The sequence below is a fragment of the Chenopodium quinoa genome, unplaced genomic scaffold, assembly GCF_001683475.1.
Source record: "Chenopodium quinoa cultivar QQ74 unplaced genomic scaffold, ASM168347v1, whole genome shotgun sequence".
NCBI lineage: Eukaryota > Viridiplantae > Streptophyta > Magnoliopsida > Caryophyllales > Amaranthaceae > Chenopodium > Chenopodium quinoa.
The window spans coordinates 1998676-2141784 of NW_018742616.1; the positions used below are offsets into that span (position 1 = coordinate 1998676).

The following is a 143109-nucleotide window of genomic DNA, read 5'->3' on the forward strand; positions in this document are numbered from 1 at the left end:
AAAAAAAAAAAAAAGAAAAAGATTAAAAGATTATGTTGTATTTTAAGAAGTTAGCATTAACTGGAACACATGTGCATTCGTGGGTGTTTGTCATCAACCTTGTAAATAAATCATCAACTCATATTCTTTAATATCCAACCATATTCTATAATCTATTAAATTAAATTTTCTCAACATTCTTTCTGATTTCTTTTTCTTGGACCAGGCCAGTTGTTCTAATTAACGTTGTGGTAATATTTGTTGGGAAATTTTTTAGGTGAGGTGTATGTTTAGAACAGTGGCGGAGCCACATTAGAACAAGGGGGGACAGTTGTCCCCCCATTTTCGGAAAAAAAGTTTTTTTTTAAAAAAAAAATCAAGAAAATACAGTAAAAGGCTATAAATAACATATACTTACAGTAGATATCACAATATTGAATATGGTTTGGTGGTTGAGTCCTTAGTAAGGCTGTGTTTTGGTCCTAGGTTCGATTCCCTACTCTACTGTTTTTCAGCTTTTTTGTTTTTTTTTTTTCCCTACTTCTTGTTTTTTTTATTACATACTCTAATTTTCAACAACCTTTTTAATTTGATTTTTTATTTCCTATTTCTTGTTTTAGGATTTTTAATGTTATTTCTTATTTCCTACTTCTTGTTTTTAATTATCGCTTAACTAAGTGTGCTTAAACTCAATTTTTTTTTTACATTTCTAATAAATAGATTACTATTAATTAATTGTTTGTAACTGTGTTTTAACGAAATACATATTAATAATATGATTGATTTGAAAAAGTTGAGTTTATTTTTTCGAATGTAACTCAAACCCTGGCCCTTCATATCTACCATCAATTTGTTTTAACGATAATTATTTGACTTTATGATAAGGTAATTAATTCGTATTTATCAATTATGTGATTACATAACAGGATTTACAAATATAAATTTATTCATTTTTGTTGGATAATTTTCTTAATATACAATAAAACTTTTTTACCCCTCTTTTTCCATATAGAAATAATTGGCATATGTGATTTCAAATAAATATTAAACAATTTAGGTTATCAATTTTTTTCTTGAGATTTTTGCCGAAACTTTAACCTCCAAAATTTGTCCCCCCGAATTATAAATCCTGGCTCCGCCACTGGTTTAGAATATGTAATCGTACAATTCATAAATGGATCGATACTTCGATAGTACATATATAGTGATTTATGATTACTCCGTATTTAGTAGGTTATCTGATATGTCATTGCTATAAAAATAAGAGGAGGTATAACAATGACTCAACTATTATGAAGGTCGTTGAGATAAGTCTTTTGTGTATAACAAGAAATAATAAAAATGTATTTAACCTTAAAGCAAGGTACGGTATATGTTACATGTGTATGATGATGATCATAAATAAGATCAAGAAGGTATCTAAGATTAGATTTTATTTGATTTGATCTTATGTTTGGTTTTCTTTGTTGTAATATAAAGAGGGTCTAGAGCAAATAATCAACAAAATGAACAAGGAAAGAGAAATAATACTCAAAGAAATTTCGGTGTGGCGTGATAATAATCACTTACTTGAAAACGAAATCCGACGCAATCGGGAGTGCACAATTGTAATCGCCGGTACGTTCTCTAAGGTTACGCACACCACTCCCACACAAAGGCACTTTTGGGTGGGAGGTTGGAGACTAGTAAACTTATGCCCAAAGAGAAAAATGTGTTTAGCTTAATGTGTTTGATAATTGTATTCATCTGAAATTTCCCAACCATGAAAATATATAATGGAAGATGGGATAACCAAGAGTTCAAAAAAACAAAGAGACAAAGCTCTTAATCAGAAATAAAAGAGAGTAAACAACCCCTTGAAACATCCCATTGATTATGGGTGTTAAGGGAGAGTTACAAAGAAAGAGGAAGAGAAAGAGACATTGGAACTGACGTGTTTTTGCGCCCGATTGGGCGACCCGGTCGGGCAAAAGTGATACATAATCTCAACTTTGCTCTCGCGCCCTGTCGGGCGAGCTCCGCTCGGTGGCACGCCTGGCAGGGCGATCACCTGCCCGGTAGGGCGAACAAACGACGAAAATCTTTACTTTCGCGCCCGGTCGGGCGCCCGAACATATCAAAAACTCCTTACTAGATGGAAGCCCGTGTGATGCACGGTTTTTTCATCTAAGATTTTTAATTATTTGATTTATTGTATTTAATAATTTCAGACAAAATTACAAAAGTTTAATATTTATTTATTTTTACTATAATTTATAATGAATTTATTAAATATAAATAAATTGTAAATATGATATTTTTTCCGTTATATAAAATCTTTAATGTGAAATGATAAATTTTCAATGCTTACTTTATTTATATATATTAGATTAGATATTAGATTAGATTTGTGTAATTCACTAATTCTCCATAATCGAGAAGATTTGTGCCTAGTGATTTAGAATATAATTAAATTACTCCTCAATTCTAAGATTGTTAATTTGTGATGGTGCGTGCATAAGCTAGTTGAAAGGGACTCAAGAGAGATAATGATACAGTTAAACTAACCAAGTAGCCAAATAGTATAAACTCTAGCACGTACCATCTCCATTACTATTTAGTTGTTTAGCTGAATAAAATAATCAACGCAATAGCAAGAATTTACGCATAACTTTGACACAAATTCAAAAATTAATGATATTAATTAATGTTGTAACAGATTATTAGTATAATAAATTACAGTATTAGTATGGTTAATGGTAGCTACTTTGTTGGACGGACAATATATTCCTTCAGTTTTCATTGTGCATGCCAAGATAATTGTCAAGAAAGCGAAATATATGGTACGGTGTATTTAAAAACATTATATTATATTATGTTTATATTAAATAAATAGTCGTATATATATATACTTGGTATAATATTCTATGTATATGATTATAATAACATTATAATATAAATAACATTAAATAGTATAGTCAACATGGTAATGCATAATGAAAGTGGATAATGATACAGTTAAGCTAACCCTATCTATATTATATCTAATTAAAATGAAAATGGTTTAATTTGGGGGCGTTTGAGTGCGCTGTAAAATACAAGAGGACTAGTAAGGAATGAAGTCTTGAATAAAATAGAGATATTATGCATGCTATAAGACTGATACGTCGCCGCATCATATGGAAAAGCTCCGTGAACATTCAATGATTACAGCTCGATATTACCCCTCTAGTCTTTACATTGTTGTCATGTCGTCTGCCTTCCTTATTTCAATACTTTTCTGTAATTTTCTTTTATAACAAAAATATCTTCTAAAATAATATCTTCGATATGATCGATCTCTAGATTAGCTAGACACCATGCATATTCTTAAGTGACAACGAGATTGTTTATTATAATTATTACCAATTGTTCGTTTATTAAAAGTGCATTCTATTCACTTGATTTTTACTTAATCATCTCAATTTAAAGTGAAATTTAAACTTCATGAGGCTTACTAAAGTTTATTTTATTAGAACTAATTGTTTTAGCTGAACTTATTGGGTAAGTCGTTACATGATTATATATCGGGGAAACTAAAGCTGATTTATTACATACGAGTATGTGATTTACCTAATTATTAACCATTAATTATATTGAATTATATCTTAATAGTAGTTGTATGTCCTCGTTGATAAGAATTAGAAAGATTACATACTCTCGGGTGGTTTTGAGAATTTTTGAAACCCTAAAATGAAATATGATAGTTCTTTAGTAAACTGATTTAAATCATTTGATACGGATTACTAAATACTACAGTATATTAAATTAGCCAATATGTATATACATACATCATACATTACGTCAAAATAAGCTAAATACTTATACCATGTTGTCCACCTAGTAATACCTACATGAAGAATTGAAAGAAGTCCCCAAAAAACTGAAAAAATCGTATAATTAAAAGTCAAAGTTAATGTAACTATATAAGTACTATACATGCATAAAATAATAAATCCTAGAAATATGAACGTTCTAAATCCTAAGACCAAGATTTAATATATTTCTCTATAACTTAAAATGTGGTCCAAATTAAATCCTTCTATTTTGGTACGTTATGTAATGTGAGGAAAACAAAAACCAGAAAAAATTGACTACAAAATTCCTTGAGTTCCACACAGTTTTATCCTCATTCATTTTCTTACAGAATTCATGAGAAGTAACAACAAAAATTCGGCTAACAACTTGAATGATTTTGACCTTTAGCTATTGGCCTTTTTGTTATCCAACAACTTTAAGCCTTTTTAATATAATCTTCTCTAGATTTTAATTTACCATATAATTAATTAGCAGAATTTCTGTAATCAGATCGTTTTATTGTTGATGAAATTAAGATGAAATTTTGTTGATATTAACTTTTTTGACTTTATTGGCTGATTAAATAATTGTTAATTTTTCTAAAGGTGGTAATTAATCTGATTGACAATGATAGTTGATTAATTTATCTGTACACTTTGTGATGATATATAATGGATTAGCTTATTATATATGGTTAAATTATGATGACTATGAGACATGATGATATGGATGTTTTGACTAAGGGGTATGTTGTACTTACTAAATCAAAGAATTAAGAAAGACCAAGAATTTAATTGCCTTTAAATGGAACACAACAATCCCTCTATAATTTTCCAACCAAAAGCTTTATTAATTGACTTTTACGCTTTTTCCTCGAAAAGATAAGATCATACTTAACATCTATACAATTAAATCTGAATCAAGACGTACTCAGCTCGAAAAAATAATAACACATCAAGCATTAACTAACACTCATACAAGCTATGTGCAATTGTGCATACTCTAGCAAAGGCTCAGAACGCTTAAAAAAGTTAATTTTAAATAAATTTCACCTATATAAATAAACCTCGGTAATGTATATATATATATGAAATTAAAAATGTTTAGTAATTAATTATATGACATGTATTATTAATATAACCAATGGAACAAAATTTGCTAATTTGTTCAGTAGTTGTTGCATAGCCTTATCTTGATGATATAATAATAATAATCGATCTAAGCATATTATTGCTGTGTATAGTTGAAATAATACTCCTACTAGCATATATACATATATTTTGTCTCAGAATAATTATCCACCAACTCTATAATGATAATTAGGGCATGCCATGTATATTTGCATGCAACATTACAACTAAGATATACTTATAATTAGAGTAAAATCATTTACTATATACTTTTCATACGACTATACTAGCTAGTAGCAAAGTTGTGGAGCTGGTTATAGGTGCACGTTATTAGGGATTAATTAAGTTTGAATAATTATGTTATGAATTCATCTGGAATGTATGTAATGGTAGCTTTAATTATATATTATAAGCTTCAGGTAACTATGTTAGTTACTCATTTATTGCCAAATTAAATGGACTTAAAGTCTATCTTCCAGCTACATTATGTACATTAGTAAATGTAGTATATCTATGAAGCTCAGGGGTAAGTGAATTATCATTAAATTGATGGTGGGACTGATCTATTTTTTATGCACTCTTACAAATTATACACTAGGCACAAACAGCAATTTTTCCATTATTAATCACACCCCACCCTCTATTACATATTTACATACCCCACCTCGATACATTTATCCAGTGGGTAAATTATTCAAACACATTTCATTCGTTTTAGAATAATTGACTCAGTTAAACTTGACATACATGTCAATGCACAAGTTTGACCTACTTCATAACATAAGAAGAAGAAAAAATAAAAATAAATTATACATTCGAAATACAATACAAATACTCGTACCACTTATAAATATTGCCATATCATTTGAGAATCAAACAGATTAGTAAAGAATAAGATTGTTACTCTCCAAACCCTATTTTCTTAACAAAAAGCTTAGTCCAATATCATTACCCTTAAACTGAGGAGCATTGATAGGCAGATATAACTCACATTGACTTATTTTCTATAAATTTTGATGCGTGAACACAAATTTGCCACACATGCCCTACTTAATTTTTTTTATATATATATAAAAAAAAATAAAAATTATACGTATAGTAGTGTAAGTCTTCCTTCCCACAACAACAACAAAAAGTGGGGGAAAAAAAAAACGGAGTAATAAATAAAAATATTATAGGCATCAAGTATATCATTACTCCTAATACAATCTAGATTTCAATTTATTATTATATTTCAAAATATATTGTAGTTACTGTAAAATTGTCTTTATACACATTGAAATATTCATATCAATTGGTCACAGAAGCTAGAATGAATTGTGTGTTTCTTTGTTTTGCTAATGCAAACATGCTATTGATTTAACAAAATTAATACTCCATATATCACGTTAATATGATATGATATGTATCCTTTTTTTTTTTGACGATTAAGATATCTTTTTTATATCATGATAAGTTATTATTCGCTACTCCGTACATACTTTAATTCACATGAATAGCATACTCAACTCCAAATATTGCCATGTAATCACTTTAAGTATCTTTGATTCTTAAAAATGGCTGTTGCTGTTGAACAAAACTTGCTTTTCTCAAGTTAATTTTATTGAAAAAAAATGTCCAAATCTAACTATAGAAGCTAATCATACTTTCTAAAATTAATAATGATTAAAAAAACATCCCAATTCCCAATTAAATCAATATCATACATCATATACTTGTACATAATATTCCTCCTTTTTTAGCCTTATATTAACATAGAAAACAAAATTAACCTTAACTAAAAATAACATAAAATTACTTTCATACTACTCGTTCATACACTCACCCCATTACATACTACCTCCTCTTTCTTCCTCACTCACTCCACCCCTTCTTACCCAAAATAAAATATTCATTATTAATTAAATAAAAAACAAAAACAAAAATTCCAAATTAAGTCCCTCATTTAAATCCCTCACCTTCCCCCAACCCAGATCAAAACCCCTCCCTCCCACCCTCTCTCTTTCTCTCTCTACTTTCTCTCTCCTCTCTACAACAAAAATGATACGCCGGAAATTACTGTACAACAACACCGGCGGCGGCGGCGGAGGTTCACATTCCGGCGGAAGTGACGTCAGCCCTAGCATCCTCATCACAGTACTAATCCTCGCAATCGCCGTCATTTTATCAGCTTCTCTCTACCTCCTCCTCCGCTTCCTCCGCCGTCACCGTAACTCTACCACAATCACCACGTCAACATCAACAACCGTTAACCTCCCTCATTCTGTCTCCACTCGCCGCGTATCTCCGACAAACCCACTTCTCGATGCACTTCCATTATTCACTTTCGACGCATTGAAATCAACCGGAGATTGCGCCGTATGTTTGTCGAAATTCGAGGAGAAAGACCTCCTCCGTCTCCTCCCAATCTGCTGCCACGTGTTCCACGCTGATTGTATCGACACGTGGCTGAATTCCAACCAATCATGCCCTCTTTGCCGGTCACCAGTCTTCCTACCAGAATCCTCATCCAACGATGATCCACTCTCTCTCTCCTCCTCCTCACATAATTCTCGAAGCTTCCGTGTCGAAATCGGAAACGTCAGTCAACGAAACTCCGCCGAAATCCCCGTCCGAAGAACCTACTCACTCGGCGGTAACTTCGACTACATCGTCAACGACGACGACGTCGTTTCGGAAATTCACTCCGGTTCATTCCGACGAACTTCCTCAACCACGGAGTTCAAGGTTGATGACCACTACCCGTCAGCGGCGTTAGCGGCCGGGGTTGGGACACGTGGCGGGAGTATTATTGGTGGTGGATGGTTGAAGGATTACCTGTCACATTCTCTATCCTCGTCGTTTCGTGGGTCTGGGAGATGGTTTTTTACAGGGAGTAGTAGGAGGGAGACTACGACTGAGTTTGGAGGAGTGGACAACCGAGTTAATGATTTGGACTTGGAAGCGAGTCGACTCGGTGATGAAATCGGTGAGTTGTTTAGATGGTTGTCAGGGGTATAATCGTAATTTCATGTCTGTAGATCCGGGGTAGTTTTGCTACTGTAATTTTTTTTTTTTTTTACAAATTTTTTTGGTGTATAGATATATGGAAAAAACAAAAAAAACCAAAAAATTTCTTCTGGAAATGAAGATTATAAGAGGTAGAAATATTTTCTTCCTATTATTGCAGATTTTTTTCCTTTTGATTTTTTGTGGGGGTTAAATTTGGGTTGGTCTGTTTTTTTGGAGAAGATTTTACTTGCTCAAATAATACTTAACCTTCCATGAATAATAGTTTTTCTGAATTTACCACATTATTTGATTTATTTATGTTAATTTGTTCGTTTTATGGTTTTTATTTTTGGGTAGGAATTATGAAATACTTGTTCTTGTTCTGTCTGTGTATTAAATGTTGCATTTCAGAATTATTGATCATGTTTTGCAACTTATGATCAATGCCTCAATGGGGTTAGGTTTAATTACTAGTACTTAATTTGACCTTCGGCATTACTTATCTCAACTCTTCAAAGAACCATTTGTGATAGTAGGAGCTATTTCATCATTTCTTCAATATTTCATTTAAGTAGTGGTTTTGAAGAACATGGTCATATAAGTATATAACCAATTATAGAATACTATGTTTTGGAAAAGGCGCTAACATTTTCCAAGCATGAACGTATTGTAAAGTCTATAATATACTACCTTCGTTTCATATTATAGCACTTTGAAATTAGTTCATACCCGAAAAACATTATATTGAGACTGTACTACTAGAAGCAAAATATATATCTTAATTATTGTTAGCATTACTTTGATATATTATTGTATTATGTTAATGTAAATTGAGCTATTGTGTTCAATGAGGACCATAAAATACATGTCCATGCTTTCTCACAGAATAATGGAAAATTAGATCATATGATGAACCACGTCATTTACAATAAAGCACATTAATCTCCTGAAAAAATAACCCCTTTTTTCACTTTATTCCACTTTTCCCTATTTCAACCCCCAAAAATACCCAGATAAAAAAGCAAGAAAATAAACTCCACAATGATAAAATAAACATAGTACGGATTACAATATCAAGTGAAAAAAGAGAAGACTTGAGCAGCACTCAAACAAAAAAGAAACTAACATTCTATTCTTCAGAAGTTGAGTTTCTTTCTGAGATTTTATCTTTTAGAAAGAGATAGTATAGGGATTAGTGAATTTTTGTACATTAGATTAATTTTATAATTATATTTAATAATTAATTAATTTTTAAAGTGAGCAAAAAAAGTTAGTTGAAAAAACAAGTGTAATGGAAGATACAGAAGCTGGCTGTAGTTGTGCTAACTTTGTAAGTGGATTAATGTTTATGTTAGTGTTGGGTACTTTAAAGTTTGTTTGTTTGTTAGTTAATTAAGTATTTTTGTTTGGGAAGCGTTACAATGTAGGTGGTGGATGTTTTTTTTGTTTTTGTATCACTAAGATACGGATTTTAATCTATCCTCTTTGTCTGCTTTGTGTTTTGTTTGTTTGTTTTTCCCTTTGCCAATCGCCAATTTTTATTTTTTATTTGTTTATTTATTTATTTTTTGACACGAGATAGGGATAAATTTACTCAAGAGTATCACATGAGTAAATGGTACGGAGTATATTATCGGATCAAGTTATATGTAGATGAAGAGCCCTTCAATTCGGATTGGATTAAATTAGGAGTCGATTTACATTCTACTCCGTATTTATCAGTTATTCCGCATTAAATTTAAGATCATGAAGTTTATTTGGTTAGGATCAACCTTGGAATAAGTTAAATCAGGTCATACTAAATTACTAATTCATTGTCTACAATAAAATCAAAACATTTTTATAATAGGCAAAAACTGATTATTACTAAAATTGGACTTGATGTTTAAAAATTAAAACTGAGATTTTCCAATTTACCTTTTTTTTTGTCAAATTTGGCTACTGAATTTTTTTATTTTTATTTTTTACTGGTGATTACCTATTACAGAGTGAATTTCACCAATTTTCCATAATTTTGTCTTATTCCCCTCCTACATTATTGGAGCAAGATGATTTTGCTGTTGATAGAGTAATGTGATGTCGTATATGCTGAAGTTGAAAGGAGTGTTATAGTCCATAAGTGAGGCCCATTATGGTGGGCCGAGTCTCTACTCTCTATCAATCCACTCAAATTTTGCAGGGATCCCTTACCCTCCCCCCTCACTCTCAAAGTGTCTGACCCGCAAATAGCGAACCAAAAAAACCGTGAGGGTTGAGATACGGTCAGTCAGTCAGGGTCATGATCCAACTCCTATATTAGAACACCCCTTATTGCCTAACCCAATTCTAAACACCCAAAGCAAGTGATGGTTCATATCCAAAGAGATTTTGAGGTGATCATTAGAGTGGGCTAAAGATCCCCAATCTTACATGGCCGGCCCAAGGCCCGTAGTAGGCATTCCTATGACTCCCTTCCTTGTAACTGGGCAAAGACTTACCTCAATTTACGTAGTATTTATTTATTTTAGAAAATTATTAGCTTGACTTGGTATAAAATTACTCAGTAATGAACAGTGGAGGAGCTACAATTATGGATCAATTATCTTGAATGTGAATGGATGTGCGTTTTAAAGGGATAATCTAACTAATCAATCACTCCTATAAATCTCGACATACAATGAATGTGTTTCGATAATCCAGTTTACGGAGGCCAAAGAGCATAGATGCAACCATATGTGCTCTTGGTGCCATTCCTTTTGAGATCTTGTACCACAAAAGGAATCACAAAAGGAATGTCACCAATAGCACAGATGATTGCATATTATTGGCGGAAGAACACAGAAGGAACCATACATGATTTATGGGGGCCATATTAACGAACACAACAGCAACCATTTGTGCCCTTGGAGACATTCCTTTCGCGATCCTGTACCACAATAGGGATGCCACCAATAGCACATATGATTGCATATTGTTGGCGGAAGGGCCATACACGGGGTGACCTGCCTTCTACATATGAAAGGTGCATCAAGTATATTACGTACGAATGATTGGATTGCATGTTATTGATTATGTTAATCTAGATAAAGGAGCCTATTGATCTTCAAGGTCTTGTTTAGTAAACAATCATTACCATCCTCTTCAATCAAAGGGTAAGAACTCACAAAGCATATGCATTTTGCTCTAGATCCATTATGGATCTTTCTTAACAATTTCCTAATGTTTGCTATTTTACTGTATTTACCATGCCATTCTATACATATTTAGACTACATGATCAAAGAACAAAGACGAGGAGCTTCATCAATGGTGATCTGGCCTTACAATATACCAAAAAATACTGAGAACACAAAACCAGATTCAATTATACTTATAATAACTGGAAAGTTGCTTCTAACTCCAAGAAACTCTTCATTTAATAGAAAGGTCAAAACTCTTCATAGACAAAACAAAATATCCACATTTTTACAGATCAACAAGAAGAAAATTGAGGTGAAAATACCAGACAAACTGCGGAAAAATATGCCACCTTGTATACTAGATCCTTCATTGCAAGTTGTATTGGTTCCGCTAAAGCACCCTTGCTTCTGTTTGATACCCTGTCCATGGTCTTCGAGAATGAAACTTGAATTAGTCTGGTCACTACTAAACAGCACACACCAGAAGAAATGGCCCTTATGGGTTGAAGCCACACCGACTCCCACCTCAGTGTGTGTTTTGTTTATAAGGAGAGACAGAGACTTTTTGTCATGAACAAGAACCTGTGAGAAGGCGTCTGATGGCACAAGGTGCTTAGACCAGCACCCCACAAGTTTACCGGATATGGTACCAAAAGTAGGTAGCTCCACTCCACAATCAGGAGCATAGACTTCTGTAAAATCGTCTTCCAAGGGTCGACAGCTCACAGTATTGTTGCTTGTACAGTTCCCCTTGCACTCCTCTGCGTATTGCAAGGCCATGCACCCCAGCCCAGCACTGTCATACAACGGAGGCAGTTTTATGGCAGTCCGGTTCTTGTTGATGATGTCAACAATTTCTTTGGCTGAATTACCTGTGGGTAACATTTGCAGATATAAAGAATTAAACAACTCTTTTCCTTAAGACTAATCAGTTATTCTATGAAGTTCTCATATTATTGTATTGACTAGAAATGCAACATTTAGTTCATGTGCCGCTATTCACTACCCAGTATAAGATGCATCATCCTCGTAATGGAGGGTAGAAGCCTGAAGGCCAGGAACAATTACTGATGGAGGACAACATATGAGCTCATCACCGTGTAATGCATGTGGAAAACACTATTCCAAATAGCCGAAAAAATTTGAGTGATCAATGATTGTGCATCTTAACAACCACCCCCCCCCCAAAGCCCCCCAAAATTAAAAAAGAAAACCCTTCCTTGCATAACAGGAGGCCATAAAACATCTAGTGTCGCTTGATTGGCATTTTAATGTCATAGCAAGGTGAAGTAAAAGTGTGGATATCAGACATCACATTTTACCGAAGGCAAAATATTTCAAAAATGAACATATCAAGTTCTGATGACGCGATTGCAATAGGCTCTTGCAATACAATAGCAGCTTAAAAGGGCAATTCGCCCACGTGGATAGTGTGTACAAGTGATGGTGCCTTGTAGTTGAGATAAATTTACATTAGTCTAAACAAAAGGCAGCCAGAAGATTTAATTTTAGCACATTTCTTATCATAGTTGACTCTATTCTTCTCCATACTATTTCTTATCCAAGGTGACTTTTTTAATCTCTCTGCTTTGTTCCTAGTTCCTATGCAGAACATACATCACAACATAAATCAATACCACATTTACCACTTAACTGTTGGTGCTTAAGCGAAGCCTCAACTCTCAAGTTGACACTTAAGTTACTGTGATAAAGCTGATGCATCAAATACGGAACAAAATTGGATTTTCAAAATGGATTCACAAATAATGCTCTTAACAGGGCTACTTTGGTTACATATTCTATTGGAGGGATCAGCTCCACAAGAGCTCACATCAGATATTCGAAATTTTGGGGATCCCGCAGGACTGCAACAAACTAACAGTTGCGGGGTGAAGGAATATTAACCGCTCTAGCTCCATGAGCTTCCTTAACAAATAACAAGATCTATGTCAAAACAAAGTTAAAGCTCATTTTCCCACTGTAGACAAGTAAGACAGCCAACTACTAGTTACTAGCAAGACCGCAGTTTGGGTTAGAATGACCTCACTTGCTCGTAGCCCAATCATAGTAGAGCATGGATAGTCAGATACTGACCTTAATAGGATATCCTCAACATTAAGCCAGCAAAAATGTAATGTACTAACTGAGACTCACACAGATGAGAAATCCTAATCATTCTTCTTCTCCACTTATATCAGAATATAGTAGGAGTCAGTTGTAACCCAACATTTCTTACCATATGTAGAACATGGTCAAATCACCATTATTAGCAAACAGTCAAAATTTAGGCAACAACATACTAGATTACTAGAAGCTTGTATATATGAATATATGATTATGATTATGCATATACTATGGTAGTTATAATATAAAGCACGGAACCTCCAACATAGCTTAGCACTATATCTAAACAATGAATTCATCAAACAACATAGCTCAAGATCATATTTTGATCTAATCGCACTAAAATAAATACAGCATTAAACAGCAATTTAGAAGAAAAATTCCCATGAACTGTAATTATCCAAAAAAGACTAAATTTGAGAGATTTCAGAATTAAAAATGAGAATTTTTACCATGAGCTTTCTTGGAGCAAACTTCAGCAACAAGCAGTAATCCACAGAACAAAATTAAATGGAAGGGGAAAAACCCTTTTGCCATAGTTAATAGTGCTAATTTGCTGAACTAAATTTTCTGCAAAAAAGGAAGTTAATTCAAATGAAAACCCTAATTAGTTATTTCCCCCCCATTTCACAAGAACCCTAAAATTGAAAAAGGGTACAAACATTGGCAGCTGAAATTGGAAGAATTAGCGGAAATTTTTGTTTGAACTCTGAACTGTGCAAGTGGAGGACATCATATTGGGTGATTGAGGAGAGAAAAAGAGGGAGTGATGTGGACCCCATGTAGCCTATTGTCATGTTTCTTCATTGCTTTTTTTATATTTTGGTGTTTTTTTGCCAGTGCCAATTGCAAGAGAAGAGGCATAGACAAATAATGGAGCGAAATTCAAGAAAATTTGCCTGGCTGTACCCTAATCAAAGTTCCTCTCCTAAAGTAGGAATATTATGAGTGTTAATTAACTTTTGGTGGGTTTATTTAAAGATGGACTTGGGCTGTGATTTTTGAACGAGCAGCCGAGAAAAGGCCCGAGCTCACGTGCATATCGTATTGTGTTTTATTGGTTCGTGCGAGGTGTCAATTCAAGTATTCAGGTCGAATTTAATAAAGTCGGGTTAGATTGGATCTATTTTTAAATTTGAGAAATGCTAAATTATTGTGTCCAAACAAGTCGATATTTGAATTTAATTTTTTTGAAGTCAAGTTAGTTTTTTACACCTCTCGTGCCTTATCGTACTTATCCAACAAAAACATATTTGAGAGTGTCTGTCTCATTCCCATGTCATACCAGGTTTTTCGTGTCGAACTTGTTTGATGTTCATTTCATGTCATGCTATTTTCATGTTACGTTGTGTCATATATCGAATAAGTTTAGCTTAAAATTATAATTGCAATGTAACTTGTAACATTGCAATTATAACGTTAAGCTAAACTTATTCGATATATGACACGATGTAACTTGTTACAATGTGGTCTACTTACGATGCTCAAGTGGTCTACTTACAAGTTACAATGTGTAGATTAAGTTCCATTTTTGAATAAACCTATTCGATAAAGTTATATCGAATAAGTTTATTTAAAGATGAAACTTAATCTACACATTGTAACTTGTAAGTAGACCACTTGAGCATTAAAAATTTGAGTTTATAATTGCAATATCAAAATCAAGTTTTAGAGAGGAAAATCAATGGCACTTTGCTATATTGAATCTCGCCATAGCTTAGTGGTGTATATCATAAAGTAGCACTTGTATTGCAATGAATCCATATGCATACGTGTAACATGTTTCACCTACTTAAATGAACAATACAATGTCTACCTAGTTTTATATAGAAGAAAGATCATGTGCCTAATCTTAATCTAGTATTAAAATCGAGAGTTTGTAACTTGATGGTCATGGCCTCAATCTACATTAGGTTTTTATGGAGGATGCGATACCAAGATGCCTACATGTTAACCTTTGTCTTCATGCCGGGTGCAGGGAGATCAATACATTTAAATGTACATAACATGAAATAAAGACTATAACATCCTCCAATCTTTTTTAATGCAAGCATACTTGTGTAATTCAATATCTACTGGACTTCGACTAATCTGATTTTAAATAAGGTCACGCCTCAATTAGAGGGAGAGGGGTGGGGGAGGAGGGAACTCTACCAACAAGTGTTGTTGTGTTCCCAAATTTTGAAGCCAAGACCTTGGTTAAACTGAAACAACTCCTTTACTAATTGATCTAAACATTTCTTGGTTTAAAAACTCCCTTATTGTAATGGAGCATTTACTCAATTCATTATTAGAACAATGAGATGGGCTTATTGTGCAAATGTATACGAAGTATGAGCTTGTTACCAAACCAAAAGCCATCAAACACTCTCTAGAAACCCAAATTATGGAAGTCATAATCACAACATTCACAAAAGACACAATCCTCGAACTTTCCAGAAACAATACTCTTGCTCTTCCCAAAAATCAACGGCCAATTATTGATCATCAAATCAATCAAACATCACTTCCATAAACACATCAACGGCTCAAAATCAAACTTCCCATCTTACTTTAACTAAAGCATAATCAAACACAACACGCCGTTAACTCTATCTCACTTCACTTAGTTTAAACTCACTCACACACTTTCTTGTTTCTCTATCTTTCTCAGCTTATCCATGGCTTCCACCGCTGCATTCGTCACTTTGGCAAAGCCCTTATCTTTACCCACCAACAATTTTTCTCGCAACTCTAACCAAACATTACTGGGTACCTTTTTTTTTTTTAATTTCGTTTTGCAGATTAAATCTCTAATTTATTCATATTTTGAGGCAATTTTTACCTGTATTTCTGATTTTTTTTTTTCAGGGTTAAGAAGAAATTCCCTTAAAATTAATGCAGTTGCTACAAAATGGGAACCTACTAAGGTATTTTTTCAATTTTTTTTCTTGGATTGATTAAATATAGGAATTTCGTGGCATTTATCCTTAATTTTTAGTGTAATTTATTCAATTTTGATTTTTTTTGGTAGGTTGTTCCACAGGCTGATCGAGTTTTGATTCGACTTGAGGAGCTTCCTGAGGTATAATGTTTATCTTATCTATTTTGTAGTGTTATATTGTTCTGTTTAATCTTAAACTTTGAAATTTTGATCCTTTGGTTATGTGATGATTTTTCTGATTGGATAAGATAATTGATTGAAAAGGAATATGATGATATAACTCTCAGTCTGAATAATTGCATGGGTTATGTTAATTCAAATAATTGAAATTTTGTGATATAATGTTTCCTTGTATCAAAATTTGACCAATCTGCTAGCTAAAGTTTTCCACTTTTAGGTTAAATTAGGATAATACTGTTTTAATTTTACCTATCAAGAGTTTGTATTAGCTGTAAGGGAGCTGTTGGGAATGTAGCTGTATATTTGTTAAGAAAGTTTTATGAATTTTATCTCAATTGGTATGACTCAAATCCAGATTAGTTGGAGTCTATGTATTACCGGGATGAGGCGATGAGCTGAGCCCTTTGCTAGCTATTTCTGTTACCGCGTAGTATACTTGAGCAATGTAGAATTGTAGATGACTTAAGTTTATCATATGTGCACCAAGACTGTTTTCCAGAATAGAACCTGTAATGAGTGATATGCTCCTAATTCCTAAGTGGCACTTTCTATCTCTTTTGAGGGTAAATAAATGTTTAATCATGGTCTAGTTATGCTGGTATTAGGTTGAACAGTTGCAATAATCTTGTATCAATTAATAAGCCCAAGTTCCTCAAAAGATGACACTGTGATACTTTATTTTGAATAATGTAAGTCAGAAGAACAGTCGTTATTGAAAAGTTGTTTATGTCCTCATTTTGAGACTATCCATTATGTTTCTCGATTTAGTTATCGGTGATCTGTGATTTGCGAGGCAGGGTGAGTTTATATTTCTGCAAGCCTATCCTCGAAATAATAGGACCTCGTCTGTTGTGCCTTCTGTAGATCCTAGCTAAAGCATTCTTATTGCCATCACTGCTGTGCTTTTATTGCTCAGGAGATTACACTACGTAGCAAAGTAGCATAGTCATATGTATTACTTCTAGAACTGTATGAGTAAAGAATCTGAATCTGTAGGCCTTTTGACTTGGTTGATATTGCAACGCATTCTTGAGAGCCTTTTCAGTCTATAGCTTGGTGTTTTCTGCAATTTTTGAAAGAACAGAAGCTAGACCAAAAACTTTCACACCCTAGTTATGGAGATACTTAATGAGCGAGTCTTTAGAGTCTTTAAAGTTGGATCAGCTGTTATTCTAGATTATATAATACTAAAAGTTGGATCAGCTATTATTCTTGATTACATAATACTAAAAGTGTGATCAACTGTTATTCTTTGGAATTCGCAATTTTGCATACTGGTGCCTTCTTGTCCTTGTGGTTCCATGGTCTATGATAAAAAGGCATCCTTCATGTGGACTTTTAGAAGATCTGATTTCATCCATAGTATCTGATGTTTTTGAGCTATCTTGGCTTACCTATTTGTTTTTGGAATGTTCTCATTAGAAATCAGCCGGTGGAGTTCTTTTGCCCAAGTCAGCAGTGAAGTTTGAGAGGTACCTTATGGGAGAGGTATGGAAGTTCTAACTTTTTCGATTTCATTTCTTAACTTATGCAGAGTACAAATTATAATATGCTGATCAAAATTATGTTTCCTGCTTACAGATTCTCTCTGTTGGCTCTGATGTTGGGGAAGTAGAGGCTGGGAAGAAGGTATGATTAAGAAATAGTCTATTTGCCTATCTAATTAGGCAACTAACAAAATGTCTTATAATATCCTTGATGAGTAAACTACATTTACTCTCAAGTAAGGTTACTATCCACATTTCACCCTGTGTTAGTTGCCTAATAGTTTGGCTAATTACCTAGACGGTGCACAACGTCACTGAGATTTCTCGAATTCTTTTCTAGCAAAGAATACTTTATTTCATGGTTGTTTTCTCGATTGTTTACTTTCTAATTTGTTGTCTCGTGCAGGTTCTTTTCTCAGATATAAGTGCCTATGAGGTGGATCTAGGAACAGATACCAGGCATTGTTTTTGCAAAGAAGCAGACCTCTTGGCTGTAGTTGAGTAGATGGTTCAGACGGCAGTATATGTATAACTGGCTTCTGTTGATTTTGGCCTTAGGTTTTAGATCCTTTCGTTCATCAGTGGTGCAATTTCAGATGTATTCATTTTCAATGTAAGAGAATTATGATGCTCTTTTAATCAAGGTCTCCCTTTTTTATATTGTGCTTTGACACTGTACACAATGTTTAAATTCAATTATTTGGCTGATGGGTAGCGATTTACAATGCAAAATCAGATAAAAAGGGATCAAGAGATGGACAAATATAAAAACATTTGAACTTACCAATTTCTTGACATGGTCTTGACTCCGTGTAATTTTAAGATGTATCTTGACTCCTGAGATATTACCAAAATAAAAATAATTCCTACGTACATATTTATCCTTGACGTTAGGGATTTCACGCTTGTCAATGTATATTTTAGATATTATAGTAATATCTTTAATACTCGTATTAATAATTTGCAAGTACATATCAAGAAGATTTAACAAGGTCTCACTTGACTATGTTTACTCTCTAATATTGCGATTCTATAAGAACGGAGAAAGTAATTCATAAATAAATACAATGTAAGATACAAATTTGTATATAAGATCTACTTCCATGGAAGGATGAAGTTTTGATGCCCTTGAAGCTTACTTTCTGATCTATATTTGCATTTCCTTTTCTTCTTCATGCACCTGTTAATTATCGACTTACTCTGTTTCTATAAACCTCCGATACATCGGATACTAGCCGATCATCAATAATAAGTAACCGCTTTGTTTCTATAACCTCCTGTAATTTGAATGCATAAGCCATAAATTTGTGTCTGCTTCAAAAATTTACTCTTAGTAAAGTGTGAGACCAAAAATAGGGGCTCTAATAAAACTAGTTTAGAGTAACAACGCTCTGGCATCAATGCCATAAACTAACAAAATACTTGATCAACCAAGATTTTGTACATGGCTAACCTAACAGCATCTAAAATGCTTTTGGACAAATTTCCGAAATTTCTATCCTCTCAGATAATTGAAGGTAAGGTAATACAAGATCCTTGGAAATGGAATTAAAATTCGTACACTCTCAGCTCAATCATTCCCTCTTTCCTCTTCGGTGAGTACCATGCCACAACTTTACCCGAACGTAAGAGCCGCAATGAATAGCTCAAGCTGTAAATGAAATCCTCAATTTGCAAGCCATTTTTCCATGGTGAGTCGACTACACACTTTGTATCAGCGCGGAAGACAATTGGTCCTGCAACCTGCACCAAGATGAGGGATGTAAAAAGGTTCCCCATGAGAGAGTTAACAATGATTTAGTGCTAAACTGGTTAGTATTTTCTTCATGGCTATTGGCTTACTTCCCACTTCCTAGTACATAAAAACAAAACCACATGGCTGGGCATATCTCAATATCCGTTCCGTACATCTAAATGTAGCCACATAACTGCCCAATTCTTAAAATTAAGAACGTTCTACATTAAAATATAAATAACCAGATATTTAATTGATCATCTTTTATCATCCTAATGATGTCCTAAGTTCATTTCCTTTAACAGATCTACTTAGAAGAGTGGGTTCGTCAAGAATATAGTAAGGAGCCTGATACCTATATTTTCAATTATAGCAGGAAACAGAGCATATCCTACAGGTTTTAACTTTAAATTCCAATTGAAGAAACTGTGTTCACTGAAATTTACCTGCTGCTGGAAGATCAGACTGAGTCTAGGAAGGGATGCCGAGTTATCCTGGTGAGCAATTGAGCTATGGCTAAATACACGTGAGATGTTTTTAGCAAAAGCAGAAGCTGAACTGATATCCAAACGAGCATCTACCCTAGTCATATCCCCATATGGCTTTCTGAATTTTCCGTGCTGGAAAGTGTAGCACAATGAGCCAAACAAATCAGCAAAGACAGGACTCCTTTTCTTGGAACTTGAAGGGATGCTATCACCATCTCCTGATGCAGGATTTGATATCTTGTCTTCGCCATGAAGCCAAGCGCCAAAGGTGCCACCTGATAGGTAACAAGTGAATGATACATATTCACACAACATCTAAGGGAAAAATGAAAGAGAAGTTTGGCTTGATTTTTGTGATCTGAATCAGAGCAGTGCAAGTTATCATGTCCAACAAATCCAGTAATTGCATTATAGGACATACCCACATCAAATTTGCTTCCAGTTAAGTTGCCAAATCCAAGACAATGAAAACCATTATTACAACAGATGAAAGGTCTTTTACCTATAATAGTTGAAATTGATGAATGAGGTTCTTTGAGGCGCACATCATATGCAGGCCTCCAGAATTTCCCCCTCTCGGTTTTTATGATAAGATCATTATCTGTCTCCTCTTGCCTCCATAGATCCTTGCTCTTTTGAACTGAAAAGGCAGCTTTTGCACATACACCAGGCAGCAAAGCAGCAGGTGCATCACTATCTATTGAGTTAACAACAGCTTGAGGTTTGCCACCATTCTTGTGTACCCCAAAACGATACCGTAATCCTGAGTCAGATATGATAGACGAACAATCCAGAGAGATTGACTCAGGAACATTCCAATATCTTCCTTTACTGTCAATAAACAGCTCTGGCCATGCTGCGTTCAATGTAATGTCGTGATAGGGAAGCTGCACACAGTCAATAAATTTAAAGTCAGCTACAAGGCCTACAGCTCCAGGTGTCATCTGGACACAATTACAGGAGCAGATTGCTAAATTATAAGCAAACAGAGAGTCAAAATTACAAATGTTGGTTTTATATCAAATAAGTCTAGCTAATGAATCACTTTGACAGGAAAAAAAGGGTAAACTGAAAACAGATTAACATGGGGCGCTGTGGTTTTCTGACTCGAGAAATACAAATCTGATTTGCAATGTAATGTGGTTTATGCATTTAAATCAGGGTCCTCCAAATTATCTTCGAAAAATGTAATACTGTCAAAGGAGCAAAAAGTAGCCAGAAGGAAACACACCCATGAGTGTACCATAATCACTGTTGATGAACCCAGCGGTCAATGTAGATAAAAGCTCAAGGCTTACTAAGTGTTAGAATCTAACTCCTTTTGATGTATTAGATTCCATTTAAGTGTTTTCCTAGAGTTTAGGTTATGTTTTCTTAGCTTGAGGTCCCATTATTGTGTTACTGTCAGATCAGTGTTCACTAGGGATTCTCCTTGTATGTCATTTAAAGCTCTTTAGAGGGCGAATGATTAATGAAATCTTAAAGCCTTCTACCAAGTGTTGCCTTGCTTTTATGCTTGTTTGTTGTTAGACCTTTATAGATATTGTGTCTCAGTTGCATATTAGCTCTGATACCAACTGTCACGGTCCGGGAGTTTGGACCCCGAAACGTGCGGCGCGCTCTAGCCTTTTGGCGGCAAGAACGCTAGCCTTGAGCGGAAGAGGGGCTTGTGAGCACAAAGCAACACAAGCGGGCAATAGAATCTCAGGAGCACTCACGTCTATCTGGGCGACGGAGTGCGGGTGGTCGGGGCTTGTGACGGCCGATACTTCAAAGCGGGCACAAGTGGGTCCGAACCACGAGTCCTTAGCGCATCAACCCGTGTAGGCACCAAGGAGGGCTACACGAAGATGGAATTCGTAGAAGAAAGGCTCGCTTGGCTCGAGGAGAAGGCGGACAAATGGGCCGAGCTCCAAGTCATTGTACACGAGCAAGCCGAGCAAATTGTGAAATTGATGGCTGACAGAGATGCCCTCCGCGAACAATTGCAATTTGTTCAAGGAAAAGCCGACGAAGCACTTGAGAAATGTGCTACCTTAACGCGCGCTGTGGGCAGAGACGCACTGGGTGTTGGTGCGGCGAAGATAAAGCCGCCCAAACCTCGCGACTACAGTGGCGCTAGAGATGCAAAAGAAGTTGATAACTTTATCTTCGACATGGAGCAGTACTTCCGAATATGTCAACTAAGTGACGATCAGAAGGTGGATACTGCCATCATGTACTTGTCCGAAGATGCTAAGCTGTGGTGGCGCACCAAGCACGCAGACATCGAAGCAGGAAGGATCAAGATTGATACATGGGCGGAGTTCAAAGAGGAACTCAAAGAACAATTCTACCCCGTCAACACAGCGTTTGTTGCACGGATGAAGTTGCAAGAGTGCCGCCAGAAGGGTTCTCTTCGCAACTATGTTAAGGAATACTCGGCGATAATGTTGGACATCACAGACATGAATGAGAAAGATCGTGTGTTCAACTTTGTCAACAGGCGGCTAAAGGAATGGGCGCAACGAGAGATTTTGAGGCAGAATATTGATACCCTCGCTGTTGCTATGTGTGCTGCTGAGATATTGATGGACTACTCAGTCGGGAAGGGTCGTCAATTCGAGAAGGATTCAAGTGGGACGTCAACACGCTCTAACAGTTCGTCTCCAAGCTCTCCAAAGGGTACAGAGAACGGCTCACGAGTATCGTCCAACACCATTAATACATATCATAGAAGAAGTGGAGGAGGTGATGCCCAGAGACAAACATCTACCCCCTCCCACAACTCAGGAAACTCGAGGGCCGACGCATCCTCGGCAAACACAAGGGCAATAAACTGCATACTTTGTCGAGGTCCACACAAATGGTGGGATTGCGAGCATAAAGAAGAACTTGACAAGATCCAAAAAAGATTGTCATCCATGTCCGTTCAGGAGGCCACAAAAGAGACTAGCAGCGATGAGGAGCCTACATATAGGATGGGTTCCATACGACGCCTGAGTGCTATGAGAATGATATCACCTCAAGAAGAACCAGAAGTCCGATATCTTTCGGCAATGCGAGTGATGGAGCCTGAGAAGAAGGCAACATCGAGGAAACAAGCTCGCACCAGAAACCCAGAGAAGCGGGAGATGAAACCCATGGAGTTGGCAACATCCCAGATACACACCCGCCAAAACCAGAATTAGTCACAAGGTTCGAAGCAAAGAGCGACGAGCCCAGAGACACCAAAGAGACACCAAAGAAGAACCTCCCAAGAGGAAGGAAAAACAGTGGTTGAGCAAACAACGTAGGGCGCATGCAAGGGATTACAAAGAAAATGGTCACCCAAGAGGCACCAGCCACAACTTGAAGCTCTCCACCACAGTCTCAAGGAAGCAGCTCCCCAACAGATGATGGTGGAAGCAGCTGTCCCCCTTAATTCAACAGATTCCACTCCCAGGAGGAAATTTAGAGATAAAGCTCTCAACAAGATGTTCGAGCCGAGCGACTCCAGAGACAAGCTCCTCGTCAACAAAGAAGATCCAGCTCAAGAGTCAGATAAGATTCCAAAAGATAGTCGCACCAACGGCGCATCCGAAAATTGAGATAGTTTAGGGTTTTCTAATTTTGATTGTAACTTTTGTAAGTCGACAAGGTCGTCGACAGCTTAAGTGGAGGAGGATGTTAGAATCGAACTCCTTTTGATGTATTAGATTCGATTTAAGTGCTTTCCTAGAGTTTAGGTTATGTTTTCTTAACTTGAGATCCCATTATTGTGTTACTGTCAGATCAGTGTTCACTAGGGATTCTCCTTGTATGTCATTTAAAGCTCTTTAGAGGGCGAATGATTAATGAAATCTTAAAGCCTTCTACCAAGTGTTGCCTTGCTTTTATGCTTGTTTGTTGTTAGACCTTTATAGATATTGTGTCTCAGTTGCATATTAGCTCCCCTCCAACCCAACTTGATGCGCTAAGGACTCGTGGTTCGGACCCGCTTGTGCCCGCTTTGAAGTATCGGCCGTCACAAGCCCCGACCACCCGCACTCCGTCGCCCAGATAGACGTGAGTGCTCCTGAGATTCTATTGCCCGCTTGTGTTGCTTTGTGCTCACAAGCCCCTCTTCCGCTCAAGGCTAGCGTTCTTGCCGCCAAAAGGCTAGAGCGCGCCGCACGTTTCGGGGTCCAAACTCCCGGACCGTGACACTAAGGCAATAAGGGTCCTGCTGTGCGTAGGCATGCCTTGGTGGGTCTCATTGAATTGAGGCACACTTAATAAATATTAGAAAATTTTGGTAAAAGAAATTTGTGCGTCTCTTTGAAAACGTTTCACCAAGCACCTCTCACCAAGAGCCTTGTCATGCCCTTTTATACACTGCCTGCTCTTGATACAAAGCTAGTCTATATCCATAGCCAACCACACCTTGGGATAGCCCATACATCGACTATGGGATACAAATTCTAAAGGAAGACTCACGGCTTTAGACGGTGCTTCACAGTTCACAGTGGGTAGCAAGAGTGAAGTTACACCAAAACAGAGGTCATCAGACCTCATCAGAAAGAGGAGCTCCAACCATTAATTGAAGCTGCAAGCAAGCATTGCTCCTTATTGTCACAATTGAGGGAGGCAGCTCAAAGGTAATGGAGATGTATCGCACGATGAAGGAAGAAAAAAGAAAGTTCTAAGTTCTAACAAAGTGTGGGGCACGAATATAAGGAATTTTAATTTGTGAAAAATTAACGAGTAAAGAAGCAAATGCAGAATTTACTGGAGATGACCTGGAGGGATATTGAATTCAACATAAAAGCTACTTATTATACTGAGTAAGCCAGTACAGATGATGAAAATCTTTCAAGCAGTGTGATTGCCAAAGAAAGTGTAGATTAAGGATCACTCACTGCACTGTTATGAGAATCTTGAATGTTAAGTTTCCTTTGTGATCTGAAGAGTTTTCCCAAAAGATCAAGGGACTAATGGTGGAAAGTTGCAGAAATGCAGAGTGACAATAAGATACTGCACTACTGCTGCCCATCATGCTCGTTGAAAAAGAGAAGAATATCTAAGAACATAATAATTTTTTTTATTAAAAACTATCATAGAATTTGACCGGAGAAAGTAAGAAAGAATGCAACAACAGGTGGGGAAGTGTTTAGATAGGGCAGAGAATTGATCAATTGAAAGGCTGTAGTATTCTAGATTAATAATATAAACCAATAAGATATAGTTCTGAGAACCAAAAATTTTAAATACTTCAAAAATATCATGACTATGATCACCTTCCACATGCCTTGAAGATATATACTTAAGTTATTATTCTAATAACTACAGATACATAATGTAAGGTTCATAATTATGACAGGATACATATTCTTATGATAGGCAAACAAGTAAATCAAAGACTTACCTTGTGAAATAGCAGGAGTTTATTGCGGCGTCCTTTCCTCTCACCATGGCCTTCTGAACTTAGATATAAGGAAGAATTGGATGTGATGGGGATATGGGTACATAAAGCCAGGGCATAGAGTGACTGGTCAAAGACATGTCTTGTCACATTCTTCACGGATGGAATTTCCGCTTCATCACCGGTGAATGCGCTGAAGATCTCCCTTTTGATGTTAGACAACAACTTATTCGGACGCATCTGGCCAGCTAATCCAAGCCACCTATAAACAGAAAATAGTACCTTGTTGGTTTACAATCAACGCATTTAATAGTTATAGAAAAAATTGACAGCAAAGAATTTAGGTTGAAAAAACTAATCCCAATGGACAACCCAGCTCCAAAAGGAAAGAAGGAAACCGAGCAGAGCTACACAATTGAGCACTTATACAACTTTGATATAGATGTTTAGCAAGCCTAACATGAGATGTCAACACATTTGATTTGGTTCACTTCTTGAAGCTTCTAACGAGGAATTAGCATGGAATCATGATCCCTAAATGCAAACAGGATGATGCTTGATTTGACACAAAGAAAAAGTCAGTTCTGCGTATGGTTGTTTCTCATTTCACCTAGAGCATCGTTCGGAGTACAATAATGAAAAGAAATTATCATTTAGTGCCTCAGCATGCAAGATTCAAGTAGTCATGTCCAATTTTACACAAAATCTATGCATCAGAAAACGTGTAGTAACTATTCAGAAAACACAAAAGCACATGGATATGATTAAATTATTTTTAATTCTTCAAATTAATTGGGGTTCAGATGCTTTGGAAGAAAAAATAAAGATGAAGCATCCATAGTCAATTTTTCACTCACAAACTTGTTCCTGACGTGAAAAGTAAACCAATTAACTACAAATGCACAGGAATTTACCATTTGTGGGAACATGATGAGGATAAGACTAGGACAATAGGCAAGGTAACATATGCAGACATGCCTCTGTTGCACAATATGCTCTATGCATTTGTGAGTGACAACTAATTATAGAAGACATCAATCAACTAAATTAGTTTCCCAAGAGGATTCCCCTACATGGACTAGAGACAACCAAGTACTGTATTAGGCTTCCTAAGCTCTACCGAGCGCAACAACACATTTAGTGTATAAATGTACACATTTTCTGATCAATCTGTAGAAAAACCTATCTCTACAACTCCAATACATGTATTCATATAAGCTAAATAATGAAACATCACATGCCTACGAAATTAAGAATATCACCACCACCAAATCTTACAAGCTCTATGCAAATATTTCTCTGAAAGTAAAAATTTCGTCCAGGCTTATCAACAACTCATAGCTTGATAAAAAATAAAGTCAAAAACCATCAAAATGCAACCAAAATTCACCAAGAAAAGGCAAGATTTTATTGAATTTCCATCAAAATGAATGAAACCTACATCAAAATCAACGCCTAACAACACAAATTTACAACTAACCTCACATACGCACATAAATTAATCACTAGTTCACTGCCCCATTTACAAACTAACCCAAAAACCCAAAATTACATAAACCAAAGTAAGATTATAACATACAAACAAACCCAAAATCAAACCACCCAATTCATAAAACATCAATTACACCCAAATTTAACACAGAATTTCAAGAATGCTAAAATAAAAAATGAGAATTAAATGGTAGAAAAACAAACCAGTCACCAAAAGAAGGACGAAGAAGAAGGGATTGAAGAGAGAAAGAACCAAGGTCCTTCTGAAAAGGGGTAGGAGAGAGAGAAGGGATAATTCCAAGAGGGAAGCCATTGCCAACAAAGGAAAGCTGCTGAACACGAAGGGCTTTACCAGCTCGAGAACCGTCAAGAGGAAAAGGGTCACCGGGAATAGCCTTTGCGCACCCATCTAGGTTCTGGGTGCTAGCTATGTCTAAGTCCCAGAACAATGCATCCATTGCTGTTCTCAAATTCGCCATTTTTAATGGAGTTTTTCTCTCTTTCTCTCTCCTCTAGCAATGGGTTTTTCCTTATCTATGTGAATTTTGTCTGTTTTGAGAGTGAGTAGCAGAGTGCAGAGTGTGCGCTCTTGCTGTTTGAATGACTCAGCTCATTCCCTGAAGCTGAGCCTTTTTAGGGGGTAGTTTTGTGTTAATCATAAAACTTTTTTTTTTTTATCAAAAATTAAATATGGAATAATGGCATTTTGGCAAGCCAAAATCGACCTGATTTAAGCGGATTTTGAAAACAACTTGTTTTTTGGTCAAAGTGAAACCCTTAATATAAGATCGAGCTGTTTTAAGGAGTATGAATTTACTGAAACATGTGATAATTTGCAACGAAACAGCTTGATTCAATTTAGAATAGGATAGAGTACATAGCAAGGGAAATAATCACATTTTCTTCTACTAATAATTTTCACATACATAAAATTATTAAGGATAATAATATACTTGTGGACAGAGTCTTAACTCTTAAGTCTCTTAACACCCATTACTCTTCCATAGAGTCCATCCCATCAGTTGGAGTACACGAGTATATATTTGTGTATAATTTTTAGTCCACGAGTACATAAATTTTTTGTTTTATGTAACAATGTTTTTACTTAAGTACTATGTTGATCATAACTCTGGACTATTATCTACACAAATTTTCCAGGAAGGGATGCGCTGTTACTCTGTTAGCATGCAACACAAAGTCACAAACACTAGAATAGTTCATGTGCAATAGTGCATGAAAGATAAAATATTGTGATACACGAAATCAAACAATTGATCTGGTATTATGGATTGCATATGAAAGTAAATATTGTGCAACACCAAATCCAAAGACTGATAGACATGGATAAACCATCATGTAATCGAACATGTTTCAACAGGAGGAGCAAGTCAAATGGTCGAAAACAAGTCCTATCAATCTTTTACTTATTGCCCAACCACGGAGATCATTTCGTGATTATCAGTTGACAAATGTAAACAAAAGCCTTGACAATTGCATGGTTTCCCACGTAGCAAAATTGATGAATTTTCTTGCTTGGATCAGCTAGCCATTGGGTGATTGTGAATATATTCAATGGCAAGCTTAGTTGAGTCAAGTTTATCTGCCTCCAAATCGGGAATCTCCAGCTTGAATTCCTCTTCTAGGGCCATCACAAGCTCTACATTGTCCAAGCTATCTAAACCTAAATCGTTCTGGAAATGTACATCAGGTGTGACCTGCAAAGCAATTGCAACAACGAAAATCAAAATCAGCTGGCAAATAAAAAAATAATAGACTATTCAATTGCTACTCCAGTTTGTCACTGAAAAACATTGCAACTGCTTTCTTAAGTTTAACATAGTTCTTTTCGGAGCTCCATCCTCACATTCTCACCAAAAGGAATAGCCTAATACTGAAATTCATAATCAAGTAACACTCAAACCAAGGAGCAAATTTACAGCAATCTTTCAGACGAGATCTATCCCAACTGGTTGGTCAAAACAGATAGTTTAGTTGAGGCTGTTGAGCTCATTAAGGTTGAAAAGACTACAAAACATCATTTTCTAACCCAATCCAACCAATAAAAGTTCTGTTGCCAAAGTGAAGCCTGAAGATGCACTAGATTTGAAGAATGGACGAGTAAATAAAGAGCCAACAGCACACTTTTATTTTGGAACATCACGGATCACATGTTCTTGTAGTTCATCAAGGGGCATAATTGCATCTTCTAGTGGGGAAATCTATCAAGACCATCAGCATCAGTTGGGGGGGGGGGGGGAGGGGAGATGTAGATGGTACTTAAAGTCTTAAACAAAAGTTGCTTCACTAGTTGCCTGGTAAGGAAATCACCATAGAGGCAAGCCATCTCGTAAAAAAACACTTTCATACTCAGCACCATATACAACAACAACAACAAATCCTTAGTACCAAAATGATTTGGGGTCGGCTAACATGAATCGTCATAAGGAACCGTCCGATGCTTAGACAGGATTTATACTATGTTACTGTGGGCCTGTTGCGGTTTTTGCTAACTATTAGATATTCACCTCAGTAGTTGTCCTTCCTCTGAATCCTAATTGATCTCATCATACAGCATTTAATTGCTTATTTGCTCCTCGAGTTGCATCTTTCTACCTCTTGAGATCAAAACATAACAAAGGTATACACGCCATTTTGTGTAGAGAACATATAGTAGTATTGCCTTCTATTCCATCATAAAGCTGTGATATTTGGACCAACCTATGATGTTGGTACCATGTATTTGTCAAAAAAATTTAGGGTGTTCATCTAGACTCTCCTCATATTAATCTCTTTTCCCAACATTTCCCGCTCTCTCTCTCAACACATCATTACAAAAAAAAGTACACTGTAAGGCTCGAAGCTAAATGAGATAAGTGCCCAACCTTTAGCTACCCCAGAGAGGAGAAAAAAGAGATGAAAACAGGAAAGACAAAATGCTAATCGACATTATGTAGATTAGCATACAAAGAGAGGGAGGGACCAGAGAGCTAAGCAAGTATCTGTAACCAATTAATTAACAGTCTCTAACACATATTTTTCAACCACTTTAATATATAACAGAAATAAAAGTCTTAATTATTGGTCAATCACAAAAACAACAAAAATACTTGAAGGCCTCAAAACTATCCGGGAATTAAAATTCTCCCCTTTTTTTTTTCTTTCCAAATTGACATGCAGCAGAGCATGGTTGATTTCTCCTTATGGTAGTAGATGGCTTCTGGTTAAAATTGATTGAGGAAAGTCATTAAGTGTAGCAACCTAGGACTACGAGCCATATTTCCAGTATCTTATAATTATTTTTAGTAACAGGAATGAGGGAAGTGAAGAATTAAGGAAAAAAGAAATGAATTTGGAAAGGAGTTACAATAAATATTATTGCCAATTGCTGACTTCCAGAAGCAGGTTATGGGTCATGACTAACAATGTCCAGCTTTCAGACTTTTCACTTGTTACTTGTCATTCAAAAGTCTTTGTATTAAACTTTCACGTTTCTGTTATGCACATAGAACTGAAATGATTATCAAATTAACTTCAGAAAATTAAAGATATTTCTGAAAGCTGTCCAAATTTAGATGATCTCTGTCCTAAATTTTCAGAATTGCTGCAAGTTCCTCGTGCCTCCACAAAGAATGAATTACACACATGTCAAGGTCACACTTCATATCATCATATAGTGAACTAGGAGCCTTAAAAAGTAGGAAGTAATTCCTCATCATAATACAACCACAAATCATGCGATTAACAGGTTTGCTTCTTAGAGCCTATTTTTATGCCTGATTTTGAAATCCTTGGAGATTATCTCCTTTAAATTTCGAAAAAGCCTCTTCAAACATCAAATTATCCATACCTTACATCCTACACTGTATTGTCAAGCTAGGAGTTTCAAATATCATCCTTAAGCAGTAGTACAAAGTCTCATATGGGTTACAACACAATATTACCTTAATCATATTGAAATACCTTAAGAGACAGATCTTGCTGTTTCAACATACCCTTTTCTAAATCATATTCTTTCTAAGAGTATTTCATCAATTTTATTAGCAAGAAGTGGGAATGAAAGATGCAACCAAAGACAAACATATAGATATCATGTGCAAATTTCCTATAAACAATCTAAGGAGAAGAGTGAATAGGGACATCTTCAATCTACCTCAGAAAATAAGATAACACACGGTAAGGAGGATTGAGGAAGGCTACAAAAGAAATAGTAGACAACAAAGTCCTCTGCAATGATAGTTCTTAGTTTATCAGGGACTTAACTCCACCGGACATAAAAGTAAGAGTTTGGACCTGGTATTACAGGTATGATGGACCTTGATCATGATAGTAACTTTGCTATAGTCATATGGTCATAACTATAACGGTCCTGCATATCATTTACACAAACCCCCAAAAAACCTAACAAGAACTATCCCAAAGTATATTGTTCAGATACCTTAGCACATAAGCCTCCTTAGCAATGAAAGACATTATGTCAACATAAACCTTCCAATACACTTTAAAAACCCATATAGCCTCCATTGAGTTCATCAACATTAAAAATGAAATACACTGTAGAAGAAAACCCCAATCATAACTCAACTACAACAAAGATTTACAACCATCTTTTAGGACTATTCATCACTATCAATTAATGCAAAATCTAAATTCCATTCTACAGAAAGCAAATATCACCATATCCATTCTAAACCACATGCAAAATAACTGAGCTTCCATACTCCATTATAGTACTAGCTTATCCATTCCAATCTTATTTAACCCCTCCAAAATTAATTTGACTGACACACATTTCTCCTTACTATAACTGCAAGCTACGGATTTCCTCCGAAATGTGCAATCTTTACATTACCCACATAACCTCAACATGGTTTTCTTCAAGACAACTCCAAATTACAAAATTTAAGCTATCATAAAGGACAACCACCACCAAAAGCCAAGAAACAATATATTCAGTTACACCTCACTTTGCATTTCACCGTTCTTCGTCAAAAGATTCATTCTTTCAAACCCTAAAGAAGCTAAAACATCAAAATTAACAACCCCGACATCTCAATCATTCGTTAGCTCATTAAATTAGTCCAATGCCCTACAAAAATCTTCAAAATACTGATCTATACATCCAAAACTCTCACAGCTATAATAAATAAATAAATAAATAAATAAAAATCCATCAACCCCAATTTCAAAAAAAAATAAAAAAATAAAATAAAATTATAGTATAAGAAAATATCAGAAAACCCAACAATCCCAAATTCAAATTTAAGAAAAACAATCACATTATGAATCAATACCAGAAAGAAAAAAAAAATTTGACAAATCCAAATGAGTAAGACCTAATTTCAGGAGAGAGAAAGAGAGGGGACCTTAGAAGGATCGACTTTGGGGAAGTCTTTGATGACTGCGAGAACTCTTTGAGTGACTTCATCTTTGGTAAGATGGTCATCGTGCGATGAAAATGCACGGCTAATTAAGTTAGGAAAGCTCTGCAATTTGTTGGATCCAGCAACGGAAATGGCAGTTTGAGAAACAGGGATTCGAATGTGCCCTAGAATTGCATTTTTCAGAGCTCCAATCATCGCCATTTTTCTGGGTTTTTTCTCTCTCCTCTGGTGGACTGTGATGTACAAGAACAAGGGTTTTGTTTCAATTGGGAATCACTTGACTCGGGTTTGGGGAGATGGAGTCTAATGAGATGCACCCACCACGAGCGTGGGTAAGAAAATACCTATTTTGTCCCTACCTTCAGAGTATGTCGTAAACATCAAAAACACGTTACACGTCTCATGTTAATGGACTCTATAGTTAACCTTATAGGGCTCCTAAATATCAAAAAATACGTCTCATGTATACGGACTTTATAGTTATTCCTTTTCAAACACAATACATAATAGATGCTAATGAGTGTAGCTTATTTGGTTGTGAAGTCTTGATACTCTATATATGACATGAAATTGAATCTCGTCTACATTATTAGACAAGTTCAAGTACATAATTTTTTAAAGGTTCAAAAACGCTGAATAAGTTTGAGTAGCATCGATGGGAGGTTCAATAGTTTAGGGTTGTAGTTCGTTAAGTAAATGCTAAAAATTAAGATTAGACAAAATGCTAACCTTATTACTCTTGTAGATTAAGGAATCATGGCAACCTTTAAGCTATGTAATCTTGACCTTATTAAGGACTTAATGTATTTTGGTCTCTCTTTTATAAGGTCTGATTTGTACAGAGTAATCTCTGCAATTTTATCAAGTCATGTTTGGTCTAATTAAAATTTTTCTAGTTTGCTATGATCTGGTCTAATTGTAACAAAGATAGGCACTAAGACCAAATGCACTTCAACAGAAACTTAATTAGCTGACCCAAAATGCAGCTCACTATATTTGGAAAATAGTCGGGGACGTCCAGCCATGGAGTTACTTTGTACAAAAAATTGCAATAGATAGCAATAAAAAAAAATCAAAAAAAGGCAGAAAAATAATTCTGCAATATATAGACTTCATCATTTTATCAGAAATTAAGAATTTTATCTACAAAATTAAGATCAGCATAGTCTATACTTCTATAGGCTATACTTCTTTGTCAAGGACATTTCTCTCGAAAATTGGCATAAAAGAAGACTTGTATATTTCTTTTAGCTTGTTCCTAAATAAAAAATAATGATACAAACAAAATCTTGGAAGTATAAAAAAGAGAGAGTAACTCATTAGTTGATCACAATCTCAATGGCTGGAGTTCTTGCTCGGGAATTATAGCATCACTGTCAACAGACTTATATTGTGCTGTTGTTTGCTGCCTCCATTTCCAAACGAACCAAATCCCATAAACAAATAAGCCCGACATTAATGTAAGAATAACTGCCATAACCAATATTAAGTAATGTCGTTGCCACCAATTCCTGCATCATTCCAGAAATATCAATATAAGGAGAGCAGAAATCATTTTTACAGATGCAAGCATAAAACTTAGTAAAAAGAATGAAGCCGATGAAATGAATCAACAGTTTTACTCTAATTGCAAAAGCTAAATGCATTGACTATATTACTACTCAAATTGGAGACTGAGCGAGCCCAGGAGCCAACAATTTGAAGCCTAGAGAATAAGACAGTATTTTCTGATGCATTGCACTTAACCAGCTAGATCAACAAGGTGAAAGAGCGTGCTTCAATATTCAACTGAAACTTAAAACAGAGAATTTTAATGACGATCATAATCATCACCCACAATTAGTTAAAAACAAAATTGTTTTCAAGTGCAGATATTTAAAGGTTCACTGGCTCCAGAAACTGTCGAATAGATGCACATAAGGACGACTTGAACTAGTTTAGATAGTCTGAGCGGAAATGCATAGATGCATACCACTGGGTCCACTTATTAGCAAAGAACATAGAGGGCTGGACATGCTATATATAAACCAGCAATTGATGTTCTAGAAATTGAAAGAATGATTTTTACCGTTTCATAGGTGGCTCAACCTTCCAATCAACCAAGTTATAACTGCCAAAGGTTTCTGGAAGTTGGATATCATTTTTCGCTAAATGAGCAATTATATGCTGCACAAATAACAATCACGTTAAATATGAAATCTAATTTCCAGCTTCCTTCACTTTTAAACAATTTCATCAAGGAAAACCTACCATTGCAGTTGTGTTTGAGATATACTTGGCAGATCCTTCAGGATAGATGGCCCATTTTATCAGGGAACCATTAGTGGATGAAGCCAAATTTTGTAAATGAACCTGGAGAAACCAACAAAGATGCTATTTAACTGAATGATAAAGTTGACAAAAATCAGGGAGAAGTAATTTGAATTTTAAAAATGTATGCTTGTACACACATTATGAGAGCACAAATTAAAGCTATGCTTACATGGTGGAAAGCAAGACAATATCTTTTTAGAGTACTAATAAGAATTCACAATAATGCAAAAAAATGTTCTTCTAATACATTCTAGAGTAAGGAGGGAAAGTGTGATTGTCAAAAATATGAACATATCTTAGCTCCTTCAAAAGCATTGTAATCATAAAATCAACTTTACACTCAGCTTACCTGTGATATATTGACTTCCAGATCTCGAGCAATGAGACCAAACAACTCTGATACATGAGGCTTCAAGTCCGACTCTTTGATGCTCAAAGACATAGCAAATGTTATGAATCCCACTTTTATATTTTCTGAAATTAAAAAAGTCAATAACATGTGTAAATTTTTTTTATTTCTATCAGATTAGTGAACCCTAAATTCTTGGACCCTTGGCACCCTAGAGCAATGCAGGGAGCCAGGGAACCCCATTTGCATCAGGTGGGCTTAAACCTGGTTGGTGCAGGAAAGCCACCCAGGCACACACTATCTAGAAACTAATTATGTGGAGTACCCTTATCCCTTATGGCCTTATGTACCTTTGCATGACTTTTCAGACTGCTACTGCTCCAACACGCTTCTCTTATCAAATGGAAAAATGAACTACTGACATGTGAAGAAGCACTTTTCATGCTATAAAAATTCTCCTATTACAAAGTACAAACCACAAAAAAGAAGGTAACACTTAACAAATGTACCTGGAATAACATAACTAGGTACTCCATCAGGTGCTGATGCTGGAGACCTTCCTGGAGCTGAAACCTCTCCACTTGAAGGTGTGGGTGCAGGGGTTAGTGAAGTGTCATTTACACGAAATTTTTCCCATAATTCAGAACAGTTCGTTTTCCAAAATCCAACTTTCAAGCTATTGCGATCATACGTGACAAGAGTATTACGGACAATGATTCCTGTATTTAATTGGAAATAAATGACAACATTGCTTACAAACAAAGAAACAAAAGCTACTACAATGTCTACAACAGCACATTATACCTCCTAAAAGTGTAGTGGGATCTTTTCCATTCTGAAAAACTCCAAGGCAATATGCACCACGCACCTTTGAATGCTGAACAAGGAATGAAGTTATTGTAAGAAAAAGACGTAGTCTAATCTAGACCAGAGTCCCAACTATGTCATACCTAATCAACGGATTAGTATTGAAGAAAGTGATTGCAAAAGGTTAATTCATTATTAGCTTTAACGAAGAAGAAAAAAAGGCGACAAGATCACCTTAAATAAATAGTTTTCTGGTGACATTGAATACTTTTGACCATTTTCAAAGACCATATCAACTGTAGGGAACGCCTTTGAAAGTTCTGAAGACTCGCTGAGAGAACACAGATACACCAGAAAGTTAAAACATAGGATATATAACAGCTACAAAGTCAGTCTACATCAATGATAGTAAACACTACCTTCCAGCACCAGAAAAGCAGACATCATTATAATTGGGGTCAGGCCCACGGATTTGCTTAAGTCCATGGAGCTCATTGGTTAACTGCATCAACAAATAATAGTTATCTGACATGTAATTTGGCTAGAAAACATTACTAGAGCTAGACATGGAACAGAAAGGAGAGGAACAATATGGTACAAAAAAAATCACTCCTTTTGGAATAGAGATGCCAAATTAATGCTAAGGGCTAATCATCACTTCTATGTAGAACATCTGTATTCAATTCCAAGTGTAATTCTAACTCTACTTTTTGCACAATTGATACTTTGACAGTAAATAAACTATTAAGGACACTCCTCTCTTTATGTCGTTCTTTTAATTAGCTGTTCATGATTCATACAACAGACTCCATAGTGCTTTAAAAAATAAAAACAGTATTTTGTAATCATCATTTATGTCCATTCAACAGTATCTAGAATCAGAAATGCTAAGATAATAACAGCGATGCCCTTTAGAAACCAAGTCTTACAGCATGAATAAAAGCCGAAAATGCTTTTTCTGGTAAATAGGCGTATGTTGTACCACTATCCAGAACGGTTCCATGTTTTCCATCAAAAACCTTTGGATCGATAGGCAGCTTCTTCCCCGCAACATGTAATTCCTTCAGCTCAATATTGTAATAAGGACTGTTGCCATCCAGGAACTAGGGTAAATGTGTCAGATGTTAAGGAAAAAAAAAAAGGAGAGTTTATGGAAAAAATAATCCTTCCAACTCATACCTGCGGTCGGGATCAGAATGGCTGAAGACCATGTCAGAGGGGGGTGATATAGAACCAAGAATCATAGCACCACCACCTATACCCATTCCGCCATAACAAAGTGAAAAGGAATCGCTGATTACACCTTTATCAACAAGTTGATCGACAATGCTTAGTTCACCTCGACCTAGACCCATTATACCATCAGCATGCTGACTATAAAGGTCACCAGTTTCTGAAGTTTCACAGCCAAAAACAGCACGCTGGGGTTTAAGCTCGCTTTGATTGCCAAATGATACGATATCTTCACCAAGGACGCCACTGCTGGAACTCATTTCAGCATACCGTCTCTCATAAGCACACAGAACATTCTCAGCATCACATGTACAATCAGGATTGCATTTTAAAGGATGATAGGTGTTTGAATGATCTGGTTGGAACTTCGGATCCTGCAGATAGAAAATTAGGATGGGGCAAGAAAAAGAAGCAATAGTATTCTGGAAATTGAAGGAAGCAGAAAAAGAAGTCGCAGTATCCAACAAACCCATAATATTTTATTTTTCAAAGCCAGAAATCATCTTGTTGTCATGCAGAAAGCAATAAAACATGCACAAGAATGACAAGGAAAAACCTTTGGGAATTACAACAACCCATAAGTATTTCATACATGAACAAATGGACAAAAGAAAGAAAACAATAAAAACATACGAGTGTGTTCCTAACTTCCTACAAAAACCAGAACAAAAGTTTCCATCTTGAAAACATTATACAAAGTCTCCATTCTGAAAACATTAAACAAAGTAATTGCATACACCAATATCCTGTTTCCTTAAAGTCATTCAAATTCGATTTGGCAACCATACTATGACATAGCTTACTGCTTTTCGTTCTTCTAAATTATCATTGAAAGGAGTAATTTTAGATTAACTTCAATCCAAATTTCATCCTTTTGGCAAGTGCAATTAGAAAAACCAATTCATTTAGAAAGTCATTATAAATATTGAACTACACGTGGGGAGATTCATAAGATCATGCCACTTTCCTACTTCGCTGTTTATATACAATGTACTTGTCAGCACGTCGAATTACTGGTTCAAATTACACTATCACAGTAAATTTCAACCACGAGTGCATAGAATTCACAATTCTTAATTCATTTCAGAGTTTCACCCAATTAAATTTCTCACATTCATAAATCAACTATGATCAACAATCAGCGATCACAATTCACCGCAAAAAAAAAACACAAAACAAAATCATACGATCGCAACAAGATAATTAACATTAAACAAAAAAAAAATCACAGCATAATACCTGATGATGGCCACAGTGATCGCAATTTGAACACGGCACATACGTAACAGTACTCCCTGTATCAACAATCAACGCAAACTCCTGCGGCGGAGTTCCGATGTAAAGCCTCGTCGTATAATACCTAAAAAATCAAAATTAAAATTCCAAAACAATCATTAATCAATCAATAATCATATAATTAGGGAAGAAATTAAAATTAGTTGTTCAACTAATACAAACCCATTAGAGAGAAGATCATCGAAGAGATTCATGCGAGCATTAGGAGGAATACGTTTAGATTGAAGATTTCGACGTATTTTATCGTCGGGAATTTGAGGAGAGAGAGTGAGAGGAAATACTAGAGGTGTACGGCGGTTGTTAGGGAGTACGGAAGTTGGATTTACGCCGGAAAATGTGGATGTGAGGAGGAAGAAGAGGTGGAGGGAGGTGGTGGTTATGACGGCGAATCGGGTCATGGTGAGTTGAATCGGGCGATTTTCCGGCGAGTTGGGTGGTTTTGTGGTTGACTGACTTGTAAGGTTTGACTCGGTAGTCTGTAAGATGGTACAAGTGTGTATTAAAGAGAAGTGTAATATATCAGCTGAGAATCTGAGATGTGTTGGATGAAAGTGGAAAGAGAGAGTAATTAACTAACGTCCAACCGTAGCTGCAATATCAGGTTAATGGTTAAAGGCGTGTCAAATGGGTTGATCGGATTGCAAGGTTAGGGTCGAGATTGAGTCATTAGGTTCATGATACTGTTGGAATTTATTTTCAACATTAATGTTATATGTGAAAGGATTCTTGCACATGGAGAGAATATAGAGGAAGTGAGTGATTTCATACTAAACATTTGAATACGAGTTATAAAATGTGCTTGAGTGTGGTTTTGATCTAGTGATTTGCTAGAATAAGAAATAAGAATATGAGAAAGCCAATTAAAAAACCGTCACAATATTTTCCTTTTTAAAAAGCAATATCAATATATGTAATCAAAGACCGGTTGGTACTTGTTAGAATCATTTCAATGTATAATTTTATATGTCAACTTTTTATACTTTGCTCTTTGATAATAATTAAGTAATATTATTGGTTAGAGTTCCATGTGTGTCAAAATTCAAATGTATCATTCAGACAGAGAGTAAATTTTTTTAGGTTTGGACTTTGAAATGTTTTCTTAAACTAGTTTTAATCAAGTCTTTTAGCTTTGAGATTTTCCTGTAAGAAGAGTGGTTGATTTTCCTTAGAGTTGAATTTTATGTTACATATATGTGCATCGGTTGTGTTAGATATAAGGTATGTAGGACTGTAGGTGAATTTCAAGTTAGTGTGTTGTTGAATCTCGCGTCCATCTTTTTGTTAATCGAGACAATTTTCTTTGTCAAGGTAATTAAAGTCATGATTACATGCAAGAGTTAATAAATTCAACTCAACTTAAAGGTTGAATAAATCATCCATGTTCAAGTATAAGGTAAAGTACTAGTTAAATACAATGCACAATCCCAAAAAAAAAAAAGAAGCACAACATCACAAGTAAAGAAAAATGAACAACTGTGATGTAGAAGATATCTATGTCCTATCTCTTTTGATTTTTAAGATAGAAGTATACATAAACTTTCACAAGTCATAACTAGGCCTGGTTATTGGGTAGGGCTATCCAATGGCAAAAGGGTCGGGCCTAATACTACAGGGTTTTGACCCTTTAATTTTGTAGTGGACAGGGTTTTTATAGGGTCTTATTTTATAAGATTTTTACAGGGTTTCTAATTAGAGCCCGATAATTTAAGAATTAAAATAAAAGGCCCAATAATAATGGTTAAGGGTCAACCTCATTCACCCCTTCTCTGACTTAACCCCAATAATAATTTCCAGAAACCTTTCTCTCTCCTCCATTGAAGCGCACTCAGAGTTCTCCGTTGAAGCCGCTTCTCAGCTTCTCAGGTATCGTCATTTTCTCTCTCTTAATTTGTTCTTCAATTTTGATTCATGTTTTCGTTTTGTTAATGTTTGATCGTCGACATTTGCTTTTTTGTTGCGCATTTTTGGCTCAAATTGTGATACTTTTAATAAGATTGATTAAGAGGAATTATTTCTGTATAATTGAAGTACACATTTCAGTCCTTTAAATCATGTTCCCGAGGCAGAGTATTCGATAATTTTGCCATTCGATTAGGTTAGTGAGTTTTTGAGAACCCACAAATGTTGGTTGAATTCAATTTAACTTTTTGTAATTATTGTTTTGGTGATTATGAAGATGAGTTAAATAACCTGTTTCTTTTTGCAAAATTGTTGGTATAGGATGTATGTAAGACATTTACAATTTTGTTGTCTTCAATGCTGAATTATGCTTTTCTTCTCTTATGCAAAGTTGTGATCATTTATGCTTGTGAATTTTGTATATGTTACAGTATATGATATCAAATGTCAATCCTTGTAATACTACACTTTGGTTAATCAGTTCTTTGGGAAGGTATTGATGTAATTTGACAGTAGAATAGATATGAAGGTATATACAATAGTTAAGCCTTGGTCGTATATACTTGTGTTTTTGTTTAAATTGTTTACGTTTCATTATCTGCCCCTTTGTTGTAGCTCTCAATTCTCACAGAGGAGTAGAGGCATCTCTATGTTTTCAGTGCTTAGTTTCATAGCTTATTCTGTTTCTATCAGTGAAGCTTTAGTCTATAGATGCATTTGTTCTAATAACTCCCATTAACTGTTGGTAATCTTTCTAAGTTTGAAATTGTGCAGTGTGTTCCTTAATATGGATGATGATACTACTACTACTACTACTTCTACGACACGTGATGATGGATATAATGAATACATCACTCCGCAACGAAAGAAAAAGAAGAGGTCTAAATTAAAGTTTGGAGAGAGCTCATTGAAGGGAAGAATGTTCAAGGTGAGAGAATTGCTACATGTGTACATTGTAATTCTATTTTATCCGCACATCGTGATAGTGGTACATCTCATTTGAAGCGTCATTTAGAGAGGTGTGCAAATAGGCCTCTAGGACTTACATTTGAGGAAGATAATGATGAAGAAAATTTTGTTTTTGACATGAATGAACTTCGAAAAGAGTTTCTTAATTTCATTATTGAGGGAGGTCATTCATTTACTATAGTTGAAGAACAAGTATTTAGGAAAATGATGAAAAGAGCTACCCCTAAGTTTAAACCATTTGGTCGTGCAACCACAAAGAGAGATTTATTGAAGGCTTATGTATTGGAGAGGGACAAATCATACTAGACAACATTTCATTTGTGTCACTTCTCACTTTGTTGATGATTCTTGGAAACTCCGTAAAAAAATTCTTAGGTTTAGGGCCTTGGCTCCTCCATATGATGGGGTAAGTATTGCTAATGAGATTTGTATGTTTCTTTGCCAATGGAAATTAGATGATAGGATACTCTCTATCACCGTTGATAATGCAACTTATAATGATTTAACTTCGGAGTTTGCTTTTAGTATTGGTGGAAAGACTGTTTCGGCATCGCGAAGTTCATTAAAGTCAAAAACAATTAAAGCTTTAGTATGCATGCAAGATTGGCATCGTGAAAGCAATCAAGTAGAGGTTGATAGTGAACTTGAAGATGAAATCATTGAAGAAGAAGAGGATGATGATGCAGACCCTTTCTACTAGGTAATATTCTCCTGTTCATTTCTCTAGCCTAGAATACAGTAAGGAAAGACAACCTTATTTCTGTTTTAAATCTAGCAAAAGGAGCTCATAACTTGCTAGTTCTGTACATTAGCCTGTATATACTCTTATTCCTTGGCAGTGTTGCTGAATTGGTGCTGCTGCCAGGGATTTGTGCTTGTTGGTGGGACTATTTGGTTGGCTTGCAGTGCTGTTGATAATTCTGCTTCTGGGATGCTGTTGGATGCTTCTGGCTAGGCTACTGTCTCTGTTTTGCCAGGTCGCTGAAGCTGCCATCTGCTTGTTCCTGTTTTGCTGCTGGTCATGGAACTTGGAGTAGTCACATTATATTGCAATAGTGCTTAAACATTATATTGTTTGTGGTTCTGTAGCCTTATATATTGTTTATTTTTTTCATTAACTGTAAACAAGAGTATTTTTTCTAGATAATATTACCTTCATCAGCATTCCTTTCTAATACGAAATGTCATACCACGTACTCAGTATGTTTATACTCCCTTCTAAGTAAATAATTGTTATTTCGTACCAATACTCCAAGGATTAAATATATAAATGATGACAATTTTACAATGCATCATATCATCAATATTTTCAAGTAAAGGGAAACTCTTAGCAGATTTGTCACCACACGGAAACTCACTACTAGAAATAGGTTGATTACAGACGGACTGCTTCCGACGGATACGTATTTCCGTCGGAAAAATCAGAAATTCTGACGGATTTTTATTCCGTCGGAAATTTCCGTAGGAAAAGTTAGGCTGTTCCGACGGAATATTCCGTAGGAAAAGTAAATTACCAACGGAAATAAAATCCGTCGGAAATTTCCGATGGAATATTCCGTCGGAACAGTAAACTACCAACGGAAAAAAATCCGTCGGAAATTTCCGACGGATTTTTCCCTCGGAACTATTAAAAAATTAATAAAAAAAAAAATTAACCCTGTGTTCCCTTATTTCTCCTCACAGCCGCCACTCCTTATTTCCCCCTCTTTCCTCCCTTTCTCTCTCCTCTCCTCTCTATTTTTCTTCTCTTCTCCTCAATTTCGCTCTCCTCTTCTAGTCTCACTCTCCTCTTCTCCTCCATTTCCCCTTTCACTCTCCTCTCTGTTTGTGGTTTTTCGTCTTCAACAACAACGTCCACCACCAACATCAACCACCGCAACCACCAACGTCAGCCGCCGCAACATCAGCACCAACAATAACGTCAACCACCAACATCAACAAACAACAACGACGCAACAACCGCAACAAATTTGAAGTTTTTTTTTTTAATATGTTTTTATTTTTCTGATTTTGGTTTTAGATTCGTAGAATTAGTTTGTGGTTTTTCGTTTTTTTTTTCGGATTTTGATTTTCCTACTTTGTATTATTCAATTTGTGTAATAGATCTGTTTTTGTTTGATTTATGGGTTAGATCTGTTTTTTTTTTATTTATATATTTAATTTTTTTTATTGCGTTTTCTGAATTCTTCGGTGGTTTGGCTGGGTGTGATGGTGGGCGGGTTAGGGTTAAGGGGGGGTGAAGTACGGTGGTCAGGGTGGGGATGGTGGTGGGTTTTCTGGCAGGTGTGGGTGGTCTGGGCAGGGCTGGATGGGGCTGGGTGTGGGTGGGTCTGGGTAAAGGGTGGGGTGGGTCTGGGTAAAGGGGTGGGGTGGTTAGGGTGGGTCTGGGTTAGGGTGGGTTTGGGTTAAGGATGGGGTGGTTAGGGTGGGTCTAGGTTAGGGTGGGTGGTTATGCGTGGGGTGGTAAGGGTGGGTCTGGGTTAGGGTGGGTGGTTATGCATGGGTTAGGGTGGGTCTGATGTAGTGGTGGCTGGTGGTCTGAGGTGGTGACACGCCGTGCCGGTAGTGGCGCGCCGTGTTTTTTTTTGTTTTTTTTGCAGGAGATTCCGACGGATTTGTATCCCGTCGGAATTTTCCGACGGACTTTCCGGTGGCCGGAATACTTTTTCCGATGAGTTAATTCCGTCGGAACAGTGTTTTCCGACGGAATTGGCCATTTTACCTACAAAGGGTGTTCCGACGGAAATTCCGCCGGAACAGTGTTTTCCGACGGAATTTAGGGTGTTTCCGACGGAAAAATTCCGTCGAAAATGGCTTGTTTTCTAGTAGTGACTCTGATAGCCAAAAGTAGAAGTTAATGGCCCGTTTCACTTTTACCTTGACCTGACCCGACCCTGACCCGTTAAATATTCATCTTAACCCGTAACCGACCCGCCCAATAACCACCCCTAGTCATAACACTTCAAGGCCATATAAAACACATGAAACTTTCTATTGCAAGTACTATGTCAATATTGTGCAATTCTTTTTTAGTTAACCAAACATTAATGCGTATGTAGTACAACAATACTATAATAAGTTAATAATTCATACCTGGTAACCCTTCTTATATTATACAATATGTAGCACTTGTATAAAAACTTAAAATAATTTACACGATCTTAAAATTTATTTTGTCGAAAAATAATTGAGCATTATCCGATCTCCCGTATGGAAAAATGAGATGAATTAACCATGACCATCATATTGAAGTGTACTGTAAATACATTTGTTATACATCATCATTCGTGATTATTCTTTTTTCATGATTCATGATGAGGAAGCAATGCAAGAATTGAAGCAAAAGCCACTACAAGTTTCTAGAGACTTGTAAGCTATGTATAACTTTTCTGAAGCTCATCCTTCACACCACATTTACGAAATCAACAACTTGTATTATTTTGTAATTTTGTATATAATTAACTAGATCACAACAACCAAGATTATATAAATGGCAATAAACCTCATCCATATTCTTTGTCTATCTTTCCATCAGCTTAACGTGTTAGTTTAATTTTTGAAGTTGCATGATCCTAATAATACACGTTATTTATCCATTCACCTACACATGCATTACTTCTAATTTTTATTTATTTAGTTTTACCAAGAAGCCATCTCATTTTTATTAAATTATCAGAGCGCCAACAACAAAACTTGTGCATGATTGAAATTAAACCCATCCAAAATCCATCTTTTTACACCAACGCTAACATATTACAATACTTTTGCGTCTATATCAATTACTCCTAGCTTAGTTGATTAAAATATCAAAAACTACTTTGCAATAGTCAAAACTTAAGATCAAATCACGCCTACATCATTGTTGTTTTTCTACAGTAAAGACATTTGTACTACTTATACTATTTACAAAACTTTAATTTTCTGTCTTACATTGGAGCAGTTTACCTATATCTTTGACTTGGCATATCAAATAACCAATAACCTTTCCTTCAAAACATGCGCAATCTTTTTTCTCTCTCTTTTTCTCCATATAAGTATGTTTACGCACACCCATCAAATAATTGTAATAAAGCAAAGCCTAGCATAATTTGAAGGCGGCTAAACATTATCCCCCATGGATATCTTTCTTGAGTTTATGGGCAAATCGGTCATTTTCATCATCTCCATCGTCGTCATTTTCCCATTGTTGAAGAGGTTGTTTTGGCAAGAGGGCCGCCTCCCCGCCACGACGTATCGAGGCAACCCGAGCACAGATGGTCCATTTTGTTTGGTGTGCCTCGATGGAGTGGTTCGAGGCGACCGAATACGGGTACTGCCTAAATGTAAGCATTGCTACCATGTTGAGTGCATAGATGCATGGTTTAAGTCTCATTCTACGTGCCCTGTTTGTAGGGATCAAGTTATTCCTGTCCTTCATCAAGAACAAAGACTTAAGAAGAGAAATATTGTTTTTTCTATGTTATTATTTGTTGAAGATTTGTCTAGCAAATTGGGTTATCCTCTTGATTTTGGGATCAGCTTACTAGTTTCACGTGTTTGATAATTTAATTACTAGCTAAGTAGCTATAGAAATAATGAATCAAGATAAGAATTAATTTAGCTTTTTTTTCAACCTTTTAAGAAGCTAAATGATTCAACATATAATTATGTATGTGAGACAATTCCTTTGTTAATTTAATTGGTTCCTTCTTATCTCTCACATTTTGGTTATATGTATTTATAAATGAAAAAAAAATACCTTTGTAGTTAATATAATACATATGACATTGGTTTTTTCCTTAAAAAAAAAAAGGGTAAATACTACGTATATAACATTGGTTTAATCATTGAAAAAATTGCTTGTTTAATTCAATTTTATGAATATTGTAAATTTTTACGTAAATTTTAATTATTATGTTACATTCAATCAAAATCAAGGAACTATGGACATTCTAGTAAACATATACTCCGTACTACAAGTACTTCATATAACGAACCGATTACATAAAATGATGAGTGAGCCAAGCAAGCAAGATGAATGGGTAGCTTAGGAGAAGTACGTAGTAATTTGGACTCTAGAAGAATTATCTGGTGTTAATTTTTTTTTTAAAATATGCTTATTATGGAGTATGAATCAGACCATATTATAGCGCAGCCCACCAGGAAGTACATGGTACAAGAAACAAGATTACCAGTAGTTGGTAGTAAATCTTATCATTGCTTGACATATGACATTAGAATTGGACTTGCTGGTAAAGTGTTCTAGAACATTAAGAGTCATTATGATTTGATTTACACATACAGCAACACACTACTTAGTCAAACTTGAAAAGAGAATATATATACATGGGGCATGTACGTCTCTAAATTTTATACTTCTTCTACTTTGTTTTATTCACTCCACGAATTTAAATTTTATTACTTTAGTTAAATGGAGTTTCTTTTTTTTTTTTTTTTGGGCAGGATAGTTTAAGTGGAGTTGATAGATGGATTATTAAATAATTGACAAAAGTAGATATAATGATGTGAGAGTAAAGTAATAATCTTTACCGTTACAGTCATTATTTATGATACGAGACAATTTCAAATAAACAAATTTTTAAAATCAAAACTTACACAAATAATAGGAGACGGGTAAAGTATTGATTTAAAATTTTTATGATATTACTCTTTTTGCAAAAAAAATAAAAAATTCTACTGCTATTCTTGACATATGTGGGGTTTCTATTAGAGACTTTCTAGTCAGCTTGTCACACAATTACATAACTGCTTTTTCATTAAAAACAAGGTTCATAAAAGGTAATGAGTACATTGAGTAGTGTCACTAATATAAAGTTGATGTATTAACTTGTTTAACAATAAAATTCCTAGGGCCATTATTTTCTTTTCTAGAAAGATGTAATGACTCATGAAGATTTGATCTTGTAGTCGTTTTCTTTGTAAAAGAAGAGCCAATAGTAAATAGTTAAAGTGAAACGTTGTCTATGTGAGATTCTAAATAATGTATATTAGTAGATAATTAAAATGTTAAGGTAAGATATGTTTTAAAAAAAGTAAAAATAGCCTTACAATACAAGTAACAAATTATTTGCTTCACGGGAAAATCCAATTAAAGGACATAACACATAACCACTACTACATACAAAGTATTTATTAATTCTTATATTAAATTACGGAATAAAAATAAATTATGTATGAACATAAATGTAATTTACAGGAAAAAAAAAATTAAAAAAAATTGTACGTCTATACCATCCCTTTGAGAGGAGGCTATGAGAATATTTATTTTTTGAAAATATTTATTTTTAAAAAAATGCTATAATTAAAATATTTTTGGGTTAGAGTACATGTAAGATATTGCAAGAATGAAAATCGTTTCAATTGTATGATTCGTATAAATTTTCAAAGACACAATGCAAAAGTATTAAGCAAGACTAATGGTGGGTTATATTAGCCTAATGTATAATTATATGAACTTATCTTATCTAATCTAATCTAAGCTTATTTAGATAATCCTTATCAAAACTTATTAGTAGTACTAGTGTCTTTTAGTAGTTCTTCTTACAAATTTACAATTAAAAAATACAATTGAAAAATAATAGTACTTCCTCCGTTCTTGTTTTATTGCACCATGGGTGATTTTACGTTTGTCAATGCATTACTTTGACTATTAATATCTTTAATTATACTTTTGTAAAAAGTATACAAAACTGATTTTTGAAAACTAGATTTCTTGACGGAATGTAATGAGATTCCCACATAAATATGTTTTTCATTACGAATAAATCACAAAAGAAGGTCAAAGAAATTATGTAAATAGTGTAAAAGTCCTTATGGTACAATAAAAGAAAAACGGAAGAAGTATAAAAATTGGAGTATTGAATTGGGCCAAATCGAATAATGATATGAATCAAACCCAACAGTCCAACCCATTTATCAAGCTTTATGGTTTTTCATTTTATTTTTTAGTTTTTGTTTATCTGCAGAAGGGAAGCTCAACATATCAAAGTGAAGCATTAGCAATGGCATTTCTCTCAAATTGAGTAATTTTTGCAATTTTTGCCAATTCTGGTTTGTTCTTCTTCTCCCTCCTATTTATAGATGTTATTCTTTTTCTTTCTTTACATTTTTTTTTACTGATTTAATGTTTCTGTCATCAACAAATACTGCAATTCGTTCCCAATTTTGCGTTTTATTCACTGAATTTTGTGGCAATTTCTTGCTTTCAATTCTATTGTATTTTCCCAATTTTGCGTTTTATTGATTGAATTTTGTGGCAATTTCTTGCTCTGCACTTGAAATTTGTTACAAAGTTGGGCAATTTCCTGCTCATTTGGGAATTTTAACTTTTGCAATTTTTTTTCAGAAGTATATTCGAGCAAATTATGGGCTGAAATCACAGGAATATCAATGTTTATATAAATTAATGTGTCTGTTTTCAACAAATACTGCAATTCATACCATTTTTGCTTTCTTGCATTGAATTAATTAATTATATTGCTATGAAATTGAAGTTATTATAATGTTGGATAATACTCATTTGGGGTTTATATTTTTGCAATTGGGTTTTAATTTATAGAAATAATCGAAGCAAGTTATGTTTTGAAGTTACAGGAATAAATAAACAAATAAATCTGAAAGAGGATGGCTTGTAGCATATCGTCTTGTGCATTTCTGATATCATCAGACTTGTTTCGACCTCGAATGAACAAACCCACTTCACTTTCTTGGTCTTCTTCTATGCCCCAATTGAATCTCTCACTCAATTCCAGACCTAATTTGTCAAATTCCTTTCCGAAACAGGTACTATTCTTGCTTCATAATTCTTCTTTTAAGTATGTTAGTATGTATGTGCTGTTGAAGTCTCGGGTTGGAATATTGTTAGGATATATTTTTGGCAAATATCTTGTATTTTAGTTATTTCCCTAATATTCTAGACTATCTTTTATTCTAGGTTTAGGGACTTTTGTAACCTATATATTTGGTTGAGCAATGAATGAGAAGGCAAGCCGCATTAGTGCAAATTTCTACAACTATATTCGGGTGGAGGGAGTATATTTAGCCTTTTCTTGAGTTCCATTATATATATATGGTTTATTCATTTGTCGTGCTCTTCACTTTCTAGTGGTAGTGTTGTTTTAATGTAGTGCTTCCTAGTTCCTTTCCTCTTGTTTCAAAATAATTGGCAACAATAAACATTTGGTATTAAAAGTTAACATTGATGTGGATTTTTTTTGAGATTTTGTTTAGTTAGTATGTCTGAGATTATCATCTATGGCTTTTGATATGGGAATAAGCATTAACAGTAAATATCTAATGTGGCTTTTCATATTATGATCAGAGTAGAAGTATGCTTGAGAATGTGGTTTACATTATAATTTTACTTGTTGGTCTAAATGGATTCATCATGTCGGACATATTCAAAATGAGATCACATTTCTTCATCCTTCCAAGCATATGCATATGCAATATACTTTGATTGGTTTTTATGCTAGTCATCAGTCAGATGGTTGTGCTTGTCTGCTTGAGAAACAGCGAGTTTAATATCTTCCTTTGATACCAGCCTTGTATGATATCCAATCAGAATGATCGATTTGGGATGCATTCTCTAATAGCAGAAATTTAAACAATTCTGGCTTATTGAAAGAAAAAGTCTTTAGCTATGGCAACAATGAGTACATACTTTTATTGAGTGAACCGTAGTTGAAGTTAGGTTAAGGCTTTATTGATGTCGCATATCTGAGTACCATGTTAGTTGACTAATTGTTAGACAATTAGCTGGATTATGATGAAAGTTTAGGCATGGAGTAGATGGTGTAATTGTGTTTGCATCAATCTTTCTAGTATGATTCTGCAGCCAAATCTCAAGGTGTATCATTGTTACTGAGCTCAACTTTGTCTGAGAGACATATACTTTCCTGTTCCAGCAATTTCTTGGGACTGATTTAATCTTTTGTTTGTTCTCAACGAAAGCCAAAGCCATGTCACTTGTAGTGGCCTTAATCTTACATTCTAAAATATGCAGCAGTTGACCTTAGATTTTTTGTTGTTTGAAGAAATATTTGCTCTTTCCTATAATAAAGGTTTTGTTTGCCTTTTCATTTTCCCACCTGAATTTCAGTTATTTATATAGGACTTTGTCGTTCAAGCAGCCTGGACCAGGAGATCTCGGGGAGAACCAAAGAAAACCGGGAGGAAATCATGGAAACAACGGACTGATATGTACTTGAGACCTTTTCTGCTGAATGTTTACTTCTCAAAGCGATTCATTCATGCCAAAGTGATGCACCGTGGAACCAGCAAAGTGATTTCTGTTGCCACCACTAATGCCAAGGATCTAAGAACTACCTTGCCATCTCTAATTGATAATAATGCCTGTAGAGTGGTGGGTAAGCTCATTGCTGAGCGATCAAAAGATGCCGATGTATATGCACTGGCTTATGAGCCTAGAAAAGATGAGCGAATAGAGGGCAAGCTTGGTATTGTCCTAGATACCATAAAAGAAAACGGGATCATATTTGTAGACTAAAATTTCAATTATTTAGTTATGATGTAGAGCAAAATTATGTGCTTGATGGTAGCTTGCTTAAGTTAATTGGCATTTTGATATTTTTCTATTATAATCCACCCATCAGAGGCAATCTTCAGGGCTTCAGATGAGTTAGTGTGCAAATGTGCAATTGAGAATTTAAAGGGGTAATCTTGACTGTCATAGTCACTTAGCATCACAGACCATTTACAAACTTCAAAGTAAAAATGATTTTGCATTTTTCTATGTATCATAATTTCATAGTTGATGCCATCAATCAACTGCAGGGCAAGTGAAAAATAGGCTGTATTCATATAGAGAAAATAAGTAAATGCTCCTTGTAAGTCATAGACTCGTTCCGAGCCATATTAACAACAATCTTAGATGAACTTGCAAGGGAGGAAGTCACCTTGCCAGGAGTCATTCTTTGTGAAAAAAAACTATTATCCATTGCCTTTGGTTCAAATAATATTGACATCATGACAAAATCTGTAAAGCAATGAAAAAATATCTGCAGAAATTTCTCGTACTGCAAGAGTAAGGTGCCGTGATCAACTACAATTCCTATTTTCTAGCCAAACATCAAAACTTCCAAATCATTGTTTTCTTCCCCTTCCTTTCTTTGATGGCTGAACCTCCATTTGTTCTTTCCCCGTGACTTCTGCTATATCGACTGCAGAATACAGAAGTGGGACTTAATATCAGCAAAATGTGACAATAAAAGAGCAACTCTAAATTGTTAGAAAATCATAAACGGTCGCAAGTAGCAACATCTTAGGTCTACAATCATTTTTCTGTGTACTGAATACTGCTCCCTTGGTTAATCAATCCAACACATTATATCCCATGCGAAGTGTGTGTGTGTGTGTGTTTGGGGAGAGGGGAGGTCAATACTACATTTATAGTCAAAGTACAATAATATAATCAGAGATACATACTCTATCATTAATTTCAAGAATCAGAGATACACAGTTATCTTCAGGGGATGGTGCCCCTTGGAAGTTGAGAAATAGAACAGAAAATGACTAGTACCTTCAGGACCTCGAGCCATCAAAGCAAAAAAAATATTGTTAAGCTTCTCCATTTTCTTTGCATCCTGTGCTTGGTCAGTCTTAAACTTGAGGCACTAGTAAAGAGATCACAAAAGCAAAGACAAGACTCAGAACAAGGATCCATAAACTAAAACAGTTATAATAAATGAACAAACATTAGAAAATGAGGTTCACATTCACAAGTCAAAACAAGGATCCAGAAACTAAAAACAGTCAGAAAAATACCTCACCCCTCGGTCCCCCTCCCCCCCCCCTTCCTTCTCTTTTTTTCACTGTGTACTTCAAAAAAACCTTTACAAGTTTTGGTGTCGCACCATATGCATAAAAGACCAACTAAATTACCAGGAGATCATGTGAGCGCATGCATACATACGATGCTAAAAGTGTAGCTACTATTCCTACTAACGTTTCTTACCACTTTAATTATAACAGCAATTAAGCTCCATGGGCCACAGTAGAAAGAAATGACAGAAATAATACCATAGCCAGCATATTCCTGATCACTTCAGTGATAATAGCCCCTAAACCAGGCAGTTTTAAAAATGATAGTAATCAATTAAGGCTGGTAACAACAGACAGCCACATTTTCTATCACATTTCATATATAAAGTAAATCATCATAATTAAAGATCAAATTCAGCAACATTTGTCAACTTCTGGAGCATAGCAACCCCTTATTGCTCAAGCCATGCACTGCAAAAAAAGAAGCTATTCTGCTAAATAGGTCAGACTCTCTACAGACAAAAGAGTATCAATTATAAAATTTAAACATGTCCAGTTTATCACTCACTTTAATATATCTTATAATTGCACCCTTCAAAAAACATACCTTAAGTAATTAGCCTTGACAAGATTTGATATAATCCAACAAATACTACAACATAACCCCAAAACAAATCCTCAATATACTAATAGCTTGATCTCAATACAATAACCCTTCACGGTGATGTTCTCATTAGGCAGAATTGAGTTACTCTACTTCAATGTGCTATTTAATACAAATTACTTCATAGCATAATGCAATATAGAATCTAATAATCCATATATCTAATGCCACTAATTAGCGCAAAATGCAGTTATGACCTTATAATTCACTTAACAAATCCAAAATACCTCACCACTACATTATAGAAATTACTAAATCACCAAACACTTTTACAGAATCTACCATCTGCAATCAGCTGATCAATTCTACTAACATAAAACCATTATCTGCTAGTTTTCAAACAAGCTTCATATCGAAAATTTCTTCCACCCACAACATTTTCTAAAGACATCACTTCTATCATTCACACAGCCAAATTGGGACAATGTTAACAATAAAAACCCTAAGGGGTCGTTTGGTTCACTAAGTTGGAATGGATTGGTATGGATTCTCAAACTTGGGTGGTATGGATTCTCATACTTGAGTGGTAGTATGGATTATGAATCCTTGGAGGGGAGGTGGGTATGAGATTCCAAGAGAATGGGGTGGAGTTAGAATCCCCCCGGTATGAGATTCCATACTTAAATAGCCCAACCAAACAAACAAAACCATGGAATGTATTCTGAATCCATTCTAACCCATTCCAAGAAGCTCAACCAAGCAGCCTCTAAGTTTCATCAGTTGCCCTAATCTACACTCTATTGGCACATTTTAAGCTTCAAATCCAGATGGGTATTGGAGCATGATCATCAAATATTTAACAAAAACCACGGAAAATTCAGAACACTGCCATTCTAGCAAGTTCAGTATCAATCTAAAAGGGTGTAATTCGAAATCCAACACAGAAAAACACATCAAATTCCCCCCCCCCCCAAAAAAAAAAGCATGAAGAAATCGAGCAATACCTCCTTATTATCAGTAACTTTGAGAACCAATTTTCCATCACAATGTCGATATTTCATCGAATAACGAGTCTACATTGAAACGAGAAGCATAATCAAACCCAATTTCTTACAAAATTCCAACAACTAAAATTTGAGGGAAAAAAAAAGATTAAGTTTGAATGATGGTGTACAAGACTTACAGATTCAGGATCGGCGCGAAATAATTGGACGGATCGCTCGACGAATTCATCCCACGAAGTTACGTACACCATGATGAAGTTGGAGAGAAAAAGTGAGAATTTTTTTCAAGGGTTTTTGTGATTTTGTTTTTCTGCAAGTCGTTTGCAGAGAAGACAGTAAACGTATGTCTTAGGCTTTTGATTTTGGTTTTTGCTTGTTTTTCATTTATTTGGTATTTTTTGTAAATTTGGGTAAAGTAATGGGTATTTTGGAAATTTAGGTGAAAAAAAATATTACAGAGTAGATCAAGAAGTACTCCGTATTTGTAAGCTTTCAAAATTAAATATACATTAATATTTACATAATTTAACTCGAGGAGAAAAGTCTCTATCCACAATGACTTGCGTTCATTTTAGAAGTTAAATATAATACAAAAGTCGATGAGTACTGACAAAATATGAGTTTTAATTGATACCAATAAAGAAGTATATCGCTTCTTAACTCTGTTAAAATAAACACTACTAATTGGTCGCGCTTGTCCGAAATAGTCCCAAGCCATCATTGACTAAGCAAGCCCCATTTGTGTGCGTTCTACCTCATTCCCCACAACTAGCTCCACAAAGCATGAGATTTGGACTAGTCTTACACCCTTACCTTTTTGCTTATGCAACCCAACACAAGTTAGGTTAGTTTTTCTTACAACTGGATCATTCACTACAAAAATGCAGTATTATTATGAAAAAAATATTCATTTACCCATAGAACTACATTCATGATTCTGTACAATGTTACACCTTATAAGTAATGACAACTTTTTCACCAACCCTTTCAATTTTTCACTATAGAAAAATTGCAAGCAAAATCCCCTTTTCCTCCAAAGGCCGATAGAAAAGAAAGAAAGACAAAAAAACTACGGGGAGAGGGAGGGGAAGTGTTGAAAGGGATCATCCTCCACATAAGATAAATTCCAAAAAGAGGAGCTTTTTTTTGTGCCAAACAGGCGAAACAACTGATTTTCTTCCATTATAACAGTTTGATTACAAACGATGATCCGAGCAGCAATTTCTGCAGAGGGCACTATGTGACCTTGGCGTCTTCAATCTACACCAGGATCATATTAAGACATGCTGCAGAGGGCACTATGAAATAGAACAATTTTCATGAAGGAGTTGCAGCACGTTCTGGGTCTATCATCTCGCTTTTGATCCTAGCTGATTGGGAGATGAGCATATTGTGAACCTTCTGCTTCAGCTGCAAGTAAAAAAGTAAATGAGATGCCTCTAAGAATCTGTCAATCAGATGCAACAAGAATTATAGAAAAAGTAGCATAGGAAATGACAGGAGCCTAAAGAATGATAAAGCTGGAATGAGCAAGGTTTAACATATTGTCCCTCTATATTTTCCACCAGACTTGGTATTCGATCCTGACTGTGTATATAGAGCCTAAGCATGGACATAGTTGTATATACCTCATCGAGACCAAGTCCACTCTTTACAGATACACGAATGGCTCCTTCAGGCCCAAATAACCTATATCTTGCCAAATCCGAATTATCAGCAGCCAAGTCTTCAGTTATGAAGGAGGAAGGGGACTCGGGCAAAATATCACATTTGGAAACAACATCAATCCAAAGATGATTGCTGAATCTCTCCCTGATTTCCATGTACGTTGTGAACTGCATAATCATCAAGATTAAGCAAATAATTATCAATCACTAATTGGTAATGGAACAACTAACTACTATCATCACGTATGTTTTACACTCTTCTAGTTGACTGGATAGCAGTGTGGCCGCGTATACTCGGGCTTTCGTAGAGCATAGAGCCTAGCCTACAGTAGAATGCCAGGACATACACAAGATGCTTGTTGTCATTGAAAGATAAATAGAAAGCTGATAGTTGGGGGAAAAAAAGTTAAAGCATAAAAATCAATAGGGAATGACCATTTTGTTAGCATGAAAGCTATACTTGTCTATGATGCAACCGGCTTTTTCAAAAACTGACTATAAGTCACTACATACACCAAGGCATAAGTCCTCTAAGCTTGTCTTCAGACTAAATGCAAGTCACTTCTTAAGTTAAATAATATACCTGGTCTGACGCTGAAGTTCCACATTCACCTGTTAAATCATGAACATAAAGTACTGCTGTTGGCAAATGTGTGAGGACTGCAAGAGTCAGCTTCTCCAAATTGTTCCTCTCCTCTTCAGATTTTGCAAATGGAAGCAATTAAAAAAAACTCCTTTAGACAAACTATGAGCAGTTTAAGGAAGGCAAATTCAAGAAAATGGTGGGGAATTCCAATCATTTTGAACAGTGCCAAATGCTAAAATAATATAGCACATCATGAGATTACTGAACAGAAGTTTAAGAAAAACATATGACTTTAGCACCCCCAAGTACCGATTTCCACCGTGTGAAATGTAAGGAAACATATTTGCAAGCTCTGAAACAATCAATCGAAATCGTGTACTCTGAATATTAGGTTTTTAATGGTCCCTGACAAGTAGACTTACATTCATCCAGGCAATTAGTCTTCTACCACAGACAATTTAGGCTCCAGGAAAACACATGGTTAATTAGCTAGTAAGATTAGAAAAAAAAATAAAAAAAAAAAAATAATAATAAATTGAACGCATAGTGTATTCAAATTGCCTTAAAATTTCATTTTCATGGCAAGGAACCTAAACTTGTCTAGCTTAATTCCTTCCCAGTCAAGTTTGAGTCTATACTGGTATATTTTTACCTAAATTGGTCTAGTCTATGTCTTACTTTTTATACTTTCCAAAATCAGTCTTTATGCCTATACAGGTTGTCTACAATATTTTCGGAAGAAACTAAGCTATTTTAAATTAAGAAGAACGTCTAAGACAATACAATAATAAAGTATAAACAGTCAGAAATAGGCAGAAAAGCCTATTTTAACAAACAAAATAGGCCAATACTAATCATATTTGTTGCTAAAAGCCATCCTATTTGCAGAGTTGTCTCTAGTTCTTGGCCCTTGCTTATCCTCATACACATGGTTTTGGACCCTTCTTATTTTCAAAGATAAACTTCTCATAAACCACATGGCTTCCATTAACAGACCATAAATATCCTGTCTATTCTCATCCACAAACTCCAATGTGAAGTTCAGCAGAAATTATAATATAGGGAGAACGCAGAACATAACTTCACTTACCATCTAGTCTCTTGAGTACACCCGGAGTGTCTGTAACCTGTCCCAAAAAAAAAAAATACTATGGGAAACAATATTATCAATGACAATTTAACATACAACAAATACATTACACTTTTGTGTAGACCTGAAAACGCTGATAGTTCACAACAATATGACCCATCAAAATTCCCCTGGTTGTGAATGGATAGTTACAAATCTGAAGAAAGAGTGAGAAAGGATAGTTATTTTCCACACAACTTAAAATACATAAATCTTCATGTCTCACTCAACAGCAAGAGAATACCTACCATCCAATCTACACATAGATATATACTAAAGAGCTTTGAAGAGCACAAACAGAAAATGAGTAACAGGGCTAGGGTACGTATTTATTTTTAATAAGAGTAGGAAATATCCATAACCAAAAAGATATTTCTGTTTTCTTGGATCATCCAGCTTTCATCTAATGTAGAGTTAGACAGCAAACAGCCCCTAATACACCTAAACAATGGCAAAGCATGTAAATTGTATCTTTGGTTCAAATCACGAGGTAACTAGCCACTCTTATCCACACATTTGGCACATGCAGATAGCTCATTAGTCTATACTCTAGGTTACACAAATCATATTTTCCTCTTAAACTTGATGTCAGTGCTTTCCTTCACACTGAACAGAGCTCCAGGACTCAAGAGCAGGGTTTAGAAAGGGTGCACCAAGGTGTTAAACAATAATGTGGTTTAATAGTCTATTTCAGTGGGTTGTATACGTACAGGTGGCAAAATATTTTTAGCATTAGGAAGTGTGCCTCATTTTGACGAAGTGCACTCCTCATTTCTTGTGCCTAGGCTCTAGAACCTCTGTTGCCTCAGCACACCCCAAGTCATTTTGAACACCACTGGAATAGTCAATTAGTCTTCTGCTTAAAATTTAAAATTTAGAACAAGTACTAATTGCAACAGAAAGGACAAGAAGAAACTGGAGCACAAAAATTGTAATCCTAAGAGCAGTCATTAATCAAGATCATTATAAGCACTCTGAATACCTCAGGTTTTCCTGTTGATAGAATACGAACTAAAGATGATTTTCCAACATTAGGGGCTCCAACAAGAGACAGTGTTGGAGTTTCCAGATCAACCACCGGCATAGCTCGTAATGTCTGCAAAGAAACATGAATCATAGGGGAGATGCCAGCATACATTTAGTAGCATCAATGCACAAGGATCCAGACATACATTAAAGATAAGGTAGAAGCACATAAATCAGAGTTGCTAGGGTGTGAGAAAAATGTAGAAGATTTTGTCCAACATTTAATAAAAGAAGCACTTGCTTAAATAAGTTATGTAAAAACCCCAACAAGCACCGAAAAGTTTGGTAAAATTGGTTGGCAATAATCATAAATCCAATGCATGAGCAGACCTGCATGGCTCCCATTGTGAGCAGTCACATCCCTGTTTTTGAAGGCAAATTTTTGAAAGAAAATGAAAAGAAAACTCATAATACATCCAATAACATCAAATAAATCAAAAGGTGAAGGTAAAATATAACAATAGGAAATTTGCCAATTAGATGTGTATTTGCATCCTAATGGCCCTGCCAGCCAACCATTGATTCCAAGGTGAGATTATCACAGTTCAGAGGGGGTACATATACTAATCAAATCATCAATTGTCAACCAAGAGTTTTTAAAACTCCATTGGTCCAACACAAGTCTGATGACAGATCAACAGTCAAATAGTCTTCAACATTTATAATTTTAAGCGAAGAGGTTTGCATGTAGAGGAGTTGATAACAGAAAATACTTAGGCAGATCCGAAGATGGATAACTAGAACATGTATACACGAATGGAAAAATGGAAATCAATGCAAATTCCCCCAAAAATGCAATATCTTAAAGTGATTCACCTCATCACCAAGGGATCATAGTTTCATACCTTGGCAATATCCAGCAAATCATCGACGGCCTTTCTTTCACGGTAATAAGTTTCTTCCACTCTTTTCATACCCTAAAAAATTTAAAATAAATAAAAAAACAGCAACTTACAAACTTGCTTGCATGACAAATTATTTTTTCAAGTACTGGGTGTCTCGTTACACTGCGCTACAGCTGCATGTGCTGAGAAATCTAGCAACGACTTAAGAAACATCACTACTAAAGAGGAATTTAGGTAATGCATTGCTATTCACCAACATCAGTATCCTTTGGGGGGGGGGGATTTCTCCGTATACTAAATGATAGAACTATTTACAGAATTTTACCAAAATATAAATAAATGACATAATGAAACTACATATTTTGATATTAGATTCAAATATGCGACACCAAAATAATTTTTTTGATTTAAAAAAAAAAAAACAATAGCAAGGGATTATTAAGTGACAAACAAATATGGCAAAATATTTTTGGTAACTGATATGATTTTTTCTAAAAGGTAATAATAGGTGACAGGAAGTTCAGTGATGGCCATAACATAATAGGTTATTCCTTGCACAGCACAACCAGTTGCACACAGTACATAACTACATACTGTAGTTTAAAACTTGGAACACAAGTATTTACCTCATTCAACCGTTCCTCTGCCTCTTTCTTGGTCAACGACTGCAATGCACAAATTTCAGTATTATTTGAAGTTATTCATAATTTCTTACGAAAAAAAATAAATAAAAAAAATTGAGGAAAGACATTAATGATGATTAAGACAAAGATCTAATTAATAAATAATCAACCTTGGCACAAAGAGAAGCATGTTCCTTTCCAACAGATGTAACCTTCTTTCGCAGATTGTTTACCTTTAACAAAACCTGCAGAACATCAAGGACCCACGAGCCATATAAATGCTTGCTATAGAATAAACTACAAACATAGAGTCCAAATTATCACAAGCAGAGTTCTACACTGATATTAGGAAATTACTTTTGAATCAAATCCAATAACTAGAAGGCCCCCCAACAGACAAAAAGATTGATGATGTGCACTTTCACTGCCTAAGATGTCAGAATTAAGAAACTACAAATAATGTTGTTCCATCAGTACCCGTCCAATGTACACAGTAGACTTTCTAAAGAAAACGATCCTCTATAAAAGCACAGCACCAGAACTCCTCAATATAGTTCCTAGACTCTCATTGATATCTTGAAAGGCTATCCACTTATCCTTGCCTCTTTTATGGTTTATCCTGATAGAAGATTTCAGTGACTTGAATTCATGAACAACAAAAATAGACATATTGACATAAGTGTATCAGTGAAACATCTATATTCCCCTATGCAACCTACGCAATTGGAAAATGTTATCTATTCTCCTACAAATCTCTGTTCATCTGAAATTTTGAAATGTGAGGAAAGTCACCATAAAAGAACATGGCAGGTACACTCTACTCTAACTGATATAGGGAAGAAAATTCTGAAGAATCTTCCTCCTGCAGAAACATCAATCTAATCCCTGTAATTTTCAGGAACAAGTTCTCTCCTTCATAAATTAAACTATTCTTCTGCTTTTACATAACTCATTATACAATAAAGGGGCCTCAAAATCATTAATTTGAACATCGTCAATTAGGGTCAATACCAATTGGTCCTAGAAATTCTTAATTACGTATATAGATTGAGCTAATTGCATACAATACTCCTCTTGCAATAAGTTCTTTACTGCATTATTAATATTATAATACAAGAATTAAGGCATTCTCCCAACTGAATTCACGTTCTCAACAAATTTACGGATTCATAGACACATCTAGCAACAGAAGTAATACCCTGAGTGACAAAAATATTAGAGTAAATATCAAACTTAGTAGTTACCTCTTCATAATTCCCATCTCCAAGCGTCAGTTCTATAAGGGAACGCTCATAAGGATGCAAATGGTTTTTGTTAGGGAAGTTTTCTGTGTAAGTTCTAAGTGGAACTGCCAATTCCTAAACAAACAAACAAAGAAGATAAACTGTTAGTAAATTACAACTTGATAAAACGACTAACTAAAACACACAAACTATATAACACTCGAAAATTTTACCTTCATCAGCGCATCAAGTTGCTTAGCACCCCGGTTCCTCTCTCGCTTAGCAATATTAGCAATGCCTGTCAATCACAAAATCAGATTTAAATCCATTAATCTAACATAAAACATATATATCCAAGCAAATCAATCCAATCACATAAACAACCAATTACCCTTTGTAGCTGAAACCTTCTTAGATTTCCGTAAAGCGGATTGGATTATATCAATTGATGGCATTACCATGGGTAGCTTTTGAAAAGCACCTATACTTTCGATTTTCATGGTTTCATTAACCTAACAATTTTCAGATAGCAACATCAGCTACAAACATCAAACATAACTATATTTAGAACACAAACAAGGAAACATTTAAACTAAAAAAACAAAAATAAATTTACCTTCACTTTAATTTCTTTTTTAAGTTTGGTATCAGGAATATAACTTGCACCCATAATTTTTTCAGCAGTAGTGGTCTGTATCTCTTTGCATAAACACATTATAGGATAAAATGCTCTTTGCGGTAATTGTCTAGAACCTGCTAATTCATAAACATTTGCAAATTTCTCAAAAATTCAAACAACCCAGAAAATGCAAAACTAATCAAATGAATTTAAATTATTTTAATTAAGCAGCAAATTAAAAGATTTCCTCTTTATTTTTATGCAAATTAGTATAGAATTACCTTTGATAAATTTGGTAGTTCCGAATAATAATTTGTTAGAAGGAATCCGCCATAATTCCAGCATATTGGAAGCTCCCATCATTCTTCTAATGGATAGCGATAACGCTGAAAAATGAGGCTTCAATTGTAACAATATTGTGAATACGAAAGTATTACTTGTATAAATTTACAATATGAAAGAGAAATGTTATTGAAATTCGAATCAATTTGTGGAAGACTAAAAGTATATTTACCCAGTGCAGACCTTAAACTGAAACTCAGAAAACAAAGAGTAAAGACTGTTGAGTACTTGAGTTGAGTCAATGTAATACGAGGAGCAATTGGGATTTTTTTTTTCAAAGTAAGCCTAATTCACAAACAATTTTTAAGCTTGACTTGTGGCCAAATTATTTTTAATAAAATTTCGTAATTTCTGAATTTTTTTTTTTTTAAAAAAAAAAATGTCTTTTAGTGTTTCTTGGGTAATATGTTCCAGGACTCGAATTTGCAGGCTGCTTCACTCAAATTCTCTCACTTTCACTCTCTCTCACTAACGGTAGAAGACCCCATACACTTTCACTCTCAACCGCCGCACTCGACGCTACCGCTGCCGCCAGTCGCCGTTGCTGCTGCCTTCCGTCACACTCACTCTCTCTCACTCACTCACTTAATTTTGTGGTAAACCCTAAATTCATGTTAGTGTAATGTTGATAATTGCTCTTAATTGTGGTTAATTGTTGTATATTGTAGCAAATTGTTGTAAATTGTATCAAATTGTTGCTAATTCTTAATGAAAATGTGGTAAATTGTTGATAATTATTGATGGTAATGTGGTACATTGTTGATGAAATTGTTGATGGTAATGTGGTATATTTATGTGAAAATGTTGATGAAAGCTTTAATAGTAATCATTTTGCATTGCAACCTAAACTAAGAGTTTATAAATGGAGTTAATGCTTAGTTTGTGGGCTCTTGTCAACAAATGAACAAATAAAATATGGCAGTAAAGATGGCCTTGTTTCATTGTTGTCATATTAGCTAGACATGTAGGTCCTTCTTGAATTGTGATATCACTATTTACTATTCAAGCTATGTATGGTTTAATTAGGCTTTTTTTACCTCGCTCTAGATTTCAATTATCCTAAAATGTGTTTTGGTTGTTATGTAGAATATGACTGCACAAAATGTAGTGTTGTTATGCCGGTGGGGAGGTGAAATTCTGTTTGATGGACCAAATGTCGAGTATAGTGGAGGAAATATGGAACCACTAACACTTGAACCGGACATGACTTTCAATGATTTGATGAACGAGGTTCATAGTAGTATTGGTTCAAACCCAATGAATGATCAACTAAACATTAAAATGAGGTTTGAGACTGACAATGGGGTTCAAGTGTTACCTGTTTCTACGAATAAACATTTAAAAGTTTTGAGGAGCGTTGTTGCAATGAAGGGTGTTCCCACTGAGATATATGTAGAAATGGTGCCTATATGTGCCCAACAAAGTACTCGGCCAGAACAACAAGCTACATATATTTTCGGTTACAACACAGAGTCCTTCTAAGTGCCCTCACACGACATTCCATCGAATGAATATGGGATGGGATCTTTCAGTAGAATGCTGCACGACGATCAATTTCACATGTCGTTTAGTTCTCATATAGCTTCACCTGTACATGGGGGGGCATATGTGACAATGTTCGGCCAACCTGGTCCTTCGACATCAAACACCGTCACACCTTCACCGATGCAATTTCATAGTTATTCACCTATGCAAGATGATGTTCAAGCATCACCATCTCAACCTGTGCTAAATCATGTTGAAAATCTTGAAACTATTGTGAATAACGAATTGTCTGTGTATGATGTGTATGCAGAAACAAATGATGAGGCCGAGAGTGGAGAGGAGGAAGATGCATGGACTTGAGAACATGGATGTTGAACCTGCACACATGGAAGTTGGTGAGGCCATGGTTAGAACTCCCATACCTTGGTTTAGTCAGATAAACGAGAACTATGAAGTTGATCAGTATTGGGCCGAATCGGGTAGCCATACATCGTTTGTTCCCGGGGGAGAATTTGAGAAGGGCATGTATTTTGAAAGTAAGAAAATGCTTCAAGAAATGGTGAAGATGTATTCTATACAGAGGAATAAATTCTACACCACAGTGACCTTGAATGAGAGTGTCCTTCATCTGCGGTGCAAGAAGAAATGTGGTTGGTCGCTACGGGGTACCAAAACAAGTGAGCACTCGCGTGGCTTTACCCTAGTCACATACAAAGGCCCGCACCGGAAGAACTGTGTCACTGAAGTACTATCTACTGATCACCCACACTTGGATTCGTCCATAATATCTGAGTATGTGAAGTCCTTTATACAGAAATATCCGTCCTTGAAAGTTGAATTCATACAGGAACTCATCTCCAAGCAATTTCATTTCGAAGTTCCGTATCGAAGAGCATGATATGCCAAGGAGAAAGCTATAGCCCAAATATTTGGTTGATTGGAAGAGTTCTTACGGCAGACTTCTGCACTTCATGCAAGCACTCCAACAGTCAAACCCGGGAACCGTTGTTGTATGGAAACACAAAGCCCCGAGAGGACCCATCGTTCAGCCAGCAAACTCCGCCACTGCCCCGAGACCCATTCACCACCATTACTCATTACAGGCGGCGTCGTGTTAGACGGAGGGACGACAGACAGGATAGAGAACCGTTACCCCGAATAAATGAGTCGGGATAGTATTATCTGATTTATTTGTTGTAGCCGGATTTTCTAGACTGATGTATATAACACTTACATTATTAATAAAATTAATGTTTTTTGAATGAATCTGTGTGTGGTTTGAAGTTTAATTTCCTTATTTGTCCAAATCGGACTTATGTTAGTCAAATAGATCATTCTAGGGCGATATATATCAAACACAAAACATTTGGGCTCCATAATGTGAAACGGGGTAGAAGCGATGGCCGATCGTGGTTAATGTGGTGGTTTAGGTGGTTGTAGTGCTGTTAGGGGTGTTTGGAGTGTTCTGAAGTGCTTACGGATGGGCGAAAGTCGCTGGAGGTGGTGGTTGGTGGTGGTCGATGGTGGTGGTAAGGTTGGGGTTGGTGGTGGGGGTGGTTGTAGTGCTGTTGGGGGTGGTTGGAGTGTTTTGAAGTGCCTAAGGGTGGGAAAAAGTGGCGGGAGGTGGTGGTTGGTGGTGGTCGATGGTGGTGGACGGTTGGGGTTGGTGGTGGGGGTGGTGGCTGAATGAAGGCTGGGGGTGGTGGGTTGGGGGCTGAATTTGGAGTGAGGTTGCTGGCTGCAAAAAACGCTGTCTGGGACAGCGTTTTATGTACAAAAAAAATTTGTACATAAAACACTGTCCCATACAGCGTTTTATGTACTGAATTTTTTCCCAACATTCAGTACATAACCCGTGGCCTGGGACAACGTTTTTAGTGTATTTGATTTTTTTTTATTTTTTTTAAAAAATCAGAAATTACGAAATTTTAAAAAAAAGTCAACATGAAAACGCTATCTCAGACAGCGTTTTACACATTGATTTTTTTTTAGACAACGTTTTATACCCTGAAGCTTAGTTTGGTAAATAGTTTTGCCACGAGTCTATTTTAAAAAATAGTTTAATAATAAAGTTTACTTTGGAAAAAAATCCGAGCAATTGAGAAAACCTAGACACCTAGTGAATCACTTGGATAAGCGTCAAAGCCGATGGAGTCTCCATTAATCAAGCTAATTTACGAAATTTATAAGTTAATGCCCGAGCTATGCTCGAATTTTTAAATTAGTACATATAATAAATCAAAATTGAGAAATTTACTCAATATAAATTGATACTTATTTGCTAATTGGCTTAGGTTTTAATACAAGACCTTTCATAAAAAAAATTTAGGAAAATTTAAAAGGAATAATCCAACCTTTTGTCCGTTCTCCCATATTAATCCCACCTTTTGATTATTCCTCATTAATCCAACCTTTGCCCCCCTTTTTCTCACGGCAACCCTTTTTAACTGGCAACCGACTATTTGAAGTGAGGGTTATTGTTGTTGACTTATTGACTTTTGGTTTCCTTCCCAGATGAATTAAGCGCCATTACTACTCCAACCACCTATGTCACCATCACCATCAATGGTCGAGCACCACCTCATTTACTGCTCTCCCCTTCAAATTACTCCAGTCACTTTCCTTCTTTCATTCTCAATTTACTACTCTTCCCCTTGTTCTACCTAAAATTGTACTTGGTGAAATCAGGAAGACTTCGTGCAGAAGACTGTTGTGGTCCTCGAGTCAAAGCATTACACATGGAGGTATATGATCAACGAACCTTAAATGTTTTTCTTTTTATGGCTAATTGTATGTGTGGTGTGGAAAGTTCGCTTTTTTTGGATGGTTATGCTATGTACTTGTGACAATTATTGTTCTGATGTTTAGGGTAGTGTTTTAAAAGTGGCCTATGATAGTAATTTATTCTTTAAGTGAATCGCTAAACATCGCCCGCAAATCTCCACATAAAGCCCACAAATATGTATTGAAGTGACTTTATTGCCCTTTTCTTTTTTAAAAAAAAACACTCTCTACATCTCTCTAAAAAAAAATCAGAAAATCTACCTCTCTAAAAAAAATTAATTACGACAATGTCGAGGCGGCAAGGGAAAGAGGTGGCGGCGGCGACGGCGGAGGAAAGGCGACGACCTCGTGGCAAGGTAATTATTAAAATATTTTTTTTTTTTAAAAAAAGGGCGAAGGTGGCGCGTGGCGTGGCGTCAGGTCCGGCAGCCAACGCCGGTGGCGTGGCGTCTGGCTTGGAAGCCCAGCCAGCGGAGAGGCGTCCAAACCAGACGCCAGACCATAGGCTGTGGCGGCCAGATCTGGCGCCTGTACCTATGGGTAGGCGTCTAGTTCAGGCGCCTGCCCACTGGCTCTGGCTGCCGGATCTGGCGCCACTGCCAGTGGGTGGGCGTCCTGGCCAGGCGCCCCACCTGTCTTAATTTTTTTTTTTTTTTTTTTTTTTTTTTTTTGCAAAATCAGAAATTTAGTTTTATTTAAAATAATTTTGTTTTATGTCTAATTTTTTTTGTTAATGTGTTTTATTTTTTTAAAAATATTTATTAACTTTATGTGTTTTTTTTTATAAATCTAGTATATATATTTTTTATAAATCAGATTTATTTTTTGTGTTAATGTTTAATTTTTTTATGTTTGATGTTTAAACACTTTTCATGCCTTAATTGATGTAGTATGTGGAAATTGTTTGTGTTAATGTGTAATTGTTTTTTTTTAAATGTGTAATACATTAGGGTATTATGTGTGTATTTGTGTATTTGTAATATATTTGTTTTTTATTTTTTATGTTTAATTATTTGAAATAATTTTTTTTTTTGGAAATCAGAAATTTTGTAATATATTAGGGTATTATGTGTGCATTAGGGTATTATGTGTGTATTTGTGTATGCCGTATAATATTTTTCTATGTTTAATTATTTGAAATAATTTGAAATTTTTGTTTTGTGTCCTATTTATTTATTATGTCTTTGATTTTTTTTATAATCTTTATTAATTTTATGTTTATAAATATGACGATATGTTGGAAGTGTTGGTATTTTGTATGTGTAGGTAGTTATTTATTTTTTTAAAAAACTTTTGTATGTTTATATATTTTTTAATGTTTTGTAGAATTCACTGGGTCGTCATGGTGCGGGGAAGAGTGTAGAGCTTCTTAGTAGAAGCTATTCAGTGGAGAGGTCGGGGCATAGACATGTTAGATCCCGTGGTATTTCGGCCTCGGCTCGTAGAGAACGGATCCACTGTCGGGATGAGGATGACGATGACGATGATGATGCTGAGGAGGGTAACCAGGAGGAGCAGGAGGAGGACGCATATAAGGATGAGGATGTGGACGATGGGAGTGAACCTTATGATGATTACGGTCCATTCAGTCAGAGGGTTGATGACATGTACGTGACACATATGGTAGAGGTGCGTAAGGGTAGGGGTGGTAGGTTTGTTAGTAGATCTGGCACATCATCTGCATCCACTGTGTCTGGGGCAAGCAGGAAACGGTCGAGGGCCGTTAATGATTCTTGGGTTGTTAGGAGTGAGGTGCCCGGTGGACCTGTAGACGGGAGTATGATTCCTAGCTTTCTAGGACACATAGCTACCCGTATTTGGGAGGACCAGGAGAGGCCTTAAGTTACGGGGTTGTTGAAATGTCATACCGGGGAAAAGACTTGTAGCTTTTTGCGTACATGGGCTGAGGCTTGGCCGGCGGAGAGCGAGATGTTCGAGCGGTTGGAGGGCACAGGGCTGAATCACGTTCCTGCCACCATGCACGATAAGATTGACACTACGCTGATCACGGCTTTCGTTGAGCGATGGCAGCCGGATACAAACTCTTTCCACCTTCCGTTCGGTGAGATGACGATCATGTTACATGACGTCGAGGCCATTCTGGGGATTCGTGTTGAGGGTAAACGACTTTGTGCTATGACTGATGCGGATCAGGCAGATTTGCTGGCGGAGTTGTTGGCGGTCGACAGGGCTGCACTGTACACCGAGGCGCTTGGTGTTTGGGAACACGGCGGTGTGAAGATCGCATCCGTGTTGCAACGGTGTTTGTACCCCAGTGCACGTAGGACGCACGACGCACAGCTGGCTGCTTATGTTTTTCTACTCCTCGGATGTACCTTGTTTCCGGATAAGAGCGGCGAAAACAAGCTCAGGCCACGCGACATAGTAGAAGCGTGTGACCCCGACAGTGTAGGCCAGTTTTCTTGGGGATCGGCTACGTTGGCGTATTTGTATCGCCAACTAGGATTTGCGAGTCGGGCTGACGCGGCAGGTATCACTGGGTGTCTGACTTTATTGCAGACCTGGATATACGAGTACTTTCCTGCATTGCGACCACATCGTGACCCGGTTCCTATTGATGAAGGGATGTCGCGTGCTTGTGCGTGGAGTCCACGCTCGGAGAAGAAGTCCGTTGACCGCCTTCGATCGATACGGTTATTGCTTGAAAGGCTGTCCCCCTTAGAGGTAACGTTTATAAATTATTTCTACAATTTATTATATGCACTTATTATATTCATGTTATTAAATTCTAAAACTATGTGCAGGTGAACTGGATGCCTTTCGGCCCGAACCCTAGTGTTAGGGTACCCAGGACCCTGTACACGGGACTCATTCAGTATCGTGAGATCGTGGAGACGTACATGCCCCAGCGTTGTCTTCGCCAGCTTGGATTTGTCCAAGTTGTCCCTCCTCCCCCGTCATGCCCGATGAAGGCGGTCCGACCTGCATCGTCGAGGGACTACGTCGTGCATTGGCCGGATATCGTGACTGGGACGTGGGACCAGTTTCCGATGGTGGCCCGCTTATGGACTGCGGAGTTGCAGAGGCCGCCATCTGGGGTTCCTCCCATGTGTGACCACTACTACATGGAATGGTTCAACCGGTATTCGCACCCGAGGTTGATCGCAGATCTCGACCACAGAATGATGATTATATGCCACCGTCTACTGCCATGGAAGCGGTATGTCTCATAAAATATATATCGTTGTTTTTTAATTAAGTTTTATATGTTGTTATTGTATTTCATGTTTTATTTTTTGTTGTATGCAATGGATGGGAAAGATAATGCAAGATGTACAGAAACTCTCTCTGGAGAAGGACAGCATGAGTGCAACAGTGAGAGCTGCTGTTGATAGTCTGGAACAGACCCTTGCGCATTGGGAGTCGGCGTCGAGGAGGGATTACTGATGGTTTTGGCATTTTATTTATAGAGCACTTTAAATATTCTCGTTTTAATTTATTAAATTGGACATTATGTTTTAAGTTTGTAACATTTTAGATTGTTGTTTTAGCTTTCAACTTTGACATATTATCATTGTTGTTTTTAAATTTTGACATAACCGTTCGTGGATCCGCGCAACTTACCCATGCAACATATAGAATGTAGTAAGCAATACAATATATATAATTAATGTTCTCATTAAAAGAGCAACGTACAAATAAGGTTACATAGAAACAATGTAAACCTGAAAAACTAAAATGCAGCTAGGGTGTTCCATTCGTGGATCCGGTCATGATATAGCGCATCCCAACCCTCTACGCTCGCTGTGCAAATGGTGTACCACCGAGGTATAATCGGTGGCACAGGAAAATCGGATGACATGTCTAGTCGGATGAAATGTCTGTATGACGACCCAAGAAACGCAATAGCTACCTCTCTGACCGGTGTAGTGACAGTCTCGCGCGAACGCCAAGGGAGAACCGTGGTACAAGGATAATAAGCTTGAGTATGCAATCCCAGCCCGAAATGCATGACTGTGCACTTGTAAATGTTTGCAACGGCAAACAGATCTAGGGGCGCGTCAAAATAATGATTTTGACCGCAAGGTCCACCTCCCCACCGAATATGCCGCAGAGCGCCATCCAAGTCATCCTGGTACACATGACGATAAACATTTCGGTTAGAGGCAATTTCGCTGTACATCAACTGACGCACCAAACCGTAGTTGTCTTCGCCCATTTGAAAAACATCAGCCACGACCCGGAATCCGCAGTTACCATCTCCGACTACATCATTCCACCCTTCCAAGTACGGCATGATGATGTTAGGTATCCTGTCCTTGTACGGAAACTGATCAACATCGTTTCTTCCTATTCACCATATACTTAAACACAGATAAGAAGGCAGAAGTAACCTTATAAACAATGTGCAATGTAAAAAACCAACCGTGTGGAACATGTCATGAAGTACATGAGTAGCGTCACGAATAATAGAAGGATGACTGGAGGACACTCGGTCGTACATCGAACGAAACTACTCCAACTCCTCCTGTTCACGGTCGGTCGTTTGAGTATCTGCATGCTCACCAATAACGAGTGTCCGCCAGAATGAATGAACCTGATTAACATGTAAGGACGCCCTTTCTTCTGTAATAACGCGGTGAATGGTGCATGCGCAAGGTAATCCATGAGTTACTGAAATAGCACACCCGCACCGAGCATACACTTCGTCAGCCAAGTCCCTCATCCTGTTCAGCTCAGTCAGAATCAACCCCAAGCAGTAGTGCGACACACGACCATGGAGAATCTTAAATATGAAATGGCTATACATCGTACCATGTCGTCGTCTGGAGTCCTCTAGAGAGTTCCTGATGTCGTTCTTCTGAGTTTCAATTGACTTGTTAAGTCTATCAAACAGTGTATCTAAAGCAACGGTCGATGAATCAATCCAGTCCTTGGTAGCTCTATGAGCGCTCTCAACTCTACATGTTGTAGTGTTCCCGAAATGAAGTACTTGGTTTGTCCAATATTTGACAAAAATTTTTCCTGTGAGGGACCCATTGTTGCATCACATAGTCCACTAGTGCCGGACACCACTGGTACGAATCCCTGAAGTTAGCCAATTCTCGCTCTTACACTTCCTCTGTGGTAGCCTGTAGGATCTTCCGCCACTTACCATTCACCAATCTCTCTGCCATTTCCAAATTCTTGTTGAAAAGGTTGTAGGCTTTCACTTTCACGCAGTTGTAGATGTGCCATGTGCACAACAAGTGCTTCGACTCTGGAAACAACTCCCTAATGGGGGCAAAGAGACCTCCCTCACAGTCACTGACGATGGCTGCTGGATGAACATTAGGCCCGATGTAGTTTCTCAGCTTCTCCAAGACCCAATAATAACTTGGAGCCGTCTCATCCTTGATGTTTGCATGACCAATCAGAAAGTTTTGGTTCGTTGGAGTCATCCCCATGATCTCAACCAGTGGGAACTTGTACTTGTTTGTCTTGTACGTTGAGTCGATCAAAATCACAAATGGCCAAGACTTGATCATATCAGCACAATCAGGATGCACAAGGAAAAGATGAGTCACCTCCGCTGTATCTTCATCAGAATCAAACCAGAACAGGTAACCACGTGATTGTGCCTGGTGTAGCAGCTGCTTTATAGGGTTCCTTCCCTCTAACCGTTCAAACCTGAGTTGCTGTCTGACGTTGTAGATGTGTCTTCGGTTTGGATGGTCTTCTGGAAATTTCTCTAACACAGATGCTAATATTTTAGCAGGCTTGACTTGAGCATCACTCATTTCTTTCACAACTAGTTTCGCAGCAGGACTTAAGCCGCTCAGCTGTCGATGACCCTCTTCATATACTAGCATCTCATGGTTGTGATACCCCCATTTAGAGTAACCAATCACTTCCTAACCGTCACGACTCCGTAGTTGTCGAACCTTTACTCTGAACTCACACCCACAACCTTTTCGCTTTGTATCAAACCGAGTGGCTGTACGAAAATCTCTTTCTTCTCTTTTGCGATAACGGTCGCATCTCAAAATGGGATCCATTCTACCATCCCGTTGAGATTTATGAGTTACTACTACCAAGCAAAATCCAGCTTAATTGCAACCTGTTTTGCCCAATCAATCGCTTGTTGAGCTTCTTCGAATGGACCATCATGTCCAAATATCCCACTGTAATCATTTCCGTCTCCACCATAATCCTGCATCAATTATATATTATAATAAATACATTTAATGGATAATACATTTAATTTCTATATTTACACAGAATTAACACAAAATTAAAAACATAATTATGTATAATATTATTCATACACATACACATACAAATTTTAAACACAATCATTTATAAAAGTCACATAAATAATAAATATTTTGGTATACATTAACACAAATCTACTCACAACATAAATAAAAACATTAAATTATTAAACTTAATTTAAAAAAAAAAACGTTTTGAATTTTCAATTTGAAATAAATTAAAAAAAAAAACCATTTCCAATTTTTTTTTAATACAATTTCGAATTGTCAAACTTAATTTTAAAAAAAAAAACTATTCTCAATTTTCAAACTTAATTTTTAAAAAAACCCATTTCGATTTTCAAACTTAATTTTAAAAAATACCATTTCGAATTTTCAAACTTAATTTTAAAAAAAACCATTTCGAATTTTCAAACTTAATTTAAAAAAAACCCATTTTGGTTTTTCAAATATAAAACAATTTCGAATTTTTTTAAAAAATCATTTTCGATTTTTCAAATTTAATAAAAAAAAAAACAACAACAAAATTAAAAAAAAAAAGGGGCTGACGTCTGGCAGGGCCGCCACAGCCACTGGACTGGCGCCTGGCCAGGACGCCTGTCTGGTGGTGTTGGCGTCTGGGCTGGACGCCGGTGCGGTGGTTCTGGCGTCTAGCTTGGACGTTTATGCTACGGTGCTGGCGTCCAACGTAGGCGCTGGCGCCACTGCACGACCACCTCTTTCAGACGCCGTTACGTAAACCGTGAATTTTAACGGTGACTTACCTCGTTTTCCGTCGACGACGACGTACCTCCGGCGTCCCCCGCATCTCCGACCTGCCCTACGGTCTCCCCCGGCGACCCAGTACGGCTCCACATTTTTTAAATCGAGATTTGTTCAATTTTAGAAAATGGGCATAATTGTCATACCAAGTCATATTTGTGGGCTTTATATGGTAATTTGCGGGCGATGTTTAACAAATCCCTTGTTTAATTGCGAATTATATGCTCTGTTTTGGTTAATTAATTGTAAATTGTAAATTTGTTGCATGAACTAAGAATTGGTTTTAAATGTTGGATATTGTTGTGTATGTTGTGGTTTTTTGGTAGATGGATGATCTTTTCTCTGCTGTTACACTAAAGTATTGGTATGGTGGTGTTTTCAAAACTGTTTCAAATGGAGAGTTAGTATATAAAGGTGGAAAAGGGAAGACTTTTAACATTGATCCTGACAAGTTGTGTTGGTGGTGGTCGGAAGATTCTGCAAAAAAAATGTGGGGACTATGATAAAATAGACTTCCTGTTTTATTTAATTCCTGGTTTGACCTTAGCTAATGGTTTGAGGAAGGTGTACTCGGACCATGAAGTGCTGGAGTTGAGGAGTTTAGTTGAGAAAAGCAGATGTATTGAAAAATGTGTTTGATGGAATTGATTCCCCACAGTTAAACCCCATTGAGCCCCTACATTTTCAACCTCTGCTAAAGCAAGATATGGGGCAGAAGTTTCCAATAAAAAGGTGCCCACCCCAACCTTTAATGTTAAAAGATGATTCCAATCAGAAAGATGCTTGTACCTCAGATCTTATCTCACAAAAATCTAACCCACCTATCACTCAACCCCTAATAAACAAAATAATATGCAGACACACCCACATCTCTTCCTGTATCTACCTTTTACCGTGAACACAGTCAAACAATATTTGCTTCTCCTTCCACAGAACCTAACCCAAACTCACCAAAAATTTTCCTTGAGGATGATCCTTGGCTAGATAACAGACCAGAAAGCCCACTGAAATGGAATGAGCTTTTAAACTATTCTGACCAGAGTGAGGATTCAGATCCACTCTATGATCCTATCACTGATAAGGGAAAAAGAGTTGCTATGGTAGAGGATGAGGAGGAGTCAGATGGAAGTTTAGATCTAGAAGATGATTATGAAGAGTTTGACGAGCAGGAAGAGGGGTTCGATGAAAGCTTGCTTTTTGATGATGAAGGGTATGAAACAGAAGTAGATGATGAAGAGTTCAAGACTGCAAAAGAGAGGGTGAGGACTTGTTCAGCTAAGCTTGTTGAAATAGCAGATTAACTTTAGAGGGAAGCTACTGAAGGGAGGTTAGGCAGCCATAGGGAACAGACTGAAGTAGGAGGAGTGAAAGTAGGGACTGCTGATAAGGAAGGGAATGAGAGTGAATATGATAACAGTGATGATGATTTACTGACTCCATAAAACAGTGATGAGGATGAAACCAGGGAAGAAAGAAAGAAGAGGTCAGGTACTCTGGTGAAAACAGACACAAATTTTGCTGTCTTCACTTGGAAGGTTGGTCAACGGTTTGCATTAAGGGATGCTTTTAAAGATGCAGTTGCTAAGTGTGCTATATTACAGGGAAGGGATCTAGTATTTGAGATCACTGACAAAAAAAAGGCAGCAAAGACTTGGAGTAAGGTGTGTGGAAGGGTGTGGTTTTTACCTGTATGGTGCTTGGGATTCTAGGAGAGCAACATTTGTAGTTAAAAGGATTGAGTCAGACCATACATGTCATAGAAACATGAAAAGAAACAGATAGTTGAAGTCTACTTGGGTAGCTAGGCAATTCTTAGAGGTGTTCAAAAGTAGACCCCATTGGCCAGCCAAAGAGATCATTAAGACAATCAGAAGGGCTTTTAAGGTGGTAGTTAGGAGGGGATTTGCATATAAGGTGAAATATGCTGCCCACAAGTTGCTCCATGGGTCAATGCAGGAGAATTATAAAAAGGTTGGAAGGTACCTAGCTGCTTTGAAGAGTAGTAGTCCAGGAAGTTCACTTGAGTTGGTGACTGTAACAACACTTAAGAAACAGCCACAGACACTTGTGTTCCAAAGATTGTTTACTTGTTTTGAGGGTTTGCAAAATGGTTGGAAAGAGGGGTGTAGAAGGGTGATTTGTGTTGATGGGTGTTTTCTGAAGACTTTTCTGGGAGGGCAGCTATTGACACCAGTAGGCAGGGATGGCAATGAGCAAATGTATCCCATTGCCTAGGCAGTTGCTGAGGGAGAAAACAATCTGTCTTGGGAGTGGTTTTTTGAGCAAATTCAGAAGTGCCTAGTTATTGGAGATGGAGAAGGGATTTGCATCATTTCAGATGAACACATGGTATATCTTCTGTCTCTTACAGTTATTTTCAATTTTATGCATTTGTGTCTTATTTGTGATATATGCTTATGTTATGTTGTGTGGTGTGAAGGCTATATTGAATGGTGTTAGGGTTGTTCTCCCTAAGGCAGAGCACATACACTGTGCTAGGCATGTGTTTGCATTGTGGCATAAGACTTATAAAGGGGATGATTTGAAGCTTCTGTTTTGGACAATAGCTAAGTCATACAACTTAGCTGATTATAATGATGCTTTAGAGAAGCTGCAGACCTTAAACTCAGATGTTGCCACTACATTTAAAAGCTACAACTCTAAGCTATTTTGCAGAGCCTTTTTGGACACATATGTGAAAACAGATGCAATCACTAGTAACATGGCTGAGACCTTTAATGGGTATATCATCAATGCTAGAACAAAGCATCTCATCTATATGCTTAAAGAGATTAGGGCTGCCTTGATGTAGAGGCTTGTTCTAAAGAGGCTTGAAATGCAGAAATGTACTTCAGTTCTTTGCCCTGATATTCAGATGAAGCTTGAGAAAGAGAAAGACAAAGCTTCACACTGTGATGTCATGCCTTCAACTGAATCCTTGTTTAATGGCAGCTACCAATTTGATCAGTTATTGTGAATTTGGAGGCAAGAACCTGTACTTGCAGGAAGTGGGACATGGTTGGAATACCATGTTGCCATGCAGTTGCATGCATCTTTTTCTTACATCAAAATGTTGAAGACTATGTTGATAAATGGTACATAAAGGATGTGTACTTGAAAGCTTATGCGGGTATGGTTTTAGTTAAAGTTAGGCTATGCTGTTAATCATTGAGTTATGTTGATTGTTGATGTTGTTAATATATGTATGCTTATGGTCTCAATTTCAGGGTCAATTCCACCATGTGAGGGGAAAAGACATTAGCCAAGAGTGAATTCTAGCCTTGAACCCCCTCCCATTAAGATAGGACCAGACAGGCCTAGGAAAAATAGGATCAAGGATCCTTATGAGAATCCCAAAAAACCAGGGAAATTGACTAGGGTAAGAATGGAAATGACCTGCAGTGTGTGTAAAGAGAAGGGTCATAACAAAAAAAAAGGTGTCCAAATAAGGACACAGCTACTGTTAGTGAACCTCCAGCAAAAAGACCAAAGGGCAGACCAATGAATGATGGTCAAATACCCCATTCAGCAAACCTAGGTCAACTAGAACCTACACCAACTTCTGCTAACCAACAAACTCAAGCCTCTACTGTGCTGCAATCTGCTGGTGCCACACAACAACATCACCTTGCTATTGCACAACATACCCAACTAGGGAGAGGATGGAGGATGATAAGAGGAGGACCTGGTTCAAGAGGTAGCAGGGGTTCAAGAGGTGGCAGATCCTCTTCTATTGAATCTGTTGGTGAGAGCACTGCAGCAGGACAAGGAAGATCAAGGGGAAGGGGAAGAGGAAGGAACAGGCCTCCTATTGGTGTTGGGATTATCGTTTCAGCTGATGGCAGTGCTATCCAACCAGTGAGTTAGCTCATTTCACTCTGTTTTGTTACATGTCTTTATGATCTTCTTTGTTCACTTACACTGTACTTTCATGTGTACACAGGGACCTTTTCAAGTCAGGAAAAATGACCCCGGAACTCAAGGCAGCCAAGTTTGACAAGGTGTGATGATGTGTTCAACACAACAACAACAAGTATTATGATGAAAACTAAGATGGTGGCATGTAATTTTAGCCTATCTTTTGACTTAGGGAATATTTTGTGAACAATATTTTATTATTGGCCAAATTATTGTCAAGTGTGTATGGTTTATGCTGCACTGTCAACATGGTTTTTGCTACACTGTTAACACATTTCACAATGCACAAACATATATATGCACACACAAAAGATTGAATGTTTCCAAACAACTTCCATTATTTATTCATAACTTCCACACATTACACTCTAATTCTAACACCATTAGACATAGCACAACCTACTTCAAATACATCAAAATAATCCCAAATAAGACCCATGACAACATTAAAGCCAAAGAAAAATTCTTCTCATTCCTAGAACTCTTCATAAGTTCAATTCGCATTTGAGAAACCTCTCCTTTCAACTCTTGCAAGTTTTCGTCCATGTTCTCCTTTTTCAATTGCAACTTCTTAACCTTCTCTTCAACTATTTGCTTCTGCATTTCCAATTCCGCAATTGTGGTTTCCTTCTCGAACAACTGAAAGCGGAGTTCATTCCCTATTTCCCTAACACCACCATACCACTTGAAAAAACCACAATTCGCATCCTGCAATTGGAAAACAAACAACCAGTATTAAATTCCCAAATAAACCCTAAATTTTAAAACCAAATTCAATTACAACAAAATTGCAACTCACTGGCCATGAGTGACAGCCATAGAATTTTATTCCACAACTTGGACCATTCTTCACAGTGCGCACCACTGCATTAGTTCCACATTTACATTTCAAGGTGGACATACAACCCCTTGAAGATGACGAACCATAATTCGTAGCACACTGTTTTGCCCTATCCATATTGACAGCACTAATATTTAGAAATTATTTCTTAATTAATTCGCAACCTAAAATAATTAGGAAGGATTGAGAGGTAATGGTTGTGAAGAATTGAGGAGGAAAACACGATACAGGGAAGAAGAAGGGAGGAGGGGGGTTAAATAAAGGGTAAGTGCCACGTCAGCATTCTAACCGGTTGTAATTGCCAGATGACCTACAAGGGATTCTGTGAGAAAAAGGGGGGAAAAGGTTGGATTAATGAGGAATAATCAAAAGGTGGGATTAATATGGGAGAACGGACATAAGATTGGATTATTCTCGTTATATTTTCCAAAAAAATATTTGAAGGTAAAAAAAAAAAGTGGTTGTAATATGCATGTATTATGTAGTATAGAATATAGATTTTAGTAGGGATGTCAGTAGAGAGGGTCAAGTAGGAGACCCGTCCCATCCCCGCCCCAGTAGGGAGGGGATGGGTCCCGATTTGGTGGGTGGTGGGGCGGGGATGAGGATGAAAACCATACCTGCCATGGGTGATGGGGCGGGGGTGGATTTTAGGTTGTACCAACCCCATCCCCGCCCCGCCCCACCCACCCACCCCATACCCACATCTATATATATATATTTTTTTTTTTAAAATTGTATACTTCTATACTATTTTATATTAAAAAAATTTATGTAAAATAAAGTAGTAAATAACTAAATATAATATGTTGTAATAAAATTAATATTAACAATGATTTTTTTTTATTGTAATCTATATTAGTATATTACGTAATATTGTTGTATTTGGAAGGCGAGGATTAGGTGGGTCTTGGACGGGGATTAGGTGGGGGTGGATATCCAAGTGAGAGGTGGGGCGGGGATGATTTTGGAATTGTACCCGTTGGGGCGGGGATGAGGATGAATTTTGGACCCGCCACGGGGATGGGAATGGGGATGGGGATGAGAATGTTAGGCGAGGATGGGATGGGAAATCCAACATCCGCCCCGCCCCGCCCCGTTGACATCCCTAGATTTTAGTTTTGATTTGTATCAATTGTGAATTAAGAGTTGCGTATTTTTTTTATTCCGAGTTTGTACGTTTATATGGGGTGATTTTAATTTATTATTTTGTATAAATAGATTAATTAATTATGAATTGTGTATATAAAAGAAAAAAAAAGGATTTTTTTTTTACTTTTACCACCAAAAAAGAACACGAAATTGTTTTTTACCACCAAAACTTCTAAAACTTTTATTTTACCACCAAAAAATAATTCTAAAAATTGTTTTTTATTACCACCTACCGTCAAGAAAACCGTTAAATCTAACAGTTTTTTTAAAAAATTCTCTTGGTTAGTATTTAGGTTATTCCTTCCATTCCTAAATGATGGTCACGTACTTTGGTTGTTCCCCTTAGTTAGTTACGCTTCAACACATTTTAAGTCTAGTACATTTTTTTTAACACATTTTTCTGCATTTATACATACTTCTAATGCAACTATTTTTGCTTACTAAAATACCTTTTTTTTTTGAAGGGAAAGATAAAATTTCATTAATTGAAAGTCATACGACATCTACAATAAGCAATATAGAAAAGTAAAATACAATCTAAATTGATCAAGTAAAAATCCTCTTTAAAGAAACTATGATGATAAGAAACTAAATCTGACGTTGAAGCACTGTCCCCGATTGTTCGCTGATTTATGCAGCCTTATGTGAGGGAGTCCATCTTCTTGACATAGTTTTGGGAAGAAAATTCGTTACTTGACCATGTAGATCTCATCCTCAATTCCAACGCCAATTGCAAAATTGTACGACTAACAACCCATGAATCCAATCTTTCAGATAAAACCCTAAAAACAAATTTCAATCTTCCATAAGGGAAGAGAAGAAAGACAAACACCAAACTCTCGCAGCGCAAAAGGAGAGAAGAAACCCAAATATTGGGAAGAAAACTCCCATAAAGCGACAGCAAGGAGGATTATTAAAATAAAAAACAAAGGAAATAAAGAAATAATTGGGGCTTACCATCATCAAAGAGGTGATGATGGTAGCCCCTTGTGGCTACCAAAGATTTTAGGGTTTTTTTTAGAGAGGGAGAGAGGAAGAGGCGAGAGAAAAAGATTTTTTGGGTTATATTTACCAAAATACCTACATACCCCAAAAGCAACTAATCCTATATACCAAATATATACCTGCTCTCCAAGCAAATTAAATATATATATTTCCATTTTCCAACATCGACTTAATGTTTTAATTTTAAATATTTGTGACATTTAATCATTGTTTTTCACTATATTATTTTTCTTAATAACTGCGTAAAATCAACATATGTAAACGTCAATTCGGAACGAATGGAGTAATTGTAGGTATTAATTGATGTACAATTGTACTGATAGGCCAGGTTAGAGAAACCTAATACAAATAAATTATTAATGATATATAAATACTCATTTCATATTCGTTCAACATCATCGTTCCCAAATTAGTAAATTGACCACCATATAACAAAATTCACACCCAAGTTGACTTGAGAAGAATATAATAATCCGATTTAATCCAGACTTGAATTGAAAAATGACCTGATTGACCTAAGGTGACTTTAATCCAATGATGAATAGACTTAATTAAATGATTCAAAACCTAAAATAATTTGAATTTAAAATTTAGCCTATCTTAAGTTAACCATCTCTACCTAAACCCGAAATAACTTATCAAACTTAAACCATCTCTACCTCGAGTATACTCGACCAAAACAAAAATACATAAATATTGACCCAACTTGACATGACTCGACCTGACCTTTAAAGGTAAAATTGACCCGTTTTAACTTGACTTGTGCTAGATAATTAAGCTGTTGTGTTCGTTCACGTCAGCCAAGTTGCATCATACTCTTTGAGCAATTACTTTTTTGGTATTAATCTTTGTAGTATGAAAGTGTGCTTTAGACAGTCTGAACTGTTGCAAGACATAGAATCAAAGCAGCAACATTCAAGGAAATCGTTGTCCAAGGAGTAGCGAAATAGTTTTTCTTAAGATCATGAATATACCTCCGCCACCGCGACTGATAATACTTGTTAATCTTCTCACACGAATCGTGGAAGTAAAAGTCTTGAATGACGACTTGCTCGCAGATTTCCTTGAAGAAGTCCACCATATACTCCGCTCCTCCTAGCTCGTTTGTTATGATTTGCTTTCCCTTGAGTAGCTTGACATCGTCTTTGTTTTCGATGAGGCAGTTCATTAGATTTATGTAGGAAGCAATGAACTGCCCTCCTCCGTGGAAGCAATGCTCGAAAGCCATGAGATTTCTGAATAGAGAATCACTCCACTCATGGATTCGAAGTTGTGGAATCTCGAGCACTCCATTATTGTCAAAGTTGAAGTTGAACAAGCCGCTGTCTTGTTTAACCCTCAACTTCATTCCAACATCTATCAGGTTTGTGACATTAGTGTCGATAAACTTCACTTTTCTACCAGTACTGTCACCTGATTGTCCTCGTCTATTCCCGGCAGGAAGATGAAAAATATGAAGCAGATGCAGCAGATGCCTGTGTTGTTGTTGCGAGGGTGCAGCTTCTCGGTTTCTTTCAGGGTTGGAACACAAATCTGGCTTAAAAAATTGGAATATCAATCCAGCAAGTAAATTATTTTGGAGCGAATTACGACAGCATGCAACTGTTGCTAAAGTATTCAGCAGTTCCTGCAGGACAAAGAGCGGGATTTGATTCTCTAACAGCGCCAAGTCTCGCCTCAGGGTGGAGATGATCCAGTTGGACTGGAAGATAGGATCATCATTCATACAAGTAGTGTTATTAGGACGGGACAACAGCTTACAGTCACTTAATCTCAAAATGTCATCCTTATTGCCGACCACGACCTCCCAGTAGTATCTAAGGAACAATTCGATGATAAAGCAAGAATCAGTGATGAGAATTTTGGATAGGTTTAACCCATCATTAGGAATATGTCCGGCGTAGCAATTGTCGGCTTGAGACTCAATGCCTACCATCGTACGAACACAAGCATCCAGCACTTTAGAGTAATCACTCCCAGTTCTAGACAAAAGAGCAAACAAGTAGTTTTGTTTATGCTTTTCCATGTAAGATAAGCTGTTATTACCGTGGTGTAGCGGACCGATTGAAATGAGATGAGGAGTATATGCTTCCGGATTCACATGCCGGAGTCTCTTGGGAATTCGAAAGATGCTCCATTTCGGGATTTTGTTAGACACTGATTTCAGCTCCTCCTCCAAACATCTTACGGTGTGCTCTATTTTTGCGTCCATTTTTGTTTCCATTCATTCAAGATCTAGCATACAGCAAATTACATTATTTGAATGTACAAATTTATCATGTACCTAGGCAACCTAGCTTTTGAATTTTCTTTACTCCTCAGTCCGTACCTAGTTACAATTATCATGTCTATCCACAACCATAGAAAAGCATATACTCCAACCATAGAAAAGCAAATACTCCACAACCATAGAAAAGCATATAGCCATATACTCCTCATCTCATTTCTGAACACACGTTGTATTATTTGTCGGGACCCTGTACAGCTCGCCATATTGGAATCTATCCTAAACGACGTCTTACGAACCATCGACTACTTTTATCATAACTCATAATGTCATTTTGATAAATAATGTGATGTTTTTCAGTGGGACCCACCTGTGTGTAATGAGTGGACTTCTCTGCTCTTGACACATATACCATGAGGAACAAGAGTTCCTCACAGTGAGGAACATGGAATTACCCTTACTTAACTGCCACTTTTTTTACTGATCCTTCATTCCTTTGCAACTTGCTCGAACAATTTTACACGTTTTTAAGATAAAAATGTACGAATATGTATGTAACTTTCGTTTTATTTCGTACTAGTATTCATCACTTCTACAACGCGTTTGTTGATAATGTGGAAGACAACTTTGTTTTCGTAGTGCGTAAGGGTAACGCAAAGCCACCTAATAACTTTTGTCTCTTCATATCCAATAAAAACTGGTAGAGAGAGCATGCATTAAGTAATTGCTGTACGTGTATGTGTTAGAATAGTCTTCATAATAGGTTTTGTAAATGATGGGAAATTAGTCCCACATTGGTAGAATAAAAGTTGGTTATATAGGTTAGTCTATATAGCTAAATGTTGGATGGAAGTCCCACATTGGTAGAATAGAAAAAGTTAGCTTGTTCAATTTTATTTAACTTGTTGTTAGAAAAAGGCTCCCACATTGGTTGAATAGAGGATATTATGAAGCTAGTTTATAAATTAATCTATTCTATTTAACTTGATGTTGGGAAGAAACTCCCACATTGGTTAAATAGAAAAATTTAACTTGGAGCTAGTCTATAAGTTTAATATTTGGAGTACAACAAAATCTTAACGTGTCGCGAACATATACTTAGGAAATAATATTTGCTCGCCCGATAGGGCTAAGTTAGCCTTGTCGGGCGCGAGAGCAAAGTTATTTTCTGAAGTATAGATGGCCTGACCGGGCGGGCTTTGCTCGATCGGGCGCGCGAGCATAGTTAAAAGATTTGTACGTTTATTTGCCCGATCGGGCGAGTGTAAGCGGTAAATTTCCTACGGTTAAATTGATTAGGATAATAGTGACTATTATTAAAAGTCAGATTATCTTAATTAATTATTTTTTGGAAATGGTGACTCTTAGATGAAAAGGTTGTTCATTATATTTTTTAATGACTCCAAAATTATAACTTACTTTTCACTTTTTATCTTCTTCTTCCTTTTCTATTCTAATTGTTCTTATAGTGTTCTTTGGGAGTTCAATTACATTGCTTTAATTGATCTCGAACTTAGGAAAAATCCTAAAAGCATATTAACCGGTAACCCATAGCAATCATAATGGGGGTTAAAATTGCTTTAAGGACATTGTAAACGCGTCCCTATTTCTTCATCCCAAAAATTATTTTCTAACAGAGAGATGTCAGATCTAGTGAGAGGTTGTGCGTGGGTTGCGGCTTTGAAGGAAGAGATGGATGCAGCAAAAGGTAGTATGGATACAAATTATGCTCGGAGTTTGTATCAGCTTCCCCTGAAGCTAAGGTGTAGCAGTCCCAGTGAACATCCTTACACTCCAAGCCTGGTTTCGATTGGTCCCAAACATCATGGAGATGCCAGATTTGCTAGCATGGAGATCCAAAAGTTGCGATACTTGGCTAGCTTTATTACAAGAAATGGATCCGCTTCTTCAGAAAATATTCTCATGGATTGTGCTCGGGAAATCTCAATGAAACATACTGAACTACGGGAATGCTACGGACATATCTTATCATCGCAAGGACCAGGTGAGAATGCTGCTTTTACCATGATTTATGTACCAATAATTGACAACTTTTTAATTTTTTTTTTTTTTTTTTTTTTTTTTGTAATGTATTAGGGGTTTATTTTTCTTTAGGCTTCAATAACTTTTTTTTTTTCATTAATTAAGCACCAATCAAACTATATTAGTATTTGTTGGGTAACCAGATACCTAATTTACAGGGTGTTAAAAGCCAGTTCAGATCGAATCGAAGAGATCCAGATCGTTTTTATGCAAAATACAAATTTTTCGCTATTTGATCTGATCTAGCCCAAAACCCTTAAAAAAAATTTTTTTTGAACTAGACTGGCTTTTTTTTTTCCTTTTTTTTCCCTTATATATATATATATCATAATAACACAATGAATTTCTTGTCTTGGAGGCTTAATTATTCATACCAAATTAGGATGACCATTATAAAAGAGGTTCCATATGAACTTCTCCTCATATCATTGTCACTTTTTTCAGACCGATAAAATCATTGGCTAATAAATTCATATAATATAAGGGTTAATAAATCTAGATAAAGTAGCTTCAGAATTAAAAAGATAAGATAAAGTAGAATTCAGTTGAGAGGAAAGTTATTTAATTTTCCACCATTTTTCCTTCACTTTATTGTATTTCTAGATCTATCAATTATTCTGCAATCATTAATTATATAGATCACGCTCCTAGCCCAGGTTTTTTTTATAGGGAAATCATAGAATTAAGTAGATGTTAGGGAAGAATGTGGTATTATTTGGTTGGCAAAAACATTGAAATCACGGTTAAATTATAAATGAAGGAAGTTGCTTATCTAGATTATAGGTAAGCGGAAATTTTACTTACCATTCCTAGATTATGATACTTCCTTTGTTTTTTATTAGATGCATTACTTTTTTATGTATGAAAGTTTCAATTTAAATGCATCACTTTAAATTTTCTTTATCTCTTTCATATCACATGAGCCTCTTAATTTTATCTCTCTGTGCTCCAAAAATTGTCTAGCAAGTCTGTAATTTCAAAACAGTCAGCAAGTTTAATAATAATGCATTTTATTTCTTTAAAACTGCATCCTGCATGCATGTATACGGATAATTCTACTACCTCCGGTCGCTATTATCTGCAACTTTGGGGCATTTTTTGTGAGGTATAAAATATTCTAAAGTTGCAGATAATAGCGACCGGAGGGAGTATATGATTTGATAAAAATTAAAAATTAAAAAAAAAATTAGTAAAATAGTAGTTATTTTAAGGATGACTACCATAAAATTTTCAGTATGTATACATATGACTTGATAAATATGAGCTAATGTTGAAAGCTATTCTTATTTCTCAAGGATCAGCAGTTGACTTGGATAAAATTCTGCTGGTAGACGGATGCTTCATACTGGAGCTTTTTATAAGATTTTATAAAAGTGACAACGGAGGGCATGATCATCCCATATTTAGACAGAATACTGATGCTGATGATCCGCTGTTGAACGTATCTTGGACACAGAATGTTCTCAGGCTTGACTTGGCTTTGTTAGAAAATCAGATTCCTTTCTTCATCCTTGAAGATTTATTTCGTAGAATTGCAGGGCATGAACATGATGAATTGCCAAAAGACTTTGTTGCAAATATGGCACTCGGTTTCTTCAAACCATTGCTGCAGAATGCCTGCTTCCTTTCAACACCAATTCAAGAGTGTGGGGAATCTCAAACCCATCTACTACACATTTTATTGAGCACCTACAAGGTAGCGACAGGTACTGACACAGTCATCAACATCGACAACATGGAATGTAACAGCACATATCCTTCCACGGCATTTATCCCCAGTGCCTCGGTACTTAAAAACAGCAACATGATATTCATAGTGGCACCGAAAAGGACTCTGCCGGAGATCGAGTATGCCAACTTTGTTTTCAAGATCCCTCCTCTGCATTTGACTGACTGCACAGAATCCTTCTTGAGCAATCTTATGGCTTTTGAGTATTGGCTGGAAACCGATCCGAAAATAGCATCATATGTAGCTCTGATGAGCCAGTTGATCCAGAATCAAGAGGATGTTAATTTGCTCCAGGACAAAGGGATCATCATCAATGGTTTGGGAAACGGGTTAAGTGTTTTGCATATGTTTCAGAGGTTGGTCACAAAGAATATGCCAAGCAAATTTTGCTTTAAAATGCTGTGCTATCAAGTGAACAAAGACTTGGAGCGCTGCCACTGCTTGGCTGAGGTATTGAAGCGAGGGTATCTACGTACCAAGATGGGAAAAATCAGATTACCGATCGTAATCATCCTTTTGGCAACTGCCTGGCTTTTCACAATGTGGTTCCCATGGCAATTCTTTGTACCCATAGATGGTAGTTCACTTTTGCTCATTATTTGCGCTTTACTTATCCTCGGCAAAGAACTGCATAATGCCCTTGTATTTTTTGACTAAAAGCGCAACTAGATTTAAAGGAGAGCCTATTCAAGTTTTTTTTTTTTTTTTTTTTTTTTTTTTTTTTTTTTTTTTTTTTTTTTTCTCTTCTTCTTTTTCTTTTTTTTGATAAAGCCTACCTGCACCCCAAAAAAAAAAAAAAAATTCTTGTTTAGCTATTGGCGGTATAGTTTGGCTTCCCCTGCCCTGCACCCAGAATGTGTTCAAGTCTTACACGTGTACAAGATAATTTTTTTTTTTGAAGTATACTTGTTAGGAGTACGTGCTTTGTATGTTTCTCTCTTGAGTAAGTAATTTGACACTGATAGGTGTGTTGCGTATCTAATAAAAATAAGCTAAAAAAACCACTACTATGCACAGGCAAGTAAGGGTCGGATCCCAAGAGACTATGATTTAACTAATTACCAAACTCAAGTAATTACTAAGCAAGCAATCAATTTGAATAATAAGAATTCTAATTAATCTAATGTAAATAAACTAGATAATAAGGAAAATTCGATAATAAAAAGCATCCAAGATCAAACTTCACTACGACTATAATCAATTCATTAGCCGTTCTAGCCCTAACATATGATTCAATCGACAAGAGGAAAAACAATTCCTAAACACTACCAGAGGTCTCTTCCGAGTTATCAATGGCTTCCCTAATCACAATAAGCCTACTTCCGTGGTCATAGTTAAGGACATTAAGCTCATTACTTAGCTTCCTCAAACTACTTCCTTGAAGAATTTCAAACCTTTAATTGATCTATTCAAATCCGTTAACTTAACCCAACTTTCGTTGCGATTAGAACAAGAGAATAATAACAATACTAATAATTTTTTCTAGTCTGGTATTGACATAATTAAGCACAACCAATTAAGCATCTCAATTGCATTTATTATACATATTTGAGTTTCACTAAATCTCAAATTGGAAAACTACTCACACATCTTAATGAAATAAAGAACAATAATCAATAAAATAAAAAAAAATAAAAAAAAAATAAAAAAAACATGATTCACAGTAAAAAAAATTAAGAGGATTGAAAGGAGAAAATAATACTTGAATTAAATTATGAATGCAATCTTGAATCTTGAAAACAAAAAGGCCTAGAATTTATGTAGAAGAACATAATACAAAACTCTCTCAAAATAAACGTATGTGGAGCAGAAAATAAATCTATTCAAAACCTATTTAGGGGTCGTTTGGTTGGATTATTTAATTTGGAATGGGTTAAAATGGAGTTAGACTCCATTACATCTATTTTTTTTGTTTGGTTGAGTTAAAAAGTAACGAAATCTCATACCCAAAGGGTTTTAACTATACCCCATATCTATGGAATCTCATACCCCCTTTCTCTCTAAGATTTACAATCACTTTCAACATTAAAACCAAACAACTAGTATGGGTTTTAGAATCCATACCTCTCTAGTATTAGATTCCATACCAATCCATTCCAATATAATTAACCAAAAGTTGTAGTATTTTCTATTAGGTTTAAGACTCTAAAAATCCAAAATGTATCATGATTTCGTGAAGTCAATAGGTCACCACAACTAGGCAGCAGACTGCGGGAGTGGAGTCGCGAGCCACGAGTAGGCCGTGAACTAGGCTGCCAAATATGATATTGTTATTGGCGGCCGTTAGCAACCCCCCCCCCCAACCAAAAAAAATAAATAATCTTGTTTAGCTATTGGTTATCGCACTACTAGAAAACAGGCTATTTCCGACGGAATTTTTCCGTCGGAAACACCCTTAATTCCGTCGGAAAACACTGATCCGACGGAAATTCCGTCATAACTGGTTGTCGAAACACCCTTTGTAGGAAAAACCGCCAATTCCGTCGGAAAATATATTCCGGCCACCAGAAAGTCCGTCGGAAAATTCCGACAAAAATTCCGTTTAAATCTTCTGCAAAAAAACAAAAAAAAACACAGCGCGCCACTACCGGCATGGCGTGTCACCACCTCAGACCAACAACCACCACTACATCAGACCCACCCTAACCCACGCATAACCACCCACCCTAACCACCCCACCCTAACCCAAACCCACCCTAACCCAAGCAAACCCTAACCACCCCAGCCTTAACCCAAACCCACCCTAACCACCCCACCCCTTTACCCAGACCCATCCTAACCAACCTCCTAACCCACGCATTCTAACCCCTTACCCACAGAACCACCAGCCCCAACCCAGACCAGACCCCCCACCCCCAACCCACACTGACCAACCACCTAAGCCACCCACCCTGACCAACCACCTAACCCAGATACGAAAAAAATACGATAAAAACGAGAAAATACGGAAAAAAAAAAACCAAATCGGAAACGCCAAATCTACCTAGATCCAGCCCCAATTCCCTTACCAAAAATCAAAACAACTAAAAATCAAAACAACCAAAACTCAAAACAACCACAAATCGAAACAACCATAAATCGAAAAAAATAAACAAAAAAAATTGAAATCAAACAAATTAAATAAATATACAATTATCATTTGAAATTAATAAAATAAAATTACAATTATAACAAATTTAATTATAATCAGAATTGTTTTTTTTTTTTAAAAAAAAAAAAAAAAAAAAAAAAAAAAAACTAGATCTAGTACAGTTGTTATTGTCGTTGCTGCTGGGGCTGGTATTGTAGTTGTCGTTGCGGTGGTTTCCATGCTACTGGGGTCGTTGTTGTCGCTGCGCGGTGGCCGGAACGGTGTGGTTGTTGTTGTCGCCGTTGAAAAGAAGAAGAGGAGATCGAAAAAGGAGAATTTTCCATAGCCGGAATGGTGTGGCTGTGAAGGAGGAGATTGAAAAAGGAGGAGATCAAAGAAGGAGAATGAGAGGAGGAGAATTCCGGGAGAAAGGAGAAGAGAGGAGAGAGAAAGAGAAGAAGAGAGGCGTAGGGGAGGAGAGAGAAGAGAAACGAGAAATATAAGGGGGGATCCGGGAATTTTTTAGGGTTTTGTAGGGTTAGGTTTTTTTTATTATTTAATTACATTCCGACGGAATATTCCGTCGGAAATTTCCAACGGATTTTATTTCCGCCAGAAATTTAATTTTCCGACGGAATATTCCGTAGGAAGTTTCCGACGGATTTTATTTCCGTCGAAACACTAAATTTCCGACGGATTATTCCGTCGGACAACCCATAAATTCAGACGGATTATTTTTCCGTAGGAAATCAGTCGGAAATTTCCGACGGAATATTATTCCGCCGGAATTTACTGAATTTCCGACGGAAAACCATGTCCGTCGGAAACAGTCCGTCGAAAATCGGCCTATTTCTAGTAGTGATCGGCAGTTTAATTTGGCTTTTATTACTAGTTTTCATTAGTAACTAGTGAGTAGTTCGGGTGTTGCCCCAGGTTGCTACTGTTGTAGGCGTGCATTCGATAAATTCTTGTAAAGACTTTTCAAAACTGAAATTGTTATTGTCAAACCAAAATTGAGTTATTCTTTGAGTATTTTTTTTTTTAATTGAACCTTATGGTTTGCATTTATTTAAATTTTTTTACATGTTAATAGTATAATTAATGATTTGCTTTAATGGTTAAATAATCATTCTTGTTATAAGAGGTTGAGGTTTCTAATCTTCTTATCCTTATGTTTTTATTTGGAGTAATAATGTTGGTTGCTTGGGTGATGTGGCATGTGGCGTCATGAGATGTTGGAATGGTGATGTGACGCGCAATAAAAAAAAAAGGGGACTACGTGACACATCGACGTTTTTAGAAACACCTTTTAATATATTAGTATAGATGTTTGGTGAGATAAGATTTTGATTATTTTTTCATTTTTTTGTAAAATTAATTAGATTTTTTTCAATTGGTTGTATTTCCCTACTTTTTAAAAAGTATATGAAAAGTGTGAGAGCATATATCCTTAATTCCTTCGTGTATTAATAAATGTTACACTTTGACCGTCACATAGTTATAGACAATTTAATTGACTTAAATAAAATAAGAGGTAAGTGGAGTGATTGGAGTATTAAAAATTTATATAAAAAAATAGTGGAGTTAATACAGTTGTTAATTTACAAGTAAAGAATGTAAGAGGAAAGAAATAATGATTAAAACATGACCGCTATTGTTAAGTCTAACACTTATTAAAACACGGAGAGAGTAAAAATGTTTATTTACCTATATATCCCTATTGATATACGGTTAATTGCCTCTAAGTTTTTCTTTGTGTAATTTAATGATTTAAATCTTAGGAATAGTGTTTATTTATTCGCCCTCATTAATGTTAATTGTCTCTTTTTAACTCTTAAAAACAATGTTCGGACATTTATACCCCTAAAAATATTTGTTTACATATAGCTCTCTGAAAATGGCTAACATGGTGAACGCATCGCGCGCGTTAGCCACCCTATTAGGTAATTTGAACCTTATTATGTGTAACTATTGCTTTGTAACCATTTGTTGTTTGACCATTAAAAAAAATAAAAATAAAAAATAAAATAAAATAAAATATTTGTGTTAAATTGTTACAATTTATATTATATCTTCACAAATACTTGGATGCAAACATAACTTATTGTAAAAGAGGTTAAAGTTAGCTTAAAATTATTTATGGCTTGTTCTATTCACCTTATTTTTACTTATTTCAAGTCTAATAAGTTCAATTTAGGAAAATAAATTCTAGTAAGGGTCACCCAAGGTTAACAACTGGAATAAGTCTATGGTAAATAGAACACACTTTAAAGTTACCCTTATGTATTACTCGTACAGTCGTACTTCGTGTAAAAGTTGCCATTTTTAAACACAATTTATACCTTTAAAAAGCACTCATAATGTATTACTGGTAGATGAATCATATTAGTCTTTATAGCATTTATCCATTAGATAATACACATAAATTACCATCAAAACTCATTACAAATTAAAACTTACCCTAAAATAAATAAAAGTTACCATAAAAATTGTTAAAGCTACAACATTTTTTGATAAAATTAACGAAAATCCATCTTATAGAAGACTTTATTGTTACATCTTACCACGTGCCTTTACCGTTTGAATCATTTTCTCAATAGCTTGCCAAAAAAATGTGTTAAGTCTTACAGCACCTACAAGAATATTTTATTTTCATTAAAAAAAAAAAAGTGTTAGGAGTAAATGGAGTAAAGCTTTCTCCAGTAAGGTCCTGTTCACTTCACCTTACCTTATTTTTTTTAAACTGAAATTATTTTTACGAACTGAAATTAATTTTACTGAACTAAAATTATTTTTGCTGAGCTTAAATTATTTTCCTGATTCTTTGCATTATTATATTTCTTTTCAAAGTTATTGATTTTAACTGAAGTGAAATTATTTTTCTGAACTAAACTTATTTTTACTGAACTGAAATTAATTTTATAGAACTGAAATTATTTTTCCTAAATAATATTTTTTTAAAGGTGAAATGAACATGACCTAAGTATAATGAAGTAAGTAACATGTTTTATTTTTTTTATTTTTTTTTTGAATAAATGAAGTAACATGGTTATACTGAAGTAGTGAAGAAAATTTTCAATTAGAATAAAAAAAGTAGTGATTTTTAAAAGGAAAAAAAAAAAAAAAAAAAAAAAAAACCGAGGAGAATTCTCAAAAAGGCATAGCCAGTCCCTCGTCACTTCATCAGTTGTCAATAAAGCTAGTCAGTAGTCACCACATCGTTACATTCTAAACAAAAATTATACGAGTACAACAAAGAATGAGCATAAGATCGCATCACGCCAATTGGTTGTAATTAGTACAGATACTAGTATATGACATTTACAATGTAAGCATGCAGTGAGGCAGGCAGAAGAACGCTAAATCAACATATAAAACCAATCTCATAAATACGTAGTACTTAACAGCACTATGATACACTAAAACCAAGGCACCAACTAAACTGCACATTGTCATCGGGCCCATGAAACGGACTCAATCTCATCCCTTGCTGCCTTGTATAATTCAAGCCTCTTGGCACATTTTTGTCTCCTCTCCATCAATGTTGGGTCTTCATCAAGCATCTGTCCAAGCTGCTTAGCCTGAAAGCAAATTAAATCAAACATTTCAGATTCATCCACCTTGAACCAATAACTCAGAAAGTATGTCAGGAGTAGTACTCAGCCAATATAGGTAGAAGATGTTGGTCAGAGCTATGACTGTAGGGAATTTCAGACTTATTTAATAAGTAAATCAGTAAAGATTGTTATCTGTTAACTTGGCCAATAACATTACCTAATGGATTTTTCTGCACAAGTACTCCATGCTATGTAAAAAATGTATATAATTAATTAAATTAACAAAAGTGCACATGCAAGAGTGTAAAATTCATCCAATCCATAGCTACAACAAAGCTTACAGCACCGAATGATGAAATGCATGCATGGAAGTTTTTACAACAGAAAAGAACACAAGATTACCTCTCTCTTGCCAACTTGCGTGTAAAAGAGATTCAGCAATGAGTGTTTAGCTTCCTTGACCTGACAATGAACAGCCGCCTTGGGGATGGTGTTCTTAAGTGTATCCAATATCATATTTATATACGATGAGACATTTGTTGCTATTCTTCTAAAATGGCCCTCGTTATATCGATCCACATTTGGGGCTACTGGATTTGCCCCTTTCTCCATTTCCTGAGGAAGTTTGCGGAAGAAATCCACAGTCAGGTATGCAGATTCCATGTCCACTAACCTAATAACTGTCTTCCTGCTTTCATCACGGAATCTCTCTAAGGACGCATAACAAGCTGCAGCTAGTTCAGCTTGCAATGAAGGGAAACGCTTAAGTTCCTGTACATTGAAGGAAAAGAAGTTCAATAATCCCATAAAAAATAACCAGTAAATTCTAAAAGCTACAGCATTATAAACCCACATCTCACCTGAGTTTCTGAAATTGATTTCCTTACAAGTTCCTTTAATACAAAGTGGACCTATACAAAAGACATATTTAGAAAATAAGTGAAAAAACACAGCAAGCAAAAGTGTACTCCAATAAGCAAAGAAGAAACTGGGAAAGTAATATTGAAAATCAGTTAAGCAATGATCCATAATACAGCAACATATGCTTTATCTAAAAAGCAGGTAGACAGATTATCCTGCTGGAGTGGATGCATTTACATCAAATCATTTTTAATTTGTTCTAAAATATCTTATAAAGATGTAAGATGTCTGAGTTATGTTCCTCAACTTCTCAAACCAATTGTGTTTGAGAGTGTTTGAGAGTCGTGACAATGAGCAGGAGATGGATAAAGACAATTGATGAAATAGAAATGCAGAACAGATAGCACTTACAGCATCAACAGAAGCTTCAGCAGGGCCTCTGAAATAATGTAAAGCACCATCAATCAAACGGCGGTAACCCTGCTCAGGGGCTATGAGATGAGGCTGGTAACCATCAGCCTCAGAGACCACCTTCTTAACATTCGGTAGAGACAAATATCGATCAAACGGCAGCTTTTTCAAAGCAGCAGGGAGCTGATGATCAAAAACACCATATATTCGATCACCGCCAGGACGCCTAAAAAGAATATAGGCACACTTGAATAATTAGACGAGTACACATAAAAAGAATTTGAAATCTGAAAAAGAATTAGATAAATCAATAGGATCAGCCATTAAACACAGAGAACCTTGATTTCCAGAGTGATGAATTCTAAATATCCATGCAAAAGGTGTAATAACAAGTACAAGAAGTGGTAACACACATTTACGCATAAGAAGATGGCAGTAACCACCCTAAGCTTAAAATCCTTTAAAGCATGAAGTTATAGAAAAATAGTGAAACAATAACTTATAATTCCTTCAAATCAGCAAAGACTGCACATATAAGTTAAATTATGGATACTGGAGAGTAAAGAATGGAACATTGTCACTAATTCACAGCTATTATTTCCTAAAAATAATCTCTAGGTACAAAATTTGTATGTAGGCAGGATTATTACCCTCCATCTAGATGCTCCTTGAATATTTTATCAAATGCACGGCAAAGTTCCAAGATAGTGTATAACTGGGCCTGAAATATAGCATCTGAGTTACTGAAGAAGTTTGTCTTGATACGTGTTATAATCATGGAAAATTATTAATTACTCACCCCAGCATCAACACCAACGGGTCGACCAAGACGGTCCAATTCTGCTTCTAATTCATCAATATTTTTGTTTATCAATGAAATAATACTCGGGATACGGGCCCTAATTACTGACTCCAAATGCTTTAATAAGACGTGAAATCATTTGTCAGCAAATATAAAATCAAACCAACAAATAACTGCTATCAATTCATCAAGAATAGAGTGGTCCAGATAATTATACCTGAGAAAGCATTTTTGCAAGATACTCAGATCCCATTCTACTAACTAAATGTGAGTAGTCAGGACTGGTAGCAAAGTACTCACGCTCCTTGTGCCTTGCAGCCATCATATCAACATTTCTATTGATATCTGCCTGTGAACGATTCACTATACCCACCCAGGGGCGTTGAAGTCGATAAGATCGTCCTTCAAGAACCTTGTACAATGAAGGAGAGGGTAAAAAAATTGAAGTATCATTCATACAAGTATCACACATTCAAATATAAAATAATAGGTGGATCTAACCCATTATTTTGGTCTTTGGTTTAATCGAGAACTATACAATGAACAGGAAAGAGAATTTGAGCTAAAGGTAACATACTTCCAAGGCATTCGTCCCTTTATCCATCAGATCCAACTTTGTTAGAACACCGAAGGTTCGATCACCTAGAACATTTATGTCAAAAACTCATCAGGACGAAAATATTAAGATGAGAAAACAATTGGATTAAAATATAAGCACATGTAAAGCAAAATCAAAGTACCATTGGGATCCACTTCTTTGGCAAGCTTCATGGCATCTGATGTTGCTATATCTTGATTAGCTGGTGATATTGCCAGAATTATACAATTGGGCTATAAAAGCGAATGCTACAACATTAGAATGACAGTATACTACTTCATTCAACAACTCCAAACCAAATACACTTACCACTTTGAGAGCAAATATATCACTCAGTCATCCACAAATATAGACTCAAACTAGAATCCTCAGTATGAAAAGACAAATAGCTTGGAAGGGGCTTGGAATTTCGGAGGAACTTCATTACTAGGAGAGTTGGAGAGTGGGCCCTTGTTTCAACTTAGGTATTTTTTCAAAACCAAAACACAAGTATGGATATGATTTATTTCAAATCCATTTTAAATTCCCAAAATGTGTTAACCAAAAACCCACTGAGTAATTCAATATGTAATAGCCCCCTCCTCTAAGCTTGTAAAAGAAATCAAAGCATGCAGGAATTTAAGATTCATATATTGCATAGGACTAGACGCTTTATGATTACAAAACAACCCATAAAATTAAAAAAAATATAACTTGCATGGTAACCATGGAGGTGGACATAAAGGTTGTAATTACAGGGTCGGGATGATGAGTAATCAGAATATTATGATAAGAGTACAGACATGACTAAAAATAGATATACAATGATGAAGTTGGTAATTACCTTCTCAACATATGTTCGAACCATGTCTTCAATGTCTTTGACAATACTCTCAGGCTGACCCTCTGGGATTAAAAACCATTAATAAATAAATAACCCGCTCAACAACAAGCTAATAAAGATATAGAATGGCCAATATTCATATATATTCCAAAAGAAGTTGGGAAGCTCACCTACAGCAACCTTTGTCAAACCAGGCAAATCAATGAGGGTCAAGTTGACAACTAAAAAAGCAGTAAAAACAGTGAGAAAATGTTCAATAACACTAGCAAAGCACAGCATAAAGATAGGCCAAGACCTGCATAAGGGACACAAATGATGTAAATTAATAATTTTTACCATTAGGTGAATAAATACTGAGATGAATGGGAACGGGTGATATCATTTTCGACTTTCCCGTTACTCGATCAGTTTCATCTTGGATCTCCTTGCGAACAAGGGCTAAAAAGTAAAGCACATAAAAATTATATTATAATTCAAAAAAAAAAAAAAAAACCTTTGCACAAACCAGGGTAAGATGTGGCAAACAATAATACTATGTAACCAATTAAAAAATGCAAAGCACATTTAGCAAAAACAAAGGTCATGTCAAGACAGTATACATCCTAAAACTGAATAAATTAAAGTATTTCGAAAAAATAATGATCATGTAGCAAGATTACACAAGACTTGGGAGTTGGGAGTATTACATATACTTTATAATGGATGTAAAACGTACAATATATTTAAAACTAGCTACTTTTTTTTTAAAACAGTGCAAATAATGCTAAAAGGATTAGTAGAATTTATAAATTTAGAGCTTAAAACTCTTAAAAGTAGAAATCCTATCAACATGGACTAACCTCAAATCAATTACTAATCAAAACAAAATGACAAAGATACACGAAACGAATGATGCTTCAATTCTACTCCCTCCGTCTCTAAATGTTACTCGTGAATTATAAACAAATCAAAATTACAAGCTAATTAGCTAAAGAATGAGAATTACAAACCAAAACACTAAAACCATAAACCAACCAATACTTAGGCAAGTGCAGAACTCAACAAGAACAAACCTTTCATAATTTACTAATCAAATCAAAATATTATTACACTAATTAAATCATGCTTTAGTTCTAAACCTTCAAACAAATAACAGAAGTAAAAATTAGCTTAATGGATAAGAATTATATACCAAAATCACTGAACTGACGCTTCGGCAAGTGCAAAAACTCGGCATATTCTTGCGATCCATCCTCTGTCTTATGCAATTGCAACACCAACGGCCGTCTCGTCACAATTCCTACCATAATATTTCAAATTTACAACTTTCAAACTCAAAAAATTGGGAAAAAAAAAGCACAAAACATTAAAAAAATAAGAGGAATTAAAAAAACTAACCCGATCCTCTAGGAAGAAAATCACGGCCAACAAAACTCTCAAGAACAGAAGATTTTCCCGAACTCTAAAAAAATACAAAATCACACAAAATTCAACAATCAAAGTTGAAATTCAACTGCAAAAACTAATGAAATTGAAGTTCGAAGAGGAGAGAGAAAATTGATTAAGTACCTGACCACCAACGACGGCGACTGAAGGAAGAGCTTCCCAAAGAGAGGAGAAAGAGGAGTCACCACCGCCATGGTCGCCGAGAACAGTACAAGCTCGTTGAATTCGGTTGACAAGTCCAATCAAACTCTCCATAGTTGACATCTTTGGAAAATTGAAACCCTAGAAAATCGAAGTTTGAGTGTTGAAGAAGAAGGTGCTGGTTATGGTGGTGTTGGTGAAGAAGCAGGGGAGTAGCAATGGAGGAGAGAGAAAGTTGGGGATTTTTGACACGGTGAAGAAAAGAGGGAGTTTGGAAATGTATTGTAATAAAAATATTAATTTAATGTTAAATGAGAAAATATAGGGGGATAAGGAATAAAAGTTATGAGAGTCGTATTTTGGTCAGTCGATGTTTTTTTTTTTTTTTTTTTTATTTCTATTTAAATAAAATTAGATAAAATAAATCATAAAATTCGTAATAATTTGAACTTGGTTTCAAAAAAAAAAAAAACAAAAAGTCTTTGAAGTTTGAAGTTTGAAGTTTCAAATTTTGAAAGAGGAAAGGTCCGGTCCCCACTATTGGTCTATTGCTTACTAGTATTTGCCTTCGGTGCCGTTGGAGACAGCGCGGTGAGGAGCTAAGGTGATGTTCTCCCTTGGTTTTTTTTTTAATTGCACTTTCTTAATGGACATTTTTGTTTTTTTAGTTTACTTGTAAACATGTTAAGAGCGTCTTTAATATGCCACATCAGATATTTAAATTAGTATACTTATATGCCACATCATAATTTTTTTGTAATTATAAAGTGCTACAATTGTTAGTAGTAGCATATTATAGCTTGAAAGACAAATAAATTAATAAGTACGAAATATTTTTTATCATCATTACTAGGAGTGTTAACAAGCTGAACTTGCTCATAAACTGCTCGATGCTCGACTCAGTCAAAACTCAGCTCAACTTGAGCTCGAGTTCGAGTTTGGCTCAAGATCTTAACGAGCTAACCATAAGCTATCCCTGCCTCGGCTCAAAAGGTCGTGATTAAGCTCGAATTTTTTTTTGTATCTTATTAATTTTATTGAATAAATTAATTGTTATGTACATTTTTTTTTTTTTTTTTTTTTTTTGGGAAAACATAAACTTTGTTTTATACTTCATATTATTCACAATACAAGTTTGCGTTCTCACTGAGTGTTGGAGCTTTCCTTCGTGGTTTTTGTTGTTATTTATGTAGAACAAAGACAACGAAAGTAGTCCCTCATCAAAAGAAATGAGCAAGTGATAGAATATAAGAGTTATAAAAGCAAAATTTGATTGTCTTTGAAACAATACTCCGTAAATGTGGGCACAATTTGGGCCTAGCTGATTTTGGGCTTGACAAACCTTGATCAAGCCTCGAGCCGAGCTCAGTTTTTCCAAACTTGACAAGCTTCGAGCTCAAGCCGAGCCTGGACTTGGTTTCGGCTCGACTAGTTAACACCTCTTATCATTACCCACCCTTATGTTGACACATATAAAGAGCGATTTTTTTCCCCTACTTGACATCAACTAGAAGGGGAGAAAGTTTTCGATCAAGCATAACATGGTCAAAAGGTAGATAATAAGCAAGAGAGTGAGAGTTGGGAAGCATAATATTCAAAGTTAGCAAAAGAGTAACGAAAAAATGGTGTTGACCAAAAAGGATTAGGAGCAAGAAATTTGAGCAACCTTAGCATTGATATGTTTTTATTCCTTAACCTCATTTTTATATAACCAATGAACAAACTTGAGAAAGAACAAAACAGTAACTCAATGGCAGACTTGTTGATCAATCAAGTTTGCATAGAGCACCTCTTTAGTTTTTTTTCTCCAAAATCTTGTCGGCTTGTTGCACTGATGAAGGCCAATTTTTACTCAATGAATCTCAAGAGAGAATACTTTTTATATTCTCTAAAAACCTAAATGTTCAATATCCTTCATCCATAAATAAGCAGAGAATGTTTTGGTGTCTCTTCGTAAATCTGTAACACTAATAAGAATACAGGAGTTAGCCGAAGTTATAAGTTCTACATTTAGCAAACACCACCTTCAATAACATTGATAAATATATGTAATTTGACAGACATAAAGTTACAGGAGTTAGCCTCTAGATGTTATGATAACCAATATACTTCGTATTACATACAGCGTGCAAACATTTGTGTCCTGACTGTCCTCTACAATTTAAAGCCATAGTCCGGACTTGGAATGGAAACAATAATGGTGAATAGAGCCTGACCAAAACGGGCAAATTGCAATACACGAATATAAGCAACGGATAAGCAGCAAGAACTGACAGTTGCCCCATTCAAGCAAAAATAGCTATATAATTGTGTGATTTGTGTCTATCAGAGAAGATGGCAACTGTGGAGGGGGACAGGACCGCTTATCTAATTTCAATACAACACGCATTTTCTCCTTCACCCTTATATATGGATTCACATCTACTTGTACACTAAAGTAGGGTATTCTGGGTTCCACATGTTGTTCTCTACATATTCTAGAAGTTCCTCCTGCAAGACAACATTAAATTTCAGTTACTAAAAGAGTCTGGATCCCAATTGAGTGGCTAACATGCCAGACAAAGACGACTTCAAAAGGAAGGCAACAAGTAACAGTTTCTTGTGACCCAGCTCCCAGGTACAGGGTTTCAACTAAAACAAATACATATATAGGAGCATAAATCATAGGCACATGTACGATAAATCTTGGGCCAATGGAAGAAATGCCTGTTAGTATGATAGTTTTTTTACAAAATATAAGTTTAAGTTTGTAATATTACCTCATTTAGTTTCTGGAGTTCCCTAACATCCATGCCACGATAGCCTTCTGCAAGGTCCTCTTCTATAGCCTCCTTCACCACAGCTGCTGCTACCTCTTTAGTGATGTCGCGTATTCTGCACCGGAAACAGTGTAAATAGAGATGCCATGAAATTAGAATTCTGAATTTCTGAAAGCTAAATGCTCCAAAACTAACCTCGATGTTGAAGGATAGATGACACCACTAAGCACCTCTTCTTCAGTCATATACCCAGCTAAGCTGTGAATCAAGAACCAATATCAGCATACTCTACTAACACAGGTCCGTGTTTCATAGCATGCTGGAGAAAATTAGAACCCCTATTTTCATTGAGTGCGTGTACTGAATTCAATCAAACAAGTGAAAGAAAAGTATTGAACCTCCTAGTAACATATTTATTCAGTTTTTTTCGTCTCCATCATACCACAAATAGTCTCTCCTCAACATTATTAGTAACATGTGATATGGGAAAGTTCAGTTTTAACTTGCTAACTTTAAAGTGGCCTATTATAGTGAAAGAGACTATACTAGAAATACAGCCACAAAATTTTAGGAGGAAATGGGCACTAATTTCATTTACAGATACTATGAAAAGAGCATAAGAATCAATTACTACAATCAGACTTAAATGGCTAGAGATTGCAGTCATGAGCCATGTCAGGGGACATCTTTCGTTCTCACTAGCAAGTAGCAACTATTTCTGAAGAGGTTGAGAACTTTTAGGAACACTTAGTAATGAAGGAAAAATGAGCTAGCATCCACATTGCAGTACCTTCAATTGCACCTCGGGATCACAAGGACCAGGCATGACAGATGACTCCTAGGAGCAAATAATAAGAAACCATGCTAAGACAATAACTGATAATATGTGATCAGATTCTGGTAATTTATTGAGCTAATATGATAAAAGTGCATACGCCAAAGAAGAGAAACAGCTGAGATTGGATCTGTGGTCTACAATTAGGCAAAGGAGAAATCATGATAATCCATTGCACATAAGCTTTCAGTAGAAATGCTAATACTTACCGCTCTGCAGCAGCCTGTAACATGCCATCTGAGACTATCTCAGAGCCCGAGAGAAGGGTACCTAGTCCTATCCTGATTGTTCAATAAAAAAGACATTAGTAAAGAAGAATGAAGGGGGCAATTTATATCAGAAGCTAAATGGAACCTTACCCTGGAAAAAGGTACATGTTATTTCCCTGGTTCACATGACCAGTCTTGCCATTTCCTACCATAAAAAAAATGTTCCATTAGAATTACTATACTCCTTTGTCCATTCTCTCAGAAATAATAAAACTACAGTTTTTGGGGTTTGGGGGACCAGGGAGGGGAGAAAAGGGCATACTGTAGTCTCTGTTGGACACGTTAAAATTGCTTTAACCAAGAGGGTAGAGAAGAGAAGACCCAAAGGTGCATAATATTAAAAAAGATTTTCTTGTTCTTCTAGTCAGCAATTTTTCATAAGACTCTAATATAAGTATATACATCTTTTTTTGGAGCTATACGAAGCCCCAAAGGACCTCAATTGTCCATTGCAATTGCCCTTGTGCTACAATTCTTATTTTCTTCCACATTACACTCACATCACTGTGAATTCATCTTTTTTAAAAAAAATTGACCATATTAATTAGAATGAATGCATACCAAGATCCACATTTTGGAATGGGCTTCCACTTGCATATATGATGTGGTCACCAACTGTAGAGAACGCTTCTTCAGGGGTGCATTCAGCTGTCATTAAGAAAATATATATTTATAAAAAACGCTGAAGAAGAGCTGAATATCACCCCAAAGTAGTACAAGCATACCATTTTTTGTAGGATTTGACATAGCAAAGATTGCAGGCTTTGTTGATGTTGAGCCTTTAAATGCTTCCAAGACCTAAACCACATTTAAGAAATGGATTAGCTTTCAATCAGAAAGTGTGCAAAAGTCACAGCTAAACAAAATACAATCATTTTCTAATACAGAAAAGAATCTTTTTTTCAGAAGAGAATATTGGAAAATTCCCGCAGCAACTAGAAGAATGAGCCAATCACATTATATTAAAAAAGATGAATAGTTAAAAAAAAAAAAAAAAAAAAAAAAAAAAAAGCACATCCTTGTACACAAATTGGCCAATCATTTCATAACGAAAACAAACAATGCGAAATTTATATCTAATGACAAATATGTAACTCACTATTGGAAAACTTGTATTCAAAGATTTTCAAAATACTGATTTTATTAGCTTAGAAATGTATTTCGTTAAAGAATTAATGAATTAATAGTCATATTTAATCATATAATTTATTGATATCGCTGGCTTATCAGATGGTCATATTCTATTATCTGCATGCTCTTGTAGTCTTGACCCAAGACCAGCTTTAATTAATTATCATATTAGATCTAATTCATTGCATCCGTAAATGGTGCTTGATTTTTTTTAACTCAGAGCAATTGGAAAAGGAGAGGACAGAGGAAACAATATTCTTAGCAGGAAAGCAAAAGGAGATCACTTGATCAGTTCATACTTCTCTTGAGAACAGACCCCCAACCGCAGATAATCCAAGAAGTACATCAGGTTTAACCTGCCGAACCTGTTTCACGTATGATCAAAATGTAAATGCATCAAAATCACGCAGCCAAAGTCCAACACTTTTGGTAAGTTCAAAGAGCATAAGCCCTTACAAGATCTAAAATTAAATAAATAAATAATTTTTTTGCAAGAAAATACCACAAATTAAGTAAGCTATAGAGAAAAAAAATTATTGTAGTATATCTTTCAAGGATTAAATTTTTTTGGCTCAAGATATAAGTCATCTGAATTAATTGGAGCCCAACTTTATGAATCTATTATGCTTTTCAATCAATGAGATGAGGTAAGCAAAGTGGGATTAATATAACAGGATCAACAAAAAGTACAAGTTTGCAAGAGTTGCATATTTATGTGTAAACAAATTGCACACTCTGTAACTAGTAAGTTGTAAGCAGTGGGGCAGAAGTTCACTAACCACTTCCGCCAGGCTTGCCCCTTCCTTTAACCCTTGGCGATTAATTTCATTAGCCTTCCAAGCAAAAGGGCGGACCTCTGGATCTATATCTTCGCGCTCCTCAGTTATCAGTCCCTAATTTTCACAGTAGATAGCAGCTTAGTCATGATCAATACATGGTTTCTGTTATAAAGTTAAAGCTAAAGCTCTTATCTTTGCCAATTGAAAGTAGTGCATAACTCAGTGACAAACGCTCCTGATTATCACCAAGGTGGGAAAACAAATATACAACTATAAAGTTCCAGAAAAAATAAAGGCAAAGATACATTACCTTCTTACTCATGGGCAGGAAATTAGAGACTTAACATCATTTTACTAGAAAAATTATAGGGGTAGAGATAACAGGCTAACGTATATCAAAAACAATTGAAGGATTTCAAAGGACCCAGTCCCTGTGATGTCTGAAAATTCGGCAGTAACAACCCCTTTAAAGCCACAGTTCATCTAGACATCCTAGCTAATACATGGCTTTCTTCCTAAGTAGCTTATTCTGTTATTCTACTAATAACAAAAAATATTTGTTCATCAACAAGTCAAAGGTGCTGAATTACATGAATCTGTACAAAGTGCCCAAGGAATGCAGTATACTGTCAGACAAAAGCATAATTGATTACACACCTTGGCATCAACCACCCAGAATTGGCTCCTTGCACTTTCGTAAGCAGACTCATTATTCCCCAACATCCTAGCCATCGTTTTTCTGGCAGCATTAAGAACACCTACACCTGCACTGTCAGAAACAACAAAACCAAAATATCAGTTGCTGGACAAATCTCCAAATGTAGGCAGGAATCATGAGTTTATTTTTCTGCACACCATAAAATTTAATCTTAGCTGCAAAAACGGACAAAAACTACTCAAACAAGCTCAAAAATTAGAGTTTCATTCAGATATATGAGATGAAGAACAAGAACTAAAAGATTCTAAAGCATAGCAGGACCAAGACAAGAAAAGAGGAAACACCCATCCATTTCCTTATTCATTTTGAAATATTCCCTCTAGTTAAGATCTCTGACTTCTCATTTAGGACATGTTTCAGAATTCAAGCTAACATTCCACTTCCTGCTTGGTATCATGAGCTCTAAACTCCCTGCAATCTTCTTCCCTGGCCTTTTCTGATAATTCAAACCAAACACCACATGAGATAGTAATCCCCTCCCCCCCCCCCCTCCCAAATTCCCCACCACCCCAACCAACCTACCCACCCACAGGTACAATAAACAAAAAAAAAATCAGAAAAATATATATAAAAAAGAATATCAAATATAGAATACAAGGACACCAATAACATGAGTACAAGATGCCAACGTGCAATTTATAGCATTTCTCTTAAGTCCACAGCTACTGTGACAATAGCCCCACCCCCACCCCACAAGCATATTTCCTTAAGACTTAATAGTTAATACTTGACATACCTTCCAGCATACTGATTTACTAAACATGCAAGACTTAAAATTCAGCAGATATTACAGTGCAAAGTTAAATGAGGAATTGAGAATAAAAACCGTTAATCTTCAATCATTAGGCAGTACATAGATTTTTTTTTTATTTTTTTTTTTAATTTTCATTTAGAAATATCTACAGGCTAAGTTAAAAGAAATCTACACCAAGTCCAGAGAAAAGGCAAGACAAGAGAACCTTCCAGCTCCGGCAACAACAATCTTTTGTTTAGGAAAGTCAATCATTGGCCTTCCTTGAGCCCTTACAGCTCCCAGAAGCCCAGCAATTGCAACACCTGCGGTCCCCTGTTTCCAATAGAAAGAGAATCAAGCATGTTACTTGTGTTCTCGGTATTCAAACAAAAGAAAATCAAGCATGCACTTCTGAAAAAAGAGATGGTCGGTATTAATAGCCAAGCATTAAATGAATTTTGGTAAAGGCCATGCAATAAGATAATCAATTATCAAAGTCCCCAATCTGTTAATTCGGTATCTATTCTAATTTCTAAGACTATAGTAGCTTCAGCAGCACAAACAATGACAATCTAGTTAATCAAAAGATACTTAAGCTTAAAAAGAATCTATTTCTTTGAGTCCATCTAATTTTATGGCTAAAATTATGTAAAATGATAATCTAAAATATTTAAAAGGTTTGAAACTAATTTAACATTAGCACCTACAAAGAATGCTTACATATTCGCAATCATCCAAATTCCATTCTAGCCTAGATTAAATATGGATATTAACATTCTTCAGAAATTCAAGTCACATTAACTTCAAAAGAGGAAGCAGATTTAACCAGAAAAGCTTCCAATCTAACTACTACAACAGAGGAGAAGCCCAAGGCAGCTAAAGACACGATCAAACCTATAAAAAAAAACCTATGAAGAAAAAGCACATAGTGAGGAGGCTTACTCTTGCCTCGAAAACCATAGTTGAAACATTAGGCATGAACTATAGTATCTGCTTACAAAACGTATTTACATTTCCTATATGGATGACTCCAAACTTACACAAGCCCTTGCTTGTAGTAGCATAAAAAAAAGTGATGGAAAGGAAAAAACATATTCTGAATATAGCATATAAAACCAACCTTGTGACGATCTAGACTAAGCCTGAAAAGTATAACTAGTAACTGACTTAGACAAGGTGAATGATAATATATACACTGAGTGGAAGAAGAGGAATGTATCATATAATTCAGTAAATATGTTAAATCCAGACCCAGCCTTAAGTAATTGATTGCTCATTTTCCAGAGAGCCAAACAAAGAACACTTTTATACGTCAAGGTTCTATGACTAGAAGAAACTAAAGGCTGACCAAAACTTCAAGACAAGGGCTCCTCAGCAATAGCATGTGCACAAAGAAACAATTAAAAAAAATATATATATAGTGATAATCCAGGGTTTTATTTGACAAAGCCAAGGAAGACAGGAAGTGTGCTTAACAAGAGCCTGATGCTCTAAAGTTGTTGTCCCCACCTCCCCTCCCTGGAAAAATTAAATAAATAAATACGAAGTACATAAAAACAATACTGTGGTACTATGATAAATATCAGACACAAGACAAGAGGGTTACAAACTGAGCCTTTTGGGTTCTAAACAATTAACCATTACGCAAAATTCTAAGGTGGAGAGCTGAAGACGCAGCCAGCAATAATAGCATACTTATACCTGTACATCATCATTGAACATTCTGTAATTATGTCTGTACCGCTGTAACAACTTGAAAGCCCATTTGGTTTGGAAATCTTCAAACTGCACAAGAGAGCATAAGATGGTGAAATTGCCACAGAAAAATAACAGAATTCCCAATGCTTTGCAGCAGCTTCATAGCATAAAGAAACTGACCTGCACAATAACATTCGGCCAGCGTGTATAAACCGCCTCCATAAATTCATCTATGACTGCAAGATAATCTTCTCCATCAAGACGATTTTCTTGCAATCCCAAATCTGCCAATAAGAAGTATAGATCATTACACTCCTTACATTCACATCTCTTATATGCTATCACACACTTTGATAAGTACACAGAAAAAACAGCCTATCTTAAAAAATAAAATAAAAATAAATAAATAAATACTATGTTGTTGGTAGGGTCTAAGAAGGTTTGGATGTATGCAACCTTACCCTAACCAATAAACTCGAATCAGAAGGTTGTTGCACATAAATTAATTAAATAAAAATTCTACATAAAAAAAAAAAAAAAAAAAAAAATCCGTTTAGAGAAGAAAATACGTTAATTAGTAAAACTAGAATCAATTACTGTAAAAAAAAACCGTTTAGAGAGGAAAATACTTCTATTAGTAAAACTAGAATTAACTACTGTAACATTACAAGTAGTACAGAGAATATTTGATAACGGCAGCAGCAATAAAGTGGTAGTAAAAAAAAAAACAATAAAAAGTATATTTGTACTACTACTACTACAACAACAATAATACTACATAAAGGATGCTGAATTAATGTTTGCATGTGGAATTTTCCATTTCCTTTGATGATGAGGTAGCTATCCATACACACCAGTACACCAAGAGAGGGAAAAAAATCTCACTGTAAAGATAATCAGCAGTGACAAAGTTCACTAATTTTGGAAAGCAGTAAGTCTTCACAGACTTGCTAAATTAGATCGCTTAGGAACAAAAGATGTGAGATTTACCACTTCATCCTTTCCTTTGCATATGGTTGGTACACCCTTGGTTTGTCTTTTATATGTCTATATGACATTTCAGAACTCAGAAATCAATTGTGTCAAACATAAACAAATACCAGCAGAACTAACCTCTCTACATTCTTTACAAAAGCAGCGAGCATAAGATCTCCTTAAGGCCTAAACCCCACTATAGGAGGATACCTAGTGAAAAGTACAGTGGTTATTTTATGGAATATATAAAACTAAAATTTTCGAAAAGGAAAGCCAATCCATCATACTCATTCTAAAAGAAAAAATTTGCAGATCATAGCATGTTCATGAGGCAGAAAATATTGGCGAGTAGCATGAGATCTAACAAATTTCACCAAAGAAGCAAGAGCCCACTCTTTCACACGTTGACTGTGAAAGCATTCACACTAAGAAACATAAGCTACATTCAATACACCATGTAAAAACAGACATTAGATGTAAAAAGACAGGCACATGATAAGCATGTTTACGAGCAAAAGACATCATCTCAAATGAACTGCGGCTGATAAACTAAATTACCAAACCCCTATCCATGACAGGATTTATATTCTTACATTGAGGATCCTTAAGGAGCTTCTCGTTATTGGTTCCAACATCAATCATCACTGGTAACACCTGCCCACCAAAAAAAGATCATTAAGGAGAAGGGCTCACCTCAAAGAGTTGGAACTGAAAGAAAGGGTAGCACCTCTACAACAAAATCATCTCTCAAAAGAAGCTTCCACCAGCAGGGCTGTGTGTGTGTGTGTGATGCTCTACGCCTCTACAACAAAATCATCTCTTGTGTGTGTGTGTGTGTGTGTGTGTGTGTGTGTGTGTGTGTGTGTGTGTGTCAGGAGAACAATAGTTACACAAAGCATTCAAGAAAATTTCTGAATCAGTTTAGAGTGAAATCTTGCTCAGCTACACGTTTAGAATCATCTATAGTCTACAGTAAGTCTCACCTGATAATGCATGTAATGACACATGAAAGTATGGAAGTGCTGATTTCTACAGATTACCTCACCTAAAAATTTCTAATAGATATGGAAAGAATCATCACAACAAGGGATCAGGAGTCATATTCAAGCAAAAAGAGGGGGGGAAAAAATTCCAATCACGAACTACATCAGAAAGGGACATGACAAGAAAAGCCCTGCTAACGAGAGGCATGAACCTAAAGAGAAACTAAATACAATTATAATGTTGAAATAGTTGAGTTTAAAGAAAATATTAGACATTAGGATAGGAAAAAAATAGTGAGATATTTGATTTGAAAGCCAGATTCAGAAGCTAGACATAAAAGAGTGGCATGACTCAAAAGTCAAGTAATTACTCTTTGTGGGTTTATCCCGGCAGCAGCAACATATAAATCTAGTTTTCCAATTGCAATACCAATGCCCTGAATCCCTAGATCTCCAAGCCCCAAAATTCTACTACCATCAGTCACAACTATCATATCCACCTGCAAAACCAGAAAATTCTATCAGCATAAAGCAAGGAGAACAAAGGTGGAGAAAACAAGTGATTTGGAACATCAATTGCTAAGATAAAAAAGAAAAAGTGCAGAATCCTACTTCCAGCTTAACTTTGGCGCCAAATTATAAAGATATTCATATTATGCAGAGTATTTCAAGTGCGTTTTCACATATATAAGGTAATTTGAAACAGAAAACATTCTAGCTGTATTGGGTAAGCTGTTAATGACAGCAATTTGGTTCTGAAATATGTTTTCTGATTTTCTTATAGAAGTGAGAGTTCAAATTTTACAGGTTAAGCAAAAAACTGGTGCATGAAAACATAAAATAAGGCGAATCAAACATTATTTAGAGTTGATCCTAAAGTAGAAAAGAAAGGACATAAGAACTGACATAAGGCTAGAGCCAATATCATTAAATAAAAAAATAAAAAAAAATAAAAAGAACAGTTCACTGTACTGGAAAAGTTTCTCTTAAGGGTCAGAATAGTATAATTATTCATACAAAATAAGTGAACTAGCTAAAACTTTTGAAGAACAAATCTTGCATTTTGGATCATTTTGCCATGAGGAAATACCTGATCAGCAGGCCAATTGTATACCATTGACATCATCTCTCCACGATCATCAGCGCTAAAGTACATTCCTCGCGGCCTTCGATACAACCCGCTGTAATTCTGGCAAACAAGACCAACTGTAGGAGTGTACACAATAGGAGCATATTCTGCAATATTTGCAATTAAAACCTGAACAAACATTTAAACAGACTGTCAGAAAATCTAAAAATATCTAGGCGCCAACCAGATACAGCATAAATTTGTAAGTTTTAGTTAGGCATGCTTCTCAGAAATCAAGTATTCAGGTGTCAACTTGAACAAGCTTTGTACGTCAAGTGCATAACCCAATATGCAAAATTTTACATGAGATCACCTCTTTAGTTCTTAAATAACAGTTTCAGTCTTAAAAATGATCAAAGTCAGGGCCCAAAGTTTTCTTACTTGAATCTTTCAACATAGGCCAAACTATATGAAGTGGTAAATTCAAGAGTCGAGATTACGGAGGAAGCCCATCAAGGAATTAATTAGTTGATTACATTTGATCAGCACACTAATCACTACTGTCAAGAATCTACAGGACTATGTGGTTTCGCTAAAGTTAAAGGTGTACATAACACATTGAGACATTACTGCTCCGCAATTAAGTAATTTAACGATTTCCAGGAAAATTGTTTCAGCTCAAAAGAGGTTAGCTGGAACAGATGATTCAAGTTTCAACAATAGTGTTGGATCTGATCATAACTGGGTTATTATAATGACCTGGACAGAGTCAAATCTAGTAAAAATTCCAATTAAATTAATTCAATTTCACCAGTTCATAGCTCTCAAGAGTGTCAAGATAAAATTATGCAGCCCCAAAAAACTATAAAATGCATCAATCTTTTCTATGTGAAACTTGCAAGTCTTGAATCATTAAATGCATGGAAATACAACAACATGAATAACAAGGGTACTCACTCACTTTATAGTACATTGTCTCATTTCTGTCATGCAACCGGTTGAGTATTCTCCATTTTGCTAAAGCATTGGGATCAGATGGTCCATCCTTCGTTTGCTTTTCAAGTCTCCTTAGGTCAGCCACTGTTTGGTAACAGTAATTAATAACAAACATTTTTCAAGCACAAAAAGGCATCCACAGCAAGCAGTACCCAGAAGCAAATTGATGCAAAATGTTTTGGATAGTACATAGGATGTAGCCAATTTTTTGGTATCTTGAAGAAGTAAACATCAGAAATAAGGCTTATAACTAAATTCCAGTTCGGGTGGGATGCAAACAGTGTACTTACAATCATGATTCGAATCTTAGCATATTAGGATTCATGTATGGCTATACGGTTCAATTCACGATTCTACCCGATTTTACATATTTCTCTTAACTAGCGAAAACCTCACATACTTAAAACATGCCTACAAAGCTATAAATAAATATATATTGTCGATTACTGGCTACTTAATGGGTAAACAATTATTTTCAATCAATAATTAGGTTTTATTTTAAAACTTAAACACATTCAATGAAATTTGAGTATGACGTCTTGATTATGCATATTCGCAGCAATTCTACGACTCAACTTTATGATTCGATTCTAAGAGCCCCTTTTGATTCGAAGTAGAATCACGATTTTGAAAACTTGTACTCATTATTTAATTAATTGGACGCATTGACTCAATGAATAAACAACAATGTAACATGGATCCTCTCTGAAGCACATTAATGCCTACGGCCTACTCACTAGAAACTATGAAAAATCCTCATGACAGTTCATAAATTGCGTATAATGTGACATTTGAAATCAAATTTAAATTCAACAATTGTCTTTTAAAACTAAATCAAAGACCTATCAAGTTTCAAAAATGATCAAATTTAGGTGAACAAAAATTTTTTGTAATTCAAAAAGAGGAACTGCAATATTGGGTGTTCTAAAAATTTCCGTCCGAAAAAGAAAGATAATTGAACTATTTGCTTCCAAGATATCCATCAATCAATGTTTTCCAAAGTGTAATGAACCTTGAATTAGTAATCTGATACCTAGATGACTAGTCAACTGAAGAAGATTTCTCCAGCAGAATATACAACAGTTACTAATTTCATACAAGCATTGGTGATTCCAGAAAATTTTATTAATAAATCAAGTCGATTTAAACAAAAAAAGAATCACAACACTACATAATGTAATATTCTTACATTCAAAATTTAGGTAAACTGCAATTGTTCTCAAAGAGGCTGCATATTTTAAAATAGGTTTAAAGTATTTAATAGTACCTAAGTGTTCTATGACTTTTATCACTGCACTGCTGGGAATTACAACACTAACATATATCTACAATGACTACATTTTGAGTAAATTTTCACCTCTACAAAACTACATTTTGCACTTTCCAGAGACTGCCTTCTTATTATCTATGACAAGGGAAGGAAGAAACAAATTATCATACCATGTAAATGACAAAACATAGTGAAAAGCTTTAAGCATTCGGCTATAATAGAAAGAGACACAAACATTGAATAGAGAAACTAATAGAGAGATAGAAACTAACTAAATCGATTAATTTGCTGCTCAGTAGTCATAACATTCGGTGGAAGAAGTCCACGAAGATCAAGCCTATCACGTTCTGTCATGGAAAATGCGGTGCCCTGCAATTCAGACAGTCATATCAAAAACACAATTTTGGCCAATCCTGAAGAATCGCAGGAAAAATGTGCAGTAGATTTGACAAACGAAAAAGTACTAGCAAGAAACTTCACAAGTAGATCAGAATCATGTAATCACATGATTTACATCTTGTCAAAAGAACAAATCCATATCTCACCGTGATATACTCACATACTAAGTTATGTAGTTTCTCATAATCTCACTATTCACTATAGCTAAAATATGTACATGCTCCCCTCCATTTCAAAAATATAAGCCCGTATAACTTTTACTTTATTTTTGTTATCAATATCACCCATCTTTTCACTTCTTATCACCATTCAATGTAGTACTTACGCTTTGTTCTATTCACCTTGAAGTTTCTCAAAAACAAGTTCAGATAAGAACTAAGCAAGTCCAACCAACTCACAACTTACAGGAAGATGCGAGTAGAAAGCTTCAGACTAGCTTGGATAAAGGTTTTTCAGGTAAAATAAACTGAAGCATCCTCTCTTCTTCTAGACAAGAAAATGTCTCAATCTATACACTGAAACCTTAAACTTCCTTAGTCATGAGATGGAGAAAGTCTTCGTGATCATCGTTAACCGTATTGAAAATATTGTAATTAAACATCACAAATCATATAAACTTGTTGCACTTCCTATATCAATCAATTTCATTTCACCAATACTACATCTCCGCCGGCTAAAACACTAAAAAATTAACCTTCTCTTTCAGCTAAATTCATTTTTCGAATGTATCTCCGGAACTAACTCTGTCTCCCGTACCACTCCAAATCATCAGAATTTCCACAATCTTACTCCTCAATTAAACAAACACATCAACAACACATAGTAATTCAAACATTTATTTTTTCTATCTTAAACAGCATATGAACATATGAAATTCACGTTAAAACTTCAATGAATCAGCTACAAATCACAATCACACTTCAAAACCTAATTCAATCAATCAAATTTCACAAACATTAATCAATCATCAATCATCAACATCAAAAACTAAAATCCTAAAAATCGCGAAGAAAAACGAAGTGAGAGAGAAATAGACCTTGTTAAACCAAGGATCATGAAGAATATCGAGACTACGTTTGTTAACAATAGCAGGACGATGACCTTCAGAAGTAGTGAACGATCTATGATTCGAAACAATCGCAATTTGATACTTCAATCGTTTGATCAAAGATGATGTTAATCTACTTCGATTACAAATCACCGACATCTTTAAACTTCAATTTCTTCAGAAAATCTGGAGAAATTTGAATGAATTTCAATGGCGAAGTTTCTTCACTGATGCTGCAGCTTCTACTGGGGAAGGGAAATTTATGAGATTGGTGAGAATCTTTCCTAATTGTTTGGGAACAAAATAATGGTGTGATCGTTTAAGTGTAAGTCAGACAAGGTTCTTTATTTTGGGAAGGTGGACCCTACTGATATTGACACAAGTATTAAGAATGTGGATTGGGCTAAATGGCCCAATCGCTTTATAATATTCTTATTCTGCCTAGATATAGACCAATTGGGTAATAGTATATTGCCAAGATAAGTAATGTACTGCAAAATGTTTTTGGAAAGTAAAGGATAGTTCAAGTGGTTAGAACTTTTTTTTCTTCTGGTGCATAGTACACTTAAGAGTACTTTTTGCTCATCTTGATTTTTTTTAAAGGTAAGGAGAAATCCCTTGCAAGTAGGGGGAAAATTAGGGATCCAACTAGCTTGGGGTGAGAATCGAACCACTCTCACGGGGATGGAAGGAGGTCCTCCAACCACTAGGCCAACCTTGATTCTCACTTTTTGCTCATCTTGATGATTAAAGGAGATTATTGTTCATTTAATCATCAAATGAGCATAAAATAACCTTAGGTGCTTCTCGCACCCGGGGTGTATATAAAAAGATTTCACTTTCTCCTTCTCGGTAAAACTTCCAAAACTTTTTATCTTCTGCATTTCGCAATAGTTGTTGTTTATGTGTGAAAAATAATCAACTCGAATAAAGTTCACTTCTAGAATGGGAGAAGATTAGAAAATCTTCGTGGGCAAAATATATTATGTTCATGAGTTTTATTGAAACAAACATAAAAGGTAAAATATTACATTGATAAATGTGAATAGTCTGGATGGGTGGCACGTTTAATGAAGGTTTCTAATTTTTGAATTTGAAATGAGTAAAAATGTTCATATGAACAAATAACCTAAGTTAAGTGCACCCAAATGTATATATACTAAGAAATTTAATGTAAACTAACCCTCAAAATTCAAGAACCATTGGTTCAAGGTTTGTCTTTAATATTTAAATGATGTTACGTACTATCTCCGTTATATATTAGTTGCAACTTTGGGTATTATTAGTGAGATATAAAATATTTCAAAGTTACAACTAATATGTAATGGAGGTAGTAGTAAAATACTTAACATTTAACACTAGTTTATTACTCCATACCTTAGCAAATTTGCAATTTATTATGTAATCAAAGGTTTTTTTTTCCCCTGTTTTTATATTAGTGTGACTGTGTGAGAGCTCAAAACTTAAATCTTTGGAAAATATTTTCCACTTTATCTTAGTAACCCATATTGAAAGTTTACGAATTTATTTTGATGAAAGTTTTTCATATGCCTTTGCAATTGGCATCAATTCCTCCGGACTCCGGTATTTGGAAGATTTGTTAAATCACCATCACAAAGAAATTTATATCAATTGAATGAGCCACTTAAACTCTGTAACTAGACTCGCTTAAATAAGGTTGTTTCAAGAAACAAACATGATATATAAGTCGTAACCTCAAATTGAGTAATACTCAATGCCAATTATGTTGAGATGATTATTTTACACGCACGATTTTGTTTCAAGAAAAAAACACGTTATATAAGTCGTTTAGCTTGAACAAAATAGCACTCAATGCTCATTATGTTAAGATAATTCTTTTACAGGACTTACTAAAAAATGAGGGTCACTTCTAGTTATTAATCAAACTAAACATGTTAAAGGTTAATTTACTATAAACATCAAGGATAATCACATGTGCATGGGAGTGATAGCTCAATAGAGCCACTCCCTGTTTCCGTGGCTTAGACCCGGGATCGAGGCACACCCCGGGCTTTCCCACCCATAGATTCCTCTTGTGATAGGAAGGACTGTGGGACCCCGCTTACCATTAAAAAAAAATAAAAAAATCAAGGATAATCACATTTATATATCTATTTACATAAACATCTACCTTCATATAAAAAAAGGTGAATCCAAATTTCCCAACAAACAATAGTAGATCAAAAGAAGCAGCACTCATTGCCCATCATTTCATTTGTTTTTTTATGTTTTTTATTGTCATAATAATTTTTGCATTTTCTCATTTTCTTTATTTTCACCGTTGAATCAATATCAGGTATCTTTCTCGTGTAAGATAACTTATTCACTTATTGATAAAATCTCACATAGAAAATTTACCTTATTATTAGATGGAAGCAGCCAAAAGTTGATCTGATGTATGACGATTCAACTAGATATGAATAACTAATTAATTTAGTTAATTCATTAATTCTAGTCGTGAATCGACCTAAACACATAAGCCAAACATTTGATTTAGAAATTTAAATGGAGTTGACATTTTTAATGTTGTATGAGATGTTCTGCAAAGCAAAGATGATTCATTTCAAAATATAATCGAATTCAAAATGGTAAAGGGCTGATAAGTAAAAACTACACCCAAATTATTATCTCTATCCAAAAGTATCTTTTATAAGTTAAATAATTAGTGAGGTGAATCTAAATAACTACTCCCTCTATTTTTAAATACTTGCTCCACTTTTTATTTTCGGAAGTTTTTAAATACTTGCTCCATTTCCTTATTTGAAAAGCTTTTACAATATTTAATTCATTTTTCTCAACTAATAGATCAACATAAATCATATTTTATTAATTTTATATTCTCTCTCCTCCAATTATCTCAACTACTTTTGCTTTTTTACAATTTTTTATTTTTCCACCAACCCCACTACCTCCGTATTTTATTACTTTCTCCAATTTATCTCCGCGCATGGAGAAATGGAGCAAGTATTTAAAAACAGACGGAGTATTAAATGATTCTAGAAAAGGAAACAAATCGCATAAATCATCTCCCACTAGCTGTTACAAAGTTGTCTATATACACCAAAATCATAAAAAAGATTACTTTCACCCCATTTCATTAATTTCCAATTCTTGTAATCTTATCTATCTTTCAAATACAAGTTTTCTGGCTTAAATAAAGGAACCTACTCGCTTACAAAGTCATAACCATAACTCTTAGAAAACAAACATTCCCACTAACGGCAATTAGGTCACAATCATAAACAAAAACACATTGCATTTAGACACAATAAAAACCACTTACAATACAAACCACAAGATCTCATCTTTTAAGCAATAATTACTTGGGTCCTAAACTCCTCCAAAAGTTAAGCAACACTATTTGGAGTCAATAGTACAAGAACTAAAATTACACTTGACACAAAAAAGTGGGCAAGTCAAACCCAATACCAACCTAACATCTTCTCTCTCCTCAAAAGCAACCCAATCCAACCCAAACTTCACCTCAAATAACAACAATAGCACTAAATAAAATTTATTAATGTGACAAAACATAAAATAAAAATACATTTTCTAATGGAGTAACTATATCAATAATAACCCCAACTACTACTACTACCAGTAGTACAAAATAAAACTATATCATAAAATCATATAAAAACTCTCCTGAAACTTTATAATATAAAAAGTTTTTATACACCCCACATTTTCAGAAGAAGACAACCTTGAATCTTCTCCTTCTTCTTCTCTCTCTTTCTTAATATTTCACCATCATCCAGATCTTCTTACCCAGAAATATTCAACCCAGAAAACTGAATAATCAAATAAGGGAAATGTCAATATATTTTCGACGCTTTAAAAGCGCAGAAAATTGAGGAGAAAGAGAGAGAAATTGAGGAGAGAGAAATTTAATCAGTCAGATGAGGTGCAAGAAGCACGTATCGGATTTCAGTAGTAGCGTCGGCGTTTGCGCTTCTTGTCTTCGCCTTCGTCTTGAAGCTGTTGTTGAAGCTCAATCTCAACCTAAATCATTGATTTCCGATAACCCTAACCCTAATTCTAATCATCATTCTCAATCTTTCTCCTCAATTCACCTTCATCATCTTCATCAGAAGCAGCAACAAGCTCCGCCGTCGCAACCGCCGCCGTTGATTTTTCCGCGGTCTGTTTCGCCGTATATTTCCCGGCGTAAATCCGATCAAACAACCACCACCGCCTCCGTCACCGCCGCCGCCGTCGTCGTTGCGGATATCAACAAGAAGCCGATAATTCAACGGTTTTACAGCACTCCACAAGTAAACCCCACTTTTGAGAAGAAGAAAAGCAGCGGGAAATTCAGTCTTATCTCGAAGTTATTCCGATCTAAATCGAGTGTTGTGAGTTCATCGTCGAACTCGGTTGTTGGACCCGGTGAGTTAACTCGGTGCAGTAACCGAGGAATGTCGCCGCAAAACGAGTGGAATGAGTTGGAGGAGAGAGAAAGAGAGTCGACGATGACGGCAACGACTCGACCGAGTCCGGGCCGAGTCAAGGCGAGTCCGGCGAGGTTGATGGCGAACAATGTTGCGAGTTTTGCGTTTTGTTTGAGTCCATTGGTGAGAGCTTCGCCGGCGAGCCGGTATCATTGGGGAGTTGAGACGGGATTTTCCGGCGAAATTAGGGTTCCGGTGACCGGGAAAAGTAACGGTGGTAGTTGTAATAATAATCATAATAAAAGTGGTGGAAATATTAATGATAAACCGCACTTGTCTGAAGCGGCGTCGTTTTGTGCGAATCGATCTAGGAAGCTTGCTGATTTTGGAAGGTTAAATCGGAAACGTTGACTTTGACTGTGTTCCTACATACTCAACCACTCAATTGGATGGATTAATGATGATCATGATGTTAACGATCATAGTAAAGTACGATACTACCTTTTGTAGTTTTTTTAATTTTTTTGTTTTAGTATGATTAAAAATTTAAAATGTTGATACCAAAAAATTGGGACACATTTTACTATGTACATTGAAGTTTTTCATTTTTCTACTCTATAGATGAGTGATATATTTTGCCGTTGGAAAATTAAAGAGTGACAAATATTACTAGTAAAAACAGTATTTTTATTTGAGATATTTAGTTATTGAATGTGTTGAGTTTTGAATATAGGGGTTGTTTGGTATAATATTCTCCGTAAGAAGTGTCATTTTGTTGAATATTTTGTTGAATCTTCTGTAAGTGTAACAATTTGATTATTTAAGGGGGTTTAGATAAGTTATTTCCTCATAGAAAAAGAAATTTATATGAGTTCAATTTCTAACGAAAGTACTCTGTATGTTTTAGCCAACTTAAAACAAACACTTAAAAATGTTACTTTCGTATTAATTGTGTTCTAAAATTGTATGTAACATCACTTAAGTGCGGATATGTACATGCATTATAAACGCATTCATTTCATTAACTCTATCCATTGCGACTAATCTCGATTTGAGGTAATTAACCTAAAATCGGGTTTTTACTTGTATTGGACTAGTATATTTGTAATTCATTGCGATTATTGATTAGAAGTGTTTGACAAGCATTAAGTTACATTCATTTTCATTTCACCTATTTTTTTAAAAAAATTCCCTCTTAATTTGAAGTGTATGGCAAGTATATACGAGTGGTTGAAGTTGACTTGTTTCTCATAACATTGTTTGTAAATTTTTAATTAAGTTTTCTAGCTTTTATTTATTCGTGCCTGTCAACTCTTAATTGGATGAATTTTTCAATGTTAACTAACTTATGGAGTTCAACTAACTTACAAATCTTAATAATTCTATTTTAGACGTAGAACCAAATATATTTAACTACTACACTTTTTCCCCTATATAATCTCCCTTTCTTTAGCATAGTTTCAACTAGATTCTAATCTTTAGTTAGTTTACCAATTTTATTATGAAAAAAATTTCAATTATTGAAATCTTCTACCTTTTTCCTAAACAAAAAGACGGTGAAAACAACTATTCAAACTATGTACATTCGGTTATACCTTGTACATGGTACAACCAACCTAAGGTTATTTTTTTACCCTTTGTGTAATTAGGACGTAAGGCAAAGGACTACAGGTCACTAAGGTATAATGGGTTATGTAGTAAAAAAGTCTTTGTAATTGTCGTCTCATATATCTATACATTCAGTGGCGTATCCAGAAATTTCAAAATGGGGGTCCAATTTTTTTTTTTTAAATTATACAACCCAAATAGATATGGATCACGTTGATTAATATTAATGTTTCAATATTTTGTGGTTTTCTTACTTTTTAATTCACATTTAGCATGTAAGTCTATATACATCCTCCGTTCATTTAACACCGCAACATGGGGGTAATTACGCTTTTCAAAGCACAATTTAACCCTTAAAAAACTTTAATTATACAATAGTAATAACAGTAATAGTAACAGTAATTAAGACGAGTCTAACAAAATATAAAGTGATTATTTTTCTTTAGTATATTATCTTTTATAGATTAACGGTAATTTATGGTTAAAATTTTTAAAGTTTAACCTAAAAATAATCACAATATGTGGTTACAAAAGAGTGTGTGAATAGTGTATAAAGTGCAAACGTTGCAATATTTAAAAAACGAAGATATGTGTAAAAAACGGAGATAATATATCATTTACCATTTCATATGGAGAAAATGTATGATTTTTTAGAACTTAAGAATTTCTATTGTCTGATTTTATGTTTTAGGAATCAATTTACTTAAAATGGGAGAGCAAAAACTAGTATATAAAATAGATTCTTTTTTAACTTACCTTGAATTTCATAAATAATTTGCAAAAAGGGAATGCAAGTGCTTCCCTTCAAGTCCTTATAGATCCGCCAATGTTTACATCGTCACCATTACCTTTGTTCCTTGCTACTACCTTGATGAAAACATTGGGTTGATTATGTCATAATCTACTAACCTAAGCTGCCCTTTTCTGTTATTTTCGAAAACTTTCATATCTTATGAGTTACAACTTAGCTTTATCCTGTAATAGTGAAAGAGAGAGATTATGAAAGCTAATTAGAATAACAATAAAAAGTAGCTTTCAAAAAAGGAAGTTCACTTTGATTGGTTTGATTGGAATTATTAAAATGATTAAATTATGTAATCAAACGTATTTTGACTGAGATCATAATTTACCTAATGGAGGAGAGAAGAGTTACGTGGCAATTTGTTTGACTTTAAAATTTATGAGTCGTCATAGTTGTACAACCAGATCCTGCCAACAGCCATTGCAATTGCAAGGCCGGGTCAGCGCTGGAAATAACTTAATTTAAAACACCAAATACAAGTTTTTTTTTTTAATTTTTTTTTACATCAACTTTTTGACGAATACATCAACTTAATTTGCATAAATTATGAAAACAAAACTTGTATTAGTCTTTGTAAGTAAACCGTGTTACTAATTAATTACTCCGTATAATTTAAGTAAGCAAATTAAATTTTAACTAATACATTCTGATTATTTTTTAATTTGTAAGGATTCAGAGAGGGTTACATCACAAGTAATATCTCATTTGTTTGACAAAATTTAAGCTTTAAAAAAAAAAAAAAAAAAAAAAAAAATAGATGCATGAAGTAAATAAAGTTGGAACTCTTGATTAATTTTTAAAACTTTGGCAAGGAAAATGCCATAATAACACAGAATTTATGTCTACCTAGTTTGGATTAGCAAGTAGAGCCCCTTAAAGTGTAAGAGAATTCCCAACCCAAAAACCTCCTCAATGGAAAGAAAATCTAATCTTTCCAATAGGCTAAACGTTGGTTGATGTGTATACTGGTGTTGATTGCTTACATACTCCTTAGTCCTTATTCATATACTGATCTGTAAGGAGTAGAAAAAAAGGGTGAAGTCACATGCAAATTGAAAAATGGAGATTCATATAGACTAAAATAAATATGAAGCACTTCCTAAGACTTGGTTATTTAGCATAGGACATTACTTCTCCTCTAATGTCTTTGGTCAATCTATCTCCTCTGCAGGAAGCATATTAAAAAAAAAAAAAAAAAAAAAAAAGAAAAAGAAAAAGAAAAAAGAAAAAAGAAAGAGAGCTTATTGATTTCAAGTTTATGGTATTTATAAGAGCTGTAATATGAACAAAACGAGAAAATACAATTTTATCACATTAATAAATAAAATATGTTTATCAAGTGACAAAACTGTAAATAATATTACTGTAGTGTTTTATGCATAACAAAAAAAATATACTCCGTAGATTAATTAATTACTATACCCGAACAAAACAAACTTCATGTAGATAAATGATTACTTTTTGTATTTAACAATAAACAATTAAACACATAGTTGTTCATTGTAGAATCTTGAATCTACAATGGAACAAAGAAAACTCGAGTGAAACAATTATACTTTTTATAACATTAAATTCTTTATATTACAAGTAATAATTCGTTTAATCAAGAATTGTATTTGGTAAACAACTAAGGCCTTTTTTGGTAAAGAGCTTTTAGCTTATTTTGTCCAATTAGAGGTTTGACCAATCAAAAAAGCTCGCTAATTTAAGTGTTTGGCAAATAGCTTATTAAAAGAGTTTTTTCGGCTCAAAAAACTCTTTTAGAAAAAGCTCATTATAAGAGCTTTTTAAAATTAGCTTATTGAACAATTAGCTTTTTGGCTCTTAAATACACTAAAACAACTAAAAATTAAACAACTATATACCAAACACTTTTACATAATCAGCTAATTATAACCAATTAGTCAAATCAGCTAATACAATAAGTTATATGAATCAGCTACCAGCTAATAGATATGAGATTGACAACATTCCTTTGGATAATCTTAAAGATCATTGCATATCTGTCTTAGAATTGATTGTGCTCCCTCTCTACCCCCAAGGTCACCTCACCCACATATTATAGTGGCATGACATCATAATAGTATTTATGATGAAATTAATAGCTAGAACACCAAACATGTCATGAGGAATTAATTTTAATGGTGGAAAATGGGTAGGACCCACCCTAATATATTTCCCACCAATTAGATGGAATGAATATGTAAATAGAAGCAAAAAGATCGAATTGCGTATAGGTAATACCCACTCACAACTCACTTATTATAAGTTAGCTTAGGATTGATTATCTTTATCTATGACGAATTGCGTATAGGTAATACCCACTCAAAAAGATCGAATTGCGTATAGGTAATACCCTCCAACTTTTTTTTCTTCAAATCTAACTTTAAATGTAATGATTTAAAGTTTTAAATTAATTAACTATACCACATGTTTTTTTTTTTTTTTTTTTTTGGCAAGGTTGAATATATAGAAATGAAATTATACATATTTTCTTTTCTCTATATTGAATTATGAAATGTTTGGGTGGATGTCCCGATGAAAAAAAATTTGTTATCTAGAATCTATATGATATACTCGTGTATTATGGTTAAGATGATTAGTATGTTAATCGAGCGGAAATGCAACCATTAGTACTTACTAATTACTATTTAGGATTTGATATTTAATATTAAATTGTATTCTGAAACATTGTTGATAATGAAAAATAAAAGCTAGTGGTATTTGTAAGGCAGGCAAGTAATTTTTAACATTTCTTGTGTTGCATATAAACCCTATCATTGGAGCAATTACTCCATGACGCTAGCTAGTTCAAGCAAATGGGAAGCATGGTATTTGCATAAAAGAAATTGGAGGGTAAAGGAGGATTCTATTTAAGTAAGAATTGATTAGCCTTCTAAAACATAGAGAAGATTTAGAAACAATTACATACCAAAAGGTTATGGAAAGGATTTGACCATGAGTGAATGCTTTAGTATCTTGGGTCGATCATCCAGAAAAATGGTGACATTGATCAAGACGTGGCTCATAGGATTAAGTCGGGGTGACTTAAATGGAGAGCGGCCACGGGAGTGTTATGTGACCGAAGAATTCTCTTACAGTTGAAGGGAAAATTCTACAGGACTGCCATAAGACCAGTGTTGCTCTATGGTACAGAATGTTGGGCTTTTAAGAACGAGCACATTAAAAAGATGGAGGTTACGGAAATGCGCATGTTAAGGTGGATGTGTGGGAACTCTCTAAGAGATAGAATTGGGAATGAGGTTATTCGCAAGAAAATAGGTGTGGCAGACATTGCAGATAAACTAAGGGAAAATCGCCTGCGTTGGTTTGGGCATGTAAGACGGAGACCTGAAGGTGTACCGGTGTAAATAGTGGAAGAGTGGGATCATGGAGGGGTTAAACGAGGGAGAGGGAGATCGAAAATGACTTGGTTGGGAGAAGCTAGGAAGGATATAAGTGTATGGATTTGCATGAGGATGAAGCATTGGATCGTAAGGGATAGAGGAGGAAGATTTATGTCGATGACTACACGGAATAATCAAATTTGATTCATGTTAGCCGACCCCACTTATGAGATTAAGGCTTTGATTGATTGATTAATACATACCAAAAGGTTGAGAAATAAAAGGAGGACGATAGGATAAAGTGAAGAGGTAATCTTTTGTTAGAATTAAGATTGCAAAGGTAGTCTGCTTATCCAACATATGAACATAATATGAGTAATTAGGCCACTTATACAGTAGATAAACTAAACTTTTTTCATTGCTAATTAGAAATATATATATACTACGAAGTACGAGTATAATTTTTTTTTTTTTAGGAGCCATACAAACTAAATGATGTACACGAAATTTAAATATTCAATGTCACTAGTCCACCACTAAAGGCTTTCAACCAACTAAATTAATTGACATCCACAAAATCGTAAATGCAAGGCAAAACACTTGTTTTCTCCTTTCACATTGTGAAATGCAAGGCAGCAGTATGTAAATGCTATTGTCAGGTAGGTGGGTTGAGCTCATTAATCCCTCCTTTCTTCTTTCAATGCTTTCCTGAGTTCAGACTTCAGCACCACTTCTTTTATTTTATTTTTCTCTCTCCAATTTTTCATATTTTTATAAGTTTTTCTTGTTGTTAATATAAATTGAAAGCCCCTTTAATGGTCTGCAGAAAGTGGACAATTATACAATTATTCTTTCATTAATCATGTGGTAGCCAATAATGTGTTCAATTGATTGAATCTAATTACAATCTCGTATGTGTTATATGCTTTTTTATGTGTTTAATTATAACTTTTTTTGTTTGATTTGCGGGTGTGACAAAATATTGTACACGGTTTGAATTTTTGGAACTATATAATTATAAAATCTATTAATTTTATTGCCAATTGTCAATATTAAATTGGTATATTAATTAAATGTTGGCCTTTTGTGACTTTGTCTTCATCCTCATTTGTTTTAATCTATTGTTTTAAAATTAATTTGCTCCATAGTTTTTTATTTTTTATAAATGTATATTGTATAGTACATCAATGGTATTTTTAATCTCATTCGAAGGCCGCCGAAAATGCTACATTAAGTAGTAGTACTACTATAATCTTATCATCATCACTTAATTAAACTTTTGCATCCATATTAATGTCAATAATTATTGATATAATCTTCTTAACAAAAAGACAAAACTAAGAAATTATTTTTAAGAAGGCTTTTAGCTTGAACGTCAAATATCTATTGATATAAGGATGTCACACATTATGACTTAATTTGGTGAACCGTGAATACATACATTCAGCTTCATATAATTAATTTACTACTTTTACAATGATGAATTAATAATTTAATTAGGAGAAGTGACGTAATAGGAAGATGTGGGACTGTCAATTCTATTTGATGGAGAGAGAAAAGAAGATGAGGAGAGAATAGTGTTAGAAATGGTTTAATAAATTAGTCATTTTATCTTATTCAAGAAAAACAGTCGTAATAACACCACAATAGACTTGCGGAGTTGACGAGGGATTGCATTATTTCCTACACCAAATATGGGAAAACCTTATGGAATAGTGAATACTACTCTTTCCGTAGAAAATGACTTGGTTTTATTACTCCTACCGTAATTTTTTCACTCACGGCTTACTTTAACACTATTGATACTTGTCCGTTTGAAGTGAAGTTGCAGCATTAAACTCTACTAGAGTACTTTAGGGTGGAGATTTCATTACCTCTCCCACTCTAGCTCTCAAAGAGCCTTGCATGTTAACCTAGACCAGGTTGACCAATGAGAGGTTCTATATCTTGAAAAGACTTTCTCCTTAATTACCCACAAAAAAAAAAAAAAAAAAAAAAAAAAAAAAAAAAAAAAAGAAAAAGAAATACACTTCTACGTAGATGATCTTTTCTCAAGTATATAATGGGAATATTATTTACATATGAAATCTAGTTATAATTGTGTAGATACGTTTTAAATGTCAACTTATACAATTTTTAACTTGAAAATGATTAATGGCCAAAATTAATTTATGGAAGTGTAAAGACTAAAGAGAAATGAGTAATAAAAAAACTCAGGGAGTATGTGATATAGTACTAGGCATACATCGGCACATGATTAGTGGACCTTAATCATATGATTCTTCATTATTTATATGATTTGACTAAGTAGAATCTCAACGGTTATATTAACAGGATGCCAATTGCCAATCATGCAACAATCAATCATTAATTAGAATTCGAATATGTACGTGGTTGATTTACGTCCTGTAGCAAGAGCATTAAGTTATATCTTAACAATAGTATTATTTGTCATCTTAAGAATGCTTAAATAAAAGTTAGCAACAATACTTCGCAAATACAGCCAGGCAAAAGTTTGGCATGGCTCATCAAGATGCCAAAGCACTGATTTAAAGATGACTTTAAATTGTGTCGCGACTCATGAGAAGCTCGAGAGCTTTGGGGATAGCCAAACCCAGCAAACGACCCACCTCACTAAGTATTCACAATTTTCAAAAGGCCCGGCTCAAGCATAGTTGTACCTATGTGCCCATCGTACATTGTTGTGCTTGCGTGCCTAGGCCAATTTTCACTTAATTAGCAATGGCATGCCTTGCCTTACTGTGCTTCTCCAAAAGAATCAGGGCGCCAAATGTGCAACAATGGTAAGGACAAAGGATCGCGGTCCCACAAGTAAGCTAACCCCAAAAACCCACCCACATTGCAAGGCTAAATACTCCTGGGTGATCAATAGTGTGGCTAAGCTTGACTCATGCCCCGTGTTGTGCTTTTAACAAGCTAGGCTGTCTTATCCCGAACCAACCCAAAGCAGTGCCATCTTTAGATTGTGGACTACATGCTAAGCTAGCATATGGAATTCATATTACTACAAGTCACTAAAATATCTACTGTTAATTGTGTGCAACTAAAATATTTTTTTGGTCAATTCGTGAGTGTGTGTTTTAAGCAATTGCTTATTACATACATTACCCCACATTTACGGATTAGTATAAAAAATTAGGATAATTGACTAAAGTTAACCCATATTATTTGTAATAGTATATGAAAAAAAACTCCGAACTTGTGGCCAGCAAAGTTGCAAACTATTGAGCTATGTAATCTAAAACGTATGCAACCATTGACATAATTGCCCCAACAATATCTCACAATAACAAGGAAATTTACACTCCATATTTCAAAATAAAGAAAACCCTTCCCAAACCCTTCCCTGTTCTATCTTTCCAGCGAAATCTCGCCATCGTCCTTCCTCAATACAACTCATCAAAAATTTTAATCTACCTTACCAAATATAGAAAAAAAATGTTAAATGTAGTTACGAATAAGAAATTACAAGTTTTTTAAAATTAACACTACTAAACATGTAATAACAGTGTACAACCCATGATTTTGTCATATATCTTAAACTTAATATTACTTCAGGAAATATATATAATGTTTACTCATGGCTATAATAACAAAACCCAAAATAGTTAGGTAACAGTACATTTTTTACAATTAACAATATATGACAAAATCATGTCTTTGTTATGATAAAAGAATCAGCAGCTACTGAATAGAAGCATTACAGCAAAAAAGCACTACCACTTCTACTCACCTTGAATACCCAACTAAAGCAGTTCCTAACAGCTACGTCCAATCTATGCGTCTATATAAACTGTAACAAATTGAATGATCAAAAGGGCGTCTCACCTTATCTGCTTACGTCTACTGCTTACATTATCTGCTAATTTATTCATGAACGTTTAGAAAGAACTCCAGCACCAAATAGCAGATTCCTTCTTGAAAACTGCAGCAAGAAAAAGCGCATAATCAGAGATATCAGGGTTGATTGAATCACGTTTCTAAATTCTCTTAAGATAGATGATAAAAACTTGCAACATTACCATCAGAGAGTAAACTGGTGTTGATTTGGTAGGAAGAGTCCTCAACGACCGGAGTCTGTTTGAACTCCCAGTTCTGCGTGTGGAAATAGATAATGTAAGAATGGGTATATTCCTTTATATATATATATATATATATATATATATATATATATATATATATATATATATATTCCAAAACTTAGAAAATTATATATTTGCCATTTCCATATGAGCTTACTTTTCCTCAGATCTCAAAGTCTTTGTGCTTGCATTAATATCCCACAGTTTTACTGTGCAGTCAGCTGATCCAGAGGCAAGAAGTGAGCCTTCACCACTGATACATCATACATGAGGAGAACTTGAGCAACAAATAGATAAAGGTTTATACAATTGAGAAAAAGTCGTGTAAATGAGCACGGCTCAAGAGAGAGAAGTATGCTTGCCTGAAAGCAAGTGACCATACGCATGATGTGTGACCCACCAAAGGGGTAATGCAACGTCCACTCGCAAGATCCCACATCATGATTGCACCGTCTTCATCACCAGATGCCATATATCGACCATCAGGTGACATTGCCAAGGACAATATCATACTCCTGTGACCAATAAATATCCTGACACACTCCCCACTCTGAATGTCCCATAATCGAACTGTTTTATCACTAGATCCAGTAGCTATGTAATTACAGTTTACATGCCACCGGACACACTGCAGGCAAAGCAAATGCAACATCAATTTCACGAGACGAGAAAGGTTGATCATGGGATATAAGCATATTGGAATACTAAAAGACTTGAACATGTGACACATATAATATGCCAAAGATCAGATAAACAGGGGGTTGTGAAAGGGGACAATGCCACCCGAAGAGAAGGGGAGACAAAAGCTTACATCAACATCTGATAAATGCCCAGCCATGATTCTTAGAGGTTGTATTCTGTCCATGGACCAGATCCTTGCCGTTCTATCATGAGAACAGCTAGCAAAATAGTGACCATAGGGGCTGAACTGCATGAATAAAAAACTTTGGTCAAGGGTTTATCACTAAATCAGAGCTTATAAATGAAGCCTGAAAGAGGACCAGTGATATGGAGCAAGAGCAAAGATATACAGTGAGAAAAAAAAAAAAAAAAGAAAAGAAAAGTACGGAAGCTAAGCTCATGAAATTATAAATACAACAGTCAACAGTATATAGCTCTACCTGCACATCCCACACAGGATAATTATGACCCTTGTAGCACACAAGATTGGCATTTAGTTTTGTGCTCCAAAGCCGCACTGCAGTTCATTTATTGAAGAATAAGAGAAATGTGGGTAAGAGCAACATTAAATCCGTAACATACAAAAAAAAGAATGTCACAAAGACAAATGTAAGATATTATTAGGAACACACCAGTTGAATCTGCTGAAGAAGAGAGTATAAAATCCCCAAGGGGGCTAAACGAAGCAGAATAAACAGGCCCAGAATGACCCTGAAACAAAGTATAGGGTCTTTTAACACCATTTGTACCAAGCATTTGTTCATTTCCAGCTGCATCTTTTTCACCCTGTAGAGCAGCTATAACCAGAAAACGGAATGAAACCAAATTCTTTATCAAGAATGACGATATTATCTAAGAACTAAGCGAAAGAAAGCAGGAAAAAAAAAAGGAGATATTCTGCAATTTACTCACAAGTGCTTGTTTGTTGCCCAAGCTGTGACATGTCCCAGACCTATATAAGTAACTCTTCATATTAGCATAAGTGATCAGCTTTATACAATATTAAGAGAGAATATCTAGGGATAAAAATCATTAGACCTTTAAAGAAGAGTCAGAAAATCCACCAGCAACCAAGGATCCATCATGTGAAATTGATGCACAGTTTAAACTAAAATACAAATGAAATAATGCAAAGCTAGTCAGAAGCTAGTTGCCAGCAGGAAATCAGAGATAGAAAAAACGAATTTAGCAAGGGCATAAGGTCAAACAAGTTACCTATTGTGTGTATTCATAAATGTGTAGAAGCTTACAGATGGCAGGGCCACACTACTCAACTGCACACGATTACGAAGATCTTCCAGGATAGAATGTTCAACTTCAATTGGTCTACAGCAATGTATGAAGCTTTTGTTAATAACAAGAATCAGGGGTTTTAATTTTTAACTATCTCTCATCTTCTTCTCTCTTAAGAAGATCACACATTTAACTATATAGTTTACAAGTATCGAGCAAAGCTAGATAATTATTAATGTGTGAGGCATACATAGCAGGCAAAGGAAGCTCTGGTTTGACTCTTGATGCCATAGGAGTGTTGGCTTCTGGACGAGCAGTTTTTCCAGTGCCTCCAACTTTATCTTTTTTGGATTTTTTTTACTGACGCACCTTGCTTTCTTCCGTCAGCAGATTTTTTCTATACATAAAGTACAGAGATCTATCAGTACCAGATATAAGCATACACAGATGGCAAGAGGTAAATGCAGGGGAAGCAGCACCACTACCTTATTTTCTTCATTCTCCCCTTCCTTGTTTTCTCCATCAACCTTATCAGAGTCTAAGAGCAAACCTCCACCCTTCTCCAAGCAGTCTTCTATCGAATCTTCCAGCATCTAAGCAAAAGAAACTCACTCCATAATTATGCTGAATATAGGACACTAGGACAGAGTTGGAGTTTCCATGAGTCGACAAGCCATTGCAAAATAGCCAAACTATATACAAATATCCAGATGTTTTGTGTAGATCAATCAACACACAAGACTTAAGAGTTCAGTAACAATCAATTGTCAACATTGGAGGTCTAGCGCTACAATTAAAAAATAATTAACAAATTTTAGGCTCAAGCATAGGGGTTCTTGAACCATTACTAAATGGAGTAAATGGGTACAACTGTTAAATGAAAACACAATCCACTATACTCTTAAAAAAAAAAAAAAAAAAAAAAAGAGTTTCTGATTAGTGTTGGTCACATCACCAAAATGTAAAAAAGCATCATGACATTTTCCAAGGACAAGTAAACTAGACTAAAACTTGCCCAATAATGGAGGGAAAGAGGGGGGGAGGACTATGATTTCATTTGCGTCCTGCATTTGCATAAGGTCCTCCCCAGTTCGACTTGTTCCAACACGAATGTCTTAACTGGTATTTCAACTTTGAAAAATCTACAGTTTTAGCCCCCACTCAGGAGGTTTGAAAGTATATAAAAAGCAGTTAATGTGTAATAACTACCATTAGTAGCTATCTACTTGAGGGAACCAGTAGAGAATAGACTGGTGTTCATAACTTTAGCATCATAAAATTATGAATTGTGAGCGACAATGAACTTGATATCTTACCCCCCACTGAATTTCTTTTTGATTTATTAAATTTGCTGCATCTTGGCCACCATCAACCAGAGTCACCGCGTCAGCATCGTCAGATATTGAACCGGGCTGACCAGGGCAAACTGTGAATCAACATGCAAACACACCAGATATGCCATCAAATGTGTAACAACAGAGAGGGGGATGGGGGGGAAGGAAGTAAAAACAGAATAAAGTTGCACCTTGGAAGTTGATATGCTCATTTATAACTCCAAGCATTGTAATAGACCGAGTGTTATGCAGATACTGAAGGAGAAGCTCGTACGAGTACTGCAGGAAAATTTTGAAACTAATATTCAACCAATTTATCCAGATTAATTGGCCATGTAGGAGGAATGGTTGATCATAATATTACTTATGTGTAAATAGGAAATATAAAATATAAAGGATACAGTGCTATTGATAATTTAAAACATGGGTGGCAGGACAAGATTTTAGCTGGCTCAAGTGCACGTTCCCTTCTCTAATGCTCAGTTCTCTTCACCTTAATATATTAGTATTAAGTGTTAAGTTCAGCAATAAAAATATTAAGTTCTGTAAAATAACTTTTAATAAGTACAACGTAAAAATTAGTAAGGTCATAGAACAAATACAATAGCAAATCAGTGACAATAATTAATCGTAGTAAAAATAATTTAAGTTCAGCAAAAACGATTAAAGTTTAGTAAAAATAATTTAAGTTCAGCAAAAACGATTTAATTTCAATAAATATAATTTTATGTTCAACAAAAATAATTTTATATCAGTAAAAATTAATTTAAGTTATTCAAAAATAACTTATTTTACTGAAAACCATTGCAGTAGAGGCAAACAGTCTATTGGAGAACTTCGAAAATAAGGGAAGGAACAGACAACTTATTTCTTTCTACTATGTGATTAACTTCAAAATTTATTGTACTCCGTAGCTAAAAGTAAATGCCTTCATAAATCATGCGAGAAGGGAGGGGTAGCATGGTGATCCTCCTATGCAAGAAACATATATGAGTTGCTTACTGGTAACACAGAGATAAACATATGCAAGTAATTTTTCCTTTGAAGAAGTCAAAAAAGAACCTGACAGATCTTGATGTTTACTTTGCTCTGCCTTAAAGTGTGGGCAAACTCCATCTCCTGAACAGAGGATCAAAGGCAAAAAAAAAAAAAAGAGAAAAAAATTTCATAAACATAGAAAAGTTTGAAAACTGAATGTTTAGTTTGAAAGATTTAAAGTTAAACAGCAATTAACCTCCAAATGAGAGGGTGACAGAACTCCTTCAAGCTTCTGCAGATCTCTCTGATGCATAGTTTCATGATCTTCACGGAAGGTAATGAAGAAATTACGGGCTGTAGAATAAAAACAGAAATAAAAAAAAATCTCCCAAAAGTTAGGTGCCATTTGGGGAATTCTTCAAACAAGAAGCACTGAGCAGCTCAAGAAATAATGAAGATTAGTTGACAATTTGACATCTCACCTTCTTGTAGATGGCCCCTCGCAACAAGATCCATGAAACAATGAATAAATACTGGATAAAGTACTCGAAGCAATTCATGCTGTCCAGGAAAAGAGCAAAGGACAAAAAGAAAGTAAGCCTTCTTTTTACTTAACATCTTTTCAAGAAGTCTTTCTTTTTTTTTTTTTTTTTTTGGGGGATGAGGGGGAAGGGATAGGGGTAGGGAGGGAGGGAGGAATAGAATGAAAAAAGACACCTCAGAGAGTTCAACTTTAAGAATCACAAACTGCTAGTCTGCTACTTGGAGCAAGTACAAGAAAAATTAATTTAAGTTCAGCTTGCAATATCTGCATGTATCCACCTCAAATAAGGAGTTATTGACAAATAAGCGAAAAACCCAACTTGCCTAATTACCACCCCCCCGAAAAAAAAAAAAAAAAAAAAAGGAAGGAAAAGACCTAATCTTGGAAGGATCATACCATAAACATTATGACTTCATTGTAGAACCCCATCTTGCTATTAGATGGGCTACAACATTTCCCACCCCTACAAATATAACATTAGAAAATATCTAATGCATGTGTCATAACTATAATGCACAGGTAATTTTACTAATCCAAATAAAATGCAAGAATTTCGAGCAAAGTAAAAATAGGCAAGAATCACCTTGTATAAATCTAAAGAGTTGTGAGCCCATGATCTAAGCTTACTGTACCCATCATGATATTGTGCAGGAAGGTTCTCTGACCTGACAAACAAAAACCAAGCATTCATATTACATATGAAAAATTTTCTTTTTTCTTTTTACCGAATAATAAAAATCATTTGAATAAATGTAAACATATTAGAAGAGAGACAGCAGCAATTTTATGCTCATCATATAACATGTATCATCACCTAAATTTAACATGGATTCCAATCTTAGCCTAATCTATGTACAGAGTAACTCACAGCTGATACAAGCAAAATGGGGCTAAAGTTTTCTAAAGAACATTCATCCTATAGGAAAGAAAATGACAAGAGGAAAGGGACACTTGGCTGAAGAAAGGTTTTAAAATGTCAAAACAGTTGTCAATATAGAGCCATCCATCACCACAAGACAAAATTTCAGGATCCTGCCCCCCTCTAACAGAGAGGCATGGGGGATTGGTTTTGAGTATATATATTCCATCTGCAAACAGGTTTCAATTCACCCCAAGGATTCAAGCTTAGATAAGTGAATTATTTATCGTGACATATCTAATAGATAGTTGATGCTGGTTTCATTTATATATCTTTGACATTGTCAGATGCCATGTGTCCAATGGTGGAAGAAAGTTGCATACACAACTTAATACCTCCCAGATGTTCCACAATTTACTAATTTTAGCATCACTTTATTTGCCACTGTGATTTTCCAATAGTTCATCTAATCCTAAGATTTGGAAAGCTGGTTATATCCTAGCAACATCAGGGCAATGAATGGGAATATTGCCTGTCGCATTACTGGTTCTTTAATGTTAATGCATTATTTGACTCTGCAAAACTAAGACCACGGTGGGGGGCCTTGATATCATTGAGCTATTGAGAAGCAACTTTTCACTATTATCCTTGCTAGAGCATCAACTAGTGGCAACATGCCACTCAACTCAATGCTTAAGCTTGTTATCATCTTTGCTAGAGCATCAAGTACCCTTTTCAAATTCATCGATAGTTTTTGGCTTTTCACATTATGTCTTAAAACCTTGACGAGATACTTGGATTGAAGGTAATGCATTACGGGGTAATAAAAGTCAAGCAAGAGTAAGAAAAGGTGAGAAGAGGTGGTTGCAAGAGTGATGATGTAATAAAGCTATAGAGGTGCTATAGAAAAAGGAGAAAGTAAAAATGTTACCCTCATATGGAGGATAATAGTTATCCTAGGGTGAAGGTGAGTAAACTACTACTCCTATTATAAGGGTAATAAATCCTAATCCTTCCGTCCTATTGTTTGCAACATGTTTGGGTCAAATGTTACAAACAATAAAGGACTGTGGGAGTGTAATCCTTCCCTCCTTTTGTAATAACACTACCTTCTTGCCATTACCACCACCTCATCCCATTAATCATCGCCATTACTTACCTTTGTTTTCTTACTTGCATTACCCTTAATTTAAACATGTTTTGTTTGTCTCGTTCTACAATACTTTGCAGGAAGCAATTCTTAATTTTAAATTTCAATGGAGCCAATGACAATATCCTAAAAGTAATGAAAAATTATCGCATTTGAAGACTATATGATACCCTGCCCTAACACCATAATTTCAACAACATTATCAAATCCTCAATCCGAAAAGGATAGGGTCGGCTACATGAACCAAAATACATCATCTCCGGTGGTCATCAACAAAGATTATTCATTCCTAATGTAGTATGTACATTTATCATCATAGCCAACTCACTCAAACAAACATTTACCTTTACAATTATCTTCAACCCATAGAAGAAAAATTTTAACTTACACACTAACAATGTAACTAAAATTCACAAGAATTCAAATTCCAAAAATTCTAAATATGACCTAAACCTAAAATCAAGCGCAAACTGCACATCAATTAAAACCCAAATTCCCAAATCCCAAATTCCCCAAAATAAACAAAATTATACTCAATAAACAGAAATTTGAAAAATTTATACCAAAAAAAACTGAAACTTAGAGGAGAGAGAAAGTACTCGGAAGTAAAGGTGAGGATGAGCTTAGCGACATCTGGGTCAGTATGAGAATTCGACGAAGAATTCTTCGATTGTTGCTGTTGTTGTTCTTCTTGAAAAGCGATTTCAGTTTGCTTGAAACCTTTCTTCTGCAAATACTCCAACACTCTTTTATCTATCAATTCTACGTCCATTGTTACTGCTGAGATTAATGCTTCCTGGTTTTCTCTTTCGATTGATCGATTGACTGGAAAATCAATTGCAGATTCAAGTAGAAGATGATGAATAGCGAAATTTTCCAGTAGTTGAAGGAGCTAAAGTATGAAGAAGTAGAGTACTGAAAGAGGGAAGAAGATGATCAAATATAAAGGGTTTTGGGCTTGGACTTGTGTTAGACTTTGTGGTTTTTTAGATCTACACTAGACTAGATTGTTGCCTTGAGGTAATGATGGTTGCGGATTATGTCTAGAGGTGTCAATTCGGATATTTGGGTCGAGTTTGTTAATGGTAGATCGGATCAAATTGAGTCTATTTTAAAGTTACATCATATTAAATTATCGTGTTCATACGAGTTGAAATTAGAATCAGGTTTATTTTGAATCAGTTTTTGACACCTCTAATGTTCCGTTTTAAATTATTGTGTCTATACGATTTAAATCATATTAAATTATTGCGTACATATGAGTTGAAATTAGAATTGCGATTATTTTGAATTAGTTTTTGACACCTCTAATGTTCCGTTTTGATATGGTGTGTTGGGAGTTGGCTAGGCCTAGTCCATGACACAACCCTTGACATGGCATGGATCAACACATGACCAGGTGTATGTATGCATACTATATGTTTTTGAAAGGTCTGATCTCTATCCATAAACTATTACTCAATTGGATCACTTTATTTGGGCCAAACTATATGATAGCGTATAAATACAATCATAACCAAATAGTCCACATACTTCCTCCGTTCTTTTATACTTGACCTGCTTTAACTTTTACACTATTCACCACCCTTCCTTTGACCGTCTTTTGTGAATTATATGTTAGTAAAAACATATTCATGTGGGATCTTATTAGATTCAGCTCAATATACAACCATAATATATAACTTTTATAATTTTTACTTGTGGGGAATTAAAGTTATTGATCATTAAAGTTCTGCATTGGCAAGCGTGATAAATGAAACAGGTCAAGTAAAAAAGAATAGAGGAAGTATTATAATTGTGTTTAGGTCCACATGTAACACCCTAAAAATTCCTTTCCGTTAAAATACCTACTTTGCCCTTTAAAAATACGAAATAGGAAAATCTAAGACATTATCGCCACCGTGAAAACAGTTAAGGCAAATATCAAAAACTCACACACAGCGGAAGACTATCTTTAAAACCATTTAAAACAAGTCAACTTAAAAAGTCAAACTAAACGAAAGTAAAAGTCAAACTAAGTCAACCTACAACTTGGAACCATTGTAGGCCCTTTAAACCAAATAATACTGAAAACCTTTGCGTTAGTCTCATGAGCATAATAAAACAAATAATATTCAAAGCAAATAAAACACATCATATTCCTACGAGAACTAAGTATGATTCGCTCTTCACTCAAGCCCATCATGAATATGCTTCACCACCTGTAAAGCTTCTCTCTACTTGTCCCCACTACTCGCCATTTGAAATGGGTCGTCGTAGGGCCAAGGTAAAGACAAGGCCAAACAAACCTATAAACACACAATCAGCAATGCTGAGTACATAAGCGTAATAAAAACACACTAACATGCTTTCATCCTACCATCACACAACTTTTCGCGCTGCACCTGTTTACAAGCATGCAAAACATTCAACACCTAACTAGACCAACACCAATGTTCATTTAATTTTGATTACACATCGAACAGGTTTCTAACTAAATCCCTGCCTCAAATAAATTGAGGTAAACTACACCGGGAGCTAACCGGGTAGGCAAATGTCACATGAAGTGACTAGACATCCTGCGCATTAAATAGATAAAAAGGAAAATACAGCATCCGGTACTCCTAGTAAAAGTCATGGTTAAATATAAAACCCCATCACTCCCCTCATATGTTCATACTCAAGGTATATACGTTCCAAGAGTTTTGGTGTGTAATCTCTTTCACTTTACGTTGTTTACATATTATTATACTTGGTGAACAATCAAACATTACAATTCATTCAAACAATCAAACATACCCATTTAATTCTTGAATAATTAGTGATCACATAATTTAATTGTTGAACCCTTTTTATTCTACCTCGGTGTCAAAGACACCTTAAACTCATAATGCACCGCAAATCCTATCCCTCGGTGTTAGAAACACCTTAAGTGCACTTGAGCACCGCAATATAATTTATTCATGTGTACTAAGACACTTAAATAACTCAATTCCCATGCTTAAAGCATCAATAAAAATTATATGAACCACAATAAAATTTCCTTTTCATATTCCAAATCAAATTAAACATTTAGTTTAATTAAACATGCTCTCTAACATGCCACTAATAAAAGTGTGGTTCATAATCAACATGCTAACATAATTAATTCCAATCACGAAATCATCATTGTTAGAAAGTAGTAGAACGTTATGGGAAAATCTTGCCTGCCTTATTTAATATGATTGTATCCTTTGTCCTGATTTAGTGCAGAAATTATAGGATGTAATTGATCTTTGATTAGCTGTAAATTAGGCTCTATTTTTGGCTATTAGAGCAGTATATATTGATGTAAAGGACGTGAAGGAATGTAACATAGAAATAATAGAAAATCACAAGATCAGTTTATAATTTTGACTTGGTATCAGAGCCAGGTTGATTTTCCGGTGATCGGAGACAACTCAGACGACATCATATACCATGGATTCCGATAACGAACCTAAGGGACCCGAAAACAAACCCATTGTTTCAAAGCCAGTAACAATGGAGGACTTAGTGCAACTGATTTCTCAGTTAAACACCACTAAGCCACCAACTGAAACACCACAATACCAATCCATACAACCAATCCAAATCTCTGAGAAATTAATCCACAAAAATTTCATAAAATGGTCCAAGATAATGCAACTGGAGCTCGGCAGCAGGGGGAGACTCAACCACATCACAGCCCCCCCCCCCCCCGCCTAGCCAGGAGGATCCAGAGTACATACGGTGGTCTCAAAGGGACTCCTTAGTAATTTCATGGATAATCGGGAATATAGATCCGGAATTACAAAATCAATTTCTGGACTATCCCACCGCAAGGGATCTTTGGCTGGCCATCGAAACTCTTTACGGCAGTAGTCAAGATGGACTACAAATTTTTGATTTAATGGTGAAGGCAAACAACATCCGGCAAGGGAATGAACCAATCGAAACCTACTACAGCAAGCTTACCGGCGTTTGGAAGGAGATCAACCGAAGATTCCCGAATCCCATGAAATGCCCAGATGATAAAACGATTTATAATCGTTTAAATCAACAACAAAGGTTGTACCAATTTCTTGCAGGTCTAGACGAGAGTCTAGACAAAGACCGTAGGGATCTATTACTCCGGGATCCTCTTCCAACACCAGAGGAGGCCTACGCGAGCATTCGGAGGGAACTTGCCCGTCGAGGAATCATGAAACCGACCGCCAATCCCTCATCTTTTGACTCATCGGGAATAGGAAGCAATCTAGCAACAAAAGGGATGACTGAAAAACCAGTTTTCCGGCGAGAAGATGAACGAGCAGGGCTAAAGTGCTCGCATTGTGGCAGAACACGCCATACGAAGGAGGGCTGCTTCAAGTTGATAGGGTACCCAGAATGGTGGGCCGACCGGAAAAAGAAAGGAGAACAGAAAAAAACCGGCAAGGCAGCATTAACTTCCGGCGAAAAAAACGACGGAAGAGGAGGGAGGCCATGAAGGAACAGCCGCTGCTTCAATTACAGGTATGACAGAGAAAGGAAAGAAGGAAGGTATGATTCTTGAAACCCTAGACTCCTTTAAATATGAAAATAATTCTGGTTGCATACCTCTTAGAAATAAATATAGTTTGCTTTGTTATATGGACCAACCCATAAACCGTGGACATCAACTAGAAAAATCAGAAACAAGCACAAGCCTAAATCAGGAAATTCGAACCCAAACTCTTTATAAGCCCAATCCAGAAAATCCCTAAGATATTATCCTACCTCAAAATGACCAAAAAACCATACATAAGCCCAATAACGTTGGACTAATATGTGAGTCAAACAAAAACACTAAATGGATTTTTTGACTGTGGAGCAATCGACACTATGACCTTTGATGCCAATGACCTTGAAAAAATTACCACACCCGCAAAAGACCACATACGAACTGCTAGTGGAGAGTTAATTCGAACCCAAGGTTCTAGCACAATTAAAGTTTCAGATAATATTAAATTGCCAAATTGCCTATTTATACCAGACCTTTCCCATAAACTACTCTCTATTAGCCACCTAACAAAGAAACTAAATTGTTCTGTTACTATGACTTCTCATGGTTGTACTGTCCAGGATTCTTAGACGAGGAGGATTATTGGGCATGGTACTGAAGAAGGTGGCCTGTATTATGTTACCCAGATGCCTCAAAATGGTAGCGCAGCGCTTGTTCGCGGGACGGCTGAGCAACAGCTTTGGATGTGGCACAGACGCTTAGGTCATCCGTCTTTCAAGTATCTTAAAAAACTCTTTCCTTCCCTTTCGAGTTCAAACATTTCTTTTGATTGTGAAGCCTGTATTCTAGCAAAAAGTCATAAACATTCTTATCCAAACAGTGATAGTAGAACTGATAAACCTTTTATTTTAATCCATTCTGATGTATGGGGACCAACTCCCGAATTTAATAATCATGGTTTTTTATATTACGTTACCTTTATTGATGATTGCACCAGGATGAGTTGGGTATATTTCCTAAAAAATAAATCTGATGTTTATAAGACTTTTATTTCGTTCTATAAGATGGCTCAAACACAATTTCAAACTCAAATTAGAATCCTTCGATCTGATAATGGTACCGAGTATAAGAACATTGATATGGAAACCTTTACTGAAACAAATGGCCTAATCCACCAAACTACTTGTCGTGATACTCCTCAATAAAACGGCGTAGCCGAAAGGAAAAACCGAACCCTTTTGGAAATGACCCGGGCTATGATGATAGAATCTTCTGTTCCTGCCTATTACTGGCCTGAAGCCATTTCCACAGCCAATTACCTCACCAACCGCCTTCCTACAAAAAGCCTACATTTTTCCACTCCACTAGTTACCCTTAAAAACCATGTCAGTGTTCCTACCACTCACTCGTTACCACCTAGAGTCTTTGGTTGTGTTGTATATGTCCACCTACCCAAATAAGAACGGAATAAACTGGAACCACGGGCTGTCAAATGTGTTTTTGTGGGATATGGAACTACCCAAAAGGGATATCGGTGATTTGACCCAGTCACAAAACGCTTATATACCACTATGGACTGTGACTTTGTCGAAACCGAATTCTATTACCACCACCTTCGATCTCAGTGGGAGAGCCCTAGTGAGGATTTAAGCTGGTTAGTATATCCAGAGCCTGATGTTCCTGAACCAAAAGAGCAGGTAGGCAATACTATCGAGGTGACTGATAATGTTATACAGGCCAATCTTCCTAACACCATGCTCCCTAATCCCACTATGATTGAGGATTCAGTTCAGACAGAAACAAAGGTATGTACTCCAGAATTAGACCATATTTCTGAGTCTGAGTTTCCTAAATCTACTAATATGCCTTCTGAAGAAGAAAATACAGAAACAAAAAATGCAGAAACAGGTGTCACTCCCATGCCAGATCATTTTGATCAAGATGCTCCAAGCAGATATGAGCTACCCCCAAGGAGAACAAGAGGTGTTCCTCTGAGAAGGTATGATCCGGAATTTGAGGCCTAAAGATCGAGGTACCCGATCAACAAGCCGGGAGAAGGAAACCTATCCCAAAGCGCAAAGAGCTACTGTACAGCTATATATTCTGAAAAGATCCCTACCACAACAGAAGAAGCGCTCAGAAGCAAACACTGGAAGACATCCATGGAAGAAGAAATAAAAGCGTTAACCCGGAACAAGACATGGGACAAGTGTGTCCTACCCAGTGGAAAAAAACCCGTGGGCTGCAAGTGGGTCTTTACTATAAAACGTAAGGCAGATGGTAGCATCGAGAGATATAAAGCAAGACTGGTGGCTAAAGGATACACGCAAACTTATGGGGTAGACTACGATGAAACCTTCTCTTCAGTAGCAAACTTCAGCACTATCAGAACGCTGTTCTCAGTAGCAGCAAATAAAGACTGGCCTCTACATCAGTTTGATGTGAAAAACGCGTTCCTTCATGGAGACCTCTCTGAAGAGGTCTGTATGGAGGCTCCACCTGGTTTTTCATAGGATTTCAGAAAAGGCGAAGGTTGCAGACTGAGGAAAGCCTTATATGGGCTAAAACAATCACCAAGAGCATGGTTTGGGAGGTTCACTCTAGCAATGAAGAAATTTGGATATAAGCAGAGCAACGCAGATCATACTCTGTTTTTCAAAAGGAGAGGTAACTTGACAACCTGTCTAATTATTTACGTTGATGACATGATCATAACTGGAGATGATACAAATGAAATAAAACGGCTGAAAGAAAGACTATTCATGGAATTCGAAATGAAAGATCTGGGAAATTTAAAATATTTCCTGGGAATAGAAGTGCTTAGATCAAAAAGAGGCATTTTTATATCCCAAAGGAAGTATATCCTGGATTTTCTAACAGAGACAGGTATGTTGGACTGCAAACCAGCTGATACTCCTATGGTTGTGAATCATGGACTTCAAATTCTCGAACAGGCTGAATCAGTAAACCAGACACAATATCAGAAACTTGTTAGAAAACTGATATACTTATCCCACACCCGACCTGATATAGCCTATGCAGTTGGAGTCGTCAGCAGGTTCATGCACAAACCTCAGAAGCATCATTTGGAAGTCGTATATCGAATCTTGAGATACTTGAAAGGAACCTCTGGAAAAGGAGTCATTTACGAAAAACATGGCAATCTTGATCTCCATGCCTTTACAGATGCAGATTGGGGAGCAGATCGGGATGGGAGAAAATCTACATCTGGATACTTCACCCTGATAGGAGGAAACCTAGTTTCATGGAAGGGTAAACTACAAAAAGTAGTTGCCATGTCTAGTGCTGAAGCAGAATTTAGAGGGATTGCAAAAGGAATCACTGAAGTTCTATGGCTGAGGAAACTCTTGACTGAGCTTAGATATGCTCCCAGGAAAAGCTGCAAGTTGTACTGTGATAATATGGCGGCTATACGTATATCTGAAAATCCGGTTCAACATGACCGCACAAAGCACGTGGAGATAGACAGACATTTTATTAGAGACCACCTAGACGGAAAGGTAATAAGCTTACCATTTGTCCGGTCTGAAGATCAACTGGCAGACATTCTTACAAAAGCAGTTACTATGCAAGCTTTCGAACGAGCGCTAAGCAAGTTGGGTGTTGTAAATCCCACAACCCAGCTTGAGGGGGAGTGTTAGAAAGTAGTAGAACGTTCTGGGAAAATCTTCCTGCCTTATTTAACATGATTGTATCCTTTGTCCTGATTTAGTGCAGAAATTATAGGCTGTAATTAATCTTTGATTAGCTGTAAATTAGGCGCTATTTTTGGCTATTAGAGCAGTATATATTGATGTAAAGGACGTGAAGGAATGTAACACAAAAATTATAGAAAATCACAAAACCAGTTTATAATTTTGACTATCATAAATAATTCACACATCACAAATTATTTACCAACATCAATCCAATCAACAAATTCCAATCATCACCTACCATGATACTACTTGGAACTAACTAAACAAAGCCTAGCATGCTTCTACATATTCAAGTAATTACCAAGTACGCGAACGTACCTTGAATATGATCTCAAAATCGCCACGACTAAAATAAAATCACTCACTTGAAAGTCTCCTACAAACCAAAATTACAAAGAAGTATTAATACCTCTTCGACACAAATTTCAAGCAATATATACCCTCTTTAAATCACTCAGAAACCCTCTAAAACAAGCTGAAATTTAATTTAAAACCCTTACTTTTATTCCCAATTAATGGGTAATTAAAAATCCTTTCAAGAAACATATTTATAGCTTATATATAAAAAATTCCAGCATCATTAAAACTTATAAAATTGCTGTAATTATGTTTAAAAACACTTATTTTAATAATTTAAATCACCCATAAACAATTTCCATCAATAAACATTAATTTAGAAACCTAGGGTTTCCAATTTGGGGCTTTTTAATTCAAAACCAAATTTGAAAATTTATATACAAAATACTTATCATTAAACATCCTAAAATCATCACAAAATCCAAAAATAATAATTAGATTTAGGGTAGATT

General features: G+C 35.6%; 14 protein-coding genes and 1 pseudogene across 19 annotated transcripts; 5 read left to right on the forward strand and 10 right to left on the reverse strand.

Moving 5' to 3' along the window:
- The first annotated feature begins 6843 nt into the window (after nt 1-6843).
- On the forward strand, nt 6844-9015 carry LOC110721575 (E3 ubiquitin-protein ligase ATL4-like). Its single transcript, XM_021900751.1, has one exon. The coding sequence runs from the start codon at nt 6966-6968 to the stop codon at nt 7923-7925; it is 960 nt and encodes a 319-aa protein (XP_021756443.1). The 5' UTR covers nt 6844-6965; the 3' UTR covers nt 7926-9015.
- A 2293-nt stretch (nt 9016-11308) lies between these two features.
- On the reverse strand, nt 11309-14158 carry LOC110721576. Of its 2 annotated transcripts, XM_021900753.1 has the most exons (3): nt 13860-14158; nt 13650-13767; nt 11309-11945 (listed from the first exon to the last, which is right to left on the reverse strand). In XM_021900753.1, exons 2-3 carry the CDS (start codon nt 13732-13734, stop codon nt 11332-11334), a joined length of 699 nt encoding a protein of 232 aa, XP_021756445.1. In that variant the 5' UTR covers nt 13735-13767; nt 13860-14158; the 3' UTR covers nt 11309-11331. The 2 variants fall into 2 exon arrangements, with proteins under 2 accessions (XP_021756445.1, XP_021756444.1); XM_021900752.1 differs by having other exon boundaries at nt 13650-14156.
- Nucleotides 14159-15752: 1594 nt separating this feature from the next.
- LOC110721577 (10 kDa chaperonin 1, chloroplastic-like) lies at nt 15753-18447 on the forward strand. Its single transcript, XM_021900754.1, has 6 exons — nt 15753-15948; nt 16048-16106; nt 16211-16261; nt 17723-17788; nt 17882-17929; nt 18194-18447. Exons 1-6 carry the CDS (start codon nt 15858-15860, stop codon nt 18290-18292), a joined length of 414 nt encoding a protein of 137 aa, XP_021756446.1. The 5' UTR covers nt 15753-15857; the 3' UTR covers nt 18293-18447.
- A 375-nt stretch (nt 18448-18822) lies between these two features.
- Nucleotides 18823-27521, reverse strand: LOC110721578 (protein TRIGALACTOSYLDIACYLGLYCEROL 4, chloroplastic-like). The gene is made up of 5 exons (XM_021900755.1): nt 27068-27521; nt 25376-25634; nt 20513-20897; nt 19969-20285; nt 18823-19530 (listed from the first exon to the last, which is right to left on the reverse strand). The coding sequence occupies exons 1-5, from the start codon at nt 27340-27342 to the stop codon at nt 19336-19338; spliced, it is 1431 nt and encodes a 476-aa protein (XP_021756447.1). The 5' UTR covers nt 27343-27521; the 3' UTR covers nt 18823-19335.
- Nucleotides 27522-28117: 596 nt separating this feature from the next.
- On the reverse strand, nt 28118-32531 carry LOC110721579 (acyl carrier protein 1, mitochondrial-like). The gene is made up of 2 exons (XM_021900756.1): nt 32227-32531; nt 28118-28578 (listed from the first exon to the last, which is right to left on the reverse strand). Exons 1-2 carry the CDS (start codon nt 32443-32445, stop codon nt 28402-28404), a joined length of 396 nt encoding a protein of 131 aa, XP_021756448.1. The 5' UTR covers nt 32446-32531; the 3' UTR covers nt 28118-28401.
- Nucleotides 32532-33316: 785 nt separating this feature from the next.
- LOC110721580 (aspartic proteinase nepenthesin-1-like) lies at nt 33317-38856 on the reverse strand. Its single transcript, XM_021900757.1, has 12 exons — nt 38405-38856; nt 38186-38306; nt 36893-37320; nt 36643-36799; nt 36133-36215; nt 35948-36044; nt 35711-35783; nt 35416-35625; nt 34907-35031; nt 34495-34596; nt 34313-34410; nt 33317-33755 (listed from the first exon to the last, which is right to left on the reverse strand). The coding sequence occupies exons 1-12, from the start codon at nt 38638-38640 to the stop codon at nt 33572-33574; spliced, it is 1914 nt and encodes a 637-aa protein (XP_021756449.1). The 5' UTR covers nt 38641-38856; the 3' UTR covers nt 33317-33571.
- Nucleotides 38857-47971: 9115 nt separating this feature from the next.
- Nucleotides 47972-50744, forward strand: LOC110721582 (50S ribosomal protein L18-like). 2 transcript variants are annotated; one of them, XM_021900759.1, is made up of 3 exons: nt 47972-48160; nt 48704-48892; nt 50223-50744. In XM_021900759.1, the coding sequence occupies exons 2-3, from the start codon at nt 48734-48736 to the stop codon at nt 50616-50618; spliced, it is 555 nt and encodes a 184-aa protein (XP_021756451.1). In that variant the 5' UTR covers nt 47972-48160; nt 48704-48733; the 3' UTR covers nt 50619-50744. The 2 variants fall into 2 exon arrangements, with proteins under 2 accessions (XP_021756451.1, XP_021756450.1); XM_021900758.1 differs by having other exon boundaries at nt 47973-48160; nt 48698-48892.
- A 165-nt stretch (nt 50745-50909) lies between these two features.
- LOC110721583 (signal recognition particle 9 kDa protein) lies at nt 50910-53886 on the reverse strand. Its single transcript, XM_021900760.1, has 4 exons — nt 53680-53886; nt 53501-53569; nt 51651-51744; nt 50910-51291 (listed from the first exon to the last, which is right to left on the reverse strand). Exons 1-4 carry the CDS (start codon nt 53749-53751, stop codon nt 51215-51217), a joined length of 312 nt encoding a protein of 103 aa, XP_021756452.1. The 5' UTR covers nt 53752-53886; the 3' UTR covers nt 50910-51214.
- A 484-nt stretch (nt 53887-54370) lies between these two features.
- Nucleotides 54371-61826, reverse strand: LOC110721584 (nucleolar GTP-binding protein 1-like). 2 transcript variants are annotated; one of them, XM_021900762.1, is made up of 15 exons: nt 61733-61826; nt 61500-61604; nt 61216-61352; nt 60991-61111; nt 60833-60897; nt 60621-60734; nt 59547-59621; nt 59380-59418; nt 58754-58825; nt 57865-57978; nt 56968-57039; nt 56844-56880; nt 55751-55863; nt 55129-55335; nt 54371-54910 (listed from the first exon to the last, which is right to left on the reverse strand). In XM_021900762.1, the coding sequence occupies exons 2-15, from the start codon at nt 61579-61581 to the stop codon at nt 54818-54820; spliced, it is 1341 nt and encodes a 446-aa protein (XP_021756454.1). In that variant the 5' UTR covers nt 61582-61604; nt 61733-61826; the 3' UTR covers nt 54371-54817. The 2 variants fall into 2 exon arrangements, with proteins under 2 accessions (XP_021756454.1, XP_021756455.1); XM_021900763.1 differs by having other exon boundaries at nt 61744-61816.
- Nucleotides 61827-79186: 17360 nt separating this feature from the next.
- LOC110721585 (UPF0481 protein At3g47200-like) lies at nt 79187-82217 on the reverse strand. Of its 2 annotated transcripts, XM_021900764.1 has the most exons (2): nt 80697-82217; nt 79187-79499 (listed from the first exon to the last, which is right to left on the reverse strand). In XM_021900764.1, the coding sequence occupies exons 1-2, from the start codon at nt 81944-81946 to the stop codon at nt 79358-79360; spliced, it is 1392 nt and encodes a 463-aa protein (XP_021756456.1). In that variant the 5' UTR covers nt 81947-82217; the 3' UTR covers nt 79187-79357. The 2 variants fall into 2 exon arrangements, with proteins under 2 accessions (XP_021756456.1, XP_021756457.1); XM_021900765.1 differs by lacking the exon at nt 79187-79499 and having other exon boundaries at nt 80068-82212.
- Nucleotides 82218-83371: 1154 nt separating this feature from the next.
- Nucleotides 83372-86416, forward strand: LOC110721586 (UPF0481 protein At3g47200-like). 2 transcript variants are annotated; one of them, XM_021900767.1, is made up of 2 exons: nt 83372-83954; nt 85294-86416. In XM_021900767.1, the coding sequence occupies exons 1-2, from the start codon at nt 83591-83593 to the stop codon at nt 86376-86378; spliced, it is 1449 nt and encodes a 482-aa protein (XP_021756459.1). In that variant the 5' UTR covers nt 83372-83590; the 3' UTR covers nt 86379-86416. The 2 variants fall into 2 exon arrangements, with proteins under 2 accessions (XP_021756459.1, XP_021756458.1); XM_021900766.1 differs by having other exon boundaries at nt 83374-83954; nt 85288-86416.
- Nucleotides 86417-91938: 5522 nt separating this feature from the next.
- Nucleotides 91939-97805, reverse strand: LOC110721587 (dynamin-related protein 1E-like). Its single transcript, XM_021900768.1, has 15 exons — nt 97392-97805; nt 97221-97284; nt 97015-97122; nt 96180-96281; nt 96014-96064; nt 95844-95905; nt 95163-95253; nt 95000-95064; nt 94640-94834; nt 94420-94539; nt 94271-94341; nt 93621-93846; nt 93209-93259; nt 92751-93119; nt 91939-92372 (listed from the first exon to the last, which is right to left on the reverse strand). Exons 1-15 carry the CDS (start codon nt 97530-97532, stop codon nt 92244-92246), a joined length of 1845 nt encoding a protein of 614 aa, XP_021756460.1. The 5' UTR covers nt 97533-97805; the 3' UTR covers nt 91939-92243.
- Nucleotides 97806-99347: 1542 nt separating this feature from the next.
- Nucleotides 99348-113386, reverse strand: LOC110721588 (NAD-dependent malic enzyme 65 kDa isoform, mitochondrial-like). Its single transcript, XM_021900769.1, has 19 exons — nt 113060-113386; nt 111897-111993; nt 110320-110438; nt 109380-109547; nt 108661-108789; nt 107900-107960; nt 106512-106615; nt 106335-106418; nt 104860-104966; nt 103840-103951; nt 103183-103296; nt 102703-102768; nt 101998-102070; nt 101834-101920; nt 101363-101417; nt 101213-101284; nt 100364-100426; nt 100169-100283; nt 99348-99899 (listed from the first exon to the last, which is right to left on the reverse strand). The coding sequence occupies exons 1-19, from the start codon at nt 113228-113230 to the stop codon at nt 99831-99833; spliced, it is 1866 nt and encodes a 621-aa protein (XP_021756461.1). The 5' UTR covers nt 113231-113386; the 3' UTR covers nt 99348-99830.
- Nucleotides 113387-116125: 2739 nt separating this feature from the next.
- On the forward strand, nt 116126-118329 carry LOC110721589. Its single transcript, XM_021900771.1, has one exon. It carries the CDS (start codon nt 116992-116994, stop codon nt 117892-117894), a length of 903 nt encoding a protein of 300 aa, XP_021756463.1. The 5' UTR covers nt 116126-116991; the 3' UTR covers nt 117895-118329.
- Nucleotides 118330-126814: 8485 nt separating this feature from the next.
- LOC110721590 lies at nt 126815-135103 on the reverse strand (annotated as a pseudogene).
- Nucleotides 135104-143109: the final 8006 nt, after the last annotated feature.

What these genes read in the sequence shown, in the direction of transcription:
- LOC110721584 (XM_021900762.1), bottom strand. Translation starts at nt 61,581, where the DNA reads ATGATGGGAGCTTCCAATATGCTGGAATTATGGCGGATTCCTTCTAAC. An exon ending in GAGATGGGAATTATGAAGAG is followed by an intron (nt 59,622 to 60,620) that starts GTAACTACTAAG and finishes GATGTTCTGCAG; the next exon opens with GTTTTGTTAAAGGTAAACAA. An exon ending in GTGGACTTGGTCTCGATGAG is followed by an intron (nt 54,911 to 55,128) that starts GTATATACAACT and finishes TTTTACTTGCAG; the next exon opens with CTGAAGCAGAAGGTTCACAA.
- LOC110721580 (XM_021900757.1), bottom strand. Translation starts at nt 38,640, where the DNA reads ATGACCCGATTCGCCGTCATAACCACCACCTCCCTCCACCTCTTCTTC. An exon ending in GATGATCTTCTCTCTAATGG is followed by an intron (nt 38,307 to 38,404) that starts GTTTGTATTAGT and finishes TTGATTTTTTAG; the next exon opens with GTATTATACGACGAGGCTTT. An exon ending in TCCCACTACACTTTTAGGAG is followed by an intron (nt 35,626 to 35,710) that starts GTATAATGTGCT and finishes AATTAAATACAG; the next exon opens with GAATCATTGTCCGTAATACT.
- LOC110721577 (XM_021900754.1), top strand. Translation starts at nt 15,858, where the DNA reads ATGGCTTCCACCGCTGCATTCGTCACTTTGGCAAAGCCCTTATCTTTA. An exon ending in GACTTGAGGAGCTTCCTGAG is followed by an intron (nt 16,262 to 17,722) that starts GTATAATGTTTA and finishes TGTTCTCATTAG; the next exon opens with AAATCAGCCGGTGGAGTTCT. An exon ending in AAGTAGAGGCTGGGAAGAAG is followed by an intron (nt 17,930 to 18,193) that starts GTATGATTAAGA and finishes TGTCTCGTGCAG; the next exon opens with GTTCTTTTCTCAGATATAAG.
- LOC110721579 (XM_021900756.1), bottom strand. Translation starts at nt 32,445, where the DNA reads ATGGCGATGATTGGAGCTCTGAAAAATGCAATTCTAGGGCACATTCGA. An exon ending in CCAAAGTCGATCCTTCTAAG is followed by an intron (nt 28,579 to 32,226) that starts GTCCCCTCTCTT and finishes ATTGCTTTGCAG; the next exon opens with GTCACACCTGATGTACATTT.
- LOC110721582 (XM_021900759.1), top strand. Translation starts at nt 48,734, where the DNA reads ATGGCTTGTAGCATATCGTCTTGTGCATTTCTGATATCATCAGACTTG. An exon ending in CAAATTCCTTTCCGAAACAG is followed by an intron (nt 48,893 to 50,222) that starts GTACTATTCTTG and finishes TTATTTATATAG; the next exon opens with GACTTTGTCGTTCAAGCAGC.
- LOC110721587 (XM_021900768.1), bottom strand. Translation starts at nt 97,532, where the DNA reads ATGTCAACTATGGAGAGTTTGATTGGACTTGTCAACCGAATTCAACGA. An exon ending in TTCGAACATATGTTGAGAAG is followed by an intron (nt 95,254 to 95,843) that starts GTAATTACCAAC and finishes TCGCTTTTATAG; the next exon opens with CCCAATTGTATAATTCTGGC. An exon ending in AATCAATTTCAGAAACTCAG is followed by an intron (nt 93,120 to 93,208) that starts GTGAGATGTGGG and finishes TTCAATGTACAG; the next exon opens with GAACTTAAGCGTTTCCCTTC.
- LOC110721575 (XM_021900751.1), top strand. Translation starts at nt 6,966, where the DNA reads ATGATACGCCGGAAATTACTGTACAACAACACCGGCGGCGGCGGCGGA.
- LOC110721583 (XM_021900760.1), bottom strand. Translation starts at nt 53,751, where the DNA reads ATGGTGTACGTAACTTCGTGGGATGAATTCGTCGAGCGATCCGTCCAA. An exon ending in AAGTTACTGATAATAAGGAG is followed by an intron (nt 51,745 to 53,500) that starts GTATTGCTCGAT and finishes TCTCTTTACTAG; the next exon opens with TGCCTCAAGTTTAAGACTGA. An exon ending in GATGGCTCGAGGTCCTGAAG is followed by an intron (nt 51,292 to 51,650) that starts GTACTAGTCATT and finishes TGTATTCTGCAG; the next exon opens with TCGATATAGCAGAAGTCACG.
- LOC110721578 (XM_021900755.1), bottom strand. Translation starts at nt 27,342, where the DNA reads ATGGCGAATTTGAGAACAGCAATGGATGCATTGTTCTGGGACTTAGAC. An exon ending in CGTCCTTCTTTTGGTGACTG is followed by an intron (nt 25,635 to 27,067) that starts GTTTGTTTTTCT and finishes TTCTGTTTATAG; the next exon opens with GTGGCTTGGATTAGCTGGCC. An exon ending in AACTCCTGCTATTTCACAAG is followed by an intron (nt 20,898 to 25,375) that starts GTAAGTCTTTGA and finishes GACTGTGTGCAG; the next exon opens with CTTCCCTATCACGACATTAC.
- LOC110721585 (XM_021900764.1), bottom strand. Translation starts at nt 81,946, where the DNA reads ATGGAAACAAAAATGGACGCAAAAATAGAGCACACCGTAAGATGTTTG. An exon ending in TATCAGTCGCGGTGGCGGAG is followed by an intron (nt 79,500 to 80,696) that starts GTATATTCATGA and finishes ATTTGTTTTTAG; the next exon opens with GGTTTTATCTGAAAGATTGG.
- LOC110721586 (XM_021900766.1), top strand. Translation starts at nt 83,591, where the DNA reads ATGTCAGATCTAGTGAGAGGTTGTGCGTGGGTTGCGGCTTTGAAGGAA. An exon ending in CTTATCATCGCAAGGACCAG is followed by an intron (nt 83,955 to 85,287) that starts GTGAGAATGCTG and finishes TTATTTCTCAAG; the next exon opens with GATCAGCAGTTGACTTGGAT.
- LOC110721576 (XM_021900753.1), bottom strand. Translation starts at nt 13,734, where the DNA reads ATGGCAAAAGGGTTTTTCCCCTTCCATTTAATTTTGTTCTGTGGATTA. An exon ending in TTGCTCCAAGAAAGCTCATG is followed by an intron (nt 11,946 to 13,649) that starts GTAAAAATTCTC and finishes TGTTACCCACAG; the next exon opens with GTAATTCAGCCAAAGAAATT.
- LOC110721589 (XM_021900771.1), top strand. Translation starts at nt 116,992, where the DNA reads ATGAGGTGCAAGAAGCACGTATCGGATTTCAGTAGTAGCGTCGGCGTT.
- LOC110721588 (XM_021900769.1), bottom strand. Translation starts at nt 113,230, where the DNA reads ATGTCGGTGATTTGTAATCGAAGTAGATTAACATCATCTTTGATCAAA. An exon ending in GGGGTCTGTTCTCAAGAGAA is followed by an intron (nt 102,071 to 102,702) that starts GTATGAACTGAT and finishes AATGTGGTTTAG; the next exon opens with GTCTTGGAAGCATTTAAAGG. An exon ending in ATTCCAAAATGTGGATCTTG is followed by an intron (nt 101,418 to 101,833) that starts GTATGCATTCAT and finishes TTTTTATGGTAG; the next exon opens with GAAATGGCAAGACTGGTCAT.